The sequence below is a fragment of the Uloborus diversus genome, chromosome 3 (genome assembly GCF_026930045.1).
Source record: "Uloborus diversus isolate 005 chromosome 3, Udiv.v.3.1, whole genome shotgun sequence".
Classification (NCBI taxonomy): Eukaryota; Metazoa; Arthropoda; class Arachnida; order Araneae; family Uloboridae; genus Uloborus; species Uloborus diversus.
This window is the reverse complement of record NC_072733.1, coordinates 54,062,193-54,198,710: the sequence shown is the minus strand read 5'-3', so window position 1 is coordinate 54,198,710 and position 136,518 is coordinate 54,062,193. Positions and strand designations below refer to the sequence as shown.

General features: G+C 33.5%; 2 protein-coding genes across 2 annotated transcripts; both read right to left on the bottom strand.

Moving 5' to 3' along the window:
* Nucleotides 1–28,988: 28,988 nt before the first annotated feature.
* Nucleotides 28,989–95,108, bottom strand: LOC129218111 (ubiquitin-conjugating enzyme E2 J1-like). Its single transcript, XM_054852308.1, has 7 exons — nucleotides 94,980–95,108; nucleotides 81,728–81,801; nucleotides 79,721–79,852; nucleotides 53,926–54,010; nucleotides 44,816–44,921; nucleotides 35,992–36,121; nucleotides 28,989–31,067 (listed from the first exon to the last, which is right to left on the bottom strand). The coding sequence occupies exons 1-7, from the start codon at nucleotides 95,005–95,007 to the stop codon at nucleotides 30,741–30,743; spliced, it is 882 nt and encodes a 293-aa protein (XP_054708283.1). The 5' UTR covers nucleotides 95,008–95,108; the 3' UTR covers nucleotides 28,989–30,740.
* Nucleotides 95,109–100,821: 5,713 nt separating this feature from the next.
* LOC129218748 (protein glass-like) lies at nucleotides 100,822–122,436 on the bottom strand. Its single transcript, XM_054853072.1, has 4 exons — nucleotides 122,210–122,436; nucleotides 117,229–117,362; nucleotides 108,712–109,106; nucleotides 100,822–101,663 (listed from the first exon to the last, which is right to left on the bottom strand). The coding sequence occupies exons 1-4, from the start codon at nucleotides 122,434–122,436 to the stop codon at nucleotides 100,866–100,868; spliced, it is 1,554 nt and encodes a 517-aa protein (XP_054709047.1). The 3' UTR covers nucleotides 100,822–100,865.
* Nucleotides 122,437–136,518: the final 14,082 nt, after the last annotated feature.

The window sequence follows — 136,518 nt, the reverse complement described above, 5'->3', positions numbered from 1 at the left end:
ATGGTAGTAATTTAGGAAAAGAGCAAGAGAACGCTATTTTTCAGATTTCTTACTTCAGCGACACCTGCATGAGAAAATTGAAACTAAATATCTGCAGATTGAACAAGTTTTATAAAACATCCACACTTTAAAATATAAAAATTGATGAAAATGAAATCAAAAAATTATCATTAAGACCTTCAAAGTCTTATGAATCATCGATAACTGTTTTTTTCCCCAATATTATTACGGGATTTGCAGTAGGATGCAAAGTTGCTCAATTTTTAGTGCGTGTATGGTTGCTATTCTGAAACCGTCGCCAAGCGAGATTTTCATTTAAAATTAATTTAAATTATAAAAACGCAAACTTTTTCTACAATATTGTCTCAATCCATTCTAGACTGAAAATCACGTCGTATGCAACAAAGATCGGGAGGCTATTTGCTGTTGATTTTGATTACGGGAGTAGATTGATTTTCCCTTGGCGCCAATCTCTTGGGACAACAGCCTTAAGGAAATGGAGACGTACATCCACCCACCGCAGGCGGCTAGCATTGTAATATAAGGCAGCAAATGTTGCAATAATGCACAAGTATAAAAATATATTCTTCTTCACAGTGATTTTTAAACAGCCTCAGATCAGTAGCACCAACCTACTCACTTTTTACCAGAGGGTCACACCGCATATGAAAATGATTCACACAGGCCAGAATGCAAATGAAATTTTCATCCATAAAATTTTGTAGAAAAAAGGGGGAAATTAAAAACCTAGAATTATTGCTTTTGCTACTTGATGCTTACATTATAATTGCTTTTGTTTTCCAGAAACCAATTTGTTTATTTAACTACAAATTTTGATATTGTGACTAATTGTAGTTTTTAATTTGTGACATTGAACAAAACAGCGCCTAGGTGGTTGGAGTTCTGCCCACGAGAAAGAGCATATGATTCAGAAGTTGGGAAATACTCAACCCCTCACTTTTAGAAAGGGGAGGGGGAGGGCACAGAAGGAACTAAATGCTAACTCTTGAAATAAAATTTGCATTAAAAAATAATTTTAAATTTCTAATTCATACACGTACATATAATTTTGCATGATAATATTTTTAATTTTTACATCATGTATTTAAATTATGGTTTCCGCAATCCTGTGTGTGTGTGCTGCGTATGTGTAGGCATGTGTGTATGCAGGCTTGCCTGTGTGTAGGCAGGAGTGCCCACCCACGAAGGGCAAAGGCACCCCCCCCCCATTTTGCAAATACCCCCAAAAACATAAGCCCCCCCAAATGAGAAAAATACCCCTCAAATCCCCCTAAAAACTTCAATGGCGCAGTCTGCGCCATGAAAGGGGTGCCCCTAGGTGGGCACCCCTGGTGTAGGCATGTGTTTAAAGTAATAATAGAGATGAGCTTGGCTTAGGCCAGGCTTGGGCTCTAGAATGTAATACAGATTTAGGCTTGAACTCATAGTGAAATATTCAATCGTCAATCTCCATACAAATACAAAGTAAACAGAAATAATTATATGTTGTGAAAAATAGCATTTTAATCAGTTGGAATTTGAAGAACGTGATAATAGTTTCTTTTAATGACTTTAATCCTTTTTACTTCTTTAAATGTTTGAATTGATATTTGCCTCACATCACTAGCTTTGTCAGAATTCCTGCCAGAGGGATTTTTTTTTTTTTTTTTTTGTCGAAACAGTCCTTAAATGCATAAAAACTGCTGTTTAAGGATCTACAAAAATTTCCTAACCAAGGCCTTTGAGATATGTCTTTACCCTGAACCCCCCCCCCCCCTTCCTTTTACAGTGCCTCTGCCTCATGTGTAAAGTTAACAAAAATTAAAACAGAAAATTAACAGATATTTATAGTATGTTTTGAATTACTGTTACAAAGTATGAAATAGTAATGCATCTGAAGTGGAGCATTTCAAGAATTTTTTATTAAAATATTCTTCATTAAAAGTTTTAAAAACAAAAAAATTCAAATGTTGGGCACTCACGGGTTAAGTTTTTGATGCAAGAAGTTTTCCTCGGACTCGAATTCTGATATGAGAAATATCAACCGGGTTCGGGCTTTCAAAAATGAGCACGAACTCATGAGCAGGGGCGGACAGGGTCTCATAGGCGTGCGGAGGGCTTCAGAAATGGGGGTACCACTGTACCAAGAAGTTGAAATTGCATTTGTAAAAGCTCCCACACTTGTTCGCTTAAGGAAAATTTTTAAATATTTTGAGTAAAAAAGCATTTTTAAAGCGTATGAGGCAAGAAATTAATGTGCCTTAAAATATAAAATTTTAACCACTTTTACATTACCTTTCATTTCTATGTGCTAACAGGGGTACCACGGTACCCCTGGTGACCCCCGTGTGCACGCTTATGCTGGGTCTACCAAGAAGGGGCGAACCTTGACTACCAAAAAGGTGCTAAAAAATAAATAAATAACACGAAGGTGCACAGGTTTGAGGGCAGGGAAAAAAAATGAAGGCACACTTAATTTTTGACATCTTGAATTCAAAAAATGTTTTTTGCAATCACAAGTGTGTGTATGTAGACGTGTATGTGTGTAGGCGTGTGTGTGAATAGACGTGTGTGCGTAGATGTGTGTGTGTGCAGACATGTATGTGTGCAAATGTTTATGTGTGCAAACGTGAATGTGTGTAGGCGCATGTGTGTAGGCATGTCTGTGTGCGTGTGTAGGGCATATAGAACTCACCACCCAGGTTTGGTCCCGCTTGAGTTTGTAGAGGCTCAGGTCCAAAAATCTTAAGTTTAGCTTTGTATGAATGAAAACAATTTGTAATGACAAATTGTGGCGACAAAAAATTGTCTACCTAATAAAGTATGAAACGAGCTAGACTTATTCTCATTGTCATGATAATCTGAAAAATCAGTGCAACATCAACCTCGGTCAAGGGAGCTTAATAAGCAATTTGTAACCGTTCAAAAAAAAAAAAAAAAAAAAAACGAACATCTATGATGGACAAAATGTAAAGTATTCATAGGTCTGACAAGAGGCCATCTCAACCCAGTCGGAAACAAGTGGCCCAGCTTAGAATCATGGTAGTGTGGTTAATAAATTTTATAAGGAGTTGGGGGTCGGTCAAACTAGGATCCTGCCTTGGTTTTCGGTGACCCTGAGTACATAATATCTCATCTGACTTCAAATGCTTTACTTCAAGAAAAAAACTAACAAGAAAGAAACATCCTTTAAATGACCTCATTCAGGAATATGACAAATCCTGGGCACTGGTATCACCAGTGATGTTCCCATCATTTTTTCTTAGGGTATACTCCCAGTAATCCATTACGCACAATAAATGTATGTGATCATATACATAATAAGTCATAATGTGAAAAATTTTGAAGTTTGAGGGTATACGTTATTTTTGTAAAAAAATGTTCGAGAGTATACGGCGTATATGGAGTATACCCTATCAAGAGCGCCCATATGCAAAATTGCAGGGGGGGGGGGGCTCAAATATTTTCTCCATGGTTTAGCAGGACATTTACCCCATGGAAACTGATTTTAGTGCAGGTTAGAGTTATTAAAATTTGATGTTTTTTATAACTTATTCATTAATGGCTGGAGAAGAAACGTTTTCACATTTTTGCAAAGAAAAAAATACTAAAAGCAAGGAAAATCTAATTTCAAAGAGGAGGGGGGTTGGGCCCCCTTACCCCCCTACATGGGCGCTCTTGTGCCCTATGGGAACACCACTGGTTATCACCCAGGATTTATTGCACAAGTGACTAAAAAAATCTTGTCAAACTTCTTAAAAACAAAATCTATCAGAATGCCACTGAATTTAACCATAAACTATGAGAAATAGACGTGCCTTGTACTTAAATTTTTTTTTCTAGATCTAAAAGTTTTACTTTTTGTGCTTATTTCAATAAATAAATATTAAGTGAAAACCTTATAATTACACACTTTCCAAGTTTTTACTACAAAATCATGCAAATTAGCAAATATGTTTTATCTGTCAAACTCTGTACAAACAAATATACATATTGTAATACAATACAATAAATAATGATTTCAGAGTGGTGAGAAAAAGTTTGTTATTCTCTGGCTTTATCAATATTCTAACAAAATACACCATAACAAAGTATGACCTACCTAACGCAACATTTAGAAGGTAAGCAATATTGTACTACATTACGGTGATCGAGTACAGAAGATGAACTTTTCATAAAGGTAAAATATCAAAACTATGGTGTCATTACATGATTTAAACTCAAATAAACAAAAAGAATGATCAAACAAACGGCTATCAATACATGTATTAAGCAAAAAGGAGGGTAGGATTCTTCAAAATCCAAAATGAAAGAACTAACCTTGTACTTTCGTAGAAGTATAAATCCAGTCCAGTATTAAATTCATCATCCACCAATTCATCTGATAAAGTTTCCCTCTATTATTTTTTTCTTTTCACCTCCTTTTTCTGTGCTTCTGGAGCTGCGAAAAGTGAATGTTTGATACAATTAAATGAAACTATGCACACATTCAGTACATTACAAAGTTATGATAAGAGTTCAACAAAAATTCCACTTACCGCAAATGCCACATTTTGTCCCAAGGATAGCGCATCTTATCGCTACTTTCTTCTCGTTGTTAATAACAGCAAAAATATTTCTTTAATTCTTCCATTAAAAAAATTGATGATACAGCATACGTTCAACTTCGGTGGCCGCCATTGCTAATGTTTACAATCTGAAGTCGAGCTCCTATTGGCTGTTAGAATGCGGAATCCGCTGGCGGAAGCAGAAAAGTTGAAATTTTTCTACTCTCGATTCAGTTGCGTTTCCGTCGGGCAGAATCGGAAAAAAACCTGTTTTTCCGATTCCGCATTCGGTTTCAGTCGGTTTTCCGCGCATGTGGAGTCCAGGCCTATGCTTCCTGAGGTTGAACGTATTCCGTTCAACTTTTTATCTTCTCGGCAAAAAAGTTGGATCAACCTCAACTTTCAGCCAATCAGGAGGAAGCAATCCTTTGACCTGTGACGTCAAAATACAACATGGCCGCCTGTAACAACATCAACAGCGCGTGCAAGGAATGGAATAAACTACTAGAATAACTTCAGGTGAGTTATTATTACTATTTTTTGTTAAAAACAAGTATAAAACGTAATATTTCATAAACCTCCACCTTATTATTGTGTTAAAAGGTCGATTTCTAGTTTAAAGTCGTCGTAAGAATTTTCTAGCCAAATTCGCCAATCTCGTAGTGTGTAATCTTGCCAAATCAATGAATGTTTGTAAACAATCTGAAGCAGAGCAACAGTAATGGGTCAATCCAGTAGAAATCACCCAGGCCGTGTTGCTCGACATCTTATTTTTTGTACTAGTTAATTCTCACTACTAGGTGAGTTCAAAAGTGTTGAAAGAAAATTTTTTAGGCTCTTTTTTTAACGCGCCATTTTAAGTTTGCTTAGTTTCCGTTTTTGGATCAAAAACAAGTTTTACGTAAAGGCAATCTAACTCGGTTAATTTTACAGCTATCAGGACAAAACAAAGTCCTACATCACCAGAAGGATGCCCTAAATACGTTTTGCTCTCAAAATATTATTTAAATAGTGAGATAAGTGAAGAAAAAAATAAACAATTACAAACTGAAAATTAGCACAAAATACGAGTTTTAGTGCTACAAAAATAGTAAAAGGAGGCGAGTCTCAGCTCTATTTTTTTTCTTGTGTAGATATAATATAGGACTGCTTGTTGTAGAAATTTTAAACTTGAGAACTTTGTCCTTTTTTTGCAAACTTTTTCAAAAATGGAAAAAATCGAATTTTGGTAAAGTTTAAAGTCAAATATCTCAAAAGGGACTGAGTAAAAAATTATGAAATTGATACAGGTAACACCTTTTTATGACATGAAAATATGATTAGAATTTGATGACTGAGACTCAACTGGTACTAGAGTTATAGGGCATTAAAGTCATCAGAACTGGTACTAGAGTTATAGGGCATTAAGGGCATCCCAAATATTGCATTTTCGCAAAGTTTAAAGCGAAATAGTTCAAGAGGGACCGAGTGACAAACAATGAAATTGATGCAGGTAGCACTTTTTTATTATATGAACCTATGATTACAATTTGGTGACTGAGATTCAACTGGTATCAGAGTTATAGTGCATCAAAGCTGGCCAAATAGCACATGCACAAAGTTAAAAATTAATTCATAGATAAGCTTCACTTTCCAAACATTTAACAGTAACAAAAGTTCCTCTTCTTTAATAAATAAAATTCATGCAATAGAAATATGCACAAAAAATAAACAAATGAATAAATGAAATAAATGTTTAGCTTCTGTGCCCTAAACATTTAAGTATATACACATCATAGATCAATTGTTATTAATAACAACACATTTATTGTGCTACAGTTTATCATCTTTTACTTAAGTTTTCTTCTGCATGTAAAATACCAGACACCCGGTTATCACATCCAGAGGCTGGAGGCAGATGGTCTCGGTGAGATGACATCTGCCTCCAGCTCGGTTATTCGCTCTTTCCGGACTGATGAGTTCTAATAAGAACGAAACTGCAGTCTCTGGATATGATAACCAGGCTGCCTGGTAGATTACATGTGGTTCTGCCTTAACTCTGGGTTAGGGGAGGTAACTTACTGCTGATAAGTTTTCTTCTGAATTGAAATGTTTACTTGATGTTCCTAAGAACAGTAATTAGAGAAGAGACTTTTAGTTGCAATTGGTTGAATAGCTACTTATGCTTGAAACAAAACCTTTAAAATAGCTTTTCAACTAATGTAATACATCTGCATTAATGCTTGTTCTTTAAAATGTAGCTGTTTTTTTTAACTTGAAGTTATTTCTTTGTATCGCAGACACAGTGAGCTGTTATTGCAAATCATCTTTAGAATATTAATGTTAATATTAATTTAGTACATACCTTTGCCTCCCCTGCCCCTAGAAGAGGTAAATGCATACTGTATGCATATTTTATCAAAATGAATAGCTAAAATGAAAAATTGCATTTTGACATATTGAATTCAAATTATGGTTTTCGCAAACACGAGCTGTGTTAGGACCCTACTCGTTGGGTTTCTTGCTTCTACTACTGGTTCTTGTTCCCGAATCAACTTTATTTATATCCGACCCTCTCTACTTTACACAATCAACCTCTGCGAGCATGTTCCTCCTCCTGGGTGGTGGCTTGTGTGGGTGTAGGTGCATCTGTTTATGTAGTCACTTGTGTGTGTACATGTAGGGCAGCATGGATACCACCACTCAGGGGGAGCTGATGCCAATGGACAGTAGAGCTCACATGATCCTGGGTCGGAAAATCAAAAGATCCATCAACTGTGTTCAAGTGAAGCAATTGGTTGATTGTTTAAAAACAGCACACACACCATGCCTATACTTTACGGTACGGAAAAAACATTGATTTCATAAAAGCTAGGGGGTACTTTGCCTGTCCTCTTCCCTGTATAATATTCATGTTATATATACTTGTCTAATTTGTTTTTATTATTTTAGATTATGTGAGAAAGAATTTCATGTGATTGTGTACAGATGCAGTTATAGAGGTTGCAGTCAAAAACTGTTTGTACCAGGCCGAAGTTAATTATTGTTGAATTTTGAAATGTAATTGAAATTATATATTAATACATATGAGTGTGTGTGTATGTAACTTATTGTAAATAAAGTTTATGTGAAAATTTTATGTGTCAGTTTCTCTAAAGAATTGAATACAAAGAAAAATGAACCAGTTTTGAATTTTTTTTTTCTTAGTACGTATTGTAAAAGATAATGTTCTTTCAGTATGCTCTGTAAAAACATCTATGAAGCATTGTTCTTCTCAGAGAACAAAAGTAAAACAACTCACATTTCTTACTTAATTGAATGTACCTGCATGTCTCAATTTCATCAATAGAACCATTTTAAGTCCAATTTTTCAAACTATGAAAAGTAGTACAAACCTGCCTAAATCAGTAGAAAAGTTAGTATTCTTGCATTCTATGTAACTTGTAAACTATGCAATAAGTATTTTATACTCTTCACTATTTAAAAATTTAAGTTTTGATTTTTTTAAAGTAATAAATTTCATGTGCATGTGTTGGAAAGATAAAATAAAAAGGGTCATGTACAGAGGTTTCATGTAAAAAGAGTAGCATGTATATATAAAAGTAGAAAATTTTGTTATTCCACTTTTTGTGTATTGCTAAAAAGATTTCTATTTTAACAACTACACTTGGTGTACATTCAATAGCAAAATATTAATGCTTAGACGAGGTTGGGTTTTGACATTAAAAAAACCTGTTTTTGACATGACTTGTTGAAAACTCCAATACTGACATTGATAATTTTTAAAAACACATATGGTTTCTTGATGCTGAAAAATAATTTCACATTATATCAATAAAATTAATAGCTCAATTAATAAGTTTGATTAAAATTAATTGATAAATTTTTTTGTAAATTTGTTACACTGTAAAAGTAGTTATGGATATTAAAACTGTTACATCTTGTTTTCAAAGTAGTTTTGTTTTAAACTTTTTAATAACTTTATTTATTTGTAACAATTAGATACAATTAATTTTATCAATCAAAAAATCTTTCTGGGAAAGAATTTATGCAATGTCTCTTTTCTTTTGAGTAAAAGTGAAACTTAGTTGACCAGCACTCAATAGTTAAGTATAATAGTATCTAAATAATTTGAATGGTGCTATTTACTTTTTTTTAATGTTATTAAATTTTTCTCTAATACAGTGAAACCTCCGAATAGCGGACAGTCAAGGGACTAGAAGTTTTGTCTTTTATTGGGAGGTGTCCGCTATTAGGAGGAACTACTTAATTTACCTTTTTCAAAATGGACTGTTGTTCCTTTTGTAGAACACAATCGAAACAATTGCGAAAGGTTTACTACATTTTACGTCAAGTGTAATTAATCTGTTTTTTCTTAATAAAGGTATACTGACAGCACACACTTGTCTTAAAAAGCATTTAATCAATTCAAGTAATCAGTTAAAACAGTTTGACATCTCCTTTTTTGCATTACAAGCCTGTTTCTCAATATAAATATTTAAATCATTTACCTTAGCAAGTCCTTCAGTGTCCCCTTTGCTCAGGAAAAAGTTTTTCAATTCTTTACTGTATTTCAGTGTTTCCAAAAATTCTCTACTTTTTATGGTTAATTTATTTATTTTATTTCGAATATCACTATTGCATGATTGACAGTTGGCAATATGACCTTGAATATGGGCAGCCCCAGTTAGAAAAAGCACCCAGTTTCCTCTTTTTTATCTTAACTTTTGAATAGTTATTGTGTACAAAATTCATTGAAATCTTAAGAAAAACGTACGTTTATTGTTAGACTGACATCAATTTTCACTTATCTGCTTTATTACTCTCAAAACTAGCCGTAACAAAATGACTTTTTTTTCCTTTTCTATTTTTTGCTGCTCGCAAAAAGTACCATGTCTTTTAGTTCTTTTTTTTTTCTACCCCAACTTTTAAGCCCCAATCGCTGCCTCTGCCCATTACCACCCTTTTAATTCCAAGAAACAGTGATAAGGAAATGACGGGGGGGGGGGGATATCAGTTGTGGATGATGAAAAGCTTTGTAAGGCAAGCAGTTACTATGATATTCTGTGAAAAGAAAAAAATAACGGAAGTGCTACGATCGCAAGGGAAATTTTTTGCGAAATAACTGTCCGTTATTCGGAGTGTCCGTTATTCAGAGGGAATAACATGGAATGATCTATATTGAGGGACTGGGACTTGCAAATATGTCCGTTAATTAGAGGTGTCCGTTATTCGGGAGTGTCCGTTAAGGGAGGTTTCACTCTATTAACTATTCTCTGTTTATAGAGGAACTAATAGTTGCTTGATACAACCAAAGACATAAGTGTCAAAAACTTAAATACTAACTCTAATAGCTTTTGTAGCGGTTATCGCTCAATTCAGGATGTCTCAGCAAAAGTATGATGGGAAAGTTTTAGACAAAACAATATACCCCTGTTCAGCATCAATAGAGAGGATATTCTCCAGTTTTGAATTGATCCATTCCAAACTTAGAAATGGACCAGGCCCGTGTCCAGGATTTCATAAAGGGGGGGGGGGGGGGGGGTTGGTTTCAATAATTTTTCATTAATTTCTGCATTTTCAGAAAAACACAACGGTGTGCCAAAAAATTATTCATTTCTGTTTGATGGTCACAATGAGGGACAAAACGGTGAGTCAAATTCCTGGAAGATTTCGCTTTAAGTAATATTACCATATCTGTTGTATTTTTTTCGGTGGAACGTCGATTATCGGCCCCCTTTAACCGGGATAAAATTTGTAGAGTTAAAAGATATATACCAAGCCAAACCCAGTGGCACGTTAGCCTATGGGGACTAAGGCCTACTGTGCTCATCTCAGTCTTCCTGGCCAAGGGCTCTGGGGTGCTAGGCAGATGTTCCGGTTAGGTGGTCAGCCTAACGCGTAACCTCCAGGGTTTAGTTCCCAAGCGCGCATGATACTCAGTTTATCGGCCCATCAAATGATGAACGGGTGATAGGGATAGAACCCGGACCTGTGGCGTGGAAGTCTACCACTCAGCTACAAGGGTTCAAAAAATATATACGCACTTAAGTAATAATTGTAAATTATGATTGCTGCAAGAACGGAATTGTAAATGCGACAAATATTCGGCGTTTGTTTTGATTAAACGTACAACTCCTGCGTAGAACATACAATAAAGTATGGAACTACTAATTTAACAAACAATATGGTGATTTTGGAGAGTCACACTGACACCGCTGCAGCTGAACTATAAATGATAAAGTATCTTCGAGAAACGGTACTGTTTAGATTTGTTAGAAAACTTTGTCTGTTTTTGCTTTAATCTATACTAATATTATAAAAAGAAAGGACGGATTTTTGTGTGTTTATATGTTCGAGGTAATCTCTGGAACCACTGCACTTATTTGAAACTATAGGAAAAGTGCTTTCTTACTGAGTGACATAGGCTACAATTCGAAAAAATCCAATAAATAGTTCTTTTTACTTCCTTTTACAAACGAGCTGATATGTGCATCACATGACTTCCTTTTACTCAAATTTAATGTCATTTTCCTATTATTGGCAATTTTAATGTGATTCAATAGTTTACTCTCTGAAAAAAGATATCTCTCTTTTCCCAAAATATGATTTTAGTCGATAAACAAATTTCTAGGAAACTTAAAAGGGGATGGTAAAAAAAAAAAATGCTGTGCACAAACTTCAACATTTAAGTTAATTTTAAGCCAAATTTGCACTTTTCTTCATTTGGTTTATTATTTTTCACCAATGGGAGGGGTTTAACCCTTAAAACCCTCCCCTTGGACACGGCTCTGAAATGGACATGGTGTGCAAAAAGATTTGAAATTAGTATTTTATCACTGCATGCTTTGAGGAGAAAAGATTAAGAGTGGGAATAAATGTAAATGTTGACTAAAGATGCAAATTTTATTAAAGTTTGCAAATTAAACTAGACAAATGTATGCATTGCCTTGCATTTTCAGCTTTAAAAAATTAAAGGAATAAATAGTCATTATTATTGTTACTATTCAACATACTGCTATTTCCAATACTTTTTTATCCTATACGATTAGTAGCTCTTTTGTTCATCTCTCTCATTCTACAGAAAAGCAGCTTGTTGAATCAACATTCTGTTTGGGATTTTTTATTAAACATATATTTTTTTTTTTTATCTAAAACAGTCGAAAAGTTTCCTTTAGTGTATGAAATCAAAATATCTTAAACTGAGAATTATTTGTTGTAGTATTTTATAGTAAATACAAATTTTTTAGTCAGGTTTTGGGCAGATAAGTGTTTAAAAGTAATAACTCAGAAATGCTCCTTTACTTGATTTATAATTGCTGTTATTAAATTTTTGTCACATATTTTAAAATGGTAGACAAGATTACTGGTTTAAAAATCACAACTTTTACATTAATAGACAAATTATTTATAAATATCGACTCTTACTCAGGTCTACATCTGCATGCCTGCAGGCGGGGGGGGGGGGGGAGGCTACGACCCAAGAAATTGGAAAACTTTTTAAATAAACGAATACATTTAAATCTTCAAAGTTGCAAACACATTTGGGACATTTCTGTAAAGTATCAGGATAATTGAAAGATTTTATTTTGGAAAATCAGCAAATGTGAAATAAATACATAGAATTGTTAAATGAGACACGAAAATGTCCGTTTCAAAAAAACCTTTAATTACATTATGAAAAGCAGCAAGACTAATCAAAGTGTAAAAAACGTAATAGTTACATAGGAGTTACCTACATTTGCAGAAAAAAACTTGCTATTGGACCCAGAAAGATGAATAAAACAAAATTTTTTAATGTAAAAAGTTTTATATGATCCATTGATTTTGTAATAAACTTATACGTAAAGTGAGAAAAAGAAAAATCAGGAGTGAAGAATTTTAAACTCCCTCAAAAGCAAAATAATTCAATAAAAAAAACCTTTGTATGAAAATCAAAATAGCGAATTAAAACAAAAATAAATAATAATATTGAATTTAAAATAAAAAAAAAGTGAAGAAAAGCTTCCATGTTTTTATTCAATTCTTATTGGGGGGGGGGGATCAAAATTTATAGATCCAGGCCTGCTTTTACTCATAGTTATTAGGTAAAAGGGCTGTTATCGCTGCATTGAGCTAGTAAAATCAAGATGTTTATAAATCACTTTTTCATAATTTCGAAAGATTGCAACTTTCAAAACTGAAATTTATTTACAGTTGTGAAATGAATTGTAGAAAAAAAACCCTTTAAATCCAAAAAACATCGCTCAGAGTGTATTGTGCTAACTCGCCTAAAATTGTAGACAGAAGCCACGTTTAGGATCAACCCTTCGTTTGAGAGCCTGGCAACCCTGTTCAACTTCTCCAAGAGAAAGTTGAATGAAAGCTTGAAGTTGAATGGATAAGTTGAGCGAATTTCGTTACGTGTGACATGGCCTTTAGGGGCAGTAACTTACTGTTTAAATGTTTCTTAGTTTCAATTTAATTTTTAAAAAATTATATTATTGAATAAAATTTTTCTTGATAAAATAACAAATGACATTGCTAGTTGATATTTTTACAAAATTAAACTGTTTATTAACACTAATAATATATTTATAGAACTTATATTATTTTTTAAGCTGAGCATATATTTTCTATACAGTAGACCCTCATTTTACGCGGGGGTTACGTTCCAAGGAAATGCCGCGTAAATGAAGACTTAATAGTAGTTTTAAAATAGGGGTTTGATCCCATAGGCGAAAAAATATATACTTCAGTCTAGTGATGACTAATTTTATATTAATATTATTGTGTACCTATACACTCTCAGAAATGGACTTTCAAATTCGACGAAATTTTCTTCGTTTCTGACGAAATCGCTTCCAGGGATATGCTCCGAGCGAACATTTCGTCAAATTGAGGAAACTGCTTTCGTCTCTGGTTTGAAGATGCGAATTTCGTCAAATGTAACGAAATATTTCTTCATTCTAGTTTCGTCAAATTGACAATTATTTTCGTAGTTTTGAGAGCATTAGTTTCGTCAAATTAATTTCGTCATATTTGAGCATGTTAATTTTGTAATTTTTTGAGTTTATTTATTTCTTTTATTTTTATTTTTTCTTTTTTGAGCTGATTAGTTTTCTTTTTTTTTTTTTTTTTTGAGAATACAGACGAACCTCGTTAATTCGAACACGCTTAAAAAGAATTACTTCTAAAACGGACTTTTTTGTAATCCCTGTCCTATTGTTTATTGTTTTTCGGATAAGACGAATTCTGTTAAGAATAATCGATTTTAATGATCCATTAAAGTTCGTTTTAACGAGGTTTGACTGTATTTTATAAGATTTAGTCAAATCTTAACTTCAGAATCTTACCACTATAATTTCCCACTTTGATGCTCATAGTCACACTCACAGGCCCGTCATTTACGGGGGGGGGGGTCATGTATGGGGATTGACCTCCCCCCCCCCTCCTTGATTTTTGAACATTTATGTCTTTACGTACGAAAGGCCGTGGTTTTAGTTGGTTTTCTATAAATTTTTTGAAGAGTATACACCTTTTTCCACAATTGGAAAAAAAATATCGAAATCACTGGCCTGCACACCCCCCCCCCTCCCTCCGCCTAAAGCAAAAGGCAAGTATTTGTTGAAGAAAGAGGCACATAAAAGATGTTAAAAAATTTTTTTATTAATGTAAAAATACAAATAGACAATTTCTATAAAATGTAAAAATAATTATTGCAAATTCAAGTTAAAGAACAATATGAAATGATATCTGGGAATTAAGGCTTTACGATGAATCGATACATCGTTAAATACGATGTACAGTACACCCTACATCATTGCACCGGTTTAGAATAAAAAACCTCTAAACCGATAGATCGGTGTGCTCCACAAGTTTGCTTACATTCAAGCTTTTTTTTATCCAAGCAAAAAAAAAAAAAAAAAAACGGAAACCCGCATGTTAGTCCGGCCCCATAAACTCCCCATGGTATCTAACTAAACCCCCATAAGGGGAGTTTTCCTGCAAAAAATCTATGTTCTGCCGGATCTTTTCCAAATTTGGCACAGAGGTTCATTCTTGATGCTCAGGAACACTCATTGAGCAGTTTTCATCCCGCTATGGAGGGGGGGGGGGGAGCAACCCTCACGGGGGTTCTCCTTATAAAAGCCAAGTTTTTGTCGGATTTTTTCCAAATTTGGCACAGAGGTCTTTTGATGCTCGGGAATGCACACACAATGGTTTTAGTCCCTCCGTGGGGGGGGGGGGGGGGCGCAACGCCCGCGGGGGGTTCTCCTTACAAAAACCAAGTTTCTGCCGGATTTCTTCTAAATTTGGCCCAGAGGTCGTTTTATGCTCGAGAATTCAAAGGTTAGTTATCGTCCCTCTATTGTGGGGGGGAGAGGGAACCCCATGGGGGGGGTGCTTATTTTAAAAACCACGTTTTTGTCAAATCTTTTCCAAATTTTACACAGAGGTATTTTAATGCTCGGGAATTCAAGCTGGATGATTTTCGTTCTTCTATGGGAGGGGGGGGGGGCAACCCCCCCCCATTGGGGTTATTCTTATAAGAACCAAGTTTTTTGTGGGATCTTTTCCAAATTTTACAAAGAGGTCTTTTGTTGCTTGGGTATTCAAGCAGGGTAGTTTTTCTTCCTCTATGGGGGGGGGGGGGCAACCCCCATTGGGGTTCTCCTTATAAAAAGCAAGTTTTTGTGGGATCTTTTCTGAATTTGGCACAAAACTTCTTTGATGCTCAGGAATTCTCATTGGATAGTTTTCGTCCAGCTGTGGGGGTCTATTTTTTTTTTTATTTATTTATTTATTTTTTTTTTTTCAAAAACCAGTTTTTATAAGATCTTTTTCCAATTTGGCATAGAATTCCATTTAAGGCTCGAGAATTCCCCCGTTTTAATCCCGCTATGCATGGGGAATCCCCCGCGTGGGTTTTTGTCGGATCTATTCCAAGTTTTGTACATTTGTCCTTTGATATTTGTGAATTCCCATAGGGTAATTTTCGTTCCAAATTTGGGAAAATTCTGACAAAAGCTTGGATTTTTGCAAGAAAAAACTCCCCTAATCAGGGGTTTGCCGCCTATAGCGGGTAGAATAATTCAAACTGCTTCAACTACTCGCAATGTAAGTTTGGCGATGCATCACGATGTAAAAATTCCTACATCGTCCAGCCCTACTGGGAATATAGAAGTGCTACTTCCTCAGCAGACATTGGGTTCTGGAAGAATAAGACATAGGTTACTTTTATGCAGAGTTACATCATTATTTGCTCATGAGAAAATTGCTGGGGATTTACTTCTTCATTGCATCGCATAAAAAAAAATCAAAAAAAAAAAAAGATTTTTATCAAACTAATACCATAAATTTTGAAGAAATAGTGCAATCAAATGGACAGCTTTAAGTTTGTATATCTTTGTTCGAAAATTAGATATAGAAAACGAAATTAGATAATCTTGAGAAAAAGCTTACCTTTTTCTTTTTTCAATCGATTATTTGTCTTATTAATTTTGCTTCTATGTAGAATGCTTGTTTCGCAAAATTTATGTTTAATACAGGAACTGTATTATTGCATGCAGTACATACTTCATATATTGGAGTACTTTGGTACATACTTCATACTTACCTGTCTGGAACTTCAAGGGAAATTAGGTACTTTTATATAACATAATTGATTAGAACCTTACTGATTTACTAAGATAGATCCATAAGCATTAATGCAACCACTGCCAACGCTAAGACAGAATTGCAAGTAAGAAGTTCAAAGGTATGTAATGAAAATAATGACTAGCGTATCGAGCAAAGTTTGCTGGTTTTTATCATATACTTTTTACTTTCCTTTCAATTTTTCAATTGAAATTTTACATAAACATTTCACTTTGTCTACAGCAAAAACCATTACTCTAACTTAAATTTGGACTTACTAGTAGTTCATCTATGAAATGCTTCTGAAGGGAATTCCCTTTTTTTTTTTTGCTGATAATTCCTTGAGGCAGCAAATATGGCAATAAAATTGATGCTGCATTTATTTCAACTGTAGAAACTATGTATAATGGAAAAATTCATAATTATCACAAATCAGGTAACACAAATTAACCTAGAATTTAGCGTACTAAATGTGAAAATTAACAACAAAGAACGCTTTATAATTGTTATTATTTTCAAACATGCTACTAACTTACCTTTTTTTTTAAATCAAGGTTACCTTCAATAACTTATTTTAAATTTGGGAAAAATTGAAAAAAAAAACATTGAAAATATTTAGCTGAAAAGCAAAAAGATATACGTAGTTCTTTATGGAAATCAATATTTTCTTTGTAACTTAAAATGCTTTGTATTAAATTAATACTTTACTTCATTCAAAAGAAAAAAGAAAGAAACAGACTTTAACAAATAATGAAGTATTGATACAACATAAACAGGAAACAGCTGCAGAAGGAATGACATTACATAAACAACATAGGGTGCGACTTTAATAAGTCCGGTCAACGAGCCTAACAAAAAAAAGGGGAGGGGGTATCATTTCCGAACCGTAAGCTGATAGCCAGTTTGCATTTATTTTTAATTGCAGTAAGTACTTTTTTCCCTCGATTTTTATGGACTTGTTTAAAAGGTTGCTAAGCAATTATTAAAAAATATTTTTTATGAACACTTTTGTGAGATAAAGCTCTTAATACTTTTTGATTATTAATTTCCTCAAAATCATATTTTATTTTGCTATTAAAATATTTCATGTAGTTTTGTTAAGAATTAACTATAGAAGATCTATTGTTTACCCATTCCAAAATATTAATCTTACCTAATGGGTAGAGCAATATTTCATTGAAAATGATAAATGTTACGTACACTTTTGGGAGCGAGCTACTGAATAAATTATTATTGTATTGAATAAAATATTACATGTAGAGTAGAAGAAAAAAATACCAATACTTAGAGAGGGGATGGGGGGCGGTACATTTGTTTAAGAAAATAAAAATGCAGAGTAAAAAAAATATATTATTAAACAAAAACACTTCGTTCACCAGAATTATATTAGTAAAATTCATGAAGAATGAAAACACATAACCATGTAACATATTCGACGTTGAAATTAAAAGCTTCAAAGTTCTATGCTATTTATCAAGGCGCTGTATTTATTATCTACGTTGCTGTAGCTACGGTGGAATTTTTTATGCAAGTTTAAATTCGTAAAAATGCTTTGGTCATCTTTGTCAATTGTCTAACGGAAATAAAGGAAGTACGTTTTCGGAAACAAAACACACATTTTCATTTGTAAATAAAAAAATAACGCTAGTTAAGCCTAACGTGGAGGTGACTCAAAGTTAGTTTATACAGAATTCCAAACCAAATCGAACAGATCGTTTTCAATTTTAATGTGTTTTAAATACAACAATAAACACAACACTAAACAAAAATGTAACAATACATAAAAAAGGCACATTGCACATACAAATTTTAATAATTACTAACCTTTTTTATGAATCCTTTAGAATAACTGCCGTAAAATAATTTAACGAGCAAGTACAAGACTGAAACGAAAACTCCCAGAATGCACTATAATGTGACGAAATCGGAACGAAATTATTTCGTGAAAAATTTGAGATTTCTGGTTTCGTCAAATATCACGTGATTCGGTGACGAAAGGATCGTAGAAAATAACGAAATAGTGCTCGAGGATTGCTGAATCGTCAAAATTGAGCGTTTCATTTTTGACAGTGTACCGATATGCACAACGTGAATAAAGAAAACATAAATAAATTTTGTGTTTATAGAAAGGAGCTGGCTATGATAGTATTTTGGTAGCAATTAAGAAGTTTTCACTGGAGTTTTTCCAAGAGCTTATATGCATCTATGATCACTTGCATCATTTCCATGATAGAATGTTCCTTCACTAACAAAATCAGAAAGATCATTTGCTATTGTGAAGGAATGGTTCAAAATTTTCAATGTTAACATTTTTGGTAGTGTGTCATGGATGTCAGTATCAATGGTTTTGCCCTCGTTTATCACTCGTTCACTCGTAAAAGCTCATCTTCCAGTGAGCTCTGAATTGTATGAGTTTAATAACTACTTAACTTCTGGCAGAGCTAGATAATGTAGACGCACGCGCGCACGCCGTGCGCGGATACATCCGCTGACGTGCAGATACATTCGCCGCGGAGATGCATGTCGTCCGATAATCGTGTAAGTTTTTAAATACAAGATAGAGATTAGATCAATTTGAAACGAATAAGAAGTAAAGATAATATCTTTACTTCTCATTCGTTTTAAATTAAATTTTATATTATTTATTTAGACTGTAAAAATTATTACAAGATAGTATATACACTCGCGCGTTCGGTGGATGTATTCGCTGCGGGCACGCGCATCTCGCGATAATCGTTCAAATTCTTACTTTTCACTTTTAATTTGCTTTAAACCGATATTATTTAATTATTTTGTAAAAAATATTAATTGATAGTATATACGCAAGCACGTAAGGTGGATATATTCGCTGCTGTGCGGATACATTCGATGCGAGCACGCGCGAGACCCACGTGATAACAGGCCAGACAACTCCTCTCCCCCCCCCCCCCCGCTTCGTTACGCCACCAGTCGTCGATCTACGAACTTGGCGCGAAACTTTGAAAGCAGTGCAGTTTACAAGTAGACAGTAGTGCTGCTTGCTCTGGCTGAAATAGATGAAATAGGAAATATGTAACTTCGGATGCACATTCTTGAACACAATAATGTTGGATTTATCTCATCCTTTACACGTACCGGAATGTAGAAGCAATTAAAATATATATATATATATATAATATATATATATATATATATATATATATATATATATATATATATATATATATATATATATATATATATAACAAGTCTTGTAAGTGACTGTCTGCTGAGTGAAAGTGAGTCAGCGATTTGCGCTACCGAACAACCTGCATGCGAAGAAAAAAAATCGGGGCGCCTCATGGAATAAATTTGGAAGTTCGGAGGTAAGTACTTTTCTCAGATAAATAAATTAACATTTTATGCATTACAGTTCATGCAGTTAAGGTTACTCAACTTTTCCTCCATTACGCAAACAATTGTCAATTTCCTTTCTGATATCTTTGTTTGTAATTTGTAATTTCAGCATACTGCTTTAATATTTGAAACGGTTAACTTGCAACTTTTTATTTCTTTATTCTTTCTACCTTGTACACGCATTTATTTGAAATGGATTTTCCAAGCTGACAGTATACATATGTCAAAATTTTCTGCGAATATACTTGTTGCTATCAGAAGCAACGTAACTTGGTGTTGATATTCAGTTAATATGTAAACAAGTTTATTGAAACAGGCTTTTAATTGAACTAATCTCATATTTTCGGTTTCGATTAAACTGTTTCATACGCTAGCATGTGTTATTTTGATCAAAAAACATTCCTCGATGGGCTTCCGTTAGTTCTGAGGTAAGAAGATTAGCTTTGAACGCCGGAGGTCGTGGGTTCGATACTCAAACATTTCCCCCCCAACTACGCCCCTGCAATGTTATTCAAACAAGCTGGTTCTGTGCGCAAATTTTAAAAAAAATGTTTTTTTTTTTTTTTTTTTTTTTTTTGCACTGTTGTCTTTAAGTTTTATGAGATTTATGTACAAATTGTGGTTGAGTTAACGGTATTCATGATTTCTGGGCTTGCGAAAGATTACTTTTGAGCAGTGGATATACAACGTTTTTTTGCCAAATGCTCTATGCTTGTTTGTTATGCTTAAAAAAGGCAAAATGTCTTGAACTATATAATTTTCGAACTCCTTGGGTTTTCTGTTAATAAGCTTTCAGAAACTCTGAAACTAACATAAATTGAACTAAGGGGCTGTCCATAAAGGATGTTGCAAAATTTTGAACAAATCCCCCCCCCCTTTGTTACATGTAACGCTGTTCAACATGAGCATATTGTTATAAACACTGCGTGATGTCACACTTCTTGTTATCCTCTTCCATCCCCCTGTCACAAAAATGTCACACTGAATTCCTAAAAGAGCCTACTCCGCAAAATTTTGATCTAAATTTAACATATATGAAGTTTTAAGTATTGAAGAAAGTTGTTAAAATGGTCATTCTATGAGAAGTTTTTTGAAAAAGGTTACTTCGTCTTCAATTAATGCTCTTTAAAATAATTTTTCAAAAGCCTAAAATGATGAACTATTAAAGCCCCCCCCCCCCACACACACACAAACAAGAATCATTAGCAGCAGAAAAAGCTGAAAATGGAAAAGTAGCCAAATTAAATTAAAAAAAAAAAAGGCTGCTTTGATATTGAATACATTTTTTTGATGTACAACATACAGTATTCATGATGTTGTATAATTCATTCTTTAATTAACGTTTTTCAAGTTGAATTCCTGTGTAACTTTTCGAGAGTGCCCACCGAAGGGGGGAGGGGTAGGAATCATAGTCTCATAATAATGATAGCTTTTCAACGGCTATAGTTATAAATAACTGTGCCCTTGAAATTTTAAGGGAGACGGGGGAGATGTTTATGGGGTATTTTTCTTGAAGTTTTTATAATTGAAGGAAGTAGGGCACCGTTTACTTTGGGGGATGGCACCCAAGCATTCATGTCTTTTTAAAAGTATAAATTTGCTAAGCTAACATTAATAATCTGGTATTATGTATTTTAATTTGATGTTATGTCTTTGAAACATATTACAGTTATATTTCCCATTTACTTTAGTAAAAATGTTTATTTATATTTTAAAATTTCATTTTATTCTTATTCAAATACAATGATAAAATTATTTTTTGTTTTGATGTAATTGTAAAATGAAAGTTCATTTATTTATTTGAATACTTCTCAAGAATTAATGTTTCAATACAATATACGAGTAGTTAAAATGCGATTAGTGTTAAAAAATTTTCAAATGAAAAATAAAACTATGTTTATTTATCACTTAGTTTTTACAAGATTGTAAAATAAAATCGTGTTTAGTTATTTGAATACTTTGTAAGACTTATAAACGTTTTTATGTGAAATACTATGAATTAAGCTCAGTGTATTTTTTAATGTATGATTATTGGTTCCTTTTTATGTTTTAAATGAAAAAGTAGAAGTTTTAATGCTACAAAAGTAATAGAAGACAATAATAAATAAACCAAATAGTTTAATTAAACCGAAGTACTAATCGAAGCGCTCACTTCCCAATATCATTGTGGATCGACGAACGATGACGTCATTTGCTAGTTGGATGGCCTTCTTATCTCGAAGGCCTCGGCCGCGCATCTCGCGACAATCATTCAAGTTCTCCTTCTTTACTTCTAATTTGTTTAAAATTAATATTGCTAATCCAAAACGTAGTAATCATTTCTTGATAATATAGACAGACGCAGATACATTCGCTGCTGTAAGAAAATATTTGCTGCTTTGCGGATATATACATTGCGGACATGCGCATCTCGCCATAGTCGCGAGTAATGTTCTAGTTTTCCACCCGTCCTTTTTTTCCAATTGTTAAAAAATTACTGAAATGTTATTCCTCCTTTTTCTCCTATGCATCAAGAGGTGATAACTGAGCAATTCTTTTCATGTGGCTTAGCATTTCCTTTTTCCTCTTTTTTTTTCTTTTCTTTCTTTTTTTTTGTGCTCATATCAAATCGCAAAAGCACCTCTGTGGCTTTAAAGCTTATCATATGGGGGTAGCAAGTTCGCATTTGCTGTATTTTTGGAAATTAGCACCGCACCCGACGTAAGCGCTACGCTTTCAGTTTAACAAATAATGTGAAAAAAAAAAAGTTGTTTCTGTTCGTTTTTTTTGAAGATATCTGGAACGCAATTTAAACAGATTAAATATTTCAAGAAAAAAAAATCCTAACTACTTACTGACAGTTAATTACCCTAAATCCGACAACCACGGACTTTGCCAAATTTCGGATCGCTGCCGAAAATGTTTACATTGCGCATGAAAAAAACTTTGAACGATCGCCTTTATGGATGTTTAAAAAAGTTATGAACTTAATTTGAAATAATTACAGGATAAACTCTGCTTAAATTTCGGCACCTTAGTCCAAAGAACGATGCTTAAAGCAGAAGATTCGGACTTGACCGCGAAATAAGAATTCCGCAAATTTTAAAGATCATTGCTCGATTTTTTTTCCGATTTTAGCTCAATCGTTTTAACTAAAAACTTAAGACATAAAACACATTCTGGCATAATTTTATATTATCTTCCCGTTAATTACAAAAGACTTAAATTACATTGGAAGCTAAATTGTGCGAAAAAGGCGGGACACGCCGATAATGAATTCATCAATTTTTTGCACAGTTGATCGCTTGGGGGGAAAAGCGTGTTTAATAATACCACCAGAAAATCAAAAGAAAAATTTTGTTATCTTTTTTTCAAAACACATTTTAAAGCGCATTTCCTATCATTTTGAAGAAACTTCCAAGCATTTAATTTTCCTTCTTTTCAAAATAGTTTATTTTCTGTAAAATATTGTAAACTATTTAAAAAAAAACGCGCCATATGCGCCACATCTGCTGTATCCGCCGCATCGGCAATGTATAAGCTTTTTTTCTCAGAAGTGCCGCGGGGCTTACGTTCGAAAATACGGCATAGTTTTGGAATCCTTGTGTGCATTGGGCTATTAAGGGACCAAAGCCAGATGGGGGACTTGCTCCTTGTGGTATCTCTTATCTTCATAAATAACACTTATGCTACTTGATTTATTGCACTTGTTTTTGTCCCCTCCCTCAACAAAACATTTCCAAGAAGCAGCGAATTGCTAGTTTTTCCTTCATTCTCAGAAATTTGGGTATCCTTTTGATTTTTTGACTCAACAGCTTAACCCCCTTGCGGTTGGCCAGTCCCAGAATTACATGTTAAATGGACGAGATATCTAGTCAAGAACTGCAAGTTGGTTAAGAAAAAAAGGTCTCATCAATGTATGATTTGCAGTGGAGATATAATTCCTAAAAATATGTGAGCTTATGCATGCAAAGATATCTGCTAAAAGAAACTTAGTTTTAAAATTTTGAAATTTATCTTAGGTTTTTGCATTTATAGGATCACATAATTGGCACAGAAATTGGTTCTAATTATACCTGCAAAAATTTATTTCTTATGATAAAAAATGTTTTTTCTTTTTTTATTTTGGAATCCGGACAATCCCCTCCCCTCGTTTTTTTTTCTTTTTTTACATGATACACAATGATTAGCTTGCAGATACTTTTGAGTTGCATGCGCAGATACTTTATATTTTTATCTGACTCTGACTTCTGGAAGGAGTTCTTGAACTAATCTCCAAAATGTCTCCTGTGTCCAAAGCTGGATTATTAGCACACCAAAATGCAGTTTATTGCATTCAATTTGCAATCTCAGGAGTTTGGATTTTGAAAGAGAGGAACATTTAACTGGTTTGCACTGCCGCATTCACGTAAAACCGAAACTCATTCGAGTAAAATAAAAAGAGTGTCAAATCTTAAACCGCATATAATCGAAACCATGTAAAATAAACCCGCGGAAAACGAGGGTCTACGTACTCGAAAATTTTTTTCCTAACCTCAATTTTTCGGCCATGCCGGAAAGGACCAGGCACGTGTTATTGAAAATCTGATGACCCTCGAATTTTGCGACATACTGGATAATGCAGGGTAATATGGTACTACTATATACAAATTATTTACCAATTTCTATACATGAAACTTAATTGAATTAAAATACAACTGAAAACATGTTGCAAAACAAAAACTTAAAAGATCACACTAGCAGAAAATAGAACAAAGTTTACTTAAGCTAAAAACAGCAGTTTACAGTCATTAATATGATTGAGGGAGCGAAATGCTTTGCTGCTTGCTCAAAGATAAGGTTAAAACCAGTGCTTTTTCCTGTAGGTGGGAAGGGGGGGGGGAGTATTGCATTTTTTGACTGAGCTTGTAGATATTATTTCTTGGCAATTGCCCATTGTCACCAACCTCCCCCTGGATCTACACTTGGGTTCAACAAGTCGTATTTTTCTTGCTTTTCTTTTAGCATTTCAGTTACATTTGTCATGCTTAAAATGCGAATCACAACTTTTAGTGATAATTAAAGAGACAACCATTATCCATAGTACAACTATTATAAATAAATAATATAACAGTAGAGCTTCTGCTAGAAATTTAAATGCAAAAGTAGAAAATCAAACAATTAAAAGGAAAAAAATACTGGCATAGTAGTTTTATTACATTGTCTATTAACAAGAAATACAGCTATGTAGAAAGTTATAAAAATATAATTATGTACGAAAGCAATCAAGAAACAGCATTGTGCATTCTAGTATGTGTCTTGAGTAGTCGTAATCAATTATTGTTTGTTTCAACTAGCAATCAGGCAAAGCGCAAAATGCATTTGCATGCTTTTCTAAAATAAACATATTGAATCTGTATTAAAATTGAATATGTAATTAATACATTCAGTAAGTTACTCAGTTTACAGCAGTCATTACATTTGATACTCCATTATTAATTCTACTATAACATGCTGTTATTAAATTAACCTACCACAAAATTCATATTATAAAACTAACAGATTGTTAAACATGAGAACATTTATTCACACTCCTACTAATAACAGACTTTATACTACCACTCTGTAAACCAATAATTTGCCAAAGAATTTATAGATCATTTTGATAGTTTAAATTAAATTGCAGAGTTATAAAACTTTTAAATTTTGAATGGAATTATTCGTCAAATTCTCGGCTGTTTAACATTGGAGGACTGAAACTGAATAAAAAGTCTAGAATGCAATTAGAGCTAACTGCGGGGTACAATAATTCATGATTTTGATGCAAATTCAAAGATGCATGTTGAAGCAATTGAAAGAAATTGTTTAATAAAACCATATGCAGTAAACCTTTTCCAATAAATTGCCTTTATTAAGCAGCCACCTCTTTGAACTACCAAAATTTTATGAACAAAATTTTTTCCACATAATGGCCTGCAAGTGCAAATGCGCTTTAAGATGTAAGCTTTCTAAAAATTTCAGTGGAAAGGTCTCAAAATTGCGCTTTTGGAACTCTTAATTCTGAAGCACTTCCGGAGGACAGTTACAAACTCTTTTGGCATCCTTAACATCATAAAAGGTGGCATACAATTGCCTTTTTAGGACTAATATTTTGCAAAATTACCAGAAGAGAGCCATGAACTACCTTATCCTCCTAAAATGGTTGATGATAATCTGAAGTTTCGTTGTTGAAACTTCAATTTTGAAAAATTGCCAAGAAAGAGTTCCCAAAGCTTTCCTGCCAACATGATCAATGATTGCTCAAGATTGGAGTTTTAGAAGAACAGATCTGAAAAAATTCCGCCTGACAGTTCTAAACACCATTCCTTCCAATAATGTCATCAAAGGTTAGAACATTGTTCCATGTTCCTAAATATATCTTAATTATTAAGAACCATGCATATGTTGTACCTTGGGTGGGTCCCAAGGTGCAATATGACTGGCTGTCCCAAGGTACAATCACCAAGTTGTTTAAGAGATAAACCAAAATGGTGATCAATCTAGATGCACTACCATTATTGTCTCATAACCAAAATATTTAAAGTATTTCTCTTTCATAACAAAATAAAATCCAGCTGATTAGTTTTATAAATACAAAGAGAGAAAATGAAGTAAAAAGGAAGAAAATATTTACTTTGGAGTCATAAAATTTTCTTTCTCTTACAAAATTGTCAATTTTACTCATTTCATGCTGATTTTTTCTATGGCACCATTTAGTGGTGAAGGTTACTATTAGAGATCACAAAAACATGGCTGCTAAAAATAGACTCTTAGAATTTAGCCCAAGGTACAAACGTCCAAAGGTACAACACTCTCCCCTACATATCACTACACCTAAAGAAAAAGGACATTCAGGCATTTAAAAATCGCAATATTGCAATTATGTCACAAAATTTGCCGAATCCTCAGGGAAGATTTGCTGGTTAAGGAAAATGTTTGTAGACACCCCTGTCTATGGCAAGACTGAAAATGATTACATCAGTTATTTTAAAACCATTTGCAGCCATTAATGGACTTGGTGTACAAAAAGAGCATTGAAATTTTTAGGATGGCAATGCGCTCTGTCCCTAGTCACAATCAAACCCATTTGGTTAGAACACATTATGGACAGTTAAAGCAATTATGCCTCTTAGTCATACTCTTGGGTTTGAATCCCGGCTTGGGCATGGATGTACTTTCTTTCCCATGTCCTTGTTCTTTCTTCATGTGAATATGTTGTGCTGTGAATGGTTACCTATCCTATAAATGGGCCTTCATGTGAAAGTTGAACTTCACACCTAATTATGGTGCAGTTGGAAAAGTGAAGCAGAGCATCCTGAGTTGACAGCAAAGCTGGTGCAAGGCCTGGCATGAATTCCATAAATAATTTATTGGACATAATCGAGATATCAACTTGTGCAAAAAATCCTGCAACAGCAACATTTTCGCAATGAAGACATCTATTGCTATGGCTTGGCTTAATATTTCTGTAGGATTCTTCGAGCAAAGGTGATGACATCAGGAGGTATCCCATGACTTTTGTCATCTCAACATATTTCAAACTATTTCACTGATGTGAATTGACATAATACTTATATTTTAGAACTGTTAACACAGTTATCAAATTCACTGCATCAGATCTTAATAACAAAATATATTAGTGAAAGTGTTATCCATTTTCTGAGAAATTAGTTTTTTTTTGTTTTGTTTTCTAAACATTAACATGAAGTAGGGGAATGAGGGGCAAAGTGAAACGGTAAAATATTTACTCTGCTTTTAGTGGCATCTGCCTAGTAGTACTTCAACTATGTAGTAATATATGTAGTCTATTCCAGTCAAGAAAAAATTACCTCTAAAACAAACAATATGATAATACAAGCAATTTTCAAAAATTGATACTCATATTGTAATATTTTGTTGCAAGTTAAAAATTATTATTTTTGTTATTAATAAATGATAAAGTTATTGTTATTAACATTTTAAATATTAATTAGACCTACTAATATATGGTGCAGTATTTATGTGCTTAATATTAGGCTTATTTGTATTTCAGATGTTTTTTGTAGTTAGTCAAGTGCATGCGGGGCAAAGTGAAATAGTACATTTCATGTACTTATTCAATCTTTTATGAAACCAGTTATCTATTAATTAATTAGTTAGTTGTTTCATTTGAATTCTTTCATTTAAAAATTAGCCTATATATTTATTCATTCATTCACTTATTTTCTTATTCATTCCATTTTTTTCACATTTTAACTTATTTATCGATTTATTTAATCGCTTATTGTTTCATTTTCTTTTTTCTTTCATTCATTCATTTTTTTTTTAAATTTATTCATTTATTAGATCAAATATATCCTTAACAATCAAGTATAAAATATTTTACTATAAAAAAGTTATATTTTTTACTTTGCCCCATAAACAAAAGGGAAAATTTTTCACCTTTTTGAAGGTAAATTTACTGTCAAAAACAAAAAAATAATGTTTAAATGCAAGTTTTATTATAAAATACATTGCTCTTTCTTTATGTACCATAATTTTCAAAACAATTTTTCAATTTGTTCATTTTGAAAAATGTAAGTAATCATTACAATTTCACTTTGCCCCAAATTCCACTACAAATTTATGCATCTTCTGTGTAATTAAAATTACAAGCAAATACTAAATATATTTATGTACATAGATTACTTAAAAATTAATTAGTAACACTAGGGTTCCCACTCACTTTGAGAGATAAAATTGTCTGATTTTTCCTGGTTTTCCAGAAGAAATTAAACCCCTGATTTTTGAATTTGCCGCTTTTTATCCAATTCTAAAGATCATGACTTTTTTTGCAGCATAAGCACATACAAACTATTAAGCAATATCACATAAGAACGTCAGTATTAATTCTTTAATTGCTTCTTGCTGTTGATACAGTAAGTCATTGAATAATTTTTAGCTTCACATGAGAATACCAGTATTCATTTTGGATTCAATGCAATGGCTAAAGAACAAAAAAGAAAAAAAAAAACATACTAATTGCATTCGTTTTTCAGGTCAAAGATTTTTTTTCCCCAGTTTTTTATAAGAAATGAATACAGTCAATTCGCGATAACTCAAATATGACTATAACTTGAAGTTTTTATCAAGTCCCAACCCCTTTGTCTTTGATTCCATGCTAATTATTCTCAATATCTCGAAGTTAACTTCCTTTAACTCGAGGTTTTTTTCAATAATGACTCGAAATTTATTTCGAAAGAACGAAAAGAAAGAAACAAGTGACTATGAGAGAAATATTAATTCACCTTCACTTGCAATTCCTGCACAATAGACCTCTAAAGCAAGAAGAGCACCTGTTGAGCCAATGTGCATTAAAGGAGTTACATGTGCGAAAATAAGTTAGCAAGTTTTCTTTTGTTGTCAGGGGTCAATCCAGGATTTTTTTCTCGCTACCTATATTTGTGAAAGTATTGCATCATTCTATTTTTGGGAAAGTTTTTTTTTTATCAGCATTGTTTTTTTTTTTTTTTTTTTGGAAATTTTAGAGGCATCCTAATTTTTGTAAAAGAGAAGTAGAACAAGTGAAATTTTAGTTCGAAAAGTAAATGTCATCTAGTATTATTTTTAATAGATTTCGTTTTTTGGGGAGGGGGGGGAGGAGCTAAAAACCTAAGAAGTACGAAAAATATCATCGTAATTTCAGCTTAATGGGCTATCCACTGTGTACAAAATAGGAAATTATGAGAAAAACGGTTTCCCAAAACAGATGTTGAAAGATTGCAATAATATTGCATAAAAATTAGTTAAAATACTACAAAAAGTTTTCTATTTACGCGATTGTTCATATAAACCTGCTTAGAATTTTATTTTATGAGTAAATTTTGTTTTAAACAGAGAAACAAATTTTATATTTTAAAATGCGAATTTTTGTGAAGCCACTGATTTTATAATTTGTTTTTTGTGAAAGTACCGATTTCAAAACAAGATTTTTGTGAAGGTACCGAAAAACGGTAGCAAAATCAGCCTGTATTGGGCCCTGGTTGTGCTGTACTGTTTACACTTAGACATGTTGCTGGACTACGAATTTGCTTTTAAGCTGTCAAGTCAACCGATTGTACCTTTATTCAAAGGCTGATCTAAGTTAAGATGCGTTCTCCTTCATTCTTTAGTTCGATCATTTTCTAATAAGTTCCAGAGAAAGAGAGAGTTTTCTTTACTATTAAAGATGTTTAAGCAAGTACTCTGTCGATGATTTTAAAAGAAAAAGATAAACTAAAGCGATAAAATCCATGAATAAAAATTTGAAACGAATGAAGATGTGCACCTTTTTTGAAGTAGAATCAGCTCTATTTAAGTGGTTCCAACAGTATCGAAATCAAAACCATGCTTTTGATTTCTATCTCAATACTTTTAAGTTCTGTAATTTTGTCTGTTATATGTACATATTAATTAAAATTTTTGATGGACTATTAAAATGTCAAGTACTGAAACTAGCGATAAGTCGAACTTCCGATGAGTCGAAGCTTTTTGTCGGTCCCTTTAGATTCGAGTTATTGCGAATTGACTGTATATAATTAATACATTCATTCCTAATAAAACCTGGTACATAAAAGTGTGAATACAATATCTTTTGTATTCGCACTTTTCCATGATGTTTTTAGATTAATATTTATTAAATACCTGAAGAATTAAAGGTTTACCAAGATTTCCTTGGCTGGTGGGAATTGTGCAACAACATTTATGGAGCATTCATGAGATTTTACTGTGCATATGCAGGAACATAGTTTGAATTAATAATGAGACAGACAATAATTTCATCACTAAAAACAAACATGGCACTGTTAATGCCTTTATATGCAATCCCGAGAAATGAAGAGCAACGCTTGGGGTCTTGGCTTTGTGAAGCAGTCCTAAAGCCCTTTTTATGAGTGGTAAAACACCACCCCTGGGGAAGATGCTTTTAGAACTTCAGTGGAAAAGACCATACAGCTCATTTCCAATGCTTTCATGTTCTTCACACACGATACAATAGCCAGTTTTCAATTTATTTAGTTTTCACCCATAGTCAGGCAGTACCAGGCACAAATTATTGAATCCATGTGTTCATAGACATTCATATTGCCAACACATTTCGTATAAATAAAAACAAGTCTATTTTATACAGTTTTCTTACATAAAATAACCTCTCCAAAGCATATGTAAAAAGAAGTGGGATAATAATAAGAAAGATATGGTATAAACATTTCACTAAACACTACATAATTAACTATATGTAATTCGGCGCACAAATAAAATTATTATGATGAGCAAAAGTACCCATATTAGAATAGACGAATAGGGGAAATTTTTTTTTGCAACAGGTTGACTTGGCTGCAAAACTGTTTTTTCTTTCAAAATATTTGTGGTTTTACACCTTAAAACTAAATTTGATCCTTCAGAACTACTCAAAGATTTAACATTTTCTTCTTTTTGCACACTGAAATCTGTCTTGATGCTACTATCTCTATGTGTTAATATGGAACCATTACTACTGATGGAATCCTTTACAGCCAAACTGGAAGTATCACATACAGCATCCTCACTTAATTCCTGAAAATAAATTAAACTGCTCATTAATGTTAAAAAATGAATGCTAACAGTATTTAATTTATAAAATGCTGTTAAGAAATCAATACTTGCACATTAAAAATAATAAAACTACATTTTTATGAAGAAATTCAACAGAACATATTCCAATGTGAAAGAGAAAAAAATATAAAAAGGCAAATGGAAGAACAGTACTTCAAGACTAGACTAATATCATAACAATAACATAAAGGAAGAAATATGTTAATTTCTGCAAATACTGATGGTCAACGATTCCTTAGCAAAAATGTTCGTGTTGTGGGTGAGAAATTAGTGTCAGCTTGTGTGAAAAATGAGTTATAATGATTTCACATAAGTCGAATCCCGTTAGAGCACAAATCGACTGTAATTTTGTTAAGCAGCAAAAGTTCATAAAACACCCTCATTTATTTTAGATATTGAGGGTTAAGTTTGCCAATTAAGACAAAAAGTCATTATGAAATTTATTTCTTAGTTTTTTTTTAACTTTAATTGATGACTTGATTAATTAATATTTCATTAAATGTAATACCTGAAATCAAAACAAATAAATTAACTTATGGAATAAAACCTTTAAAGTTTAAAAACATAAAATTCAAAGAATAAAGCATCTTAAATATTAGAAATAACGCACTTGCTCTTTTTAACCAAAGCCAGTTGAGGAAGAGTAACTGCTGAGTAGGTGAATCCAGGGCTGACTCAAGTCACGAGGTTACTCATAGTTGTTATTATCCAACAGCAAGTCACCAAAACTGCTGATTTTTTTCTCCCTAGATGTAAAATCACTCTGATTGGTGGATTTTAGTCATGGGATGTTTTTTACAGGAGAGGATAAGCAGAGGGGTTGGCAGCCTCATTGTCGATTTTGAAGCATGTTGTTTGGCTGATTTTTGAATGGTGTTTTTTCATTTTTCTATTTATCACTAAAAGATAAATTCCGCTTCCACAAAAACAAATTATACTCCGTACTAAAGCTGAAATGCTGGCTTTGCTAGTTGACAATTACAAAGAAATCAATGAGTACAAGAAAACAAATGCACTTGCTAACAGTGGAGTAGCCAGAATTCTGTTTCATGAAGGGCCCAAATTCTTACAGAAAGAGACAATCGCTTTTAACTATTTTTCAGTACATATATCTGAGAAAATTCCATGAAAATTATAACTTTTACGATTTTGTTTTTTAACTAATCTTATTGGAATGATTTTACAAACTATTTCCCACATTATACTTTATTCACTAAATTGATATGAGCCAAGTGCATTTTTTTTGTTTGTTTGTTTCATTTACAATATTGTCCCTTTTATTGTATTTAATGGAATTAAAACATCCTTGTCATTCCATAACAACACATAAACTTCAATTATTTAAATCCGATACATGAAAAATTATTCAGATCAACAGTTTCTTATTGCTATTTCAGTACCTTAAAAGTACTTACCAGTTAAAAAAATTAATTTATAGTTTTGTACAAAAATGTCATTCCACTCACAAAACAAACAATAGTGTTAAAATTGAAAAATGAAGCTATAAAAGTATATGTTTGTTTTTGTTTTAGCATTTTAGTTATAAAAAATTAAATGGAAAGGGGAAAAAATATCAGTTTTAATAAAAATTATTTCACTGTAATACCTCAGACTTTTGTTTTTCATCAAAAATATCATTCAGTCACACCTGCCCTGTTATTAATGTATAGACTTTGTTATAGATTGTGCTGAATATTCAAAACTGCTAATTATCAATTTTAACCAGTTATGCACCAATTGGGGAAGAGTTGGGAAAAATGGGACGAATGGGACAGCTTCATTTAAGCCAAAAGAAAATGCTTCAGACTCTTCCCTGATTTTAATTTGTTACACACACATTTATTGGATAAGAAAGTTTTCCTTTAATTTCGGCATGAATGCAGCTCTCTCATTCCTCCTGACCCTCACAAGTTGTTATTCCAAATATTTTTTTAATGATTAATAACCTCAAGGTTTATGTTTGAGTAATAAGATCTAAATAGTTTTTAATTAGGAGACAGAAATAATGAAGAGTTTTACCAACCATTGTGCAATAATTCATTTAAGTTTACATGGAAAAATATTTTAAGCATTAAAAATTGAGACTTCGCTTCTACTTAAGAAAATCTACCCAGTTATTTCCTCTTTAGAGACTTAGATTCCTCTGTATGTTTACATCAGAACATGGTCCTTTAGGTGCTTTTGACCAACACTGCTCTTTAAATAGATCTGCATTTTCTAAAACACCAACAATTTTCTTCACAATCCATGTCATTTTCTACACGACCCATTCTCCTGATAGAATCAAAATGCTGGAACTCTCTAAATTCTTTGAGTAAATTTCGACCATTTGGGTCTCAATTTGGAGAATTCTGATTTAATGATTGCCATAGATTAAGCCTTCGAACAGGGTGTGTTTTTGATAGTTCTGTCAGGGTAAAAAGAGACTTGAAACTGCTGCCCTTACCCGTCTTTATTCAGATATTATCAAGTTTCAATTAAAAAAAAAACTGATAAAATTTGTATTTATAAAAACTAATGTAAGTATAACACTGAGGATTTCTGTATGGGAAAATTATTGCTTAGAAAGCAATATAGAAACCAAAAGTTACGAGAAGAGAGAAGTAGGAGAGGTTTTCCTTCCACCGGAGAAATTTTCAAAATTGACGTCAAAAATTATACTTTTAGACAGTTTTTCATCTCATTATAGAAAAGAGAATGGGGTGCCATTCCAAATTTTTTTTCTCAACTGAAATTAATATAGGACTACTTTTGGTGAAGTTAGGGGATCTGGAGTTCCTCCCAGAAATCATCCGAAATAGCAGTTTTAAGTCATCTTGAGAGACGTTAGATGAGATAGCAGGTGTGTGTGGGGGGGGGGGGGGGAATGAAACCTGTTCCTAGAAAAACTTTCGAAATTAAAATCTTAAAGGCGCAATTTTGGGATACATTTTGGTAATAATGTTAAGGAATGGGTGGAGGTTCAGGGACCTTTCCTTGAGAATTTACTGAAACTGACATTCTACAAACGAGTTTTACTCTTTCTTTGATGACATATAGTAGGTCAAGGTTCGGGAAATGCCTGCAGAAATTTTTTGGCATTGAAGTTTTAAAAATGCAGTATTAGGTTATAAGCAAAAACAGTAGATTAGGTGCTCTTCCTCAGAAAAATTTCAAAATTGAAGGCCTAATATTGTGCTCTTAGGCTATGCTTGGTGAAATTAGTTAAAAATTTCAGTAGTTGAAAAGATAAAAAAAAAGTTTTTGAAATGAAATGAAATGAAAAGAAAAAAATAAAATAAATACTAAACATAATTTCCACATGAATAAGCATTACAACTCAGTCAGGAATATTTCGGGAGGGGCTCGTGCCCAGTAGGCCCTCCTTTGGCTATTCCACTGACTTACTAAATACGCAAAAAGATCAGGCTTGGGATGAGTTGGCCGCTCAGCAGTGGTGTTCCCATAGAGCATACTCCATACGCGCGTATACTCTCAAATATTTTGTAGACACCTCAAACCTCAAAAATTTTCATATTATGACACATTATGTAGTTGAAATCTACATAATGAGCGCATGGCATGACCGAACAAAAAAAAATGTTGAAAACCCCCATTTCAAGAAAGGATAGCACCAATGGGAATTCTGACGGAATCCCTAGCATGCCCCTAGGACTTCCTGCACGAAGAATCTTTCCAACAAGATTCAAGTAGATTTTCACATATTTTTTTTCGTTATATTTTAGTAACTACATATCTCTAGACTTAATATTCAAATGATACTTGTTTTCACAGCATAAAAAGTCAGTTCTTTCATTAATTTACAGTAATAATAACTTTTTAAAAGAAATGTTAAGTTGAGAAAGAGGAAAATGTGTATAAATGTAGTATAAGTAATGTCACAATATAAATATTAAAAAGCACACAAAGTTAAGTATAGATAAATAAGCAACTTATTAAGAGGTAAATGAATAAATAGTATGAACAAAAAAAGTGCTAACTATTTTATTTATTCACATATCACCATTAACAAGCTATTTAAGTAAGTAATTACTAAAAAACAAGTATATTCAATTCTCATCACTGATTTGTGTCTCAGAATCATAGGCAGATTAATCATGTTGCAATTGCGAGGTGTCCCCTTGATATAAGGGCCCCAAAAGGGATCCAAAGCTTAGCATGAAAAATTGTTTTTATTTATCAAAGGGCATCCTGCAAATGTAGTAATGTGTCTTTTAATGTAGTAAAATTATTGTTTTTGAAGAAAATCCAATGCACTTTTTTTCTTTTATGTAGGCAATTTTTCGAGGCCTACATTCAATTAATTCCAGTAATTCCAAATCTTCCAATGTAAACACAAGTCATAGTTGTCCGCTATCTTTATTGACGGAAGTAGCTTGTTTTTTGAGTTCGCCGTAACAGAGGGGCTAGATTTGGAGCTGAAAAACAACAGTGTTAACCTTGATCCGTGTTGGTTAATAATGTCAACCCTTCAAAGGGTGGGTAACCCTGAGATGCATGAGTTACTCGCCCTGGTTAATAAGAGCTTTAGTATTATTTTATCTTGTCTATCGCTACCAACCACATGTTTGTAACTTTTGTTCCGGATAGCAATTAGATTTTAACGTATTTCATCAGTAAGACGTAATATATCGCTACCTTAATGAAAGTTAAGAATTATACAAGCAGGCATGAGCCCCTATGAAGTTAGCAGACATGGAACCTTATGAGAAAAAGAATTTCTCCACCTTAAAAGTTTTCTAACTTTTTTGGCAGTCTCTCTGTTTTCTTGTAAAGAGGAGATGGGGGGGGGGGCAAAAGATCTACAAGTAATTTCAATGTATAGTAAAACTTAGTTTCATGATTGTAAGTCAACTAAAATTTTTTAATAGATTGCAACAATTACCTCTAAACAAATTGTTTTTGCATCAATACCAATTTCTGGTTCATTTTCAACATTACTGGATTGACATGAATCATCTTTTTTCAAGAAATTTTGCACAAGCCCACATTCTGTACATTTCCATTCTTGAGACCTTTAAAATAAAAGGGAAAATGAAATAATCATGCAATGGTTTAAAAACAATTGACAGTGTCCTTTGAAGTGCATACATTCAACATATTTCAATATTTCATAGGGAAATCAGATGGGTTCAGCTATGGACAGAGTTCATCTTTTGCCTCAGGTAGGGCAAAGGCTAAGCTACAGGGCCTTAATTTGGGGTTAAGGGGGGTAATAATACCCCCTCCCATCACTGTTTTTCATAAACACTATGTTCCTTTAAGTATTGAGCATGCAACATTACCCTCCTCCTCTCCCTGAAAGCTAAACAAGAAAACTTAAAGTTAACAAGCGTATTCCGTTCCTGGCCAAAAAGTAGTACTAAAATGAGAAGAATGTGTGAGTAGCAAGTTTGGCAGGAAGATTAAAACAGTTAAAAATAAGTTTTATGAATTTTTTTTACAGAAAAAAAGGAAGAGGATGAACTTGTAAAATGTAAGATAATTTTCATATGGAAATGTTGTTTAGGAGCAATATATTGTTTTGAAAGAGGGATATCTTTAGTAGCGTCGGAGGAAAGACAGGCCTGGCAGTGGAACAATGCCTTTAGAAAATTTTCAAAATTGAAGTCTTAAAACTAAATTTTAGTCGATCTTTGGTGACTAATGTCTCTAACATTGGGGAAAATAAAAAATCCCGAGGCTTTAAATTACTATCAAGTCCATATTTTCAAGATTATACTGTATTTCCTTGCAGTTCAGGTGGGAAAAAATTGAGATCAAGAATCTTGCATAACAATAAGTGATAACATGAACAGCAGTAATATTAAACAGAGAGAACTGTATAACAGTTTTTTTCCCTTTGCAAACAATTTAATAAAAAATTTGCTTCATTTAAAAGAAATTTTAGTTCAAGTTGAAGATACAGTACAACCTCAATATCTCAAATTCTTGGGACAGGGGAAAAATTGGAGATATCGAGTTTTCGAGTTATCAAGCTTTTGAAAAAATTACACTAGTAACTCTCACAATTACACACACATACACTATATGCAATTATATATGTACTATGGAGTCACTTTGAATTACGATCAATAAGTTAGTCTTCAATATTTTACAAGATTTGAAATATTTGAAAGTGCACAGGATGAGATTTTGAGATGAACAATTTCAACTTTGTTTCTTCCCCTAAAAATTTAAAAAATCTTAATTTTATCTTCAATCCGTAGCTCCCCCACATTCAAAAAGTTTTCAGCTGCACCTTTTGTAGGAGTTAAAAAAGCAAAATTTGAAAATGAGGAACGTATTTTCCGTTTTTGCTTGAAAACTGACGAAAAATCGGTCCTCAGGACGTGTTAGATAGGAATGCAAAAAAAAAAAAACTCGGGGGACAACACTCAGATAAAAAGAACTACAGCATCCCCTGATACCCACACTCCCCTATTATCTTGCTCCAATCCCCTATTCTCAAAATTTCTAAGAAAAGGGATGAATAACGTTAAGCAATTGTTCTTGGAACTGGTTTGGCTACAAAAATTGCCGATGAAAAATAACAATTGAAATTTGCTTCTTAAAAATTTTTTGACATAACTAGGGTTTCAAAAAATAAAGTTCGAGATAACTATAGAAAATGCATAAGAGTTTTTATAGAAAATGCTGGGGAATTTTTTTTTTTTCGATTCACCAAGGATTTCAAGATAAGGAGGTTTGATATATAAAAGTTTGACTGTAATTATTTTCCCCTCTCTTCTCACGATGTCTACTTACCCAGAGATCCGTAACTTCCTTATATTTTTAGAATGAAATGTAAAAAAAATCTGGCATTATATGTAAAATCAAACAATTACAGCAAAATGAAAAACAAATAATTCACTAAGTAGTGTAATTAATTGATGAAAATGATACTTTTTCTTCATATGTGTACTTTTATTTACATTAAAACTATAATATAAACTAGATATTAGAAATAAACTTGAATTATTTGCTCTCGACCCACTTTTTTGCTGAAAAATGATTTAGTTTTAATCAATTGCCTTAATATACTTAAGGGCTACACCCCTTGCTGTTCTTTAGAAATCTCAATATCTTCTTTTATTTCTTTATACACTATTAAGTTAAATATCACAAATGGCCATTGGAAACAAACTGTTGTAAAACAGAATTTTTCATAGTCTTGATCCAAATAATTGCTAACTAATGGTTTTAAATTTTTCAATCCAAACTACAAAATTAACTTATTTACAATAGAAATTCAAACTGAACAAAAACTCTAAAAATGTAATATTTTCCAGTTTCGACAGTTTGGACTTTTGCAGGGATAGAAGTGACATTTGCCAACAAAAATATAGGAAAATATAGGAATTTTCTGAAAAAAATATAGGAATTGGATAGAAAATATAGGAATTTTCTGAAAAAAATATAGGAATTCGATGGAAAAAATAGGAATTTTTTGCAAACAATATAGGAATTTTTCGAAATAATATAGGAACATTTTGAAAATAAAAAAAAGAGGACATACAGGAATTTTTATAACAAGGCAGGCCAGTAGGACATTTTTTTTTTCAAAATGCAATACAGTCGCACCTGTCTATCTCGAATTTTACGGCACATAAGAAAAATTCGAGATACGGAGGCTTCGAGATACAGAAGTTTTGAAAAAAGTTCTAAAAATAAGTAATTGGAGCAATGACTCGAAAGTAAAACTTTGGGAGCAATTTTACTAATCAACAATGTCCCCTTCCTCTCAGTTTCAGAATGGATTTAATTGCTGGAAAACTTGCTTTTTGTACATAAAGTTTTAATTCTGGAGGATTATGTGACTGCTAATATTAAGAAAAGTGCTTTCTGTCTCCAAATTCCAGTCAATAAAGATTGTTGTGGATGGAATTCAAGAAAGACACTTAAGTCAAAATTCGAGTTATGCATGTTTTCAGAAAATTTCATTCAAGACAAACATGGGGGAAAACATTGAATTAATACTTTATGTGCAGGGAAAATGAAAAACTTCGACACAGAGAGGTTTTTGAGATAGGCAGGTTCGAGATAAACAGGTTCGACTGCACTACTATTTGATTAAAAACATGTAATAACACTACCTGACATAAGTGCAATACATACGCATAAATAAGTCTAAAAATACAAATTCTGCTTTGTTCATAGACTTTTAAGCACTTAAGCATCTTGTCTGATTCCATCCCGTGAATGACCAAATATGGCGACTATGTTTCACACGTAGCTGCTGGTCCGGTAGCTTTCCGGTTGGAAAAAAAATGATAGCTCCAGATTTACCCTATTATGTTGTTTGTATATTTATTTTGTGAATGAGCTGCTTTTGAATGTGGAATTTTGTGAATGGGGCCGCTTTTACGATGCGTAAATTTGTGAAGGGGCCGCAAAGCGGACCCAAATTGTGTCTGGAACGACCCCAAAGTGTCCATGTCTTTCCGACTTCCTCAATTCTTTTAAAATCGAGAACAGCTTTGCGTATTCTTTTTTGAAAACTTGGCTGTGCGGCCTCTTCGGAGGCATTATTATTAAAATGAACGTTTAGTTGATACGTGAGCTGCAGCACCTACATTCCACACAATTAAAACCAAAACAATCGAAGTTGAGATGAGTTATCCCGCAAGTAGCAATAATTGCAACCGTAGCCAAACGCAAAGTTCCGAAAAAAGAAAAAAAATCGTGCGTGTGGAGACCTGAAACGGTAAGTGGCTGGAGAGCCCTTCCTAGAATGACATCGTCAAAACCTACACAGCCCATGCGCCCACCATGATCGCCCAAGTTCATCGACGCCAAGTTCGAAAGTGAAGTTTTGAGGACTTGCGCAGGAGCTTCATGGGCTCAGAATTGAGCTGCAGAGACGAGCTAAAGTCAAACGCTGCTCCACTCAGGAAGAAACACGGTACAGGGCACTCAACACATTTTAGCTTTAGAAAAGGAAGGAGACCATTTTCAATTAAAAAGAGGACTAAAGAGGACCAGTTAGGATTAAAAAGATGACCTTGGGAGGACCATTCATTTAATTTCAAGGAAGCACCAAAAGGCAAATTAGCTGCCTTCTGCTAAATCCATGAAGATAATTTGTTAATTAACCATAATACTGAGATTTTTAATGATACAATTCCTTTATCTTCTGCACAACTGTTCTTTTTATCCATTGAATAATAATATTATTTACACAAACACTTGGATGGGAGGGGGGGGGGGGGTGCTGGTAGTCTCACAGAAGGATAGATGAAGCTGTGCTTCATCTTTCCTTAGTTTAAAATTATTTTTGTGTTTTTCTGTCTTGTAATGCTTCTTAATAGCATTATACCCTTCACAACCGATATGAATCTATCACACACCAAACAGATCTACTGTATTCAAAGTTTTCCTAAAAATGTCTGAAATGCTCAATCACAAAGGGAAGCAGATCACATGAGGCTTAGTTTTGCAATTTTCATATTCAAAGTATATTTTCAAGAATCATAAAGCTTACATTAAAAAATTACTCCATGATTGCAGGGCCATGAGTGCTTTGAACTTTTATGGGGGGGGAACAAATCCCCCCTTAGCAGGCATCATGCCGCCTGCCTTGTCTAGTGGTCAGAGAAGTCTGACTGCGACAGGAAGGTTCGGGTTCGAATCCCGGCTCGGGCATGGACATACTTTCTTTTGTCCTTTCTTTGTGTGAATCTAATGTTATGCTGTGAATAATTGCCTACCCTATAAACTGATCCTTATGACATGTGTGTACTGTGGAAGTCGGACTTCACACCAAATGACAGTGCAGTTGGAAAAATGAAGCAGCGCATCCCAAATTGCCAGCCTAGCTGGCACATGAGAAAAACAGCAGGCATCATGACAATGAAATGATGTACACAAATTCAACTTGATGAAATTACATACTTCAACTTTGTTTCATATAAAAATGCTACTTTATAATGCTATGTACTCAATTATTTAAATTTAATATCCCCCCCACACAAAAAAACAGTAATAAACGAAAATAAGCAAAGAATAATCAAAATTAAGTTTGAAAAACTAAATAAACTCTAATTAAACACAAAAATTATTAATTTTTTAGTTATCTAAATAAAAATTAAAACGTATCATGTCAAAAGAACTTCTAATTGTCATAAATATAAAAATATTTATAAGACGCAAAACTATTGAAAGCTCACAGAAGCATATTTTCACGAACCAAGTTCAATGTTGGCATGTTTCCCATAAAACATTTATTTTCTACTAAATTAAGCATAAAACATGCTAATCTAAGGTGGCATATGGGAAAAACATTCGATTGGGAAAAATATTTCAACATTTACATGATTCAAAAAGATTGAAATTTCAAACACAAAAAGCAATTTTCCACGAAGTCCGAGTAAGTTCAATGTTACCGTGGTTTCCAAAATAATTCCTTGGTTAATTATTGAAATTAAATGAAAAATAAGCTAATCTAAAGTAGCATATGTCAGAATAACTTCCAATTGTGGAACACATCAAAATATTTATAAGATGCAAAAGGATTGAAATTTCAAACGCGAGATGCAATTTTCCGTGAAGTCTGAATAAGCTCAATGTTGTCATGGTTTCCAAATTTTTTCCTTCTTTAATTACCAAAATTAAACTAAAAATAAACTAAACTAAGGTAGCATAATATGTTAAAATAACTTCCAATCAAAATATTTACAAGATGCAAAAGGATTGAAATTTCAAACGCGAGAAGCATTTTTCCGCGAAATCCGAGTAAGTTCAATGTTGCCATGGTTTCAAAAATAATTCCTTCATTAATTCTTGAAATTAAACGAAAAATAAGCTAAGCTAAGGTCATGTCAAAATCACTTTGGATTGTAAGAAGCATCAAAATATTAACAAGATGCAAAAGGATTGAAATTTCAAACGCGAGAAGCAATTTTCTGCGAAGTCCGAATAAGATCAATGTTACCATGGTTTCCGAAGTAATTCCTTCGTCAATTATTGAAATTAAACGAAAAATTCGCTAAACTAAGGTAGCATATGTTAAAATAACTTCCAATTGTGGAACACATCAAAATATTTACAAGATGCAAAAGGATTGAAATTTCAAACGCGAGAAGCATTTTTCCGCGAAATCCGAGTAAGTTCAATGTTGCCATGGTTTCAAAAATAATTCCTTCGTTAATTATTGAAATTAATTGAAAAATAAGCTAATCTATAGCAGCATATGTCAAAATAACTTCCAATTGTCAAAAACATCAAAATATTTACAAGATGCAAAAGGATTGAAATTTCAAACGCGAGATGCAATTTTCCGCGAAGTCCGAATAAGCTCAATGTTGTCATGTTTTCCAAATTTTTTCCTTCGTTAATTACTAAAATTGAACGAAAAATAAGCTAAACTAAGGTAGCATATGTTAAAATATCTTCCAATTGTGGAACACATCAAAATATTATAAGATGCAAAAGGATTGAAATTTCAAACGCGAGAAGCATTTTTCCGCGAAATCCGAGTAAGTTCAATGTCGCCATGGGTTCCAAAATAATTCCTTCGTTAATTATTGAAATTAAATGAAAAATAAACTAATCTATAGCAGCATATGTCAAAATACTTCCAATTGTCAAATACATCAATGTTTACAAGATGCAAAAGGATTGAAATTTCAAACGCGAAAAGCAATTTTCCGCGAAGTCCGAATAAGCTCAATGTTACCGTGGTTTCATAAAAAGATTCCTTCGTTAATTATTGAAATTAAACGAAAAATACGCTAAACTAACGTAGCATATGTCAAAATAACTTCCAATTGTGGAACACATTAAAATGTTTACAAGATGCAAAAGGATTGAAATTTCAAACGCGAGAAGCAATTTTCCGCGAAGTCCGAATAAGCTCAATGTTACCGTGGTTTCTAAAATAATTCCTTCGTTAATTATTGAAATTAAACGAAAAATACGCTAAACTAACGTAGCATATGTCAAAATAACTTCCAATTGTGGAACACATTAAAATATTTACAAGATGCAAAAGGATTGAAATTTCAAACGCGGGAAGCAATTTTCCGCGAAGTCCGAATAAGCTCAATGTTACCGTGGTTTCTAAAATAATTCCTTCGTTAATTATTGAAATTAAACGAAAAATACGCTAAACTAACGTAGCATATGTCAAAATAACTTCCAATTGTGAAACACATCAAAATATTTACAAGATGCAAAAGGATTGAAATTTCAAACGCGAGAAGCATTTTTCCGCGAAATCCGAGTAAGTTCAATGTTGCCATGGGTTAAAAATATTTCCTTCGTTAATTATTGAAATTAAATGAAAAATAAGCTAATCTATATCAGTATATTTAAAAATAACTTCCAATTGTCAAAAACATCAAAATGTTCACAAGATGCAAAAGGATTGAAATTTCAAACGCGAGATGCAATTTTCCGCGAAGTACAAATAAGTTCAATGTTGTCATGGTTTAAATTTTTCCCTTCTTTAATTACCAAAATTAAACGAAAAATAAACTAAACTAAGGTAGCAAATGTTAAAATAACTTCCAATTGTGGAACACATCAAAACATTTACAAGATGCAAAAGGATTGAAATTTCAAACGCGAGAAGCATTTTTCCGCGAAATCCGAGTAAGTTCAATGTTGCCATAGTTTCCAAAATAATTCCTTCGTTAATTATTGAAATTAAACGAAAAATAAGCTAAGCTAAAGTCATGTCAAAATCACTTTGGATTGTAAAAACATCAAAATATTAACAAGATGCAAAGGGATTGAAACCTTAAACACGAAAGCAATTTTTCGCGATAAATCAAACCGAATATATATATGTTCAGAAAATTGCACTATTGAAACACAGTCCAATGATTTTTGAAAGAATTCAAGCAATAAAGAAACTTTTCATACATTTTCAAGGTTTTCAAGCACTTGAAAAAAAAAAAGACCTTTTTTTCCAATAACCTTTCAAGGTTTTTTTAATCGGCGTACGAACTTGGTTTAACACGCGCTGCGGCGGCGTGTTTGGGTGTACAGTAACTTTTAACGAAATGAAAAAACTTTTAAAATGTGATATTTAAGTAAAAACTATGTAAAAGCGGACTAATCAGACTGAAATGTTAAAAAGCGGACTTTACCATAAAAAACGAACTTTGGCGGGAAAAGCGGACCATTTGGGAGCCCTGCTTAGATAAAATGGCGTCTGCGCGTCGCTCGCGGAAATGCAGTAGCAAAAAGTCGGGGGAAAAGTTAAAAAAAAAAAAAAGGAAGCGGAAACTGAAAATATAGGAAAATATAGGAATTATAGGAAAATAGGAACCTTTTTCAGAAATATAGGAAAATATAGGAATATAGGAACGCTGCGATGCCTGCTTTTGGGATATAAAATTAATTCTAATATAATTACATTTTAGAGTGAAAAATATGTCCATTTGAAAAAAGAAAATTGCTGGTTTTAGTCTGAGTTATTGATAGAATAATCTATTTTGCCTCTTCGGCTCACATCAATAATACATATCCCATTCCAATTTTTAATATTTTCCCAGCATTTAAATTATACTTCCAGTATAGTTCTGGTACTTTCTGTATCAGTAGATATCCTAATTTTGTAACGTATATTAAAATAACACAAGTATTCAAATTAAGAACAGTGTTTGAGTTCTTTTAGAATTGCATATAAATGAGGAAAGAAAATACAAAGCAGAAATCAAATTTTAGAGAACTGTAATCAAATAATAATATATAATGATATTTTTTAAAAAAAAAGACTTTACTTTAAAGCTAAAAGTTGCCTTTCTTCAGGGGTATATTCTAAAGAACCAATAGCACCATTTCCATGTGTAGGCATAAATCCAATGATTGCCAGTAATGCTGTCCTGACTAATGAAAAATAGTTCATATTAAATATAAAATTTCAACACAATTAATAGGTGAACTGTTCTAAAAAATTATCCTTTTAAGTAAATACCCATATAACAAGGCTATGAAAACAATAAATGTAGTGGTAAGCTACAATCCTTCAATCAGAGTATGTCTATAACAAATCTAAAACTACTATGCAAAGAAATAATCAAATCAACATTAAATGGAAACAAAATATTCATTATTAAGTAAGAAAATAACTACTACATTGGTTTACAGGTACAGTAACTCCTCATTACATCGTTCATTCAGATATATTGTGCTTTTACTCGGTCTCCAAAACATCAAAGGCAATAAAACTTGGTTTCATAAATTTAAGTTCACTTAAGTAGAACAGTGGTTTTACAAATGTTATTAGTCAGAAATGGTTTCTCATTCTCCTTTTATAAAATTTGCTTGCAAATTATACATTTTAGAAACTGAAAAATATCTTGTTCTGTTTCCAGTAAGGATGTGTCATTCATGAACGAACAAGTCGAAAAGAACAAATCCTTAAAATGAACGGCTCCGTTCGTTCACCTAAAAAATGAACGACCGTCCTTTTGAATGATGAGCAGTTTGGAGCACTAAATTGATACACTTGTGACAAAAATTACAATTTATTTTTGAATTACATTCATCTTTACTTAACCCCTCTTAATCAACCTCAAATTTCCTTTTTCTCAATGAATTGCAATATATTCGTGTCTAACTTTTCTACTTTCTGCTTTATTCATAATTTTTCTTTAACCGCAGCAGTTCATTTGCAATTTTTCAATGTATCCACTAGAAATGTTTTGTTGTTTGTGTTACTAACAAAATGTTTGGAATTTCTACTTTTTGTCCATGCACCTGCTAAAATCCTTCTCACGCTTTCTGTCGCCAAAACTATTTCTAAGGGTACCTTTCATCACTTTTCTAGCGATCCTTGTGCCTTCTATACCATCTCTGCTATCAATTACCATCCATATTGATCTAAGATTCCACTAGGCTTGACCTACCCTCATCGAGTTTCTTAAAATTGTTACCATACATGAAGAGGAAAGTTGTATAAAAGTTGTAAGTAAGAATTTCTGCCTCTTCATCAGGGTTAACTACTAATCAGGGTTGCCAGGGGTTGAAAGGTGCCTAAAAATGAGTAATTTACAATCATCGAGTTTCCGAAAATCGTTATCATAAAAGAAGAGTAAAAGATGAAAATAAAACGCTAAACTAAGGTTGCCTACCTTTTTTGGCTCCCTAATCAGGGTTGTCAGGGGATAAAAGGTTTTCAATGAGGGAGATAATTTACCCCTCATTGAGTTTCCGGAAATTGTTATCATGAATGAAGAGTAAAAACTGTAAATAAAATGTTTAAGTAAGGTTGCCTACCTGTTGCATGTGAACTAATCAGGGTTGCAAGAGGCTAAAAAGTGCCCAAAAATGAGTAATTCACCCTCATCGGATTTCCAAAAATTAGTGTCATAAATGAAAAGTAATAAAAACTGTAAAGAAAACGTTAAAGTAAGGTTGCCTACCTGTTGTGCGTGAACTAATCAGGGTTGCCAGGGGCTAAAAGTGTCCAAAAATAAGTAATTTACCCTCATCGAGTATCCAAAAATTGCTGTCGTAAATGAAGAGTAAAAGCTGTAAAGAAAACGTTAAAGTAAGATTGCCCACCTTTTTCCAGTCCCTAACCAGGATTGTCAGGGGCTAAAAGGTGTTCAAAAAATCAGTAATTTACCCTCATCAAGTTTTCAAATAAGTTATATAAAGAATGCAGGTAAAAATATTACAAAACCTATGGTATAGGGTGCCTAAGCAAAAGTGCTCCAATCATAGGGTTGCCACTATTCAAAGTTTCAATACTGAAACTTCAAACAACTTCCATCTTTAACTCTTCGTTTATGATAACAATTTTCGGAAACTCAATGTGGATAAATTACTCATTGTTAGGCACCTTTTAACCCCTAGCAACCCTGATTAGTTCACGTGAAAGAGGTAGAAATTCTTACTTTCACGTTTTATTTACAACTTTTACTCTTCATCTATAGTAACAATTTTAGGAAACTCGATGAGGGCAGGTCAAGCCTAGTGGGATCTCGCCCTATATCGATTTGGCTTTATTTTTAACTTGACGATTTCCAAGCCACTTATTTTACATTTAACATCCAGAGATTTTTAAGGATTAATACTGTCTCATTTTTCTACCATTTAAAAAAGTGTTGCGGGTTTTTTTTTTAGTTTTTGTTCTCATTGGTACTGTGAAATAATGATTTTGAAGCTCCCTAATATTTAGGCGAGTCTCTCTTTTTTTTTAAAATAAACTATCCGGTAGTCCGGCTGAGTTATCAATATATTTGTTGTTACTTTTTTTTTTTGCTATTGGTAATATACTATATGATGTATACAGTACTGTAGCGGGGGGGGGGGATATTTGAAGGAAACGCATCTCTTTCTTTTGGGTAGATTGTGGGTTAACATTGCATGGTTGACAGATGATTGTTTTGAGGAGGGAGGGGGGAGGTCAGTTTCAACAACTTACGCCAGTTTTTATTTAAAAAGCAGATGTTTTATGAAACAATATTTCTGTTAAGTAATGTACATAGTTTTAATAAACATTTCTTTATTCTTGTGTTTTATATTACAGCCTGTTTGTTTTCTTTTTTTTTTTTTGCAGTTATCTTTTATTTATTTCGTGATTTATATTTTTAAGAATGTAACTGAAAGTACACATTCAAAAATTTTTTTTGTTTTATTTTCATAAACCATACTACACTTGGCGATATATTTCTATTTAGAATTAGTGCACTGTTTCATGTACGTTCAATTTTGCAAATTGTCTGACATCAGAAACAATTTATTTATTTTTTCATATAGTAGTTAAATTTAATGATGAAAGAGAACTTGCGATTTTTGGAACGGAAAACCTATTTTAGCATTTGGCAACAGAGCAATATTTTATGGAACAAACTATAATTGCTTTATACATCTAAACCTGAATAAAGTTTTTTTGATTCATTTTTCATAGACATATTTTCTTAATTTTAGATGATTTTAGTAATTTTTCCTTCAAAGAATATTGCTGATCCGATGAAACATTTCGAATGTATGTGAGTATGTCATGCCGAGAGATCTCCTGCAACAACTTTTTTAAATGAACAAAGTCGTTCAAATGAAAGAGTTAAATGAACGGATAAAAAGAATGAATGGATCATTAAAAAGAACCGCATTGCCCACCTATAGTTTAAAGACCGCTTCTTGTTCTGTTTTACATTCTGCACTTAGTCAAATAGGCATAATATTAATCAGGTATTTTAAATTTACAGCTAAATATATTCTTGCAAGCCTTAAAGTCATGAATTTTACACTTTGTTACTTTTTAATTCTACTTATATTTTCTTTAAAGGGAGGGAAGGATAGTTCATTTGGAACAAATAAAAATAACGCATTAGCAAGCTGCTTTTACCACCCCTAGTAAATGCAAGTTTAATTCTGTAAAGTCATTCATAGCTTAGAGAGGAAAATTTTTGAGCTTAAAGATTTTCCAGAAAACTTATACACCTCTTTCATTCTGTCTGTATTAAAATCAAATTTTAAAATACAGTATAACACTGATTTAACGATTGCCAAGGGACTGGAAAAAATTATTATTCAAACAAGGATATTGGTAAATCTAGGAGCATTTCAATGCAGTCAAATTCGGATCAGAGAAATGTATCATTAAATTGAAGAAATCCTTAAATCGGGTACCCTTAAATCGAAGTTGCTCTGTAAAAGAAACTAATATGATGGATACTATCTAAATCAGCATTTTGTTGATGTGGGTACCTCCTCGTTTTCTGACATTTATATAACAAGCACTAGTCTTCAGCCATTTCTGGTAAAGCAGAATCAACGAGCACAACCTTCTATACCAGTTTAAAACTAAACCGCGATTTGTATTGCCTAGGAGAACATCACTGCTACACTACTTTGAAAAAAAAACTCAAAACTAGATTTTCGATGATGAATGTACATAAGTGTTTTCCCTATATCCTCTTTCCCTAGTACTCTATATAACGTCAGTTGTTCACTAACATATAAGAATGTTTGCACTGATGTCACTATGCCACGATTTTGCAGTTTATTTTATGTTGCTATGTTAGTATTTTGCAATTGTTTATTAATTAAATGTTTTTATTTAATATCGGTCTGCCTTCATCATTATACAATTTATCTTCACCTTATATTGCGCAGTCAGTCTTTTAAAAGAACCGTGGAACAAATTCACGGTTGTCAGACAGATTCTGTTGCCTCAATTCTCGCCAAAAAACAAAAGCATTGCCAAGTACTGCTCGCTCTATCGTCTCTTCACCCCGCTTTGTTTCTTCTCGCCAAATCCTCTCTTTGCCTTGTGTTGTTTCTTCTCCCCAAACAAACAGCTGTGAAAAGATTAAGTAATGTTGATAAAAATGGACTTAGCCAAAAATTTTTACGGTAACAAAAAATTATTGAAACAAATTCAGTCTCTACAGGAACAAATGGAACTTATGTGAAATCAGCTAAAAACATCACCTTCTCCAGCACCTTTCCTTTCTCAAATAGACCCAAATATTGCTGCAATTCTTGCCACAATGATGGCAACGCAAAACCAATTATTGAAAAACCAAATGTTATCCAGGTCACTTCTACCAATGACACAGCAAACTCTATTACCATATTCAAGGATACACCATTGACAATGCTATTGAATGGCATAAAGAAGTTGACAGAATCGCAACGTTGGCACACTGGTCTGATGACTTCAAACTGATTAATGCTATCTCTTGCCTTGCTGGATCTGCTAAAAATTGGCAGTTAAAAAGGGAAACTAGTTTTGACAGGTCAAAAAACCCATTTTTTTATGTCAAGAAAAGTTAGTAGAACTATTCAAGAATCTGTTGCCAAATTTCAGGGGAAAATTCCGATTTGTTCCAATGCTAATGAGCACTTAAGTAACAGTGAAAATTCGAAAACATTCACAGCAGTTTTTTTCAAGCACTTTTTTGTTGAAACTGCTTTTTTTAGTGGTGGGTACTTTAGCTCAATGAGTTATTAACCAATTGTTCTGAAAATTTGTACGAATTTTTTTTTAATTCAATTATACTCAATATGAACCTAAATCTGGGATGATTATCAGTAAAAAAAAATTATTATTTCTTTTTTTAATGCAAGAAATATGAAAAAAAAAAAAAGGTAGAAAAGCATGGCATTATAAATCAAACACCTCAAAAACACGCAATTTTCAACTTTTTTGATCTCAGATTCATATTCTTAGGAAATATGTTGTCTACGATTAAAAAAATTGATAATGATTACAAATAAAAATTGTGGCATCGGTAATGCCCACTAGCAACAAACTCTGATGGCAACCACCCATGGACAGCAGCTTCTAACCTCACTTTTACAGGAGAAAATGCCTTTAAAAAATTAGAAGGTGTACTTCAAAAGATGAATAAAATATTCTACAAGTTTAAAGAAAATCTGATTATTTCTTTCCTGTTAAAAAAATTAACAAAAAACACTAAAATTTTGGCCTCCTAAACTGGTTACCCCCCTCAACCGGAGGCCAAGCCTTAAACAATTGGAATGCATAGAAAACAGCCTTTGCTCTGAGATTTAAAAGGCACATTACAATGCAATAATTTCTGGCTCACCAGAATGATTGTAAGTTAAAGCCCAGTGAAACTTTAGTCAATCATATATGCAAAAATTGCTTTCCTTGAAAAAGCTTCATTTACAATCCCACAAGCTGGTTGTATTTCAATGATAATTGGCAACATCACAGAAGAAAAATGGCAGATTGCCTTAACTACATAAAACTCAAAAACTGTTGCAGAATTAATTGACTGGGCAGTGGCACTTGAAGCAATTCAAGGTTAAAAACAAGAAAATAAGCCTTAATACTTCAACGAAAACTTTGAAAAAACTGTCAAAATATTCCCATGCACATGAAGAGCAGCACTGCAATACAATCCTGCAACTGATGATATTCAAAATATTACTTGCTGGCGATATGTTAAAAAAGGTCATGCTTTGTTTATGTGCAGTTATTGCCTACCCAACGAAACTTACCCAGAGTTCAAACCCGAAACTTGACCCCATTCACTTAAGAGTACATAAACCAAACAAGAACTTCTCGCCTAACAGTACACTCTACTGTTTTCAGAAATACTGCACCCCATCACCTACCAGCATAAATTTTCCAAATTTACACCACAACACAAATCACAATTAGACAACTCAAGTGTTTGAACCTATAAGCACCAATGAGGATAATACTATAAACTTCATTATAACTCATGTGAACGAACATGCGTTAATACCTGTCACTATAAACCATAAAGCTGAAGTTCAAGCACTATGTGATTCTTGCACAGACATTACCATCATTCAGATTTCTTGCATTCCAGATGATGCTGTTATTCATCCATAGATAGATGGGAAATTCCAAGTTGCAGACCATGGAATAAAACCTGTTGGATGGACTTCTTTAAATATTAACATAGGCAAGATTAATCAACTTATGCCCCAGGTAGGAATTTGCTCTCAACTTTTACTTATTTTGGGATTTGATTGGCTGCAACAAGCTCACGCTACATGTACTTATCCCTCTAGTGGTTCCTTATGCATTTCTACACCAAAGGCACTCCATTTATCTGAATGTTTCCACAAATGTAAACCTAGCATAAATTTCATCTCAATTCCAATGAAATATTACAGCCGCCACTAGAACATGTTTGGCTAGTAACAAAACTAAGTATCATTTCTCCTCAAGCTAAATTTATTCCTAAATTAGCAGGACTGTCTATGACACAACAATCTCTACTTGAAGCTGTAATTGGACAATTTTCAGGCATTTTTTATTCTGATGATGACAAAATTAGATTATGTCCTTACACGGGATTCAAAATAGAATTGCAACATGACCAGCCTATTAGATGTTGTCCTTATCACATTACGGAGCCTGATCGTTAATTTCTGAATATTCAAATTCAAACGTTGTTAAAACAAGGAATTTGTCATCATTCTAATTCACCTGATGTTGCCTCTACCTTTATTGTGGTAACAACCCTTTCATGAAACCACTCCAAGATAAGTAGTTGTAGATTTCTCCAACACTATCAACTCCATTACCAAGATTTATTTACACCCATTTGACCAGATGGAAGATGTGATAAAACACACTGCAGGAAAGCATTACAACTCTGAAATGGATGCAAAATTGGTGTTTCACACAATTTGCATAAGAGAATCTGACATATACAAAATTGGCTTTATCAGCCTTGACGGACATTATGAGTTCCTTCAGATTCCACTTGGCTTGATCCATGCCATCTAAAATGACACGAGCAATAAAAATGACATATGACCACTTGACAGCACATAATGAAAGCACAAACATTCACGATATTTTAACATGAGGATTTCAGCTAGTATTTTAAAGTTATTGCAACACTCTAGTGCTACTCACAGCACTGGTTTCAAGTTGATGCCAGAACAGTCACAATTTGCAATGCTTGAAATCACTCCCTTTGGTTGAATCCTTTTCCCAAGATGGTGAACGTCCTGATCCCAAACGAATAGCAACAGTTGAACCACATACTTTCTTGAAATCAATTCAATAAGTCGGTAGTTTTCTTGGATTCACTAACCAGTTTAGGAAGCATGTTAAAAACTATGCTGTTATTTCAAAGTCACTCAGCAATATTCTCAAAGGATTCGAAAAGAAGACAAATAATGCCTCCATTGCTTTATATAATTATGAACAAGGCAGGCATGATCGAAATCATGAAAGTTGTTGTCATAACCGCTGCCGTTCTTGCATATTTCAAACTAGGATTGTCAATCTATGTAGAAACTGATGCATCTTTTCAGGACCAGGTTTATGTTTGTCTCAAGATCAACTGTAAATGCTGTGTCATTGAATATGCATCACTTACTTGAAAAAATGTTGGCAACCTCAACATGCTGGTGCAGATGGACCATGCTACATGCTATGTGATTGCTACGCCTCTTGCATATCTTGCTGCACTCATAGTGACTAAAGAATTGAATCACAACATCATATATTGATATGGGGCATATAGTATGTTTTTATCAGACTTAGGGCTTGACTATACCGCCCATCACACTCATCAGTTTTTGCAAAAATATGGAATCACGCAATCTTGGACAATGCCATATTTGCTTCAAGCAAATAGTATTGTTGAATGAGCAAATGCTGTTATTTTATCAAGTTTGAAAAAACTACTGACAAACATCCAAAAAAATGGGACGAATTAGTGCCAAATGCCTTACTAGCAAATAGCACCACAAAGCAAAGTTCAACAAAAAGTTTCAGTTTTACTTGCTTCGCAGGTATGAACATCTTCCCACGAACTTCACATAGCTTTTTTGACCACACAACATGCAAAGATCAGCTTGATCTTCTGATCATAGCCAAGGCTAAAGCAATAAATGATGTGTACAAAACGAATTTGACTAATAAATGCAAGTTTGAGCTCCATCGTCGTCTGCATTCCTCTGAGCCAATGGATCTCATTTTATATTGCTGAATAAAAGTTTTTTTTTGTTAAACACTGTCTTTGAGTGGCAACACCCAGTTGTTTATGAATATATAAGACAGTTCGAAATGATGTCACTACACTAGGATTTTGCAATTGTTTATTAAATGTTGCTATTTTAGTATTGTGCAATTATTTGTTATTAGTTAAATGTTTTTATTAAACATCAGTCAGTCTTCATCATCATGCAATTTATCTTCACCTTATACCTATTTTATATCAACAAACAAAAAGTTTTATAATTCAAAGCAGAGAATAATTTATTTTGGAACTATTCTAAAGCCAATCAGTTGATTTATTACAGACAAAGATTTTACAAGTTAAAAGTTTTCAAAATAAATTATTTAAAAAATAACTGCAAATATCAATAGATTATTTTCAATTAAATAAAAGCTCATTCTTTAAATGACTCTTACTTGACCATGATGGTCGCCAAGACTCAGGATGATGACCAGATATGCTTAGACATATTTTCTTATTGATTTCAAACCTTCCATTTGGCTAAATGACAAAAAAAGTTTTTTAAACACTCATATTTCCATTAAACAATGTTACATAAATGTATTTCAAATGCATGTCATTTTAAATAAAAAATAAACAAAAGAACATAGATAAAGATAAAATCTTATAACTCAAAAGTAAATACAGTGTTTGTGTAACCAATATTGAAATCTAATAATGGAATTTTAAGACTTAAAAGTAAATATAGTGACTAAAAAATAATCCCTTCCAAAAGTTATGAAATACCTTAATTTATGACAGAACATAACAAAAATGAGACATTAGGAGAAGGTGGTGTACCTCAGTACCAAATTTGGAAAACCATGTCTAAAATTCTTATTATCTATTGTACTTTATATTTCATGATGCCATTTTTTTCTACTACTATTGTTTCACTAATCCATTTTTTCTAAATCAAAATCAGAAATCTTGAAAAGAAGAGAAGCAATTTTGTATAGTTATCATGAGGTGGCCTAATGTACACAACAGCATTGTTCCTTAAACCACGACTGAAATTGGTTACTCAGCAGATATAAAACAAAGTTATAACAGTGGGGGTAAGTGGGACTAAAAGCTCTGCAGGTAAGTTGTTCTCAAAAGCTCCTTTCAAAGAGCTCAATGAAAAACAAAAGATAAATACACTCTGTCGCAAAAAAATATATGCACCCAGAAGAAATTGAGCTACACTTACGAAACTTGGCAGGCATTTAGTGTATAAGGAGATAAGAAGATGATTAAAAATTCAGAATAAAAGATAATTTTATTGAGCAGTTACAGCATGCAAAAGGTTACAAATCAGTAAGTAGTAAAGTCACCTCTGGCAGCTATACAAGCGAAACACGACGTGGCATCGAATCAATTAGGTCACTTATGACCCCCTGCAGAAGATCATGCCATAATCTTAGCAACTGCGTCGTTAATTCCCTTGTATCCCGGGATGGCTGCAGTTACCTTCCCAGCATATCTCAGACATGCTCTATTGGCAAAAGGTCTGGTGACCTGGCAGGCCATAGGAGTACGTCATATCCCTGAAGACAATGTTGAGAGAGTCGTGTTGTATGTGGACGAACATTGTCCTGCTGATAAATGGCACCTGGGCGACTTGATAGCATGGGCAGAACAATCGGTGTTAAAATTCTGTTCCCGTATCTGCAAGCTGTCAGAGTGCCTTGGAGAACAACTAGAGGTGATCGCGTGTCCCAAGAAATCGCTCCCCACACTGTCACACCTTACGAAATGGCTGTATGCCATTAGACAACAAATGCCGGATCGGAGTGCTGGCCAGTGCGCCTCCACACACATGTACGGTGATCATCAGCAATGAGACTGAATTGGGATTCATCGCTGAAGATCACACGCCTCCAGTCTGTTACACTCTAAGCTGCCCGAGGTTGGCAAAAATCCAGTCGACACTGCTTGAGATGTGGGGTCAGTGGCAAGCGTCTTAATGGACGTCGACTCCATACACTATCTTCGGCCAGTCGTCTCCTAATGGTTTCCCTTGATACCACCAGATACTTGAAAGGAGGTAAGTGGCGTTGAATTGATGCTAGCAACGTTGTCGGTGCCGACGTGGCCGCTCTTCCGATTGCGCAATCCTTGCGTTCAGTTGTGTTCCTGGGACGCCCTGACCCTCTGCGACAGTAGACTCTCCTTTCCGTGATCCATTGTTGCCAACACAGAGCAACTACCATATCACTCCGACCGAGGTGGTGGCCGATACTCCTGTTTGACCAACCTGCTTCTCTGAGGCCTATTATACGGCCCCTATCAAACTCCATCAGCTGTTCGTACTGCCGTCGGTTCCGTCTAGAAGCCTCTTAAGTCACAATACAGTCAACCGAAGTCAACAGATTCGATTGAATAGCCCTACAGCACAAGTACTCATGCTTTTAAACTCTCCCACTTGTGCAACTCACACGCTCATAGCTCACTTAGCCTAGTTTCATTGGCGCTGAAATTTTAATCATTTGCATATTGGCTACCAAACTGCATTTGTGCTGAGTTTCATGATTGGGGCTCTAATTCTTCTAGGTGCATATTTTTTTTGCGACAGAGTGTAAATTGAGTCAATACCTGGTGAAATGGAACGTTACAGAGCACGTATAGCAGCCATATTAGTTGGGCCAGTGGCATTCGTATTTTAAAAGCTGAGCATGAGCATTACTGATATACTTTTGTAAATATTTTCATTTTTGAATTTTTTGGTCTTTTTCAAATTTTAACAGATTGTGTTTAGTTTTTTAGTGTCTTTCTGCAAATATAGATTGTGCATCGTAATATATTTTGTTGAAAGGATTCACGTTTCGTTATCTCACATATAATTTAATTTTTCAAGGAAATGTGTATGTGTTGCTAGTTGTTTCTTTTTTGTGGGCCAAGTTGTTCTGAGGAACAACAAACCCCACAAAAAAGAAGCAGCTAGCCCCAAGGAATTTCGTGTACCTAGTCATCTGCATCAGCAATGCAGTGAACAAAACAGACATTAATAAATATCACACGTGTATATTTGTTACGTTGAAAGACCGATATTGGAGAATGTCGATGATTTACCCCAAATAATAGATCTTTCTCATATATACAGATAAAAAGATATGAAATTTTGGAAGATCAAAATATGAATAAAAATATCTTTCATACTTTAATATCAAATTATGATTTTTTGAAGGATCATACTTTTTGTTCTGCCTCCTAATAAAATGAAAAAAAAAAGCTTGAAAAAAAAGAGTAAACTTTGATTCTCATATCTGATGCAAGCAGATTGCATTTTTCAAAATAAAAGCATAGTATGAAAATGATAACTAAATAAGTTTATTAAATTAAAATGATTTTGGAACTGCCATTGTTACCGTCTCGTAACACATTTTTCTACTTTGTGAGCCAAATTGTCTATGCAGTAATAAAAAAGTTCATGACGTTCTTCAAAGAAAAAGTTTGAATTCAAAAACACATTTATTTTAGGCTATTTACACATTATTTACATCTATCTAATTAAACTTCTTTCAATAAAAATGGCCAAATTAATCTTATGTTGCCTTCATCTTAATAGATAAATCTTATTCTATTTTTACGCTGTTGCCACACGTCAAAAGTAAATTTCTTGTTTTCTCGAGGCGGAAAGGATGATCACTACTGGATTTTCAAGGCTTTTATCTCTATCATCCTCCCCACCTTGAGTTCTGAACAAACTCTAAATCTCATCAATAATATAATTTTGTCCTTAACTAATAAATCCCCAAAATAAAACAAAACATCATAAAATAATTCAAAATACTTAAACATAAGAAACAAGGAAAGTCTAATGTCAAACTGGAAAGTTCTGTAGGAGACACAGTTCATCAAGTAGTCACCCCTTTGTGTCTCCACAGCTCTATGACGGTGCAGTGACGGGTGCATCACCAGTCACTGTCCCTCACAGCCTCAGCACAGATTGGAATATTTCTTGGCTCTTGTTGTATGAACACAGGAAGGTCTGACCTGTCATTCTCTCTAAGTTCAAGAGGATACAGTCTCTGTATTGGCCTCATCACAAAGCTCTTTGCAGTCTTCAGTTGTACTAATCGTACGACATTATCTTTTCCTGGGAAAAGCTGAACTACTTTTCCCAGGGGCCAGTCCAGACGCTTCTTATCTTCGCTACCGATCAGGACAATGTCTCCCACTGCTATCAAATCATGAATTTTCGTGGATTTGGAGCGAAGAAAACCAAGATACTCAACTCTAAATCTTTTTCTAAGATGATCGCGAACAGTTTGTAAATAATTTAATCTTTTATTTAGGGATGTTCTTTCAATGCTGTCCAAGTCAGGTGTATCTGTCATAGGTAGATCGCGTAGAAACATTGCTGGGGTTAATGTTTTAAGTTCTGGATCCTCTGAGACATATGTTATAGGTCTATTGTTCATTATTGCTTCGCATTCGCAAACTAATGTTAGAAGTTCTTCATAATTTAAGGAAGAACGTCCTAAATTCTTTCCGAGAAGGTTCTTGAGAATTTTTATTAGACTTTCCCAAAACCCTTCCCACCATGGGGCTGATGGAGGGTTAACTTCCATTTGATTTGAGAAACTTCAAATTCTTTCTGTATCTTGTCCCAGTCTAATTTCTTTAGAGATTTATCTAATCCAACAAAGTTCGTCCCATTATCGGAATAAACTACAGAAATTCTTCCAAGTCTTGCAATAAATCTTCTCATAGCGTAGATGAACGCTGTAGTACTAATTGATTCCACCAACTCCAAATGAACACATCTGTAAACCGCACAAGTAAATATCACAATCCAAATTTTGCTTCCTGACTTCGTAAAAAGGGGACCTGCCAGATCCACCCCTGTAACTTGAAATGTAGCAGACAATTCTGTTCTATGGGAAGGAAGAGGTGGCAGAGGAGCCTCCAGATGTTTAATTCTTTGCCTCTTGCAAATAACACAATCTCTTACAACCGAATGAACAGTCTTTCGTCCTTTTACAATCCAAAATCTTTCTCTCAGAATTGTTAATAATATCAGTGGTCCTGCATGTTTGTTCAAGATATGTTGTTCTTCAATAATTCTTTTAACCAATGGATGCTTTGAAGGTAGAATAATGGGAAATGAAAATTGTTCTGTCTCAGTTTCATTAAATATTCGGGACTTCATTCTCAAAATTCCGTCATTATCTTCATAGACTTGTAAACCTTGAAGTGTTTTCTTGGCATTCTCATTGATAAAGCATTCCCTTTGAATGCAGCAAAAAAGAGTCTTCTCAGAATTAGTAATTTCGTCCCTGGTAATTTTTTCCAGCTTTTGAGAGTTCTTAGCTTTTGGACGAAAGCGTAGTATCCATGCTAGAATTCTTACTATCTTCGAAAATTTTGAGTGTCTTTCAGCAAAATAAACTGCTATGGAAAATACTTCGCTGTTATTTGTAGAGACTGCCACTCTGAGTTTCTCCTTTTCAATTTCTTCTTCATTCATATTAACCGAAGATTTAGGCCAGTCATCTTCAGTTTGTTTTAACCATGAAGGGCCTCACCACCAGGATGATTTCAGTAACTGTTTCACTCCACATCCTCTTGACAGTAAGTCCGCAATATTTTCACGGCCAATTATGTGGAACCAATTGTCTGCTTCTGTTAGTTTCCTAATCTCATTGACTCTGTTTCTCACAAAAACCGACCATTGATCTGGTCTCTTTATCCAAGCTAAAACGGTAGATGAATCAGTCCAGAAGAATGATCTCACCTGCTCTAAGTTCAGAGATTCCTTTAAAGATACATAAAGTCTTGCTCCTATGGTTGCGGCCATGAGCTCAAGTCGAGGAATAGTGATAGGCTTCAAGGGAGTTATTCTAGCCTTTGCTTGCAGAAGCTGAACACTGACTCCTCTTCCTGAATATTCACATCTAATGAAGACACAAGCGGCATAAGCAACTTGACTTGCATCTACAAATGTGTGGAAGCTAATATTTATATCTGGTGTAATGCCTAACCATCTTGGGATTTTAATATTTTGCAAAAGAGGTATGTCTTTTTTCCATTTCAAGAATCTTTTCTTTTTATCTTCACTTGCTTCAATATCCCATGATAACTTCGTTTTCCACATTTCTTGAAGTAGAAGCTTAGGTTGAATCAAAACTGGAGCTAGAAAACCAATGGGATCAAAAAATTTTCCCACAAGAGAAAGGAGATTCCTTTTTGTAAGTGCTTTTTCTTCAAATTCAAGATATGTAGGATCAATCTCTAAAGAATCGCAATTTTTATCCCAGACGAGTCCCAGAACGTTAGATTTAGCTTCTTGTAAAGAAAATGGATCAAGAGCGGTAGTTTCCCACCCCCTCAGCTCAAATCTTCCTTCTTTCATTATTCTTGTACTCCCTTCTATGAAAGTATGAGCCTCAAATTTATCATGCACACTTGTTACACAGTTATCTACATAAAAACTATTTCTTAATTTTTCTGAAATCACTCTTGTTTCCTTCTCACTTAATGATGTTCTGTATAAATGGTGGTCTAGAACCGCTGACAAGAGAAAAGCGCTACTGGTAACGCCGAAAACTATTCTCGTACGACGAAAAATGGTTAATTCATTGTTCTTATTATACCATAAAAAGCGTAAAAAGTCTCTGTCTTCTTTATTCACTGATATCTGCAAAAAGGCCCTTTTAATGTCAGCAACAACCCCTATTTTTCCTACTCTAAACCTTGCTAAAATCGAAGGAATAGTTTCGATTAAATTTATTCCTGTTTCTAAACAGTCATTTAATGAGGGATGGTTGGGACCTTTTGAAGACGCATCAAACACTGGTCTAATCTTGGTCGTACCTTTTTCTTTAATAACTGGGCGATGAGGTAGGTAATGCGCTGGCATGTCTATCTCAGAATTTGATAGTTCTTCGATTATCCCTTCTTGAATCCATTCGTCAAAAACTTCATCATATTTATCTCGAAGTCCTCTTTTGTTTAAATTTCTACAAGTAGATTCAAGTCTTTTCAACGATAGATTATAATTATCGTATAGAATGGCATTATCCATCTTCCACGGTAAATTTACTTCGTATCTGCCGTCTTCGTTTTGTTTCACAGTTTTTTGGAAATAATTCATAACTGCCTTATATGCATCTTCTTTAGAATTTTGTTGAATTGGATCTCTTATTCCGATAATTTCTAAATCCCACAACTTGGATACTGACATTTCATTTTGGGACAGCATAGTTGTAGCACTCATAGTAAAATTTCTTTTACAATTATTTTGTGGAACTTTCCCTAGCAAAGTCCATCCCAGTTTAGTATATAGAGCAACTAAACCGGAAGCTAATTCTTCACGTTTCCCTGTGAAAAGTTTTCCGGCAACGTCTGCACCTAAAAGAACTTCAACCGATCCAAAGTTTCTTTGAACGTCTGTTAGATGAATGCCTTTCATTTTCAGCTCCTTTAACCAAGGTCCCTTTCTTATACTTGGAATGTCATTGCAAATAATGTTTTGATCTAAAACATCTAGACTGCAAGTATAACTGCCTTTCAGATCTGCCAAAAGAATTTTATAAGAACGATGCTTCTCAATTTTTGTTTTTGCGCCACCAAATAATGAATGACTAAGTTCTTCTTCTCCTTGCACTTTAAATCCCATTTCTATAATGGTAGGTTTCAAGATGTATGAAAACTGTGAACCTGTATCAATAACCGCACGGACATTTCATTCTTCATTTTTACCAATTAACTTTACAACTAAAGTTTGCAAGAGAACCTCTTTGGAAGTCATAGAATGTAACGCATCAACATTTTTCTCTAGTTCACTGTCATTATCTTCAGAATTTTCCCTAATTCCACTTCTCTTAATATCGGGACACATCATCTCATAATGACGTCTTGAACAGATGCGGCATTTTATGACGCTTCTACGTTTATTGGCTAAATGTCCTTTATTAAAACAAATAAAACAGCAACCTAGTTTCATCAGAAAATCTCTTTTTTGACTCATTTGTTTCATCTTAAATTCTTTGCAATCTCGTAATAAATGTTTATCATCTTCACAGAAAAAACATTTACCTCCCTTAATTTTTGTTTCGTTCAACAATTCGGACGCAGTTGAAGGACGATTTTTGCTAGTTTTGTGAGACAGTTCTTGAGAATCACGTTTACTATGTACAGGGGGGAAGTGCTCAATGTTCTGCGTACTTGAACTTGAAATTAAAGTTGCGGCCTTTTCCTGACTTATTACTTTGGCTTTTAAAATTTTCATTATTTCCGAAACCTTCCATTCATCATCTATGGTGTACTTCTTAGTTATCTCTAATACTATATCGTTTGGCAGTAATCTGATCAGAATCGGACAAAGTAGGGTTCCATAGCTATCTTCTGTTACTCCCAGCGATTCCAAATTTCTTATTCCAGTTTGACAAGTGTCAAATAATTTACGCAAGGAAACATCATTTGATCTTTTTACGGCATTAAGGCTAAGTAACTTATTCAAATGAGAGTTAATAACTATGGTTTTCTTGCCAAAACGGTCTTTTAAGGTGTCGATAGCTGATTGATAATTATTATTGGTCAAGCTAAATCCTTTAATTGCATTTGAAGCTGCCCCTTTCAAATATGAACGTAAATAGTTGAATTTGTCTACATTAGAAATATTGGTATTCTTATGGATTGCAGACACATATTGGTCCCAGAATCTTTGCCAATCTGATGGATCACCATCAAATTTATCAATAATCAGTCGCGGTAGATTAATGTGAGCAGTTTCATTTTCCCGAATCACAATTCTTTGTTCTGTTTCTGAACCATTTAACGTCGCAGTCGGCACAATGAAATGGGAAGGAACTTCAAATTTTGTTTTGGCACGTTTTACTCTTGATCGCCAAATTACTATGTTAGAGTTGTATTCATTGCATTTTAAAATTTCGTCTTCTAAATCTTTCAAATCAATCGTTTTTTGAATTTCAGTGTCGAGACAATTAAGTTCTTTTTCTTTCAAATCTAATTCTGCCAAAAATTGGTCTAAATCCTCTTCATTTATGTTACCTTCTATAAATTTGGCATCAATTTTGTTGATTAATTTTGTTGTTTGAGTTCTAAAAACAGTGCGCTTTGCTTTATTAACCGCATCCATTATCTACGTATTGCAGTTATCTTAAATTAAAACTTCAGCAAATAAGCACAATATCTTTTATAAATTCTATCAAATCGTATTTTCTGTTTCTTACAGTATAGTAAGCACTGGTAACTTACTTCTTTTAATCTTGCAGAGGATAACCAAAAGTTCGTCAGTCATTCCATGGCGATCACGTCATAATAATTCCATCTGTATTATTGAATAGACAAAGCCCACCGGGGGCGCCAAATATTACCGTCTCGTAACACATTTTTCTACTTTGTGAGCCAAATTGTCTATGCAGTAATAAAAAAGTTCATGACGTTCTTCAAAGAAAAAGCTTGAATTCAAAAACACATTTATTTTAGACTATTTACACATTATTTACATCTATCTAATTAAACTTCTTTCAATAAAAATGGCCAAATTAATCTTATGTCGCCTTCATTTTAGTAGATAAATCTTATTCTATTTTTACGCTGTTGCCACACGTCAAAAGTAAATTTCTTGTTTTCTCGAGGCGGAAAGGATGATCACTACTGGATTTTCAAGGCTTATCTCTATCAGCCATTTTAACAGGTCTACATAATTAATGTTGTTAATAATCTTTGACATATTCACTGAAGATTCAGAGTTCGGGGGAAAAAAATTGGGAGGAGGGGAGGTATAACATAACAGACAATACCGAATATCCAATATTAACTCACGAAAAATATTTCAATGCATAACAGGAACTTAATCATCCCTGTTTGCCTCGATAATTCAAACCCATATAATTTTCTCCCAAAGTAAGGTTTTTACATCGCACTATAAAAGTGCAAATATTGCCAAGCTAGTAAAATGATGTTAATATTTTGTAATCAAATCACTGTCATGGGCAGGTAAAGGGCAGTATCTGCAAATTTTTCATTTTTTGCTATCTGTTTTACGTTAGCTTTATTCTACAAGCTTGCTTATTTGGTCTCCGCTGAAAAAAAAGCATGAAAAAAGTTCTAATTCCAACATTTCCATATTGTTAGTATTGAATCTGACACACATTTCCTCAAATATCTTAAAAATTCATTTCTGCAGATACTGTCGTTTACCTGGCCACAGCAGCATAAAGGTACAACACCAGAGACCCTAAATGGTGATAATTTAAAATCTGGTAACTCTATTTGAAGGGATCATAAAAAGGTGAAAAAATTATTGGTTTACAAAGAAATATGCATAATTTTGATTTTAGATTTGCTTTTTTAGAAAACAATTTGTGAAAGATCCCTTTTGGTTCATCAGATTTACGTGAAGGGTCTGTTTTGCCCGAGTTTTTTTGTGAAATGTCCATTTTGGTTGATTTTTGTGAAGGGTCCATGAACGGATCCAAATTTCCATCCAGATCCCTGATGATGTAAGCAGAAACAAGTATATCTGCATATAATCAGTACAGTTGGAAAAAAAATTATCACCATATGAGTTAAGCAACATTTTGGTGAAATGAATATTTTTTCAACTAATTTTATGAAAGAAGAAATAATTACTTAATTGTCATGTTTTATTACATAATTTATTTAATTAAAGATTGCAGAAAATTTCTTGAGTGACAACACTTTATATTTTATCTGTGTTTGTCGATTAATGTTAGTTATCTTTTTTATTATTATTGTAAAGAAAAAAAAACTTAATTTTTGGGACTGAGATGTGAGATTTCTAGAATAAGTAGAATAAAATTAAAAAAAGACTATTAATATGTTTTTGAATTGTATTTCTCTATTATTGAACATACCAATTTGTGGCAACAGCTATTTCTATAGGTAAAAAGTAAAAATGTTCAACTTCAAAGCAATTCTATTTTCCCAATTCCATTCTTTATTTTTCCTGTACATATGCCCATTCATGAAAACAGACTTTTTTGAAACAATGAGTGGCCAAGTGCAATTTCCTGATGCTTAGATTACACATTTTGCTAACCCAAGGTACACCACATAATACAAATGAACAAAATGAGGTTTTATACCTAACTTATTTAAGATCTCCTACTGTAAACAGTGGAATATATTGATGAAGATTTCTAACTGTGGGAGCAAAAACCAATCTACCATTACTCATTTTCTTTAGAAAAAGAAACTGATAACTAAATAGGAGATTTAGAGCCAGGTTAAATTGAGAGTTACAGTTAACTGACATTTACTACTTGTATGAACTAGCCACAGGCATTTTCTTGTATACTGCTACTAATTGGGATGTTACTCATCCAGTTAAACGTGAAGAATCTACTTGTGCCACTGGTTCTATTTAATTAACATGCTCTCCTGTTGCTAACCATGTACTGATTGGCAGACATTATTCAATCATTAAAATTTATTTCCCTCAGAGGACTGTGATTTATTCATCACATCCTTTACAAGTGACTACTCATTCTCTGTCATTTTTGTTTTCACCAAAAAAATCTACCTATTATTTGATAAAAACAAGTCTAAAAATTCAAACTGAGCCTCTTTGAAATGTTTTCAATTTGAAAATCTAAAGTAGGATTACTAGTTCAAAATAAACACTGAAGAATTTAACGTAAATGAAAACATCTTCACAGAAATGGAAGACAAAAATAAAAGTAAGGTTCAAATAGATCTAAATTATAAATATAATAAAAAGAAACACACATTTAAATTAGTGTAAATAAAAGTAATGCATTGCAAAATTTATCATTAAGTTAAAGCTGATAAACACAACTTAATAGGAAATATGAAGATCAGCTCTTCTTTAAATGATCAAAACAAATCAAACATTGAAAATAAGGAGAGTTTTTCAAAGTCTCGGATTCCATTTAAATCAAATCATAATTGTCAAGACAAAGATATTGAAGGGGAGGGGGGGATGATAACTTCAATGAGCCACTTTGGAAAGCATTACCAAACAGATTCTATAAAAAAGTAATTAACTAATGAAACACAAACTCAAAACTTATCAACTAAACCAAGAAATTACTGAACAGTTCAAAACATATTGAAACACTGGAACAAATAAATATTCAGTAGTCAACATGTCACTGTAGAAAACTTAGAAAGAAAATAGGAAACAGCATTTAGAAGTTTAGATGACTAGACAATGTTAATTTAACGATTGTCAAGGGACAGGAAAAAGTTATCATTAAATTGAGGAGCATAGACATTGAATGCAGTCAAATCTGGACCAGTGAAGTATCATTAAATTGAGAAAATCTATAAATTCGGTAGAGTCAGAAGGGGCAATTATGGGTCAAAATACCATAACAACTTAATATTTTCTTAAGTATAAAAGATAAAATGATTTAACTAGGCATGGAGTAAGCTTACAGAACTTGAAAATTATTCAAATGATCCCTTTACCTAAAATTACATTACTATTTATTTTATTTAAATTAAATGAGCGACCAGAAATTACCCTGGATCAGGGCAATTATGGGTCACACATGGGGTAAATAAGGTTCACCCCCTTTATAAAAAATAATCCATGTCAGAAGTAATTAACTATTCTAAATTATCATTTCTTAGCCCACAAAGAGATTTTTTAATGACAAAAAGTTTTATGTTTAAGAAATAACACATTATAATTGAAATAATTTGATGTTATTTTTACTAGTCGACTACAATTGGTTATTGCTCTTTGCTCTAAGTCCACGATTCGGTGAAGAAATTTCTTTAATATCTATATCCTACCTTCATCATTCATGTTTCTATCAACTGCAAGGATTTTTCTTTTTAATTTCAATTAACTAGATTGAAAAAAATGCACTTATTTCAAATTACATCTATGAACGTATCTCTTGAACAAACTAAAATTTACGACACCTTGTTCCAGAAAATTCATTTCTACTTTTTCTTTGTCTAAAATTTAAGTTATTTTCCCATTGTAGAATATGTCGCTATCATCATACACAACAAAGTATATCTGATTTTCAGGTACAAAATGAATTTGGTTATAACACCATGTTTTAACATTTTGAAAACAGGATTGTTTTTGTAATTGTGTTCTTGCAAATTCTTCCCTCTTTTTGTCACAGTCATAAACAATTTCAAAAATTCAAAATAAGCATATTTTGCATTTAGGGGCTGTCTATATCAGCTTGTTGAGGTACTTTTATTTTTTTGCATGCAGGGTTTTTCACATTGACTACATTTGTAAATTCCATTTCTCTTGCAATTACAAGATACACAAACGAGTTTGATTGTTATAACTATCAAATTCGTCTCCTTATTTGGTAATTGTGGGATTTGTATTAATTTGTTGCTTATTTTGGTCCTTGATGTGTGCCATAATTGCATGCTGACATAGTTTATCTTCAAAACTGAAACTGATTTTCTAGCCAAAAGGGCACTGTACTTCAGCGGCAATTGAAGAAGATATATTATCTAATTCTGCACTTTGAGCATTAAAATTCCTTTCCAAGAGAGAGTTTAGCACACAAAAGGATAAGTTAAAGTTAATACTGATATTATTTACATAGAAAAAAATAAGAAAAATGTCTAAAATATAATAAAATATACTGACCCAGATTTACCCCGGTGACCCAGAATTGCCCCACTAAACTGGGGTATAAATCAACTTACTTTTATGCTAACTTTTTGAAAAGAAAGAAAAAAACTATGTACGTATAAAAAACCTAGACCATTTGCTATTGAAACACAGCACCAACAAAATTATTCATTCACAACAGTGCTTCACCCACACAAATCTTGAAAAAAATCATGATTTTCCCAGGCAGTCTTTTTTTGAAGATGTTTTTATACAAGCTATATATCTTTTTTCTCTCTTATTTACTTCACTGTTGCATTGTTTTTGACCTTGGTATAGGAAAATTGAATGTATTAGCAGGACTTAGTATAATTTAGTTCTTTGGCACAAACATTTTTGAACAGTAAAAAGTTTGTGACCATTATTTACCCCGGAAAGAGAGTGACTCATAATTCCCTGTGTGACCCTATCATTAAATCGAAGTTAAGTTACAGGTAGATAAGAGCATGAAAATTTGAGCTCATTTTAATATATTGAATGCTAGAGGAATTAAAAAGCAAATTTCAATCATTGTTTTTGAATAAGTGCAACATTTCACAAAAAAAACTACATGGTGGGAAAAAGTCTTTAAAAAATTGCAATTGCAAAAAATAACTGTGCTTCTAGTCAGGGGGCTATGGGGGAAGAAACTGCATTTTGTGATAAAATTTTGAAACTTGGCATGTTGGTAGACATTGTATATACAAATATTTTAGGAAGGGGAGACATTCCAAAATTCAACCCAAAACCCCCCTGGCAGCTATTTTTGATCCAAAACCAAGAATGGCGATTTTTTTAAAAATAAAATTATTATAATTTTTTAAATGATTGGTTGTATCACTCCATAGATGTTAATTATATTTTTTAACGTTTAAAGCTCCATTAAACGTCTAATTTCAGAAATAACTTCACTAAAAGTGGTTTTTAAAAAAAATCTATATTTTTTAATTTGTTAATTCTCTGACGTGAATTTTCCAACCTTGTAACATAATTACTGGTTTCTGAATTTAAAGATACATTTAATTAGGGTTATATCAAAGAAGAATTCCAGTTATCCAAACTCTAATTGTCCGAAGAGCCCAATTATCGGGCCATGATGCCCCTCATTTTTTGTGACTGAGCACGCATAAACGAAACTATTTCCAAAGGGTATAAGAGAATAAGGACTTGAAGGAAAATGAGTGAATTTAATGTCAAGACAACATAATTCTAATAGAAAGAAATTGAAAGTTTGAATTTTAAATTTATTCTTCTTGTTACTATTATTGCTATTGTTGCTGTTGTTAATTCTCCGTTACCCGATTGATCACTACACTGGTAAGATTTTACTCATTTCATGAGGAAAAAAAAACACCTGAAGTATATAATAAAATGTCTCTAACTACTTCTTACAAAAAGATTCACATCGATGCAATGAAGACTTTTGACAGAGAAGTTTTTATAACTTAAAAATCTGAGAAAGAAAGCACCATCTCAATGTTCAAATTTTGGAGCACCATATTAAGGGTACTCTTCACTGAGAGTCTGAAAGCTTCAGATCCAATGTTAACCTACGGGAAAAGTTAGATGGTTTTTTTATGAATTCCTTTGAAGTTTTTAGGACAATTTTTTTCTGAGTATTTTTCAAGCATATGTCTGTGTCTTTTAGTTTTTACTTTTCTGGTGTGTCCATTCTCCTTTTTTTTAAAATTCGAGAAAAAATGAATTTCTTCGAAAACGAGGTATTGTTGGACATTTTGCTCTGTAAAAAATCTGCAAATCGCGCTATCGAAATTTTTAGAACGCCCCAACACACAACATTTTAAGGTCTCTTTTGAGATTTTGTTTGAAATAATGCGAATATTTCTTTAAAAAATATCTGAGTTCTAACTATTGAAACGTTCTCTTTCTGCATTCACCCCGCCTCCCATAGTAACCTCCCTTTTATGAGGGGTGTGCGCTAATGGGCCGTAAGATTTATTACCCTCTCACTAGTTCCCCTCAATGACCTTCGCTGGACGTTCGTTCTTCTGCTTCTCTCCTCTTTTCCTTAGGCTTTCTTAAAAAATAAGTGCCTTTGAAAGTGAATCCATGCAGATATTAGCAACATCTGCACTTTTCAATTTGTGTTTTGAAAAGAAATAGTATTGAAAGGGGTATTTCTGAGCCAAATAGTTTATTAACAATATAATGAACATTATTACAATGCTATCGAATGTGAAAAGTTGACATTTAATTTCCCTCCAGTGGAAAAATATTTTTATATATAGATTAAATTGTATTTCAGAACTTACTAGGTATTTTGCATCATTTTATACGTGTTTTATGTTACTACAAATGTACACACATAAAGGGCTTTCCACAGCTCAGCAAACGTTTTTGAAAATTATTTGTCTTTAAGTGCCAGACTCAAATTTCTTTGGAAGGTTGATTGAACACATTGAACATGTAATTCATAGTATACATTGAAATCCAGTTACATCGAACTTCAGAATCGGGACTAGAAACGTATTTGGTTAAAATGAGTATTTCTTTGCATTAGTATTCGTTGTAATAGGATTTTAGTGGGAAAATGATACATAATATGACACCAAATAGAATCGTGAAACGTTTCTTATGGGGTCGCAACATTACTCCTACTTTTAAGACATGTATGATATTACACAGTTTTAAAAACATTAGGTGAGAAACAAAATGGACTAATTTTTATTTCCCAGTGCAGCAATGCAAATTGTGGTTAATTTTATTTTTATTCAAGATTATTTCCTAGCTTACATTCTGTGTCATAATCCCAGCGTTTTACCCTCAATTTTTATATATTGCCAGAAACAATGAAAAAAAAGTAATTATAAAGTTAAAATACTTCTGTTTTCTAATTGGCTCAATCATAAATTCAAAAGCAGAATAGAAGGCTCAACAGTCGGAGCCCATTCAAATTTTACGGGGTTCCTTGACTGGTCAAAAAGGAATGTGCCCTGACTGTTGATCCTTCTATTCTGCTTTTGAATTTATGATTTGTCTTATGGTGTGTATCGATTATAAAACTATTTCAATGGAGTATAGTTATTCAGTAATACTTAATAAAATTCTAAACTACTGGGCTTAAATTTTTCTTTTTTTAGTTCTTTTGGTTTCTACGCAGTTGGGTTTTTTGTTTTTATTTAATAGTCGAACCTCCATATATCAAACTTCCACATATTGAAATTTTCTATTTATCGAAATCCCAGCAAATTTCTATGTTCATTACATAGAAAAATTGTTTCTATAAATTGAAAAAATCTCTATATATTGAAATTTTTTTCGAGACATTCGTAGATTTTTTTTTCCACTTCAGACTGTTTGTCTCATGAAAAATGAAGGTTAGGGGAGAATATTATGTTCACTAAAGGTTGCTACGAAACTGAACTGAAACAGAAAGAATCTGGGGTTGAAGGGTCACACCCCTAGATAGCTCATTGTTCCATTCTGGAGTTCTTAAAAATTCTCTCAAGTTTACTTCAAATCTAAGTTGTAACCAGTAACACTAAAATCAGTTTCAAGTTATCCCTTTTGTCTGTTGATTGTCATTACTAGTCTTTTTAACTTCAGTAAAAACCCATACAAGTTAAGTAGATTGATTTTTTACTTTTCTCTTGATTACATTGTCAAAACGAAACTCCCCTAATGTTGTGGATCAAGTTGATTGCCGAAGAATGAAGATGTATGACGGCGCAAAAATGTAATTTCTGTTAATTTTTTAAGTATCAACTTTCATTTGATTCGATGCTCGTATAAATTAGAAATTGGGTTTCATACACGAAAATTAGCTTAATTTTAATCTTTTTAGGAAATTTGTACAATAATATAATAATTCTATATATCGAAATTCCTATACATCGAATTTTTTTCCAGCAATTTGCTACTTCGATATATGGAGGTCCGACTGTAGTTATTTATTTATGCTCAGTTTGAAAGTCCTTGAATAAAAACCCCTTGAAAAATGCTAATGTAGCCTTTGCATCTGTATATAATAAATGGATAAATAAAGAAATATTTTTTCAAAAAGAAAAGGATTCAAATATAAAGATTGGGAGAATTTTCTGGTCACCAGTTTTGAGAAAAACAATTATAGTAGCCACATTTTTTCTAGTCACCTCGCCATTCGTAAAGCAGGCAACTAACCAACAAAGTAGCATTTAAATTACCATTAAAGTATAAATATTATCGTTTCAAATAAAGGTTAATGTAACCAATTAGTGGCATTAACGTTTATTGTACAATAAAATGCAAAGAGGATCTAATTTCATGTTTAAGAAGGATGTTTTCGGGCAACTTAAAACTGTTGGTAGAATGGATGGGGTTGGGGAGAGTGACAAACAGGCAGCGAAACAATTTCGCCATCCAATAACTAGTATTTTTAGTCTCTACTTTTATTCGGCACATAGCGAGTAATGACCGCTAATCTTGATCTTTGGAAAGAGCTGCAGTTTTAGCTAATAAGATTTTAATTCCGTGCCTGAAAATTTAAAATTCGATTTTTCAAATATATTAAGTAGGATCATCTATTTTTTAAGAATATTTTTTTGTTAGAATTTGAAGTTCATTTCATTAAAATTCAGTGTGGTCATACAGGCTATCTTTTTTTTTCTTCCTTTTTTTGAAATCATCAATTTTCAATGATCAACATTTTTCTAAAAATAAAACGAATTTATGAATTTATTTATTGCAAACATTCATTCCTTCGTTGATTTTTCCTAGATGAAATCTGGAACGGTATTAATGGGGGGAAAAATCTTCGTTTCAAAAATTCATTTTAGGGCAAATGCGAATAAATAATCATCACAAGCAGGATTTCAAAATGGCAATATAAAATGCCGTGCCTTTTATCATTGAGTTATATTTTCTTTTTACCTACATATGAAGTCAAGAGGGAAAGAATTAGAATTTCCTTGGAAGTGTCTGTGAAAAGCTGCGGTTTCATTTCGCCGTCAGCCACAACTTCTCCGACTGCTCTGCACGGCAGGGTGAGCGTCCTGTCTGTCCCCCTGCAAAATGTGACAGGTCACATGATCCACACTTTCAACAGCCACCGTTCGTTCTATTTTGGTTGTTGAAGTGTCAATCACTTGATTGATGAACACTGCCCTTGTTTAAAGAAAAAGACCATTTTCACCCAAGAGTTTTCCATCCTCACTGAAGAGCAGCCTTAAAGCTGGGGCTTTTAATGTTAATGTTTAATAGATCACAGCTTTCAACCAACTTTAATATCTTTACTGAAACTTTGAAGGAGTTAACTCTGTGTTTTTTCCCATTTTATCTCTATACTAAACGATGTACATATACTTTTTACTAGGGCTGGGCGATATACCGACATATCGTCATATATCGATACATAACTATTACCACGGTAACGATATTTAGATTTATATCCGTCCGATATACAGGGCTCCCAACACATTTTGGCCATAGAAAAGGGTAAAAGAGGACCATTTTCAATCGAAAAGGGGACTAAAGAGGACCAGTTTGGATTAAAAAGAGGACCTTGGGAGGACCATTCATAGTTAAGCCCAGGGAAGCACCAAAAGGCAAATTAGTTGCCTGCTGCTAAATCCGACAAGAGAATTCGTTAATTAACTATAATACTTTTTTAATGATACAATTCCTTACCACCTGTACAACTGAACTTTTTATCCATTGAATAATATTATTTACAAACATTTGGATTGGGAAGGGGGTGACAAGCAAGCATGTAACAGCATGTAAAAACCTTAGCACATCGTCATTTACAAAAAATTTCGCGTAACCAGTTTAAGCAGAATTCACTTTGATATACGGTACTCCCACCCACCCCCAGTGCCCTTGTTTTTAACACATATTTCCAACTATAATATGGTAATTTATATACATATGAGAGTTTGTGACCAAACACCCAAACCAGGAGGTAGTTTCTGGCTACCCTACTTCCTAAGTTCAAAAATATTTGAGCCTTGCAAATCATTTATTAGTATGCTAAGTATCCAAATTATTTCTTCATACATATATATTTAGTTGTTCTGACACCAAGGTATTGTAACTGTCTTCAACAAGTACAGTCGAGCGACTTAATGGAATTGGCAATTTGTCACGAAAAAGTATTGCAATAAGCGGGATGTTCCATTATCCGGGGTAAAAAAAAAAGACTCATCAACGGTGTAGTGCACTGAAATTTTATTATATTCTTTTATCCCATATTCCAAAAAGCGGGCTGGACTGTATGTATAATAGGAAGAAAGAAAGTATTTTATTGACGTCGTCACACCCAAAAATATGCAAATGCTGCTTAAGTGATAAATACATGGAATGTAAATTTGAGCCTGATTTACTGAATAACTTACTGTAATCAACAAATGCGCAAGTTCAAATTCATAGAGCTATATTTCTAAATTGAAAATACTCATTTTGAGTATTTTCAATAATAAATAAGGATACAAAGAAATACAAAGGTAACTCAGTTTTTGTTTTTTAACAATAAAATTAAATAATATAATCTGAGGTAGCACATGTCGAAATAGCTTCCAGTTTCTAAAAGTATGCATTAAAATAATTCCAAAATGCAAAGAAATTGAAATCTTGAACACGAGAATCGAGTTTTCGCGAAGTACTTTCACTGTTGTCATGTTTTAACAAAAATAAATTTATTTATTAGTTACAAAAACTAAACATAACTAAAATTAAACATGGAATATGCTAGTCTAAGATAGCATATTTGAAAATAACATTCGATTGCCAAAAATATTAAAATATTTACAAGATGCAAAAAGATTGAAATCTCAAACACAATGAGCAATTTTTCGCGAAGTTCGAGTAAATGTAATGTTGCCATGGTTTCAAAAATAAGAAAGTTTATTATCTATTAAAGTTAAACATAAAATAAGATAAGCTATGGTGGCATACGTCAAAATAACTTCCTATTGCCAAAAATATCAAAATATTAACAAGATGCAGAAAGATTGAAATCTCCAGCAAGCAAGTTTCGGCGGAAGTCCGAGTAAGTTTGATGATGTCATGGTTCCGAAAAAAAAAAGTTAGTTATCTATTGAAATTAAACATAAAATAAGTTAATCAAAGGTAGCGTATGTCAAAATAACTTCCAATTTGCAAAAATATCAAAACATTAACAAGATGCAGAAAGATTGAAATCACAAGCACGGCAAGCAAGTTTCGGCGGAAGTCCGAGTAAGTTTGATGTTGCCATGGTTCCAAAAAAAAAAACATTGGTTATCTATTGAAATTAAACATTAAATAAGCTAATCTAAGGTGGCGTATGTCAAAATAACTTCCAATTGCCAAAAATATCAAATTATTAACAAGATTAAGAAAGATTGAAATCTCAAACACGGCAAGCAAGTTTCGGCGAAAGTCCGAGTTAGTTTGATGTTGCCATGGTTCCGAAAAAAAAAAGTTAGTTATCTATTGAAATTAAACATAAAATAAACTAATCAAAGGTGGCGTATGTCAAAATAACTTCCAATTTGCAAAAATATCAAAACATTAACAAGATGCAGAAAGATTGAAATCTCACACAAGGCAAGCAATTTCAGCCCTGGACAAATATCGGTAGCAATCTGCTTCGATTTGACGTCATAACTCCTCCCCCAAACCTCTTCATTTCCATGCTGCAGCGGTTGAAGGAGGAGTAATGACGTCAATCTGAAGCGAAATATTACCGGAAGTCAGGTTCAAAAGAAAAAAGGCGCCTTGGTCACGTGTTTGGGCGTCACAAACATCAGCACACAGTAGTTTTTAACCTAATGAAAAATTTAAAAATCTGATTTTTTAGTTAAAACAATATAAAAGCGGACTAATCGGACCAAAATGTTAAAAAGCGGTCTAAATCGGACTTAACCCTAAAAAACGGACTTTGGCGGGAAAAGCGGACCATTTGGGAGCCCTGGATATATTGGTTGAAACGGAAATATGGGACATAATTACGGAGAAATTGAAATACTGACTCAAAAATACATAACTTTTTATAGTTCTGTATGATGGATGAGTGCTTGAAATTTCAAGAAATTATCTGCATTCTTCAATCAGTTATTTTATTTTTAATTATAGTACAAGGGAAAATTAACAGGGCCGCCGAAGGTCAAGGTGGACCCATTGCCAGATTGGTCTCCAGACCCCATTCCCCTAAAAAGTTTTGAAGAGCGGGGCCCTTCTAAGGACCACACCCCTAGTTTCTGACAAGGCTGATATGTCCTCTCATGGGCCCTGAAAAGTGAATGCGTGTTGATTAAAAAAGCATCTTAATGCAACAATTAAAAATTAACCAATGGAGGTATCAACACGGTTCACAATTCTAATTTAATGTACACCATTGACATTACGCTGAACGAAAGGTTTGCGAAATATACGGAACAGAAATGTTTTATTTAAAAAGAAATGAAAGACGAAAAAAACCTGATTTGATTAAATAAAATACACCGCCAGATCAATTATTTCCATCCACGCGATCGTATCTCACTAAATGGAACGCAACTCACAGCTGAATAAAAATAGTAGCTTTATCTTCAATAATAAGAGGGAAAATTTTTATTCCGTTTATAACACGAGGCACAACTTGAACCGATAATCCAATTTTAAAGCGTTATCACCGGCAACCCTGACATTACCGTTAATGCGCTGACATAGTGTTTTTTGTGAAAGTTGTACGCATTAATGTTAATGCCATAGTAATGTTTGTGAAAATTATACCCATTAACGAAGATGAAATTGAGTTCTACCATGCAGGATCATGGGTTCTTTGTGAAAGTTCTACGCATTTTCGGAAGAGTAACAAGTACCATGATTAAAAAAGCTGAGCTTGTCGATTAATGACATTTATTCAATGGTTTACCAAGATTCTCTAAGACCGTCGGATGAAGATAAAAAGTAAGTACAATTTTTAAGCATTTTTTTTTTATTTACTAATGTAACATAAATGAATTATATACATAATTTGCGGATTTTAAAAATTATGAAAAATTTCATTGAAATAAAAAATGTCTTAAAATTTACTTAAAAACGCCAAAAAAAGAAGTTTACTGCATTAATTTCGATAATATTCAGATTTTTTCAAAATAAATAAATATTTTTTTTCCCCCGAAAATATTTAAGTTACACATCAAATTGCAGTGTATTTGTAGCTGCATTCTTCAAAGACTTATTATTAGTATTTTACTTATTCTTACTCAACTAAAAAGTAAAAAGTCTTAAAGCAAAAGCTAAAAACAAACTATTTAAGCCATCAATACGAAATATAGTTCAAAGTACATTCAAATTATTGAGATTGCTCAAATTGAAAGATTTAAACAAAATATTGAATTGAATATTTAAAACTTTTTCGTTGCAAAGCACTTTTGTCATGCATTGAGCTATACCATTGAGCACCCCCGCCCCCTCCAGGAAAGTTTTGAATTAGAGAAATAATATTATATTTGGAAATGTTTTTTATTGTTTTTTTTATCCTTTGCACCGCTATCCTCCCCCCTCCAAAGAATATATCGATATATTGAAAATATCGATGTTTGGAGAGCGATATATCGCGGTATTAAAATTCTGATGTCACCCAGTTTTTCTTTTTAGTAACTATGCTCGATGGTTACCATCATCCATAAAAGATCTTTAATCCACAAACCTTTCAGACGTACACAAAGCCTTCGAAGAAGGAATGTTTGTAGTAAAAAAGACAATGAACGTGTTTTCTGTATTTGGATTTGAACATGTTTACAAGCAAAACAATGCGGTGGTGAAAGGAGACAGGGGTATAATTAGTCTATCACAGATCCAACTGTGTTAAGAAGATGGACGATGGTTGGTCTTGAAGTTATCAATTTAGTTGCACATTTTGAAAAAGTTACCTGGACTCATTTAAAGAAACGCTGTATATGCGCAATGAAGAAATGTTTAGTTTTCAAAGTCTGTTTTCAAGAAAGGTCTTGAAGAGTCAGACCTTGAAGAGGAATATCTGAACATGGAAATCCATTTTTAGAAACATCGAAAGAATTGTTCTCTTTCGAGACGAATATAGCAGTAGACGAAGAATATGTGAAGCAACGCATGAAGATTGGGCAAGTTGGGAAAAAAAGTTACAACAAATTCATAGAGAAAATAATTGTGACTTAAAAGTCACTTTTCATATTCACAAGTAGCAAAAAAACTTGTTAGTCTTTCATTTTTACAGAAAAACAAGTAAGTCTGTTTAATGAAAAGATTAAAATTCGATGCAGATTCACTTTCAAAGCTTTTCATTATTTGCAATATCGTACATTTAAACCTGGATGAATTTCTCCTCTATGAAAATAAACCTCACCTTCCATCAATTTCAATAAATGGAGCTCTTTGAATGGGAAATAAGTCTAGTCATTAACATTCCTGCTCAGAGGTTTCCACTCATTCTCAGGATGTGACACAACCTCTTTTTTTTTTTTTTTTTTGCAGGTTGGAAGAAAAGTGACGATGTGGAAAAAATGGAAAGATTATCTTGATTGGTACATTTTTATATCTTAGCAACTCTTTGATACCTGTCTTCACGTAACTTCCGTCCATAAATGAAGCTGGAAAATGTTTTTCCACTAGCAAACATAGATCAATGTTCAACTTATCACCCACAGCTGAAGCCTTTAGGCAACTTATTTAATGCTTATCAAGGTAGATATCAATGGGGAAGTATGTCTAAAAATTTAGCCTGAACTTAAATTCATGATTGTGGTTCACAGTAACTGCTGAGAATCACGTTCTTGTTTGTTTGGATTTGCCCGCAGTTTTAAGTGCTTAAAGCGAATTTACGCCATGCAAGTGTAAAAAACAACTTCTCTCAAATAACTTGAGGGTGCTTCAAAAATGAACTTATCTGCACATCAATGTGTAAATACTGCAATGGAAAATACTATGTATCTGTGTAAATTACTTGTGAATTCAAACGTTTTAAATTACCTTCTGTATAACCATCGTACATATTACTCACACAGATTTGTTGTAGTTTTAGTTGTAGTTTTCGTAATAGTTAGATACATTTCAATAAATAATAATTATTTTAATAATAACAATATTGTTGGTTTATTAACATAGCACTAAACTTCTTATTGCAGTAATTAATAATTTATTCCTCTTACGTCATTTAAAACATAGAACAAATGCTTCAAATTATCTAATGAGAAAAACTTAAAATTTGTTTTAAAGCTTTTAATATTAAATTTTGGAGTTATATGGACAAAATATCAGTGTCCCCCCTCCCCTCATTTTGCTAGTGCAAATATGACTTATAAAACTGCAGAACATGAGTGAAACTTACAAACAATTGCGAAAAATGTGTTTGAAGTTCTTTTTTTTTTCGATAATGAAAATTGATTTCATTTTAACTAATCAAGGTATTGTATTAATTCTTAAATAACAATTCAAATTTTTGTTTCAAGTTTTATAAAATTTACTAGCTTTGTTTATGATTTTTTATTTCTAGTTTTATTCTTAATTTTGTAATCGGTTTTTATCAGTAAATTTTAAAATATATGTTTGGATTTTGAGATGTTTCGGATTTCTGGGGTTTGGATTTTTGGGTTTTACTATAAATGAATTGCTTTTCTTTAACATAGCGCTTTAAAAAACATTAAAAAAAAACATTTCTCAAACTACCCCTCTAAAAATGTTAAAGACTTTAGTTAGTTAAAGGTTTGTTTAAAAAATCAAACGTTTTTGAAATTATTATGAAAATTAGGAGGTTAAGAAATATTTTGATGGTTTTTTACACTTTAGTAAGCATAATAGAACTCACAAAAGAAGATAAAGTGGGTGTTTTTCTAAAAATAAAAAGTAAAAGTAGTTTTGGGTTTTTGACCAAAAATGGCTGCAAGGGGGGTGGGGGGATTTTGAAATGTCTCCTCTTCTAAAAATGTTTGTAAGGACATTGTCTACATGCATGCCAAGTTTCCTGATTTTATCACAAAATGCAGTTTCCGGCTATATTTTCTACCATAGCCCCTCTACGAATAAGAAAGCCTATAATATATTGCATCTTTAATATTAATATCATCTATTATCTTTTACCCTTTCCCAATTTTCATGATATTTTGGTCCAATTGAGCTATATTGATACCTGTAAGTTCAAACAAAAATGGCTGATCCAAAATGAATTGTAAAAAAAAAAGGCGACATGAAGTTTTTTTTATTTGTGCTTAATTTGAGTTATTAGAATGACTTTCAGCAAAAAGAATTAGTAAACTAGTCCACACATTTCCAGAAAAGCAAAAACATTATTTAATGATCCAAAAAATATGTAATGAGTAGGGAATAAATCCCTAGAAACAATATTTTGCACTCACTTAACAAAACTGCCTTAACTGATGTAACCCCCCCCCCCCCTTAAATTTTTGTTTCTTTTCTTCAAGGAAAGAAAAAAGGGGGAAGAAAAAACAAATTACACACTTAGCCCAATTTTTACAACTCTTCTCCTCTTGATTTATTTTAGGAGTGAAAAATCAAGATTATCTTAAAGAAATTTAGGTTATTCTGTTGCAAGATAGACAAGCTTTCTCTGTTTGACTATTGCTCATCATTTAAGTTATTGTATAGAATTTCAGAAGTTAAATGTCTAAGTATAGTCAAAAACTACAGAAGTAAAAACATTAAAAAAGAAAAAAAAGGAAAAGAAAAAATCTATTTACCGTTAGTAGAATGATACTTGGAGGCTTCATAGGATAATCAGTAGGTAAAGTTATTCTGCCGTGATAGATACCACCTTCAAAGTCGGTTTTAGGAGGACCTCTAACAGTGAAATGCCACTCAAAGAGATTATCCTAAAAATATTAGAATGTAAATAGAATATGAACAACAATGCATTTTGAGACATTATACATTCAGATAACATTTAGAAGAGAGTTTGTAGGGAATGTGGGGCAAAGTGAAATGGTGAAATAATAACTCTGCTTTTAGCGCCATCTATCTGGTAACATTTTTACCATGTAGTAGCACATGTAGTCTATTCCAGTCAGGATAAAAACACTGCCAAATATTAATGCATATGATAATTACAAGCAATTTTCAAAAATTGATACTCACACTGCGGTATTTTGTTGTAAGTCAAAATTTATTTAGTTTAAAGGTCGAAAATTATTTTTGTCATTATAAAATGATAAAATTCTTGTTTTTAACATTTTAAATATTGAGACTTTCTTATGTTCTGAAAAGTATTTATTTAGTTAATTTTAAGCTTATTTGCATTTTAAATATTTTGTACAATTAGTCAAGTACATGCGGGGCAAAGTGAAATAGTTTATTTTGTTCTCTCTACTCACTCAATCATTTACTAAATCACTTACGTATTCATTTCTACTAATTAATTAATGAACTTGCTCTCATTTAAAAATTCACTAATTCATTCATTCACTTATTTTCTTATTTATTCACTCATTTTTCTTCATAAAAGGGCTGGGCGATGCATCAATGTATTGCCAAAAACCGGTGTGCATCCCACATCGTTAAACGGGTTTAGAATTTTTCTCTAAATGATGCATCAATACTGCTCCAATGTACAGACACAGGTCCACGGTTGCTGCAGTTTTAACCGGGGAGAACTTACGATACTTTTCGTCGCACGAAAGCTTGCGGGGGGGGGGGGGGGGTCTCCGTAGGCCCAGAGTGGTTATTTCAGTAAATTGAGTTTGCAAAATAGAAAACATACTGTGCTTTCAACACTGAATTATAAATAGATAAACAGCCTCTAAAATATGTTTTAAAAAGTAAGGTTTAAGAAAGTTTTATAATACATGAATCTAAATCTTCTTCTAAGCATAACTGATGATCGCTATACTGTTCTGTGTCAACTTCTTCTTCATCACCTTCATTAAAGGAGTCCTCATCAGCTGAAACCTCAACTAACAAGGTCTGCAACCTCTTCATTTCATCTTTGTAGCTTAAATAGCGATGCATTTCACAACCTCTTCCTTGTTATTCACAATCTGAAATGAAAAGCGTGATCGCTCGCTCCGGGCCTCTGGGGCCCGAACCTGAATTTTCTGGGGAAAAGGGGGAATGTATATTCTTGAAAAGCATGTGGTCAGTATGTGGGTCACCTTGAACGCAGCTACTGTGGACCTCATTCATTTCTGTTGAAGGGGTGATTTTTGGCAGCATAGTTTTGTAATGACCGGGCTTGAGAAACCTGATGCGAGTTCTCCCGGGTCAATCTCAAATTTTTTCACACTAATGCTAAATTAACTGTGTGTCAATCCAATCTAGCTTAACAATGAAGGTGAGAAGAATTATACCTCCACTTCTCTCAAAACATGAAAAAAAAAACATTTGTTTTTAGCTATTGAAGAAAGACGTGTTGATGAACTAAGTTTAACATATAATCAAAAATTGCAGACATGTATTTTGACGTCACAAGCAGTGGAGTATCATACAAGTATCACGCGGGTCGATAATTCGAAGTGTCACCTCCCACCCCCAAAAAAAACCCCAAATGCTTTACATAAATTTCAAATTTATACAATTTTCAGAAACAACTTATTCTCATTTTGTCCATTAAACATGTTGTTAACCAAAATGGATTATAGATCTATTAGCAACAACACATTATTTTAATTAGCAGTTTCAAAGTGAAAGGAAATGAGATAGGTTGAATGAAAATTTATTTAACTTTTGCATATTTTTTTTTTTTTTTACAATACCTCCAACGGTTGAGCATAATATTCTACAGTAGGGCATCTTAACTCCTCCGCTTCTTTCATCAATCTTTTCACAGCTAGATAAAAAATAAAAATTCTTGAAGAATAATTGAAAAATAGCAGCACATTAACATCATATAAAACTACTGACACATGTATTATGGAAGCAAAAGCTGGCAGCCCAGTTATAACTTTTGAAGACGGCAGTTTTGCCTTTGTTTTGGGCTCATCAGTCTGGAATAGGCATAACTGAGATGCAGGCACAATGAAGCAGATTATCTTTACAATTAGCAGCACATTTACACTGGTAGTCAAAATTAATTAAATACACCAGCAAGTGTCCACAAGCATGGCGTGGCTCAACTCATGAACTAAAGGTTTAAGCTTAGGCAAACTGCCTTAAGTCAGGTCTAAGGCAGAACTACACAAGCATAAAACACAACTCAGTTATGATAGCCAGAAACTGCAGTTCTGTCCTTGTTTTGGGTTTATGAGTTCAGGACAGCCATAACTGAGCTGCCGGCAAAAGCCCTCTCCTCCAACCTTATAAAAAATGTTTTGATTTTTAAATTAAAGCTCTCATAAGGAATCTAAAAATTCCAATTTTTGTCAGACAAGAGTTGTCCAACATGACATCAACCCTATAAAAAGATACGTTCCACCAAACATTTGTTTTCCAACTATAACACTAAATATGACCACTGAGTTGCGTCTAGCGACTACTCACAACTTTTAAAATTGTGAATCTTGACCTTTATGTGGTATCACAATTACTAACACTTAAACAACCATTTATACTTGACATGATGGAGAAAATGGTCTGATTTAGAGCGAAAATAACACATTCAAACCAAAGTCAAAATTTAAAACATAACCATTGTGGGAAAGCATAATTAAACTCTTTTTATGTCACTATTATTTATTCTAAAATTTCCGAGAGTTCATATTTTACCTTAAACATTTGTTTCAATGAATCACACAATATTTTTTATTTTCCATTAAAACTTTCAGAGTGTAGTTGCAAAGTATTCCTTTTTGAGTATTTTGAACAAAAGAATAATTTTAACAATTTTTTACAAAATTCGATATCTAAGCAATATTTAGTAGCAATTTAAGCCTTTGCTGACTGCCTTGTACATAATACCATGGTTCAGTTTACAAGAAGACTTTACACATAGAAAGCTGACAGAACGAATAGGAGAAATTGAAATTTTACTTGTTGCATTCCATAGACAGGAGTGCTAATTCTATCCAGAAGCAATGGTGCATGTCCCTTAAGTGCTTCAAATCATCATCACCCAAACAGAGAAAAATGTTTCTTACAAAACACCTTTAAAACCTTACATCCTTACTGAAATTTCAATGGTGTAGTCTGCTTCATCAGTCATACTACACCATTAGTTTGTCGTGGGAATTCCACGTTTAACACCAGTAGTGACCACTTCAAGGTTTATATTTGAAAAGATACCCAAGTAGATCAATTCAGCAGATTTTGCTCCGCCGATCATCAACTCCTCCTAAACTCATCGCATAACACACGCTGATATTGTTGCAATAAGAATCCGAGAACCAGTATTCGATGAGCTTATTTTTACTGGAAAACTATCTCCTTACCATCAAATTTCCGATGAAAATTTTCCGAGCTACATTTTATCGGAAAAAGAGATCGTAACGATCAAATTTTACGAGCTATATTTCATCCGAAAAAGAGATCGTAACAATCAAATTTTCTGATGAAACTTTGCCGAGTTACATTTTATCGGAAAAAAAGTAGGTCATTAAATTTTCCGATTTGAAATTTTTCCCAATCTAAAATTTTTTGGAAATCTTCCAACTGTTAAAATAGGATAAGTTTTATTATTCAAATATCTGACAATTGATCAAACGTAAAGCTATACGGATCAACATTCAGGGTTGAGAATCAGAGAAAAAATGACTGAAACTTTGAGTCCGAATCCGACTCCTGGATTTTGGAAAGGTTTACTCTGACTTACTGCAAAATCAATTCAACTTCAACTCCATGATTCCAACCCGATATACTTCACTCGAATTGCGAACAATATGAGACTCTGACTTTTGAATGACTTCTCTCTATCTCCAAAACAATATCACTCCGTTCAATTTGACTCCCAAAATTACCTACAACTACTCGGTTTGCGTGCAAAATGATCGACTCAGACTCTTCACTAGATGGTGCCACCAGCATATTCACTGAATAAAATTCTCACTTTCAGTTCAGAAATCTGTCATGGCCTTGGCCCCTGATAGATCGCACCATAAATGATTTTCCATTTAACACATTATTTTCCTCCTTTGGTAAGAGCATTACTTGTGTAGTGCTACGAAGCTCAACCTCCAGAGGCTGAGGGTTCGATTGCTGGCCAAAAACTCATGAATCATGTTCATCAAAAGTAATAAATTAGAAATTAAATAGTTAAGAAATTAAATAATTAAGAAATTAAAGAATCAATATATTTCAAAAATTAAATAATTGTCCCAAATGACGGATTTCAAAATGACGTCATCCGAAAATAACCCTCCTGAAAGATTACAAGATGACAAACGAGTCACGTGATCATCCAAGATGGCAGACCCCCTTCCCACTGTTGAGTCGTTTTCCTCCTGCTTGTCCCTATATTGCGACCATTACTAATTCTCATCGTATTTTCATTCAAAATTCATCGCCTTGGAACAGCACTGCTCATATATTGCTCCAAATCTCATTGGTATAGAGAGCAAAATTCATAGGATTTCGAAGATTGTATTCTACTATTGCCGATGAGACATATTGGAGCAATTTTCGATGACAACTCATTGGAATCCGATTATCGGCTGATCAAGGTTTGATCGGGTTTTGATGAATGGTCGATGATCGACCGATGAGTTGATGCTACTCGGGTAAGATTCTAAATCTCTCAATGGATTCAAAAGTGCATCAAACGGTGCAGATTACCTTCTCCATCCATTTGAATCCATTGGGAAACCTGGAATTTTTTCAAATATAAACTTTGAAGTAGATACTACTAGTGTGTTTACCTTATACAAAAATTCATTGCATACTGGAAGAATAAAAGGACTTTTTTCACTAAAAACCCATTGAATCGTGAAACTTCCTTGTCTTTTAAAACAATTATCAATATGCATTTGCAATAGGGATTAAGACATTTAAAGACAAGAAATTATTTTCAAAAAAGTTAAGGCATTTGACTCCCATAATGCAAAATTTACTTTAGGAACTAAAACATATGCTAAACCCTCCCAGCCGGTATTCTTGCCAAGGTATATGAATTTCGCAAAGTGGTGGATTTTACCATAGATGAAACCAGCTTGGATAAAATCAGTCTTGTCCACTGAACATGGATATAGGAAATAATAAAGCATAAAATGTGAAAATAAATGAGTATAGAAGAAATACAGGAAACAATATTCCTACAATCAATCACTATTCATTATTTAAGTAAACAGCTAATTTTAGACCCTATGCAAGTTACAAATAACTGCATGTTCCAAAAGATACATCATAATAATATGTGAATAGCACAATATAGGTTTCATGTCTTATTCGAACAAAATGAATTTCAAATTTGTTCAATGTAATAAATTTAATGAATATTTCAAGTTTTGTGAAAAATAACTGTAAGTTAATTAGTGTTCCTAGTTCCTAATACACTAGTGTCCTTCCTCTTAGTACTGAACAGTTTTTAATGTCAATATAAGAAAAGTTTTCATATAAATCATTGGATCAGTTTCAAAAATTACTTCAATTACATGATAAATGCACATCCAATTTCCTTTATTTATGCATTAAATCATTAAAATATCTAACATATCCATATAAATTATATGTGCATACATATTAGTGTGCTAAAATAGTTTCTTTGGTGGTAAGATTCAGTTTTGGCCAGTGTTATCCGGTTTACCATTGACTTGGCGGGCATGATCAAACTAGTTTCGCCCGGCCAAAACTAGATCCCTGTTGCTGCATCCCCAGAATTCACAGCCTATGCCTGGAAAGTTTTACAGTAGCAAGCAAAGCAGTTTTCTGTAGGTTTTTACTCTTGGGTCAGGCATATAATGTTTTTTTTTTTTATAGTCTTTAACATTAATTCTGGCACTTACGTACTATTCAGTGGACAACTACTCATTGTTTCTTCCAAGTAAGTCAATTTCTAATCCACATTAAAGTGCTCCCTCCTATTTCAATACAGTCGGACCTACATATATCAAAGCAGCAAATTGCCGGGGAAAAATTCTATTTATAGAAATGATCTTAGTTTATCATTAATTTCTTCTAAAACATTAAGATTAAAGCTAATTTTTGTGTATGAAACTTAAATTTTAATTTATATGAGAATCGGAATCAATGAAAGTTAATATTAAAAAAATGAATTAATTTGGTTTAAACCAGGCTTTTTTGGGGAACTAATGTCATATACCCCACCCTTGGCGCCTTTTTCCTGTTGGCGCCAAGAAAGCGTCGCCAAGAAAACGATGTATGACGACATATGTCATACATCTTTCTTAGAGATGCTTTTTTAGCGCCAACAGGAAAAATTCAGATAAAAAAACATGATCAAAGCACTTCAGAAGACTATATATATAAAAACAACATAAAACCACAGCAAAAAACATCGCGAATATTTGCTTCAAAAATACCAGAAACTAGAAAGTTTTTGTACACAAAGAAAAATTACTAGTAGGTATTTAAAATGCTTAAATTAAATTATTATCACAGCTCACCAAAGAAATATGTACCAATAAAAATAAAAGCTATTTTCCAAGATGCATTTCCTCGAACAAAAATAATTTGCATACTTGACTAAAAAAGTCATTCAAAATGCGATGTTTAAAGCAGAAAACACCCCCAAAATATAACTATTTCAGCCAAAAAAAACGCTTATTTATTCAAATTTTGATGCATGAAAAGTAAAAATGTCTCGACAGAACACCCTAAACATCAACAATACAAGAATACCATACATTTGCTATCCAAAGATGCTTTCAAAATACCTACTAAAAATATCTACTATATTTTACCATAAAATAACGCCTTCATATTTTTATAAAATTGTAGATTCAACTATTTTTCAGAAATTCGGTACCTAAAGGAGGCACGTTTACAGAATGTGCTTGAATAGTTCTTGGCATCAATAAGAATTAACTTTTAGAATAAAATAACTGTACTTTTTTTGTAAAATAAATTTACATGCAGTAAATATAAAGTTAAAAACTACAAGAAATCCTCAAGATTTTGTAAAAACAAAGAATTTCAGAAGTGAGAGTTATTGTGTTTTAAATTCTATAATAAAAACTTACATTTTTGTTACATAAATCCTCACACTCAGTCTGAAACACAACATATGAAACAATGCACCTTACAGAGACACACCCAAAGTTGGGTTTTACTCTTAAATAATGGTCAAGTTTAAAGAAACTGGCATTTTCTAATATTTATTCATCAAAACACAACTACTGAATCTAAACCAACATAAAATAAGCTTTCCTATCAGGTATATTGCACGAAAAAGCAAAGATCTATCCAACGTGGACCACAAACAAGTAAACAAGTTTGAACAGATCTAAGATTGCCTTCGAATTGCCAAACACAGGTTAGTTTAGCCAGGGATACCATGCTTAAAAAGTTATCGCCTCATTGGCGAGAAAAAATTTCAATTTTGTGTAAAAAATCGAATGTCGCCAAATGGGAAGGGGGGTATATCACATCTGTACCTTGTTTGGTTTAAACCCGGTTTATTTGGTTTAAACACTATATGTAAGAAAAACAATTTTACTTATTGAAAATTATGAAGATTTTATGAATTAATTGTTAAGGAATGTTTAATATTTATATTTGTACTCATTTTTTTTTTGATAATTAATGAAATAATTGAAAGTAAAAACTTGTAATTTCATTTCCTCATACTTACGAGATTTCTATAGGAGAATATTGTTTGAAAATTTGTACTATTATAAAAAATACAATGTGTAAATGGGTCTTGGTATAAACAATCAAAGAAATAATTTACTGTGATAGCCGGGGCGGCTCGTCACTATGGGTCGGGTGGGCCAGGCCCACCCAGAAAAATTGTACACAACTAATAGATCATGTAAAAATAACGTTTAGTATTTCGCTAAAAAAATTTTAAAAACAAAAAAAAAACAACGAATTGGGTACATGAAACATATTTTAAATCTCTAACGCTCTGCATATCACTTCTAAAATGTGAAAAATTTACCATCTGTTAACGTTTGCGCTTGCAAGCTCTGAGAATGATTCTTGGGGCTTCGACTGATTTGCCCCAGGACTACCCCTGCCACTCCTCCGCTCCTAACCAATCACGACGATTCAACCACACACCAAAACGGCAAGTCTGCGCCACCCCCGATTCTTTCTGCATGGGCTCCAGCTCCCTAGCCCTCCGAAAAACAGCTTGACCCAATAGCAGTAGAAGGGCAATAGCAGGTGCAGGGGCGGATGGGGCCGGCGGGCAGCTGGGCATTTGCCCGGTGGGCCGCCTCTGTTTGGGCCGCATTGACTTTTACAGCTGAATAGCAAAAAAAAAAACTTTCTTCTTTTTTTCTTTTATTTCTTTAAAAAATATATTTAAATATCAATGGCAATATCATAATATTCAGGTAAATTTCTCATCGACTTACAAGAAAATCGTTGCCAGAAAAGTAATGGCTACAAAATGAAAAAAAAAACTCGACACTCATATTGTGAGTAATAACATATTTTTCTGTATGTCGGTAAATTCATCGGCCCATAAGATAATTTTGTTGCATAACTGTCCAGGATCTTCTAAAGCCCTAACAGCTGCCTCTCGTTCGTAGGGGACAATGAACACGTCAATGTAGAGTCTTCGAATGGGGAGGCTGCAGAGCCGAGGCTGCCAATTTTAATTTAGTGATGAAAAAAAGAAAAGAAACAAAATGTTCTCGGTAGTAAAAAATTGAAGTATTAAAAAGTAACTCATGCAGTTCCAGTGACAAAAAGTATTTTATATTTAAGAAAATGCGACGTTTGAATATTAAGCAGTTAAACCTTTGAATATTAGTTAGGAACATCTACGATTTTTTATTATAATTTACCTAACTGAAGGCTGCTGAAATGTATATTTCGAACATTTTTTTTAGCGAAACAGTATTTAGTACACTAAAAACCCATAACAAGTTTCAGCTGAATATAATAAGAAATGAATAGATAAATAAACATGGCAGTTTCGTAGGGGCAGCCGAAGAATGATTTAAATAGAAAAAAAGTTAAAATGCAGTAAGGAAAATTTAGTGTATTGTAATGAATAATCACACCAGTTTAGCAGTAAATTACCTAACTTAAAGCAGGTCTAAGGGAGAACAAGATGCAATATAGCAGACAGCCCGGTTATCTCACATCGAGCGACTGCATTTTGTATTCGGGCAGTTCTCAAAAGGTGGGAACAAAAAAGTTAACTTTGAGCAATTTCAAAAATTTTCGAATTTGACATCAATTTTGCTTTTATTCTATAGTATGCATACCTAGAACACAATATATGAACATGAAAAGACAGCAGGTATTTGTAAAAATTGTTAATTAGCAAATTAAATCAGCTGTCTGTAGGTAACAGATTTTGGACATTGTTGTCCTGTAGGTAACGGATTTTGGACATCATCATAACGTAAGTTTCACCATTTTTGACAATTGTTAATCTGATTTTTAACTTTTCCAATGAAAATTTTATTTACTACTTTTTAAATTTTTCAATTTAATAATAAAGAGGATATTAATGAAATACTTGAATGGCTATACATGCTGCTCCTTACATATAATAAAGTTTTGGAATGATTTTGAAGAAATTGATGCAAGGTAAAAAAAAAGCTTCAAATTAAAAATAACACAATTGTAAAAAGTGAAATCAGTTTTAATAATGAATATTTTTTCTAATGTCATAAGAATTAAAATGATGTCTAAAAAAATTATTGAAGAAAGAAATTCGTATTTCTATTTGGAGATCGTTAAATTATGTTTCCAAAAGAAAGAAGAGAAAAAGAATTCTAAAATAATAAAAGCGGAAAAAAAAAAAAAATTTGCTAGCGCAGGTGATAAAGTTGCCAAAACTGGTACAGCTGACGATAAACTACATTTGTCAAATTGGAATTCCCCTCTGGTAACCTTTAGCTTATCGTATACTGTGTTGTCACCAACGGAAGTTTGCTTGGCGATTTTAGCGCAAAATGGCTTTCGGTTCGATCATAACCAGCCATGTTTCTACTATAATTTATGTATTGTTCAATGTGTAACATATTAATTATGCAAAATACCAATGGATTTAAGAAGATAACATTATAATAACATTTTTTATTGAGGTTAGAAGACAGTAGACCATCAAAAATTATGAATAAATGGACAGAATTATCGGCGTCAAGATCGTAACGCCATTTGGACATCTCACATGTACGTTTTAAAAAAATTATTTTTCTTCTAAGATACTGCATAAAAGCTTATGAAAACACTTTTAAACAATTAAAAATTGATTCTGAGGCTCGATAAACACCTTTAAAATGAAAACATCATATACTTAGTTCTCAAAAAATAGCATTGTAAAGATCGTAAATTTTGGACATGCATCAAATTTCAAACTTACTATTTTCTAAAATCGTTTACAAAGTGAATAATCTGTCTTTACTTTTGTTATTTGTGTAAAATATTAACAAAAAATTATTCAGTGTAAGATTCATACCTTTAAATTTTTTTTGAAACGTATGGAAATAATTTAAAAAAAATTTTCTTTAATGGTACATTTGCTCAGTTAACGTTTTGGTATGTCCAAAATTGCGCCTTTTAGCAAAGAAAATATTTTTTTAAGGGCATTTAAAGAGCATTTTTTCCATAATTTATGTCAATTATTGTCTCTACAGTATTATAATTTAACTCAAAAATTTTTGAGTTAGTTAAAATGAAAGTTATTTGGTGTTGAAGCTTCAAAGTTGAGGTCTGTGTTTGCTCCCACCTTTTGAGAACTGCCAATTCGTTAGAACACATCAGTCTGGAATATTGAATAACCGAGCTAACCTTCATTTACAAGCTTTGCCTTCGATTTGTGAGTTGTACCACACCATGCTGCGAACACTCGCTAGTGAGATAAATTTACTTTATCTTCCAGTTTGTTGGCGCTCTCTGCTTTAATGAAATGACGTCTGCCTCTTGCTCGGTTATTCACTATTCTAGACTGAGGAGTTATAACAACAACGAAACTGCAGTCTCTGGACGTGATCACCGGGCTGTCTGCTTTATTGCATGTAGTTACACTAGCAGTTCTTAGTGTTTGAATGTACTAAATGAAAATAAACCAAAACTTTATCCAGAGATTCTGGATGAATGATATTTAAGGTAAAACAAAGTTGGGGAAAAAAAGACCTACGGTGTCACTGAAAAGTACCACATCAGTCCAAAATGTTAAAAGATTACTTCAATGAATCCCAAGTGCTTTAACTTCAAACAAGAACAAACATTAGGTTGGAAATTGAAAAGTTCATTATGGGAAAAACCAAAGAACTATTTAACAGTACCAAAGATTGCTTCAAAACTGCATTTTAAAAGCTAAATCTGAATATTTTTTGTTGGAGCGTCCCCAACGAGCTCGCCAACATCATTAAAAGTCGTATTAAATTTTGTTTAATGGGCTTCAATTTGGAAAAAATTTCAGAGATTTCTTGAAAACTCCTCCCCTGCACGTCATTGAAAGCAGACTAAATAAAGTTTTTTAAGCTACAGTTTCAAAAAAATGTCGGTCTTCTTGACGTTATTAAAGAAGACCTACAATAATATTTTTAGATTTCAATTTCGAAAAATTTCCTGGGGAGCAACCCCGAACCTCTTCACCCTCTAACATTACCGAAGATCATCTAGAATGCACTTTTAGGACAACAAATTGAAAAACTTCCCAAGAAAGGGGGGGGGAGGCATCTGATTTTTGCTCTTATTAACATTGTTAAAAATAGACTAAAACTGCGTTTTTAGAGTTGAAATTATCAAGAATTTCCAAAGAGTCATCCTATCCTTAACATAATTAGTGATCTAACAATAGCACTTCCATAGCTTCAATTTCGAAAATGGCCGGGAGAGCAACTCCCCCCCCCCCCCCCTCCGCCCTTAACTTGTGCAAAGACTCCGAATCTCTCCTTTCCTTATCATCACCAAAAACCGTTTAAAACTGCATTTTTGGGCCTACAACTTCGCAAAACATCTTCTCCCTCTAACACTACTACCACTTCTCCTAGTGTTTCCAAAGTTAGCTTACATATGCGCATTTAAGACTCTAGTTTCGAAAATTTTCATGGCGGAATCTTTCAAATCCTCCCTCCCGCAAACATCGTAGAAGATCATCATAAAATAGTCTACAAATGAGTTATTGGAGCTATAATTTCGAAAATTTTACGGGGGGAGCCCCCGGAACCCCCATATTCTGTACGAATATTTGCACTTTTCACTGGTCTTTGTATTATTTATGCTTTTTTTCCAAATTTGTAAATGCAAATTATCCTAAACTTGAGTCCTCAAATTTTAGTGACGACTCTCTCCTCAAACTAGAAGCTGGATCCACTCTCCCTTTTACATTAATTTGAAAAAAGTAGAGGGGCGGGGGGGGGGGGAATCTCCTCTTTACGCTTCTTAAGGGGCCGGCTAATCTCTAAATGTTAGGGCTGGTTCATGCTGTCCCATCCGCCACTGAGCAGGTGGGGAAGGATTTGACACACGTCGCTTGTACAAAACAACATCTCAGAAAAAGGCAAAAAAGGCTAGCCCACTGAATGAAAGAAAGTGCTCTTATCATTTTCCACCCTCCTTCTTCAATCTTAAATGGCTGTTAATATCTGGAATTGGTATTTACCATTTTATGGGTTCCCCCGATTCTACCGTATCGCATCACATGCATATTTTCATTTATTAATTTTACTGTTTGGAACTAATATGATCGGAATTTCTGAATGAAGCGTTTGTTTTCGAATAGTTGGTTTTGAGTGTGAAAAGTTCTGAACTGGTCGGAAACTTTTACAAAAAAACTTCAATTAGGCAAGATCTATTCAATTTTCCTTTTTGTTCTGATATTTGGCTAAAGTAATAAGTATTAAATCGTATAATAGGTCTTATCGATATGTGTTTTCTATTCTGTAGTACTCTAAAGCGGAACAAACCTAAATTATTTCAATTTGATCCGGTACATCGCTTTAAGTCCTTAAAAGCGTAAGGCTACATAACCTTAAAAATGACCAAACTATTCGATTTTTTGTAATTGTTTATTTTAAAACTTCAGATTGTTTCCAACTTTATGAAGAGAGTTTCAACGCTCTAGTTGAATTATTTAAAAAGTTATTAGCTTTAGGTTACTCACACTAGATGCGCCTTTTCTCAATTTCGAACTATTTTTGAGCAATTACGAGTTGCTTATAGTTTTTACTTGACCGTTGAATGACATCTGCCTTGAATTTTATTTATTTTTTCTTATAATGCAGGAATTCATGTGCCTTGGAATCAAATTATTTATTATCGACCTTCACAATTTTAAACAATCCTTTTTATGTGAAAATAGTATCCAGCACATAACCCTCCAACATCCAGCCCCTTGCATTCATTTGAATTTTGATGTCATGAATTCAAACTATACTTGCGATAAAAGCCATTAGTAGAAAAAAGAAAGTCTTCCTATCGCAATCCGTGATAGTGAAAACCATAATTTGAACTTAAGGTCTCAAAGTTTATACTTTTAAAAAATTGAAAAATTCTTCACTCTTTTGATTTTTGTTTAACAGGCATGGAAATTGATTATTGGCTAATAAGTAAGCGCATACAAATATCCCATGGAATTACATATTTTATTTAAATGTTTTAAAAAGTGCTATGAATGGGATGTGACCCCTAGGTATTGTGATGTAGTTTCACACAATAAAAATTGAAGGTAATTCTAATTTTGATACATGAAGAACATACTGGCGATTGAGGAAACTGTTTGTTCTTCTAGAAGAAATTGTTACCAATTTTTTCATAATTTGACATAAGGAAGCATGCTAAAACGAAAGTTAATGCTGCTGCGTGATCATGTGATCCTGTTGGCATCAAAAGTGTAATGTAATAGTTTGATTAATGCTGTGTGTTGTATATTACTAGTTGCATGGGGTGGGTGTCTTTAAATGTTGGTTGTTTACCTTGAAATTATAATAAAAATGCTCAAGTGGATATTTTTCTAAACAATTTCAACTTTGACGCTAGAAAAGAAGTTCAAAATAAAGAAACTGCAAGTCCAGCATTACTAACTGCAGTTCTCTCCATTTTATCTGTATAAATATTATTGTGAAAATTTTATACAGCGAGCCCACCCGCTAAATTAAGGCACGAGCCGCCACTGTGTGATAGTTCAAACATTATTAATTACAAATAACCAAGAACCAATTCTTGCAAATTATTTTCCTCATAAGCATAGCTATCTACTATAAATTAAAAATTAAAAGTAAAATTAAAATCACATTCTTAAACATGGAAGGTATTTTGCAGTATCTATGAATGAATCACAAATTTGATGTACATTACACAACTTTAAAAATAAAAAAATCAATGCATATTTTGTTTAAAGATTTTTAAAAAAGTAACAAAAAATGCAATTTATTACCTAATGTATCAGTGACAACAATTATAGAAACAGGACAAGTAGTTTTTAAGAAAATCATTATGTTTTCCATTGTAGACATTATTTCTCCTGGTTTAAAACCTTTAGGGATATACAATTTTTTTTATCAAAGAAAAAAAATCAATTTAATCATCAACTCTGAAGCTAAAAAGACTAGGAATGATAATCAACAGACATAAGGGACTGCTTGAAACTGATTTTACTGCATTACTGGTTGCAACCAAGATTTAAAAAACACTTGAGGAAATTTAAGAACTCCAGAACGGAACAGCGGACCTATCTGCACACCCCTGACCTCCAGCTTCCTAGTGAGTTTAGACAAAGGAATATTTGAATTTTGACATGAATGAAAACAAAATAATAAATAAATAAATAACTGAAGTACATGGTTTAAAGCCAAAAAAATCCTTTTTAGTTCGGAAAGCTTTATATTTCTGACAGTTCAAGAAATTTTTGAAAAACTTCTTAAATCTTTTTGAAAGAAAAAAAGGAAGATTAAATTTCATCATGTGCTATGACAGATGAAATAATCGACTCTTAAAAATTTTATTCTCATGTTTCAGCTCGTTTGAATGCATGCAAAACACACATACCAGGATTTCTTAAGTTGTAAAGAGCCATGATCAGATGATTGCAGAGCCTGAAGAAACAAAAATTAATTAACAAAAATCAGACTTTTGTACATGTATGAACACATTTCAGCTATTTCCTTTCCGTTCAGAGTAGAAGGGTTAAATTGTGCGATGTCTCCTTATTCTGTGACGTCATATACAAACTCGGTAGCGTCAGCAGACACAACCGCACAACTCGAAATTCGTTATCGATGCTGCCATCTATGGTGACCAAGTTATAAAATAATCAAAATAAATAATTAATGCTTCTAGCCCAAATGCTACTATCGGATGAAAAAAAATTAAAATTTTTCTCTTATTCATCTAACTCCAAGGAAATATTTTAAGAACGAATAAAAATAGTGAAAGAATTGTGTTTTACTTGTTTATTTACTCCTTACAAATTAGTAAATGAGCATTAGCAATATATTCTGTCAGTTCTTCTGCCTTTAAGACAGTGGGCGCCGCGCATATTGGGCTCCGAGCATTTTGGGTGCCGAGCACATTGGGTCTAAATTTGAGAAACAATGTACAGTAGAACATCAAAAAATCCGAAGACACTGCTATGAAGTTGTAATAAATTTTCCTTTATGTTTAGTAAACTATAAGAGTTTTTGCTCAAAAATGTAATTGGATAATTACGTATTATAGTGTATACGTACATAGTATTATGTACATAGTGTATTATGTACATGTATGATTAATAAACAAGATGTTCTCTTGAACGTTATTTTCGAAAATCCGAGCAATTCTAATATCCGTACTATTGTCCGTTTTTCGGGAGAAGGCACTTGACTTCTCCCTCGTCATGTGGTATCCGATGATTCTATTTTGCTGTTTTCGGCAGAATATATATTCGGATCATAGCATTTTGTTGTAAAAGCAGCAGTTTTTAAAATGTAAGAATAACTAAAATGACAACATACAAGTGAAGAAAGTGACGTAAAGGACACTAAGACTTTTTTGCACGTTAAAACGCACGCCGAAGTTAAGGATGTCTGGTTTTGTCTCCTTTAGAAGTGCGTGGATTGTATACTGATCACCCCTGCGTGAAATGGAACTATGCGTTCAAGGAGGCGTGGCGGAGTGCCTTGTCGTAAAAAACGGACAATACTTATGGTCCCAATCCCAATTAGTTCGGATCTACTTAATGTATACGATAATGCTATATTAGGTGTCACTAAATTTCAACTGGTTGAAATAAAACGTAAACGTATGTAATGTATAACATTTGATCGTAGTAATTAGGTTCGTGTATATGCAGTGTTGAGCCTGGGAAGTAGCTTTGGGATTTGTTGGGAATCAAAATTTTAAAGAGAAATTCTTTTTCTAGATTTAGTATTTACATCTTGCATTTGTACACAATATACTGAAAAAAAAAAAAAAAAAGTTTGCGAGACACTTGGTGCCCCCGAATTTTGGTGCCCTGGGAATCTGCCTCATGTGTCCCTGCTTCAATCTGACCATGATGTTTAAAACCAGTAAAAAATTAAAAAGGTAAACTGAAATCTGCAAAATTATAACTTTAAGAAACACAGAGTACATGGATAACTTTTATAGAAACATGTACACAATTCTTGATTGATTTCGAAAACTTTTAATTTGTCAGAAAGGAGTTTAAGTTTTATTATTACTATTTTTTCCGATAGTATTGAAAATTAATTTCAAAATTTCCGTCCGAATTCAATGAAATTTGTTCTCGAGGATATCTTTCAAACGTGTTAGTTGTATTGCTCGGTGCTAGATGGCAGCATAAAACATGAATTGCATAGTTTTGATAGCTGAGTTTGGTTATGACGTCATAGTAGGTTTTATGGCTGAATTTAACCATTCGTTCAACGCCAAACCCTGTTTTGTTTACACAGCTTTAGAAGAAAAAAAAATGTGGAGGTTAATACTATACGGAGAAGTGATTTTGTTGAAAAACATTATAAAGTCTAAAGTGTTCAGGAAGATTGAAAATGGGGCCGTGGTAGCCTGATCGGTAAGGCATTGGACTCGGGGCCGGAGGGACTTGGGTTCGATCCTCGCTGGTCGAAGACCCACCGTCGTCATTAAAGGGGACTGGGCGACGTTAAATATGCTCGTGGTCTCAATGTCCTCCAAGTGAAACGATACCTCTGGGGGCGCTAGTACCAGGTAGCTATTAGCTCTTGGACTAGTTCTAAATTCTCTTTAACTGTTCGATCCGGTGATGGTGCTGCCATCTATCGGTATATAAAATAATGGAGGCAAGGCACTTAGTATGCAGTCCTCGACATAAATACAGTTGAAGTCAGTTGTGACTCTTGAATAGAATAGAATAGAATAGAATAGAATAGAAGATTGAAAATAGCGCCTCAAGAAAGAAAAAATGTAAAATTGCGAAATTTTGCATATACGAAGAGTGACATCTGATATGCAAATGATCCTAGTTTATGTCGTTAGGGGCCACTGGAGATTGAGTGTACCAAAAATCAACTCCGGGGGTCTTCATGGGGCTGAGATACAGAGGGTTGAAAAACCCAGAAAACCTCAATTAGTTCTGTCGTGTAAATTGTTCTTAGTCGCGTTTGTTTTCTTTCGTCTTTCTAGGTTGTGGATTTACTTTTGTTGGCTGCTGACGTTTGGTTTTCTTGGTAGCCGGGACGCAGGAGCGTCCCGTGATTAATGAAATCAATAGAATTAAAACTATCTGCAACAGAAATGATTTTGTCTCTAAAAGCCTTAATTTATTGAAAAATATTTTAGATTACAAAAAAATTCCCCAATCTTTTTATTTAAGTTACATTAGAAAAGTAAGGAATTGCAGCAGATTGAAGTATAGCGCAATTGTATTATTGCAGCAAGGCCACCTACGCTATGAAGGTCTGATGGTATCTATCCTGAAAATTTCTGATGTAATTTCCCCCGTTCCAGTTTTTTATTTTTATTTTTATTTTTATTTCCTCTCCAGGGTTTTTTCAACTCCAGGTTTTTTCAACTAAATGTGTTTCGAATCCATGTTCTGCACTGATGTGTCTCAACTGCATTTTTGCCTGACACGTGCATGTCATTTTTTTTTTCCCCAAGGTTTATATTCTGATTTGTTGCTTCCTCTTGAAGGTTAGTCTGAAAGCTCTTTCGTTCCTGAATTTTCAAGTTTGTTTTCAATCTAGTTTTCATGTCAAATTTTCCTCCAAGGCTCTCGGGGAGGGTAGCAAAGTATTGGGACCTTCCCTCTTGCTAAACAGAAAGGGCCTTGTGAACTTAGGGACCGGTCCTCTCCTTGAGAAAGTATCGGTCCCTGGTTGAAATTTTTTCATTTTGGTGTTGTTTTTGAGTTCTTGCTTTTTGCGTTTTCCAATTTATTTTGAATGTTTATTCATGGATATGTTAGTACTGTTTTTGTTTCTAGCTGCTTTGCGCTGCCATTACAATACACTTTAGTATTTTTTCTTACATTTTTCTTTCAATGTCTTTGAATTTATATATAAATACTACTAGCTGATCCAGCCACGCGTTGCTGTGGCTGAGAATGGAAATAATTTTTTACTTATATTTTTAAACAATCAAATTAATATTTTTAGCAAAGCCGGAAAAAGTTCAGTCGATTTTATATCACAGGGTAATGAGAATGGTCGTGCTTGGCCGAAGTAGGAACTTATTAAATTAAGTAAGTACTAACTATATTTTCTATAGTAATAGCATTACTTATTATACTTATGTTTGGTAAATTTAGTAAGTACTTACTTTGGCCAAACGTGCAAAACGACTTGAATATCGGAATGTTGTACTACCGGAATGTTGAAATTAAGCATTAACCAGCATAATATTTTGTATGTACATTTTATTCATCTAAACTTTAACTATAGTTTTTAATCAATGACTTCTCACAAAATACACAAAATAAATTGATAAGTTATAAAAATGGAATTTTATAAGGTAGATAACATTGATTTTGAACTATTGTTTCGATTATTTTAAATTATTTAAATTAAAATTACCTTTGTATTAATTTGTTCACAATATTTTTGGTAAATCTGTATTTTGCTAACACGAATAGATTTGACGGCTTTTCGACTCGTGAGCAGGTGACATGTAGTTGTTCATGGGAGAAAAACCTATCTTCCCCAAGATAAACCGAAATTGTTTGCCTTGAGCTCTATTTTTGGTTATCGCGAAAGCTAAGCGAAGCTTAAAATGAAGCCTTTTGAATCATATTGGAGATTCTGATGATATTAGTGGAATGCATGGTAGCAGGATGATTTCTCATTTAAACTTCCCCGTCAAAATTGTTGCTTCAAGAACATTTCCGGTGATCCTTTTGATAACTATGCGTGTATATTTGCAAAATTTAGATGGGTTTAAATTTTGGAGAAGATTAATTGGTGAACCAATTTTTTAACTGGAGATTGTGTATTGTCATTCTTAGCATATCCAGAAAATTTAATGTTCAGTTGGAAACTTTACGGATTCGTTCTCATCCTCAATTTTATAGATTGATTTAATGACTTCAAATTACCGGGCAACAACTCTTGTATCTAAAAGTTAATTGCGTCTGCATCAACGTTTTTTGCTACCAAAACAGTGCGATTACAGAGACAATTATGATAAAAGAAATTAAATTCATCCGGGAATACACTCTCAATCAGTTCACTTTTCGTCTCAACGGCAGTGTAGAAATTGTCTGGCTATTTGTTGTACTGTATATTTTGTTACAGTTCAATTTCACCGTTTCCAATACCCAGCAATTGCTTAGAAAATACCTGTGCGAATAGATCATTTTGCGTTTATACTCGCATGTTCATGGTCAATCGCATTATCTCGACATTACACTGTAAAAACGATTGTTTTAAACATGGTTTGATTTCATTAGAATAACTGATAATGTCAGCCGGAAGTCCCCAAACAGTATTCAGATAATCCTGGAATATTTTTGAAGAATTCTATAGTTTTCTTGGTTAAAACCAGTTATGATTCTAGCACCTTCAGAAAAGCCTAACGTAAGTTTCATATAATAGCCTGGAACCTTCCTGCTTTTCTAAGAAAGCTCTCAAAGCAATAATGCAATCATTGCCAACGCTAAGACAGACTCTCAAGCAAGTAGCTCGAATGTAACTCTCTGCAATTCTTTCAAAGCTTCGTCATCCAGATATTTTTTCGCTCTCATTGGGAGCTGAGTCAATCTGGACGGATCATTCGAGCTGAAACCGATACACCTATTAAATACGTTCAGTTAATCTTGATACTGGTGGAGAAAAATATTTTTCAAAACAATGTGAAATCTGCAATTTGTAGCAATTCAGGAAACTTTTTGACAAATATAGTTGATTATCTCAGGAAGTGAGTAAAAACCTGTAAACTCCCGAAACGTTATATGGAAATAATAAGCAACGTTTTTTTTTTCATTAAAGTGTTTTTAGCAGTAAGTCAAACGATGTTAGAGTTTTATCGATTAATTGACTTGCTTTTTAATCGCGTTTTCCAGTTTTTAGGCCTATTTAGAGCTTTTGTCAGAAAATCGGTGAAAATTCATATATATTTTTTTGCACCTCTTCTCCGAGTACTGTGCTATTAAATGAGTTGAATAGTTTCTTTCAATTTTATTAATACGAACAGATGTTTTTGTCATTTTGTACGAACTTCCATGATCATAGTACTTTTTTTTAACGATATCTAGTTAGCATAATAAGGAAAAAAATGATAATAAATGACATTAATGATTCAAAAACTTAAAATTTACTTTATTCTCTGTTAGCAAATAAAAATATTCGATTTAGGAACAATTATAAAAAAACAATGATAAAAATATAAACAAAACACAAGCTTTATCAAACGCAACACAACTTTACAAAACACAGGTTTCAAAAGTTAACCAAAATAGTCTTTAAAACGCATAGCTTTCACTTAATCCGCTCCAGCATGCACTCGCATATGCCTGTTTAAATTGCCACTTTGTGAAAATCGCAGCAGGCATAGCTTGCATTGATACGGTTTTTCTCCACTGTGTATCCTGAGATGTTTCGTTAACGTAGAACTGTCGGAGAAAGACTTTTTGCACATATAACACCTATATGGCCTTTCACCAGAATGTGTCCTCATATGAGTTGTGACAGAGGAACTTTGCGAAAATCTTCTTCCGCACACATGACAGCGGAAAGGTTTTTCGCCGCTATGAGTTCGGATATGAGCGGTGAGGTTAGCAGCTTGAGAAAATGATTTATGACACGTCACGCACCTGTAAGGACGTTCACCAGAATGTGTCCTCATGTGCGTTTTCAAAGTACTTGGCCTAGCGTACGTTTTCCCGCATATCCTACAAAGGTTTAATTTACCAGAAGAGTTAGCGTCATTATCATTTATTGCAGTGACTTCGGAGTTCAAAGGAGTTGTGGGTGGCAAAGGAGGAGTTTCTGGTGTCACACCAGCTGGAAAACAAGCAGCGCGACCTGTAGGAATAGTGCGTGGTTTTGGTTTGAACATCACAGGAGTTTGGGAAGTTGGTGGACTAGAGTCGCCTGGAACGGGAACTGTTACGTGCTTACAAGGATAAAATGCTCCAGGTTTAGAGTTCGTGTTGCAAGAAAATTCTCTGTCTAATGGAGTTAGAGTCACTGGTTCAGCTGGTCGAAACTCTGCTGTAAATGTATACGTTCCACCAGTTCCGCCAGCTCCATGTGTAGGAGATGGTGCATTGTATTGCATCTGAAAGGAAAAGATTCCAATTCATACATTAGCAACGTGTCATTGATTAGTGTATACTGAATACAAAAGGTAAAACATTTAGGGAGCACTTCAAAGTCCAAAGAAATGAGAAAAGGTCATTGAAAAGCAAAAAAAGTAGAAGTTATTAAAAAAAGGTATGAGTTTTGTCAAAAGTAATTTATCCTAAGAATGTTTAACATTATTGGCTTAATAACAACGGTGACAGTTCTTTATAAATGAAAATATAAATTTTGATGCGTGAAAAAAATAAATAAATAAAAGAATAAAGAAAATAGTTTAAAAAGAAATTCCAATTTCAAAACTAGAAGTAATAAAAGTGGCGGAAAAATTTTATGAATGACATTTTGAATTGTAAAAGATACATAGACCGAGCCTGAGCCTATCAAGAAGAACATTTTAAATCACGAATTTTAACCGTTTACCCGCCAATGTTCCAAAAATGGAACATCATATTTAAGTGAAAATTTTCCCAAGAAATAACGTTAAAATAAACAAGCTTTTTTTAACACAGTTTAGTCTTATTTCAAAGTATTTTTTGATTTCCTGCTTGATTGTTTATATGTTTTCAATTATTTATTGCGATTTTTCAAAGATGAGTGTTTTTTTAGCTTTTTGCAACTTTTTCTTATAAAATTTACCAAAAATTGGCTTTTTGAGAAAATGTGATGATATTTATTATAGTTGTGAAAAATACTTCAATGTATGATTTTAAAATGCTTGTAGAAATGTACAATGAAATTTCCGAAAGGTTTACCCCTTCAAAATAGCATGTTCCAATTTTGGAACATTGGCGCTTTTAGGGAGTCAAATTTCCAAGAAGTAAATCGTTCGACTTGCAAGGGGAAATTTCATTTTTCGTAATATATGTTTCTTTTTTTTTCTCTCATTTTGAATGTACTCTTATGTAGATGTTGGTAAAACCAAGTAAGTTTATATTTTGAAAGGATATGACGTTTCGTTAGCAAAGAAAATAATAACAGTCTTCTGTTTGACGGACTATATGGCTCCGAATCCACACCTGCTCGGACAGCTGCATTGTCACGTGATAATAAAAAATAACATTAGTGAGCGTTTTATTTTTCATATTTTAAATGCAGTTCAATAATTCGCTAGCTTTGTTTTCAAGCGAAACGAAATTCTGTTTGACGTATACCAACTGTTCATAAATGTTAAAAAATGTCTATTAGATTTCTTACTGTAGAACAAGCTGTGGCTTATTTAGAGACATTGTCAGATGTAGATATATGCCAATTACCCCCTGATGAACTAGGCAATATCACTGAGGAAGAATAGATGTTGACAGAGATGAAATCCTACAATTTTTTGGTTTGTTGCTATTGAGTGGGTACCATTCTGTTCCTTCTGAAGATATGTATTGGAGCAGTGCAGAAGATACATCTGTGCCAATTGTACCAACAGTTAAGCCTCAAAATCGTTTTCGAAAAATAAAAAACAACTTTCATTTGATGGACAACCATGAATTAAAACAAAATGACAAACTAAGAAAAGTTTTCCCTATTTACGAAGAATTGTGTAAAAACCCTCAACAATTTGGTGTATTTCATGAAAAATTGAGCATATATGAATCTATGGTTCCCTACTACGGTCGGCATTCATGTAAAATGTTTATTAGATGAAAACCAATAAGATTCGGCTTCAAAATTTGGATGCTGTGCTCTTCAAGTGGATACCCATATTCCATGGAGATTTATTCAGGCAAAAAAGAAGGATCCCCTGATGTGCAATTAGGATCCAGAGTTGTAAATGATCTATTATCAGTTTTGACTGACACATGAGCATGAAGTATACTTTGATAACTTTTTTACATCATATGACTTAATTTCTCAGCTATCAAAAAAAAGTGTACGAGCAACAGGAACAATTCGCGAAAACCGAACTGGCCATTGTCCACTGAAATCCAAAAAAACCCTTTCTAAAGAAGATTGAGGAAATTTTGACTATTGATCTGATGGATCAGTGTACATGTGCAGCTGGAATGATAATGCAGTGGTTACAGTAGCATCTAATTGTTATACACATGAGCCACTTGCATCTGTAAAATGTTACTCAAATGCGCAGAAATGCAAGATAGATGTGCCACAACCTCATCTTATCAAGAGATACAATGAAGGAATGGGGGGTGTGGACGTCTTGGATAAACTTTTGGGAGCTACAGACCTCATTTGAGGAGTAAAAAATGGTGGTGGAATCTTTTTAGTAATGCTCTGAATATTTCAGTTGTAGCTAGTTGGTTACTTCATTGTGAGTTACACGAAGTGAAGATGAAGCATTTAGAGTTCCGAAGAGAAATAACAACTGTCCTCCTAAGAAGAAAAGTACGAGTAGAAAGTCATCCAGGGGCCTTGTTGTCCTTTACATAATCGATCAAGAATGTCTGACAGACATTATATTGTATCTGCATCCCAAGGACGTTGCGCGGTGTGCAAAAAAATACGACTAAGAAATGTTTCCATTGCGAGAAACGACTTCATCAGCAATGCTTCCTTTCATATCATGGGCATTAGATATTTCTGTATTGGATTTTCTGAATTCTGATATGTACATAAATGCAATTTAAAATATTACTTTTCTGCAATAAAGTATGCTAAGATAAAAACCGCATTCAAAACCTCTTAGTTTAAAAAAATTCTCTGAAAAAAAAAAACTTCATGCAAAGCGCCAATGTTCCAAAAATGGAACATACTGAAAAACATAGTAAAAAATTTTTTTCTAGAAATTTTATTTTATTTCTGTATTTACTAGACATAAATAGACATAATTTCAAAAAATTACTCAAATTTGATCATCCGTCAATAGTTCGGCGGTTAAACGGTTAAACTTTTTGAATTTAAACTTCATGAAAATTAAAATTTCAACGGAAAATTCATGTCTTGACACGTTGTTCAACCCCCGAAATAGTATTTATGCCCATTGTACAGAAAAAGGGTAGAAGTTTTAGTTTTCAAAAGAACAGACGAAATTTTACACAAAGTATTACCTTTTTTATTGGGCTAGGGTGATCAAATTTAAGTAAATAAGTCATCTAATGATAAAACCTTTATCTATATAATTCTAGGAGTCATCAATACCAATCTAATTCTAGGAAGCAAAGGTCCTTAAAAATTATTTATAAAAATTCCATAAAAAACAGTAGAGAGTTGTTGACTTGCTCTTCTATGCTTAATGGATGCTGATGGTACTCTCAGATTACTATGCAATAAATTTTACTAGGTTGCACCACGAAAAGAGCGTTGCTTTTGATCCTAAGCCAAATTGTTTGGGAGTAATTTCGAGTAGGTAAAAATAAGCAATTTTGTCTCAATTCAAAGAAACCTGTTTTAACAGTGCATAATAATTGTAAAATCAGAGAAAGATAGCTACACAGTGCTGGCCAAATTATTAGACTAAGACTGTTTTAAAATGAAATTCTTTATTGATTACATAACTATAGACACATTAACGAACAGTGAAATAATTATCTAATATTTAGTATGCATTTCCTTGTTCTTGATGAGCATTTTAAGTCTTTTTGGCATACTTTTGAAAAGGTTTACACCATTTCTTAACTTTTTTAAAAAGGAGGTAAAAAATTGTTTATACTGACTATTATATATACTCACATACACATACTCCTAATTACCTAAAACTAACTTTAAATATAACAAAACACACTAATAAAAAGAACTAGTGAACTGTTTAAGCTGATTGAGGTTATGTTCCTGGTAGGTAAATAAACAAAGCAGACAATGCTGCCACCTGCAAACATTAAGTTATGCTAAAATAACGTAATAATCAGTGTACAGTATGTACTGTACTTTAACAGTAGAATAAATAGTATTTTAGTACAAATAGTGTACAAAAAAAAAAAAAACTCTTTAGTCTAATAATTTGGTCAGCACTGTATTGTAATTTTTAACATACTTCTACACTTTCAAAATTCTTTTACTCAATTATTAATTTTTCAATTTGCTATGCATTTGTGGTAAACACTAGTCATACGAAATAATTTTTTTTATCGAGTTACAAAAAGTAGCATCATACAATTAGCTGTTGATAAATAGAAGCTTAATGACAGCTTTTGTAAAACTAATTTAAATAATACACTTTTGTTTAAAAAGTTAACCGCAAATAGCATCGCTGCAAAGGAGGAAAATAGAAATGATGCTATTTTTTCTCTTCTGTAAAAGCTTCTAACTATGTAATACAGTAATACACCGGCTTACGCTACCCCTAATTGCACGAACTCGGAGTTACGCTGTTCTAATTTTTTTTATGTCATGACTAAGACAGAATTCATTCCATCAATGTTTTGGCAGCTTTATTTTGCTTTAATGCACAAATGATACTAATTCAAATATATTTAACGCTCAACAACGCCAAATATTTGCCTCAATCACATATTCTTCATTTTATCAATTTATTATCATTTAATCATCCCAATTAACGATAATTATTTTATAGAAAATAAGGTTTGAGGGCGAAAAAAAACAGAAAGGAAAAAACGAAAGAAAAAACACGTTCGAAGGAGCAAATAAAATAAAATAAAGAAACGAAATTAACCGAGGGCACAAGAAAAAAAAAAAAAAAAACAACGCGGACAGGTTCGTGGCACAAAAAAAAAATGAAATAAAGAAACAAAGTTGCATAGCTTTAAGGGCGGGAAAAAAAAAAGAAAGAAACAGAAAACACTGAAGACACATAGGTTTGATGAATCAAAAAAAAAAAAAAAAAACGAAGGAGCTGAGTTTTAAGGGTGCAAAAAAACCGAGGGTGCACAGCTTTTAAGGGCGTAAAAAAATGAAGACGCCCACGTTCAAGAGCGCAAAAAAGAAAAGAAATAAATAAATAAACGTAGTCGCACACGTTCGAGGGCGCAAATAAAAGAAAAATGAAAAAGGGGGGGCGAAGGCGCACAGAGGGCGTTAGAGGGCGCATCGACCCCCTCGAGGGCGCATCGACCCCCTCGAGGGCGCATCCCCCAGCCGGGCTGATGGGATGGCGGGCTAGTCCGCCCCTGCCTGTAATCAGGTTGGACATATAACTTTTTTTTTTTTTTATCAAGGTTTAATCGCCCCACCATCTCTGGCTTTAACGACATGCCAATATGGCTACAATCAACGATAACAACCTTTTTGATGATGTTCTCTTACTACACGAATTTATACTCGTTTTACAAAGAATTTAACGGAATGTTGAAATGCTAATTACTTGAACTAAATTCCCTTAAAGTACTAACTTAGATCAGGAGTTAAAAAGTGTCACTTTTATTTTTTATTTTGCTATAAAACTGTAATTACTCCTAAAAATGCCCTGAAAATGTCTGTAATGCATGGGTACCTCTGGGTATAGGTACTTCTTTACACACAAATGATCTTGAAAAATTCAACACAGGCACACTCGGTTGCTGTGATCGTGGATTTCAGTTACTGAGGCCTTTTACCTGGCGGAACACAATATCGCCACTTACTCTAAATTGCACTTGTTTTTTCGTGTCGATGTACTTAATTGATAGGACATGGGTAGATTATTTTATGCTGAATAAGAAATAACTTTTCAGTTTTCTTTTGAAGAATTAATGCAAAGAATTAATTATTTTAAAGGAAGAGCAACGCTAAATACTGGCGCATTGAAAATTCAGCCGTACTGTATGTATGTAATGCACATGCTCTCGTGAATTTCAGTTTCTTCAGTTCAAAATGCCATTTCATGACTCAGATAACAGTTAAAGATCCAACATTTAAAGTTATTTATATCTCGAAAAGTTAAACGAAAACATGCAGCTTAAAGTTTTGTTTTTCTACTTCACAACTTAATCTATCCCCACTTTGTATCTTAAATTAGCGAACTGAAACGTTTAATTAATAAGTTGATAATTATAATATTATATGATATGTACTAGCTTAAACGTGCTTCCCTAAACACTGTCGCTTCATCTAAGAGGAGAGCAAAATTCCAACTTTTTCCCCGCTCTTACTTGGTCATAAAATTTGTTATACGTCCCTCAATTACCTGTGCAGAGGTTTGTATTTCTCTGCACTAAAGAATATTAGCCAAAGTTTCTCTTTTGGGGCTTTAGTTTAAAAAAAAAAAAAAAACTGTATTCCATTATGCAGTATTACTATAAAAGATTATTAAACCATATTACGACAGCATGGTAGCTTATACATGAAAACTTTTCACTCGGAAAACCTGGTTAAAAAAATTTTTTTTAGTGAAATTTGAGTAAACACGATGAAATAAACTAGTAGATTTCTCTGTTGAAATTTTTGGAAAATGTAAAAACTCATGATTTCTCTCTAGCTCACTCTGTTATAAGTTCAGTAATTCATGTTTATAGGATAAGTTGGGAGCAATTCATTTAGAATAAAGATTTTTATTATAGATTTTTCGTATTAAATTAATACTTCTGACAGATGTTATGAAATAGAAGTGCTGCAAAAGTGCATTTTACATTCTTATGTTCATTCTACACTGCTTAAGTTTCTCCCCTCCCCCATGCAAGTGTTAATTATAATTACTGATAAAATAAAAACGTAATATTATGTGATTGAAAATAACAATCATTGCTACATAAATAATTTGTCACGACATTTTTTGATTACTACTTAGAAAGTCTATAGCATTTTAGGAAACTTTAGTTTTCCTGCTTTAGAAAAGTAAAAATGAGTAAAATGTATCCAGTACATTTTTTTGCTAACAAGCCCTAATTTTTGATAAATATCGAGGACATCCGCTACATTAAATTACATGCTGCCGTGAGAAGCAAAAGGTAGTAACTGAATTTTTTTACTTTTCATTTTTATTTTATTTATTTATTTATTTTTTTTTTTTTTTTTCATTTTTGTCCTCTATTGTACTTTAGCTTTATTGTACGAGCTTGCTCTTCCATTTTTCGCTGAAAATAAAGTACGAAAAAAAAAATCTTATTCTTCGAATTAGACCTTTTGTCTTGCTCAATTTAAATATTCTGTTACGTGGGGAATTCTGCGTAAGCAGAAAAGGAGTTACGTGTCAAAATTTTACTTACTTGCACGGGCTGACCAACTACAGCTGCAGGAGCGTTAGTTCCATATTGAATTTGTGGTACATGTGCTGTAGTCCACTGAAGATGATTAGAAGGAAGTGAAGACGTTGCAGTTCCTACGAAGTGATCTCCGAAGTTTGGAACACCCATAGTCATATTCATGGATAAGTTAACACTCATTGCTGCTGGAAAAACGGCTCCATGACTTTGGGGAGCAGGTTGTGGAGCAGCAAAATCACCGGAACAAAAAACTCCTCCTCCACCAGCCATGTTTCCCGAACCAGAAACTTGAATTTGAGGATAAGTGCTGTAAGCGACTGTAGAAGCTGGCATATTTGGCACAGGCACATGATGACCTTGATTCATTTGTGGATAGACTATGGGATCGATAGTGATATCTGAAATAAAAATGTCAAAAACTTGAATACATAGTATGAAGACAAAGTTACAGAGTAGGAAAATGTAATTCAAAGGCATATTGCACAAGTTGATGCGAAGCATTTCAATTCAAAGCACACTACAATTTGTTTTAAGTATTTAACTTTAGCAGGATTTCATAATTTAAAGTAAGACTATATGCAGTTTTGTGAACTTCCACAGTATCTTTCTGCTTTTTAGAACGTATATGTAACGAAATATGATTTTATAATCATGCACTTTCTTAGTAGTAGAGTGTTTTTGATAGCACAAGTGATCTATCGAAAGTTGTTAGCTAAGCTGCTGTAGGTAGGTTTTATCTTGTTATCGACAACACTATTGAATTTATAAACATAATCGATTGAGTTTTATACGAGGGCAAATCAAAAAGCCTTTGCGCCTATTTTTTATTCGTCAAAAACAGGTGCTTACAGGTATTAACAAATATACGTAGCGTACTATGTATTTTACATTATTTCTCCTCATAGTCACCATACCGGTTCAGACATTTGTCCCATCGCATCACTAAATTAGAGATCCCCCTGTATTAGAACTCTTCCGGCTGCCTGTGGAATCACCGTCGGATCACATTCTTGGCTTCTATCCTGCCAGAAACTTCTTCAGTGGACCGAAATCATAAAAATCTCTAGAGGCAATGTCTGGACTGCAGGTGCACTTCTCTGCGAATTTCTATGAGCTTTTGTCCCTTGTTCCATACAAAACGAATAACACTTCGCTGCTTATAAGCTGCGGACGTCTGAAGAACAACTGTCATCTTAAATGACTCGTATCAGCTCCGCTAATCGGAGCAAAAGGCAGATACGACTAGTACGGTTCAAGGAACGGTCACTCCTGGGAATGTATATGTTCGCTTTGTATTCACAACCGTATTTTGGCTTTAAATAAAAAAAAAAAAAAATTAGGTGCAAAGACTTTTTTATTTGCCATCGTATTTGAAAGCTTGCACTTTCATAAACCAACTTTATGTCTTTATTTTATGCCATGAATATGCAGTTTTTTTCCTGCGCTTATTTGGCCAATTTTTTAAAGTAACAGTAACAAAATGTGCATCAGATATGTGACCAATGACCATAAACTAAATTATTTGTAAATACGTTGGACATGCCTCTTCATATATTACTTTTCTGTTATATTACAAGCCCAAGATCGTTGGACAAGAAAATGAGACAATACATAGTACAGTACACTCCCGATTATCTGCGGAATAGGGTGGCATGGTAACCGCGGAGAAGAAAAGTCGTGGATAATACGAAAATAGGTAAAAACGATGCTATTGTATGCAAAAGCTTAAAAATATCATTAACACTCGCATGTCCATTGAAAATCCTGTATACTGAGCAACTGAAAACAAAAGTTCGTAAAAAAAAAATGCACGTAAAAGCTAAAAAAGGATCCTCATTACTGAAAACGGATTACACACGTGAGCGAGAAAATTTTGAAACCGGATTTCCTGCAACAGGGTTTAATGCCGTTGAAAGGGAGGGTTAAGAAAAAAATAGGAATGTCAAAAAATAAATGTTCCCCTAATGTGCGCATTTATCAACATAATTAATATCCCGGAATTTTTTTTTTGAAAGTGTGAAAGGTTACGAATAATCCATCCCGCGGATAAGTCGCCCGTGGATAATCGAGAGTTTACTGTAGGAAATTAAATTTCAATGCAGTATCTGAAAAAGGGAAGAAAGCTTTTACACGTACATTTTGGTAGCCTATGTACCTAGTACTTGAATTTGATTATTTATTTGAATTTACAACTACATTTAGGGATAATTAGAAAAACCAGTAAGGCGGGTAAAACAGGGTGTGGCAGTTTTGTATTTGCTAAAGCTTGATCATAGAAAAATGGTGGATGAATTGGAAACAAAAACTAGTCGCTTTATTTTGTACTAGGTAGGATCAGCGAAAACACGCCCTGCATTTAAGTTCTAAGTGCTCGGTACGGTGTCGCAGATCTTACCTATTATAAAATGAAGTGTTCTGTTTCCACTTTCATTTCATCCGCCATCTCTCCGCGGCCAAGCAATACTTCGGTTATTTGTCGGAAAAGGAGTGAAACCATGGTTGCTAATAGCTACCATTTTAGTTATTTTTTAATTAAATGAAAGATTGTGTTGGCTATTTGCTTGACGAAGCTGAAGTTTTAAAAAATTAACTTAGATAAGTGTGGATTTTTAGTTAAGTGATTTTGCCCCGCCGTTTCTAATTTCTGGAAGATTTATTTTAGGCAAGTTTAACATTTGATGATGCTTCGTTAATTACTTTGCGTTAAATTAGTAATCCAGAGAGCCATTTTGTGTAAGTGATGTACTTAAAAATATTTTGTCTCTATTCTAAGAAACCTGTTTTAACAGTATACCGAGAGCGATTCATTGCCACAAAATTTCTAGTACTATTATAATGAAAGATTCTTTTGACTGGTAGTTAAAGAAAGGTGTTGAAATTTGCACGAAAAAAGGCGATGATTTCACAAGTGTGCCTAAAATTTAAATTAAACGAATATCCTGCACATTTTAGTGCGCATTCAGGCAACTGGCTGTTATGATTTAGTTTTTCAAACGTGTTTCAATAAGTACTGGAAATTTACAGCGTGACTTTTTCTACAGAAACTTGGGGAAACTTGAGGGATTGTTTAGATGAGATTCATGGGGAGGTTACAATTAACATGAACATGCACGGTCATGAAAGATGCGGCCCAAACATCACAGCGGACCAGTCTCACCCTTACATGGCGTCTATCTTCTCAACTAGAAATGGAATCTTCCATCAAGATAGAGCCCTGTGTCACAAGGCTCATATTGTGTTGGAATATACATACTGTGCGCAAGGCTCATGCTGCGTAGGAAGCATAGTGATGAATTCCAATTAGAGTCATTCCTTGTCAACTGACCTAATTTTTCAAATCGTCCCCACTCGACCATCTCCGATTTGGATGAAATTTTATACATCAGTAGAGATGCCTTTGAAGCTAATCAATGCAAATTTTCAGCTTCCTAGGTACAAATCCTGAGGATCTAGGATCTCCGAAAAATGTGATCCAAAATGGCGGATCAACTTTTTGTGCCAAATTGCCAAGTTTACACCAATTTTACAGGAAATTTTATTACACTGGAAGCCTGAAATTTTAGGCGCTTAAAGTATGGTTGTTCGTTAGTATATTCAAGTATTTTTGTGAATTTGAGCTCAACAGATTTTGTGTAGCATGCGCGCGAACTTGTGAAAAAGCGCGATGTGAAAATTTTTTCCTGGTTTTTGGTTGTCAAAAAATCTAAACAAAAATAACTCAAAAGCTCGTACTGGGTGATTCCATTGTAAAAATGCTTGTTTTTAATGGGTTACAGTTACAGAGCTTAAATATGTATTTTCTGGAAGATATTGTGGTTCAAAGTGGCTATCAAAACCATTCAAGTGTAAAATAGCCTCAAAGCGCTATAGCTTAAGTTTGTCACCTCGAATTTCCTTTTCGTTTATACCATTATAAAGAACACATTTTTTCCTTTCAAAATAAGCTTTTTCCTCGATGGTGTTCTTTCGAATAAGAATAAAAAAAGGAGCTTGAAATTATGTCAGTCGTAAAGAATTGCCATGTTCAATCTCAGATTACGGGACATTTTATAACACTGGAAGCCTGAAATTTTAGAAGCTTAAAGTACTTTTGGTTGTAAACACGTTCTAGTATTTTTGTGAGTTTGAGTTCATTAACTTTTGTGTAGCACGTATGCAAAGTCTTGACAAAAAGCAGCAGAGAAAATTTTTTCTGGATTTTAGAATGTCATAAATTTTAAACAAAAATGATTCAAATGCTCGAACTTTGTAATTCTATTGTGGCTATCAAAATTGTTCAAATGAAAAATAGCCTGTTTTTAATGCCCTGTAGCACAAGTTTGTCACCTTGCATCTTCCTTTCGTTGGTACTATGAGAAAGAACATATTTTTTCCTATAATAATAAGTTTTTTTTCGATGCTTTCAGATAAGCGGGAAAAAATGAGTCTGATATACTATTTGTCGTTAGCAAGAAAATCTCGTTCCTAAATAAACAAAGAATGGTGAATGCCGTCACAACTGACTTATAGGGATTTTGCAATTGTTATAAGTCAGAAATAGTTTTTTATTAATCATTTAAAAAGTTCTTTTGTGAATGAAATATGTTAGAATCAGAAAAGTATTTTGTTCAGGAAGCGGACTGATACACTAGAAAGAACAAGATAATTTTCTTTTTTTTTTATCATATTTCATTTGCAAAGTATCTTTTTAAATGATTAATAAAAACTATTTTTGACTTATAACAGTTGCAAAATCCCTATAAGTCGGTTGTACACGGCATTCACCATTCTTTATTTATTTAAGAACGAGATTTTCTCGCTAACGACAAATAGTATATCATCCTCATTTTTTCCCGCTTATCTGAACGAACACCATCTGAAAGAAAATCCATTTTTATAGGAAAAAATATGTTCTTTCTCATGGTACCAACGAAATGAAGATGCACGGTGACAAACTTGAGTTACAGGGCATTAAAAACAGGCTATTCTTCGTGTGAACTTTTTTGATAGCCACTTTGGATGCCAATATCTCTTAGAAAATCAATATTTACGCTCTGCAACTATAACCCATTAAAAACATGCATATCGACAATAGAATTACAAAGTTTGAGCATTTGAATCATTTTTGCTCAGAATTTATGACATTCTAAAATGCAGGAAAAAAAATTCTCTGCTGCGTTTTGTCAAGACTTTGCAGACGTGCTACAGAAAAGTTAATGAACTCAAACTCACAAAAATACTAGAACGTGTTGACAACCAAAACTACTTTAAGCTTCTAAATTTTCAGGCTTCCAGTGTTATAAAATGTTCTGTAATATGAGATTGAACATGGCAATTCGTTTCGACTGACATAATTTCAAGCTCGTTTTTTCATCCTTATTCGAAAGAACACCATCAAAGAAAAAACTTATTTTGAAAGGAAAAAGTGTGTTCTTTCTAATGGTATAAACGAAAAGAAGATGCGAGGTGACAAACTTGAGCTATAGAGCTTTGAAAGTAGGCTATTTTTCACTTGAACGGTTTTGATAGCCACTTTAAATCGCAATATCTTCTAGAAAATACATATTTAAGCTCTGTAACTGTAACCTATTAAAAACAAGCATTTTTACAATATAATCACGAAGTACGAACTTTTGAATTATTTTTGTTCAGATTTTATGACAACCTAAAATCCAGGAAAAAAATTTCCCGTCGCGCTTTTTCATAAGTTCACGCGCATGCTACACAAAATCTAACGAGCTCAAATTCACAAAAATACTTGAATATACTAACGGTCAACCATACTTTAAGCACCTAACATTTCAGGCTTCCAGTATAATAAAATTTAATGTAAAATTGGTGTAAACTATACAATTTGGCACAAAAAGCTGATCCGTCATCTTGGATCACATTTTTCGGAGATCCTAGATCCTCAAGATATGGATCTAGGAAGCTGAAAATTTGCACTGATTAGTTTCAAAGGCATCTCTACTTCTCTATAAAATTTCATCCAAATCGGAGATGGCCGAGCGAGGACCCCTAGGTCACTTGACACGGAATGACTCATTAACGTTCTGGTCACTTAACTCACCAGATTTTATTCACATAGAGCCCATTTGGGCTTTCATAGAGATGCGGCTCAGAGAGCCAACTCCAGCATAGTAGAATATTATTTCTTTACGTCACCTCTTCTTACTACATTTGATACAATCTACCTTCAGTCTTCTACCAAGAACTTGTGGCATCCATGGCAAAGTGAGTTGCAGCTATTTTGAAGGCCAAAGGTGACGCACCACGTTATTCACTACGTGATAATTATGTTTTAGATCTTCAGTGCATATACACTGCAGACAAAAAAAAGCTGCAGCAATTGCAAAAATGCACATTTTAAAGAATTTCTGGAGAAATAAGAGAGCAATTGTTCTACAACTTTTGTCACAAAAAATGAATGCTTCATCTGACATGTTTCATTAATAAAAAAAAAAAAAATCCACGCATTTAGGAGACTAGCAACAAATTATAGAAGTTAGAAACGTTTTTCTATCATCCTTCATAACAAAAAAAAAAAAAAAAAAATAACAATGATAACATTCACACGTGCATTTAAACTATAACTAAAAACGATAAGTGTATCTTAAAAATGTATGTGAAAGCTAAAAAAAGCAAATGTTTATTACTGTAAAACGATCAGCAAATTGTGGAAACAGATCAAGTTATGTCAAGTCATATGTAAAGAAAAGGGGGGGGGGGAGGATTTATTCGAACAAAACTGATCCGGTCCCTCGTTTAAGCGTGTGAAGTTAGGTTTTGATGACCTTAGAAAGTTGATGTTATTGAAATAGAGGGTGGAAGAAGGAAATATATAGGAATATCTTAAAGAAGAATTTGCACTTGTTAAGATAAAATGAATGCATTTTTCAAAACTTTAGAAATCAGTGCCTAAAAAAAATAAACCAAAATGTGAAGGACCGCGGATAAACCACAGAGCGGATAATCGGGTGTTTGCTGAATTGAAATTAGAGGAACATATGTTCATTCATTTTTTTTTAAATAACAGCTCTTGCCAAGTTACATCTAAGTCGCAAATAATAGTCGCCGTGTCCCCAAATGCCAAGTCCCTGTCCGCAACAAAATAAAATGTTTGCTCGTGGCAAGCGAACAGGGAAAACAGCAAGGCTTATAAACATGAAATTTGGCATACAGGTGTTGTTTTCACTGAAGTTGTCCACCATTTCGAACTTGTATTTTTGATAAATTATTATTTAAAAGTTACTTTATGCTTTATTTGTGCATTGTTTGGAGCACTTTTCAACGATCATACCCAGATCTAATTCTGTCAGAGAAACTTTTTAAATCCGATTATAGAAAATCTAGTTTTAAACTTGATAAGAACTTTTGAAATGGGAAAAAGCTTTGGAAATTGACAAATTTTTCATTTTTTTATGTTTACAAAAATAAAAAAACGGTTTTTACGTAATTTTGATGTAGTTCTCTGACACTGGATGGAGTCAAATTTGTACATTCGTCTCTAAATTGCCACTAAATAATCACCAAGATGTCACTAATTCGATAAATGCCAAGCAGCAGACAGAGGTGGCTGCCTCGCAGACCCATCTCGTTAGTACAGTCTGGCCGCGAACAAATGACCCTTGTCAAGCATTTGAGAAAACGAGTCCATTACTTAAAATAGGTAGAGAAGGAAGAAAGGACGCGTGCCATATTTTCGAGTTTAGAGACATTTTGAAAAAATAATGTATTCCTATTATATTTTCGTTATGTGATTATTCAGATCTGAAATGTTTAAGTTGCAGCAATAACTGCATTGAGTTGGGAAAAGAGTAAAAATAACAAGCTTTGCATTCTTTATCGTAATCCTACTCTCACCAATTTTTAATTCAAATTAATTATAGGAGGCGTTGTTGTCTCTGAATAATGGCTGCTGAAAAAATTAAAACCAACACCCACCCAATCACTTGGAATATGAACTGTTCAATGAGACATTTCCCTTGACCGTACAAAATTGAAATGCTGTATATCTTTGACTGATTTCTTATATATACATACACATACATAACTCTACTGAGAAGGAACTTTGGGTATCATTGAAAACAATTCTAAAAAAGAAAATAAGTAAAAAAATTACAATTCTGCCTCCTGTTCGTCGAATCAACTAATCAAATTATTCTTAAAAAATGGAGGTCACTATGATCTCCACTAACTTCTCATGTGTGCGACCCGGGGGGGGGGGGGCGCAATTTCTTTAGTTTGCCAGGGGCGCTAGACCCCATAGTTACGCTACTGGTTTCAAGCTCTAGAACCAATTGAACCCCTCAAATTCCATTAGTTAATTTTCCTCCGCGTATCTCCCCTTCAAGATAGACGCTTCTGAAATAAGGCGGAGTTAAGGGCGAACTAAAGACAGCTGTGCTATGTATTAAATATATAATCATTACGCAAACCTCCAACCCAAATCAGTAAAGAAAGCTTTAAAAACTTTCTTACATCTAGTTATACCTTGGTTGCAGACGTTTTGCTGAACCGCACTTAGTGGCGATAACCGGCCTCCAAATGTTTGCGTCTGAGCTGTTGCTTGACTGCCGGGTTGACTTCCACTGCTGTGTACAGTAGCATGTTTCACAGAGATGTACATGTCATTGGAATCATGGTTTTTGTATTCTTTGTATGGTGAATATTCTCTGAAAGATGAAGTTAAAGAAAATAAAATCATAATTATTAATGTGTACACAAAATACAGTTGAACTAGTTGAGTCAGCCACGCGTTGCTGTGGCTGAGAATGGAAATAATTTTTTTACTTATATTTTTAAACGATCAAATTAATATTTTTAACAAAGCAGAAAAAAGTTCAGTCGATTTTATATCACAGGGTATTGAGAATGGTCGTGTTTGACCGAAGTAGGAACTTATTAAATTTAGTAAGTACTAAATAAATTTTCTATAGTAAAAGCATTACTTACTATACTTATGTTTGGTAAATTTAGTAAGTACTTACTTCTGCCAAACGTGCAAAACGACTTGAATTTTGTGTGTACATTTTATTCATCTAAGCTTCAACTATAGTTTTTAATCAATGACTTCTCACAAAATATACTAAATAAATTGATAAGCTATAAAGATGGAATTTTATAAATAAGGTAGGTAACATTGATTTCGAACTATTATTTTGATTATTTTAAATTATTAAAACTGAAAATTACCTTTGTACTAATTTGTTCACAATATTTTTGGTAAATCTGTATTTTGCTAACACGAATAGATTTAACGGCTTTTCCACTCGTGAGCAGGTGACATGTAGTTGTTCATGGGAGAAAAAACTATTTTCCAAGATCAAACCGAAATTGTTTGCCTTGAGCTCTATTTTTGGTTATCGCGAAAGCTAAGCGAAGCGGAAAATGAAGCCTTCGAAATTATATTGGAGATTGTGACGATATTATAGGAATGCATGGCAGCAGGATGATTTCTCATTTAAACTTCCCCGTTAAAATTGTTGCTTCAAGAACATTTCCGGTGATCTTTTTGATAACTATGGGTGTATATTTGCAAAATCTAGACGGATTTAAATTTTGGAGAAGATTAATTGGTGAACAAATTTTTAACTGGAGATTGTGTGGTGTCATTCCTGGTAAATCCAGAGAATTTAATGTTCAATTACCGGCCAATAACTCTTGTATCTAAAAGTTAATTGCGTCTGCATCAACGTTTTTTGCCACCAAAACAGTGCGATTACAGAGGCAATTACAATTAAAAAAATTAAATTCATCCGTGAATACACTCTCAATTAGTTCACTTTTCGTCCCAACAGCAGTGAGGAAATCGTCTGGCTATTTGTATGTACTGTATACTTTGATACAGTTCAATTTCACCGTTTCAAATACCCAGCAATTGCTTAGAAAATACTTGCAAGAATAAATCATTTTGCGTTTATACTCGCATGTTGATTGTTCATGGTCAATCGCAATATCTCGACATTACGCTATAAAAACGATTGTTTTAAACATGCGGTTGATTTCATCGGAATAACTGGTAATATCTGTTGGAAGTCCCCAGACAGTATTCAGATAATTTCGCCTAAAAGTTTAACATTGCCGTTCAAATCTTGCATAATCCTACGATGTACTTCGAATGAATGCTTTTACTCATGGACCATAGAACACTTACCCCAATTCATAATTGCACTCTTTTGCAACACTACAGTCATTCCGCGTTTTTTCCTTTAATGTCACACATTGCGTTTTTTTTTTTTTTTTTGTTATGAATATCTGAGAGGCTACTTTAAAGCTGAATGTGCTCTTTGTCTACCATCTAAAAGAAGTACCAGCAATGCCTGACGATGCAATAAATTGTCACTGCAATTTTCTGTTGCGAACGTATATTTGCAAAAATTAATGATATGGAAAATCTCTTGGAGAAAAAAGAAAGAACGAAAATAAATGTTTTCCGCTTAGATTCAGCAACCTACCAGAAATTATCCTGGAATATATTTTTGAAGAATTCTATAGTCTTCTTGGTTAATGCCAGTTATGATTTTGGCACCTTTAGAGAAGCCTAACGTGTTTCATATAATAACCTGGAACCTTCTTGCTTTTCCAAGAAAGCTCTCAAAGCAGTAATGCAATCATTGCCAACGCTAAGACAGACTCTAAAGCAAGTAGCTCGAATGTAACTCGTCTGCAGTTCTTGCAAAGCTTCGTGATCCAGATATCTTTTCGCTCTCATTGGGAGCTGAGTCAATCTGGACGGACCACCGAGCTGAAACCGATACACCTATTAAATACGTTCAGTTAATCTTGATACTGGTGGAGAAAAATATTTTTCACAACGGCGTGAAATCTGCAATTTGTAGCAATTCAGGAAACTTTTTGAAAAACATAGTTGATTTTCTCAGGAAGTGAATAAAAACCTTTAAAATCCCGAAACGTGGCCGTGGGCCTACATGCAACATTTAATACACTGAATCCAGTTTTCTCAAGATCTACTATAGCTCAAAACTACCAAGCAATACATGCATCGTCGTCATCCACGGACTCTGTGTCCCCTTTCTTCTTATTTGTCTCTTTGTCTTATTTGTTTTATCTTCAGATTTCTTGTTGGATTTGCGGATATTTTGCATAGATTTTCGTTTCGCTGCAGCATTCCTTTTTCTTCGAGAGCCTTTTTGACAGGAGTATCAGTGAATACTACTGTAGAACTTTTTCGCCTTTCACCGTTTTTGGTTTTCCTGTGCAATGCCTTAGAAATATGGTCGTAATGCTTTGAAACAAACGTTGGGCTGACTGAGACTTAGTAATCTCTTCAGTAGACGTATCTGAAACCTAATTAGTGAATGAAAGGGGATGTAGAAGGTCCTTGCAGAAGTAGATAAGGAAATATTCTCTCCTGAATGAACAGTAACTCCATAGTGAATGGAGATGGTGTAGAAAATCTTTGTACCACTGTAGTGACAGCTGAGTCTGCTCTTGTATCGGTGTGTCCAGCTTCATTTTCTTCCAAGTTTAATGTATAAGCCTACTGCTCAGAAATCCAGATTCCTCCATCGATTCAGGATGTTGGAGGTCAGACCGGTTGGAACATCATAAATATTCTGTTTTCAGGATTATTCACCATCCAAGAATCACAAACCATACTGCGCATTCACACACTTTTTTGATGGGTCATATACACTTTCATTCACTTTCATTCACAGGTTGCAAATTATGACTACAATGAAGTGCGAATGAGAGGAAGGAATTTGTCTTACAATAATCGAGCCCTTCTATTGACAGATGGGAGTCGTGATTGTTAAGTAATAGAATCAGAGCTGCACGTAGCATTACATCTGGTGGAATTTTGCCCTTGTCGGCTTTTCTTTTTGAGTTTCTCTTTTCCTGAAATGCCAGCACACATGTAGGCAGTAGGAGCATATACGAGTATAGAATTAGAGTCAGTATAGTACAGACGTATAAGGAATTGACTATCCCTAGCATAGCGCAACCAATGCAATTATTTCATTAACATAGCATGTTAAATTTATTTATGTTTCGATTGTTTAACGTTTTGCCATTAAAAATGAATTTTGGGGTAAGTATCACGAATTCGCTTATTTACCCCCGAAAAAATTCACCTCCTTGCCCCAGCTCGCCAGATTGAAATCAAGTTAACCTATGAGTGTTTTCATAAAACAACTCGAATAAGACTATTGGTTGTGATGGAAGATAGTCTATTCAATGTTAATAAGTTTCGGGCATTTACTCCACTTTTATAGGTTGCAGAAGAAAATAAGTATGGATGTAAAAATTTACTCACACTAAAAAAAAAACAATCTTTTTCACTCACAACTTATACGGTGCTGTATATCTCACTGAAAACACACTCACAGTATAGCGCGACAACTAGATAGTCATGTGACAGATGACTCATAGCTGTCAAACCAAAAACAGGAAAATCATAGCACATTCCCACAGTTACTCCCTTCGCATACAAACCTCGAGCTCCCCTATAGATGATATACAGAACACACAAATATAGATAAAATTAAAAAAAAAAGTCGAATGGGGAGAGTTAATGACAGCAATCGCCAAATGTATTTTGCCGTAATTATTGTAACTATAAGAAATAGGATGCTGTTTCTATAACTTACTAGCTACGTTGCCCAGCGTTGCAATGCCTACTTCGAAAATGAAAGTAGTGTCAAGTGGTCAACGTGTAGAGAAAAGCAACTTTATGACTCAAAATTTGAATTTAAAACTCTTAGGGCTTTTTTAAAGTGAGTTTTCGCGCAATCCCATAGCGGACGAAAAAAAACCCTATGTGAATTCTTGAACATCAAAGGACCTATGTGAAGAATTTGGGAAAGATCTGACGTAAACTGTGGATTCGTGTAAAAAAAAAAAAAAACCTTCCTGCATGAATTCCTGAACATCAATCGATCTCTGCCAAATGTGGAAAAAATCTGACGTAAACTAGGTTTGTGTAAGGAACGCGCACGCACACACACAAAGAGAAAAGAGTAATATACAGCCATTTTTAGATACGTCGATGAAAGTTTTGAAATGTGCTTCCGTCTGCTTTATCATTCACGGTAATTAAATTAACCTAATTAAATTGATACTGGTACATAAGTGAACCTCAGAGCCAGAACAAAGTAAGTCACATAATCGCAACTTTAGAGGAGATAGAAAAAACTTTTGTCTAGTGCATGCAAACGATTGGACGTGCGCTCTTTTAATCTTTCCCTTAACACTGCTCCTTTTCAAACACTGGTAAATAATAATAATAATTTTTTTTTTTAGAAATGCGTTCACATGTCTCGATGCAGAATAGAATTCTACACACAATGCACAAATAAACAGAAAATCGCAATTTTTGGACTTACGTCAGTATGGCTCTGAGGTGCAGATATGATGTGGCACAATCTCATCCCATGCTGACACAAATTCACCCCATTTGATAGTATGCTTGAAATGAAAAAATTTTTTATCCCTTAAAATCTTCTTCACCATTTAAATTCTATATTTTTTTCTTCGTGTCACAGCAGATTGCACTTACTTGTAAGGTGATGGACAAGTGCTGAATGAAAACAAACTGAGCGGCTCCATATCCACGGGAGAGAAACTGAAGGCATTCAAGTTAAGATCGGTGGGTGAAGATCTTGGTCCAAGGGGATCAAAGGGCACCTCCTTTTCGTCTTCAAAGGGCGTCGGGCTGAACGCCTTCCAGGGCTCCCCAGCAAAGCCCGGGTTGTTGGGGAGATAGCTCGTCGCAGGGCCCTCCATGTTGGACTTTTATATGAACGGAGAAAACCTAAGAATGCAGAGAAAGCATGATCGTCATTGGATGATGAAAAGATGATGCGGAGGAGGCAGTATGTTTTGTGCTTGAGAAAGAACACTGATTGGGTCTTAATGTTTCCAAAGGTTTCTTTCTGTATCGGTATTCTAAAGGACGGATACCTCGAATACAATTGCTGCCTGATGTTGAAACATATTTTAATAGTTTAGAGACTTCTGAAACCTGTTGAAGATAGTATTGAGTAAACAAGTTTTTTTTTTTTTTTGGCTCCAAAAAATCATATAGATGCCATCATGTTTTATTTCAGTTTCAGGGGCGAAAAACTTGTTTGTTAATTTGAAAGGCTTCAAGACGCACAAAGGATTCCGAGGTTAAACTTTAATTTATACATATAACATCATATTTTTAGAAATGGGAAAAAAACATAAGGCAAATAACTAGAAAAAGCACGTAACTGTACTACATTTGGAAAGATTCTAAATTTTCATAACATTGATGAATAATGTGTTTCGAAAGAGTTTCTATTCCTTTAAATAATTTAAACTATTATATTTAAAAAAATATTACCTAATTATGTTAACTAGTAATGCTGTTTAATTATGTTGTATTCTGGATCTTTGATATTTACCATAGAAGCTTAGTTTCTTATGGGTTTCTAAATTATCCCTAAGGAAATTATAACAGTTTGGGCATAGGGATTTTCTGCCTGTATAAGCATACTGATATATACAACGTACATTATCTAAATATATGAAGGTGACGGTGTTCCTTTGTTTCTTTGTTTGTTTGTACCCGATGGCCAGAAAACCCCATAGCACCTACAGCCCTTGTGCCTGATAGCTTGTGCCCTTGTGCGCCAGCATAGCACCTTGTGCCTGAAACTTGGCACAAAATTCAAACGTACCCCGGGGATGTGCACCTCGAACCCGAAATTCTAAATTTCTAATTAGTTTTTTTATAGGGCCGTGGTAGCCCGATCGGTAGAGTGCCGGATTCGGGGCCGGAGGGTCCTGGGTTCGAACCTCGATGGTCGAAGACCCACCGTCGTCATTAAAGGGGACTGGGCGACGTTAAATATGCTCGTCGTCTCAATGTCCTCCAAGTGAAACGATACCTCTGGGGGTGCTAGCACCAGGTAGCTATTAGCTCCTGGACTAGTTCTAAATTCTCATTAACTGTTCGATCCGGTGATGGTGCTGCCATCTATCGGTATATAAAATAATGGAGGCATGGCACTTAGTATGCAGTCCTCGACATAAATACAGTTGTAGTCAGTTGTGACTCTGAATAGGATAGGAATAGGATAGTTTTTTCATAATTAACAAATTAACCTAAAATTTTACGTTTTTCGCCTTATTAGGAGGGCAAGAAATCCCCCCACCCCCTAATATTATATGTCGTTGGAAAGAACTTTCCTTTCCGAACAAGATGATGTTTCTTCCATTTCTCTCAATCAATTTCAACAGATGATATAAGCGATTCTAATTGAGCCAATTTTCAAGGCTAAACTTGATTTTTGTTTTTTCAGTGACGTCATCTTCGATAGAAGGATTAAACGTGTTTCTGGCAGTGACGTCATCTTCGGTATACGATTGCGTTCGAATAGTAGAACGGGTGGATTCTTGATTTGGTTATTGCACTGTCGTCATTTTTGTTAAATTAATTGTGCGAATGTTAATTGATTTTCTTTTTAATTTGAAAGTTGTTTGGCAAATTTGGCGATAAACAATGGAGTTGCGGATTATTTGTTTTTTTCGCAAAATATTTTAGATTACAAAGAATTGCATTTAGGTTTTTAAAGGGTTTTCACGCATCTTAGTTAAAAAATATGACTACTGATTATTTGACATCAGAAGGGAGGGGGGGGGGGTTAAATTCTAGAGCTTTTTTGTTTTCCTTTTCTCTAACGATAGCTTTTCTATAGTTAAATTTTTCACACTTTGTGCGGGTTTTCCTTTTTGTCCTAGATGCATCATGTCTTTTAATTGTGTTGTTTTCTGCTGGGGAGTTGAATCGGCCAAAGTTCGTTTCACTTGCTAAATTGGGTGGGTTACTGTAGCGCGGTTGCTTCCGCCGGATGTTTCACTGCATCTATTTTATGTTACGTATTTGCGTACTTAATTTAACTAAAATGGTGATGTGTTTCTTTTCTTTTTCTTTCTTTCTTTCTTTCTTTTTTTTTTTCGCAAACGCTACTTTTTTCAAACTACGGGGAGCAAGGAGAGAACTCTTTTTATTTATTTATTTATTTATTTTTTAAATTTATTATTTTTTTACGCTATTTAATTAAATGAATAAAGCGCAGTTTTTTTTTTGAATGATCTTTGGTCAGATTGGGAAATGATCGAAGAAGTTAAAATAAATGGAGGCGGATAAAAAAAAAAAAAAAAAGAGATACATCATATAGGTAGATAGCCGTCGAAGTCGGTAATTTTAGCGTAAAAAGGTGAATGACACAAAACGCAACTGGAAATAGGTATAGACAATTCGAAAAAGATAGATATTGATTAATTAATACCGCTGCCAAATGTTTTTTAAACAACCGCCGCAGGCGGCGAACTTAGCGTAAAAACCGGGTTGAGTGGCATGAATTTTTTATTCAACGGACTTCCTTTGAATTATTAGCACGAGCATCGCCGTGCGGGTACAGCTAGTACATTATATAAAGAAGTCTTTCTCGAAATGGATATAGTAGTTAGAAATAGCATTATTTATAAACTTCATAGAGGCAACACAACAGGATATTGATCTAAAATCAATAAAATAACAATTATTTTTTTCATTTACATCAATAAAATTTTGACAGTCAATGAAGAATTTATGGAACACACAGAACATTTCTTTTTTCTTTATAGCTGCATGCATTTTGAAAAGTAAATACTTTTAAATTCGAATTCAAAACTTTTTTTAGTGAAAAGATATGCCTATAACGTGACGTAAATAGTGTATTAAAGTTCAAAAAGAAATTAACGTATTAAAAGTATCATTGTTTTAAATTTTGAAATTTGAATATGGTTTGAAAGCATTTTTGATAAAATGCAAAATGCTAAAAAATTCCTCTAATATGCATTAATAATTACTCAGTTCACTTTTTTATTACTATATGACATTTTGTAGATAATTAAAATTACACTCTATTTTAGCACAGATGGAGTAGTAGAAAGTTAATATAATTGGTATTACACGTCCTGATTTTTGTGATATAGGGGCCATTCCATGTCAAATCATCCAGGATTTTCCAAAAATTCCACCCACCATCTAAGATTTTATTCAGATTTATTGTACTTGTACTTTTCGATGCTGATTATGAAAATATTTATCATCATATATATAATAGCCAATGATCGAGTAACGCTCCTGGCGTCATCTACAATGAAACTCGCGCCACGATAAGATAATTTGATAATATGTTTTGGTAATGTTTAAAATTCAGGAAAAGGCTTTATTGCGACAGGGCTGAACTGGATCCGGTAACTTTACTGTTTTACTGGTAAGAATCATTTCAGGGGAATGAAGAAACGAAAAAATGGTCTACAATGAAAGCTATCTACTGGAGTTTAGGGTTAATCCACTAGAGTTAAGGTTAAAATTTCAACAATCAAACTATCACCAAACAGGCAATTGCTTCGTTCAAATGTAGAAGCAGTTTTCACCCGTCATATATTCACGGACGATTTTCTAGTTATTTTGAGATTGAAGAAGAGGTTGAAAAGTTGCGATGATTTTTCTGCCGCCATTTTGAATAAAACAAAGACGGGTATAAATACGCTGTTACTCATTAACAAATTGTCACAGAACTTAATTTTTTTTTTTAAATTCAGATTTGATGCAAGAGCTTGAATTTCATTTGGGTTCAACTTGTATAACTTTCTAATATTTTTTCCTGAGAGTGTTTACTTCTAATTTTTTGACTCGAAAACGAAGTCACTTTGACAGAAATTTATTGACAATGGGCCCTTTTCAATTCTAACCATATTTTAAGCACAGGTACTTTAACGTGTGTTAAAAGATCTCGTAAAGAATCTTGGTGGGCCATTCACAGACAATCGCTAAAATAAATCTTTTTTATTTTGAGTCAAAAAAAAAAACTCTTTTCAAAAATAATTTTTATTAAACTGAGTTTCCCACAAAATAAAAGCTAACACAGGTAAAAAAAAAAAAAAAAAGCCACAGCATGAGAATTTAGAGCCGTTACAAAATAAATGAAAACATCAGAATAAGTAGTTTGGATTGTCAATCGGTAAAGGTATCGACTACTTTGACTTACAGAACACAAAAACATTAAGTTTGAATCTATAACCATTAATATGTTATAAAATATAAATATGAATAATCTTGTTAATATAAATATACTTCCAATGAATAATAACATGAAATATAACTTCATATACTTGGACTTCAGTACTTTGGACCTCAGCTGATGTATTTGCAATACGATAAATGGGAACATCGCTGAGTGATGCATAATATTTTTTCGTGTGAAGTGTAAGATAATAATAGCAAATATTATTTTCTTGCATTATATTTTATAAAGTGATCAATATCTTTTCGAGTTATTTTATTGCTACAAAATTTTAAAATAGAGATGACAGATTATATTTATTATATAAGAACCAGCAGTAATTAATAATTTATTCTTCCTTATGTATAGACTAGTTTCCAAAATTAAAAGTCGCCTCTTTTAGAAGCATATTTTATCACCACAGTGCACACTAAAATTTTAGACGTATCACCAATTCTATAGTTCCTGTGTGTTGTATTGATATCGGTTGTACAAGGAGTAAGCAAAGGCTGTCATATTCTGGGCGTAAGTAAAAAGGTGTTGGACGATGCAGATAAGTTGTTGCATCACTTTCTTCGATATAGATTTCTGTAATACTATTCATTTTCTTCAGTGGGGGTCTTACACTCATCAAACACAAGGAATTTTCGTGTTAAACTGTAAGTAAAATTTAAATTTCTTCACAATACATAAAATTATATTATCTGTCAAATTGAGGAAAGAATGTGACTGGCCAAAAATTAAACTTCTAGCAAATAATTTAAGTATGACTGCTCCACACTCAATCATTAGTCAACGTTTTCTATCGACAGTGATGTTCCCATCAATATTTTGGAGGATATACTCCCAGTAATCAGTTATGCACAGTATGTGTTTGCGTTCATATGCATAATATGAAAACTTATGAATCTTGAGGTTATATGCTATGTGTCTAAAAAATGTTTGTGAGTATATGGCGTACAATGAGTATACCAGTGTTGGGCATTAATCAACTAAATCCTCTATCGACTAAAGTAATCTGACTCCCATTTAGTTCAGACTAATATTTTTAAAATTTAATTCAATTGCAGACGAAGATTAACGTTAGTTTAAACTAACTCGTTAGTTGACTAAAAAAACTAATTTAGTTCAGATTGATTTAGTTCAGATTAAAGTAATCAGATTGAATTTAGTCAAACTAATTTAATCAGATTGATTTAGTCAACTAAAGTAATCAGATTAAATTTCGTCAGATTAAAATTTATACTAAATCTAATCAGATTGAAATAAATCTACACTGTTAAAACTACAGATTGCGTTTGGATTCTTTAAGGGGTTCCTTTCTCTTCTCCACCCCAATGAATATTTAGAAGCTCCTAATGTGTTACGGGGGGGGGGACATTGGGGGTTGGGGGGCTGCCCCCCTTACCGATTTAAGACCTTAAAAAATCAATAATTTTTAAAAACACCCCCTTTGGACTGACGCAGTTTGCGACATGACCCACACTACCCCCCCCCCCCCATTTGGTACACAATACTGCTTTTGGTATTCCTTATCTTTATCTTCTTTATCTAATAATAAAGCTGAAAGTCTCTCTGTCGGGAGGATGTCTGTAGAATGTCTGGATCTCTGTGACGCGCATAGCGCCTAGACCGTTCGGCCGATTTTCATGAAATTTGGCACAGAATTAGTTCGTAACATGGGGGTGCGCACCTCGAAGCGATTTTTCGAAAATTCGATTTTATGAATTTTCTATTAAAATGTTAAGCTCTTTACACATAATCTTTACTAATAATAAAGCTGAAATTCTCTCTGTCCGGAGGATGTCTGGATGTCTGGATCTCTGTGACGCGCATAGCGCCTAGACCGTTCGGCCGATTTTCATGAAATTTGGCGCAAAGTTAGTTTGTTGCATAGTGGTGTGCACATCGAAGCGATTTTTCGAAAATTCGATTTTGTTCTTTTTCTATTCCAATTTTAAGCCCATTTTTCACAGAAATTTAATAAAATGGGAAAGAATTTGTTCTGAAAATTATCTTTCTTTATCTTTCTCTTCTTTACTTCTTTATCTTTCTCCTTTTCCTTTCTTTTTAAACAACAAACCTGAAAGTCTCTCTGTATGGATGTTTGGATCTCTGTGACGCGCATAGAGCCTAGACCGTTCAGCCGATTTTCATGAAATTTGACACACAGTTAGTTGAAGCATGGGGGTGTGCACCTCGAAGCGATTTTTCGAAAATTCGATTTTATTAATTTTCTATTAAAATTTTAAGCCCTTTTTCACATAATCTTTACTAATAATAAAGCTGAAAGTCTCTCTGTCTGGAGGATGTCTGCATGTCTGAATCTCTGTGACGCGCATAGCGCTTAGACTGTTCGGCCGATTTTCATGAAATTTGGCAAAGTTAGTTTGTATCATGGGGGTGTGCACCTCGAAGCGATTTTTCGAAAATTCGATGTAGTTCTTTTTCTATTCCGATTTTAGGAACAAAATTATCATAAGATGGACGAGATTACCATAACATGGGCATAAGCCAATCGGCGATAAAATTCACCATACATTATTTGTAAATATACAGGCGGACCAAAAGACCTTTTAATTTTCTATTACGGGCAAAGCCGTGCGAGTACCACTAGTACGGGAATAAAGGCTTGATTGTTTTCATATCCAGATAGCCGATGCCTATTCCCCATTGCAGTTACTTATATGAGGGGATGCTCCCCTCTCAAAAAGAAATTCACTCCACTCAAATTATGGGGGGTGGTTAAAAACGCGAAAATTTTCCAAAAACAAACCTTAAAATTTTTAAGTCTGCGCCACCCCCCCCCCCCCACTCCCCTCCCCTATAGGCCACACTGCTTCTGATCTTATTGGAATAAAGTGCTTGAATTTTTTTTATCCAGACGGCTGATACATGTTCTCTTTCAGAATAACCTGCGTAAGGGGTAAACACCCCTTTAAATAGAAACTCCCTCAAATTATGGGGGGTTCCCCCCACTCCCAAAAAACTCATTAAAACACGAAAATTTTTAAAAAACAAACCTTAAAAATTCGAAGTTTGCGCACCCCGCCCCACTACAACCCCCCACCGGAGGTCACACTGCTTCTGATCTTATTAGAATAAAATGTTTGAATTTTTTTTATCCAGATGGCCAATGCCTGTTCTGTTTCACAGTAACTTAAGTAAGGAGATACCTCCCTTAAATAGAAACTGCCCTCAAGTTATGGGGGGTGGGGGACTCTCCCCCCCCCCAAAACATTGTAAACGCTAAAATTTTTCAAAAACAAGCCCTAAAAATTTTACGCCACCCGCTATACTGACCACGCCCCCCCCCCCGTAGACCACACTGCTTCTGGTTTTATTGGAATAAAATGCTTGAATTTTTTAAATCCAGATGGCTGATGCATGGTCTGTTTCTGAGTAACTTACGTAAGGGGATACCCCTCCTTAAATAAGAAAGTCCCTCATATTCTGGGGGGCTCCCCCACCTTCAAAAACCTATTAAAAACACGAAAATTTTTCAAAAACAAATCTTTCAAATTTAAAGTCGGCACCACGGACCCCGTTAATCTGGATCACCGGATAATCCGGCTCGATCGATTTGACCGATTTTCCTTTACATTTAAAGAGCGATCGTCAAAATTCCATAACAATTATTTATTTAACCCTCTCACGGGCAAGACCGTGTTATGTCGTTGATTGAGTTCCCTTTTCTTCGGATTGCAACTTTTGAATCAATTTGTTTTACTCGATAGGGAAAAAACTGAACTGTCACATTAGAAGATTACAGACTTTGTAGACATGTTTACTGTTTATTTGTAATTCTATGTGTTTCCTTTTAAGGTGATTTTCAGTGAGTATGTTTTATTTTGTTTTGTTTTTCTTTTCATTCTCCGGATTTTCGATATTCCGGAATAGGTCGGATTCCAATTAATTCGAATTATCGAGGTTCTACTGTAATGCCCCCCCCCCAAAAAAAAAAAAAAATTCAAAAAGGTTATTACATTTTCTCATGGTTTCGATATTTTTTTTGTATTTTTCAAGCAAACGTTCAAAATTTTCCCCGCGGTGTGTGTGGGGGGGGGGGGGGAGCGGGTCCTGACCTTCATGACCCCTCTTTGTATCTGCAATTGACATACACTTGGACATAAAAATATACATCTGTACACCAATATACTCGGGATAACAAGTTACACTTATATACTCGTATATAAACGTATTTACTTGTGTTTGCACGTACTTTGATGTACATACACGTGGCAAATACAAAATTAGTATGTAAACGTATATACTCCGATTAACACGTTTACGCACATACTCGTATATACACGTACTTACTCGTATATACACGCATTAACTCGTGTATGCATCATAAATATGTATTTTAACTTACAAATACAAATGTACGTCTGTACACGAGTATACTCGGGTTAAACAAGTATCTACACGCATATTCTCGTCTGTACACGTACATACTCGAAAATACAAGTATTTTTTCTTATATGCACGCATGAATATATACATACACGTTTAAAAGCTAATTTACCTCTGTACACGAGTACACTTGGGGTAACATGTATCTATACGCATATTCTCGTGTGTACAAGTACACACTCGTATATACACGTATTTACTCGTGCAAAAATGCATAAATATGCATATACGCGTAGAAATACAAATGTACCATTGTACACGAGTATACTCAGATTAAACACGTATATATACGTCTTTTCTCGTGTGGAATAGCCTTTACTCGTTTGTACACGTATTTTCTCGTATATGCATGCATAAATATGTATATAAACGTTTAAATACAAATTTACCTTTGTACGCGAGTTTAGTCGGGTTAACACGTATCCATACACAAATTCTAGTATGTACACGAACATACTCGTATATACAACTATTTACTCGTGTTTGCACACATAAATAAGTATACAGGATGTATCAGTACAGCGTTTACATACTTTCAGGGCAGATACAGTGCACCTAGACGCGATAGCGACGACACAAAGCGTAAGACAGGGCACGCTTAAGAGGAGAAAACATGTTTATTATTTTTAATACAGCAAAAATACTGGTAAGATTTGTCTGGTGCATACAACAGATGTTGCTACGTAAACCGAAGCATCAGATGACGGTGCATGCGCACACGTGGTTTTTGTTCCACCAGGAAGTCTGGGATCCGCCCGGTATTTTTGCTAAATTTCGATATTACAGGCGGGGTCGTAATTTCGAACACCTTCTTTGATGATGATCGTTGGCCCTTTAATTTTCTTTTTCCTTAGTTTTTTGCTGTACTAAAGATTCTGAACATGTTCTCTTCTCTTATTCGTGTTTTGTCTTTTTGGTGATTGGTGTTGTCACTACAGCGCCAGGAAAGTGTTTCCGATCATGCATTGCTATGTGTTTCCCCCTCGTCTAGGTGTACTCTATCTGCCCTGAAAGTCTGTAAACGCTGTACTGATAAACATTGTGTACACTTAAGAAGTTTGAATATAAATCCGTGCACTAATAGACTCGGGAAATACGTATTTATACGTAAAATTTCGTGTTTACACTTACGAACTCGTATATACACGTATTTACTTCTGTTTGCACGTAGAGATACAAAATTACTGTAGACACGAATATACTCAGGTTAACACGTACAGCTCCGTATATACACGTACACACTCGTATATAAACGTACTTACTCGTATATACACGTACTTACTCGTATATACACGTACTAACTCGTGTATGCACGCATAAATATGTATTTTAACCAAAAATACAAATGTACCTCTCTACTCGAGTATACTCGGGTTAAACACGTATCTATACGCATATTCTTGTGTGTGCACGTACATACTCGTATATACTTGTATTTTCTCATGTATGCACGCATAAAAATGTATATGCAATCTTAAATACAAATGTACCTCTACACACGAGTATACTCGGTGTAACATTTATCTATACGCATATTCTCGTGTAAATACAACGACCCCTACACATGAGTATACTCGGTGTAACATTTATCTAAACGCATATACTCGTGTGAATACGTACATACTCGTATTCTCTTATATGCACGCATAAATATGTATATACAAAGCAAATTTCTCTGTACACGAGTATATTCGGGGTAACAAGTATCTATACACATATTCTCTCGTGTGTTCACGTACATACTCGTTTATACACGCATTTATTTATGTATAAACGCACAAATATGCATATACACATAGAAATACAAATGTACCATTGTACACGAGTATACTCGGGCTAAAAAAAAAACCTAGACATCTATTCTTGCTTGTACACGAACTTACTCGAATATACACGTATTTTCTCGCATGCATAAATATGTATATATACGTTTAAATACAAATTTACCTCTGTTCACGAGTATACTCGGATTAACACGTATCCATACGTATATTCCTTTGTGTACACGTATATACTCGTGCATACATGTATTTACTCGTGTATGCACAAATAAATTTGTACATACACTTAGAAATTAAACATATCTCCATGCACGAATATACTCGGGATAACACGTATTTATACGTATAAACTCGTGTTTACAAATATGTATCGTATATACACATATTTACTTGTGTTCACACGTACTTGTAGGTATATACACGTAGAAATACAAAATTCCTGTATACACGAATATCGTCGAGTCAACACGTATATACACGTATATGCACAAAAAATACTCGTATATACACGTACTTACTCGTATATACACGTATAACTCGTGTATGCACGCATAAATATGTATTTTAACGTATAAGTACAAATTTACCTCTGTACACGAGTATACTCGGGTTAAACACGTATCTATACGCATATTCTCGTGCGTACATGAACTTACTGGTATATACTTGTCTTTTCTCGTATATGCACGCATAAAAGTGCATGTACTAGATTAAATACGAATTCACCTCTGTGCACGAGTATACTCGGGTTAACACGTATCTATATGCATATTCTCGTGTGTACTCGAACATACTTGCATATACACGTACTTTCTCGTATATGCACGCTTAAATATGTATATAAACGTAGAAATACAAATGTACCTCTTTACACGAGTATACTCGGGGTAACACATATCTATACGCATATTCTCATGTGTACACGTATATACACGTATCTTCGCTTGTGTGCACGCATAAATATGTATATACACAATTAAAAGCAAATTTACCTCTGTACACGAGTATACTCGGGGTAACACGTATCTATACGCATAATCGTGTGTACACGTACATACTCGTATATACACGTATTTACTCGTTTATAAACGCATAAATACGGGGTAACACATATGTATAAGCATATTCTCGTGTGTACATGAACATACTTGTATATACACGTACCTTCTCGTATATGCACGCTTAAATATGTATATAAACGTAGAAATACAAATGTACCTCTTTACACGAGTATACTCGGAGTAACACGTATCTATACGCATATTCTCATGTGTACACGTATATACACGTATCTTAGCTTGTATGTACACATAAATATGTATATACACAATTAAAAGCAAATTTACCTCTGTACACGAGTATACTCGGGGTAACACGTATCTATACGCATAATCATGTGTACACGTACATACTCGTATATACACGTATTTACTCGCTTATAAACGCATAAATATGCACATACACGTAGAAATACAAATGTGCCATCTTACACGAGTATACTCGGGTGAAACACGCATCTATAAGCCTATTGTCGTGTGTGCACGTACTTACTCGTATATACACGTATTTTCTCGTATATGCCTGTATAAATATGTATATACACGTTTAAATACAAATGTACCTCTTTACACGAGTATATTCGGGGTAACACATATCTATAAGCATATTCTCGTGTGTGCACGAACATACTTGTATATACACGTACTTTCTCGTATACGCACGCTGGAATATGACGTAGAAATACAAATGTACCATTTTACACGAGTATACTCGGGGTAACACGTATCTAGACGCATATTCTCATGTGTACACGTACATACTCTTATATACACGTACATACTCGTATATACACGTATTTACTGGTGTATGCACACATAAATATGTATATTTACTTAAAATTTCAAATATACCTCCGTACACGAACATACGCGGGATAACACGTTTATATACGTATATACCCGCACGTAGTCGTATGTACACGCATTAACTCGTGTATGCTTGCATAAATATATATATACACGTAGAAATACAAATGTGCCTCTGTTCATGTGATATTTATATTTACGAATTTAATCTGAATTAAAAAAGTAATCAAATCAATTTGATTACTTTTAATCTGATTACTTTTAATCTGATTACTTTTAGTCTGACTAAATTCAATCTGATTAATTTAATCTGAACTAAATCAATCTGAAATAAATTAGTTTTTTTAATCAACTAACGAGTTAGTTTAAACTAACGTTAATCTTCGTCTGCAATTGAATTAAATTTTTAAAATATTAGTCTGAACTAAGTGGGAGTCAGATTACTTTAGTCAACTAATCAATCAATTACAAATTTAGTTGATTTTTTTAGTTGATGGCCAACACTGGAGTATACCCTATGGGAACACCACTGTTTATCGATTGATATTCACATAATTGGATGTAAAAAGAAAATCTGTCAAAAGATATTTGTTTTCTTACACAACACAAATAAATGTAAGAAAAAAAATTGAAGTATCAAAAATTTTTGATAAAAAAAAAATACCTAGAATCGATCATCAAAATTGTATCACCAGGTGCTAAAATGCGCTCAAAGGTATATTTCCACATATATTTGTTGCAGTTGGAAATGAGGCATTGTGGGGAAACTTCTGTTATAAAAAAAATGACCACTTGCGGGAAAAAATGTAATGTAAATACTTTTGCCGACCGTTAATCGTAACTACTTATACTCGTGTTTCGATTTATTTTGTAAGACATCTAAACTCTCATGCTGTGGCTCCTTTTATAGGTCTTGGCTTTCATTTTGTGGGAAACACAGTACAATAAGCATTATTTTTGAAAAGGAGTTTAATTTTTTTGACTAAAAATAAAAAAAAAATTGCGTTTTAACGATTGCCTGTGAATGACCCATCGAGATTTCTTTGATCAAACTCTTTAACACAGGGGTTCCCAATGGGATCGCGAAGCATTTCCTACGGGGTAGCGACTTTATCCCTAAATTAAAGAATATATCATTTTATAGTTTAACAATTAAAATACACAGGGAAAAAATAGCATCATTTTGGAGTAGCATCAACACTTGAGCGCAGTGGCGAATCCAGGAGAGGAACTGTGAGGCTGCAGCACCCCCCCCCCCCCCGGGCTAGAGTAGCTCATTGCCAACGTCCTCTAAGATTATCTTAAATTTTGGTTTAGGGACTTCAATATCTACAAATTTTCACGAAAGAGTACCGAATTTTTCACCCTCTAACATCATCTAAAATCGTCTGAAATTTCGTTTTAGGAATTTGAATTCCGAATAAATTCTTTGAGAGATTTTCTTCACCCCAACCCATATCTTTAAAAATGTCCTGTAATTGCGTTTTCAGGACCCCTAACTTCATCAAAAATAGTCAAGAAATGGGTTTTTAGGATTTTGATTTTGAAAACAACTCCAGGGGAGTGCCTACTGGTCCCCATCAAATCATTGCACACCGTATGAATTTTCGCTTTTAGTCCTGAAATTCCAAAAAAAAAAAAAAAATGGGAGGGTCTTGTACATTTCTTTGTGTTATCAAAGATATCCTACTATTCTGTTTTTTAGACTTCAGTTTCGAAAAA

Excerpts from the sequence above, each read along its gene's own strand:
- LOC129218111 (XM_054852308.1), bottom strand. The coding sequence starts at position 95,007 with ATGGCTCTTTACAACTTAAGAAATCCTG. Across the intron at positions 81,802-94,979 it reads TTACAACTTAAGAAATCCTG|CTGTGAAAAGATTGATGAAA; the intron begins GTATGTGTGTTT and ends TTTTTTATCTAG. Across the intron at positions 44,922-53,925 it reads TTGGCGACCATCATGGTCAA|TCAGGACAGCATTACTGGCA; the intron begins GTAAGAGTCATT and ends ATTTTTCATTAG.
- LOC129218748 (XM_054853072.1), bottom strand. The coding sequence starts at position 122,436 with ATGGAGGGCCCTGCGACGAGCTATCTCCCCAACAACCCGGGCTTTGCT. Across the intron at positions 117,363-122,209 it reads ACTTGTCCATCACCTTACAA|AGAATATTCACCATACAAAG; the intron begins GTAAGTGCAATC and ends TTCATCTTTCAG. Across the intron at positions 101,664-108,711 it reads TAGTTGGTCAGCCCGTGCAA|ATGCAATACAATGCACCATC; the intron begins GTAAGTAAAATT and ends TTTTCCTTTCAG.